At 39.2% G+C, this 108,110-nt stretch overlaps 6 protein-coding genes across 8 annotated transcripts; 4 read left to right on the forward strand and 2 right to left on the reverse strand.

Annotated features, from left to right (window-relative positions):
• Positions 1-12,364: 12,364 nt before the first annotated feature.
• agpat2 (1-acylglycerol-3-phosphate O-acyltransferase 2 (lysophosphatidic acid acyltransferase, beta)) lies at positions 12,365-32,779 on the forward strand. The gene is made up of 6 exons (XM_028602051.1): positions 12,365-12,796; positions 23,436-23,569; positions 27,496-27,671; positions 27,893-27,988; positions 31,835-31,907; positions 32,055-32,779. The coding sequence occupies exons 1-6, from the start codon at positions 12,621-12,623 to the stop codon at positions 32,210-32,212; spliced, it is 813 nt and encodes a 270-aa protein (XP_028457852.1). The 5' UTR covers positions 12,365-12,620; the 3' UTR covers positions 32,213-32,779.
• A 3,527-nt stretch (positions 32,780-36,306) lies between these two features.
• egfl7 (EGF-like-domain, multiple 7) lies at positions 36,307-49,494 on the reverse strand. Of its 2 annotated transcripts, none has more exons than XM_028601227.1 (9): positions 49,045-49,494; positions 44,246-44,513; positions 43,500-43,622; positions 42,294-42,406; positions 40,958-41,053; positions 40,641-40,841; positions 38,605-38,681; positions 38,082-38,235; positions 36,307-36,810 (listed from the first exon to the last, which is right to left on the reverse strand). In XM_028601227.1, the coding sequence occupies exons 2-9, from the start codon at positions 44,323-44,325 to the stop codon at positions 36,791-36,793; spliced, it is 864 nt and encodes a 287-aa protein (XP_028457028.1). In that variant the 5' UTR covers positions 44,326-44,513; positions 49,045-49,494; the 3' UTR covers positions 36,307-36,790. The 2 variants fall into 2 exon arrangements, with proteins under 2 accessions (XP_028457028.1, XP_028457029.1); XM_028601228.1 differs by lacking the exon at positions 49,045-49,494 and adding an exon at positions 46,305-46,533.
• Positions 49,064-75,161, forward strand: LOC114570730 (torsin-1A). The gene is made up of 5 exons (XM_028601225.1): positions 49,064-49,330; positions 72,071-72,336; positions 72,421-72,596; positions 74,450-74,574; positions 74,667-75,161. Exons 1-5 carry the CDS (start codon positions 49,243-49,245, stop codon positions 74,909-74,911), a joined length of 900 nt encoding a protein of 299 aa, XP_028457026.1. The 5' UTR covers positions 49,064-49,242; the 3' UTR covers positions 74,912-75,161.
• A 472-nt stretch (positions 75,162-75,633) lies between these two features.
• Positions 75,634-80,763, forward strand: LOC114570897 (torsin-1A). 2 transcript variants are annotated; one of them, XM_028601518.1, is made up of 5 exons: positions 75,634-75,992; positions 77,574-77,839; positions 77,945-78,120; positions 79,005-79,132; positions 79,250-80,763. In XM_028601518.1, the coding sequence occupies exons 1-5, from the start codon at positions 75,794-75,796 to the stop codon at positions 79,492-79,494; spliced, it is 1,014 nt and encodes a 337-aa protein (XP_028457319.1). In that variant the 5' UTR covers positions 75,634-75,793; the 3' UTR covers positions 79,495-80,763. The 2 variants fall into 2 exon arrangements, with proteins under 2 accessions (XP_028457319.1, XP_028457320.1); XM_028601519.1 differs by lacking the exon at positions 75,634-75,992 and adding an exon at positions 76,135-76,484.
• A 1,763-nt stretch (positions 80,764-82,526) lies between these two features.
• Positions 82,527-84,986, reverse strand: nsa2 (NSA2 ribosome biogenesis homolog (S. cerevisiae)). Its single transcript, XM_028601458.1, has 6 exons — positions 84,839-84,986; positions 84,091-84,278; positions 83,852-84,002; positions 83,482-83,661; positions 83,163-83,355; positions 82,527-82,818 (listed from the first exon to the last, which is right to left on the reverse strand). Exons 1-6 carry the CDS (start codon positions 84,839-84,841, stop codon positions 82,751-82,753), a joined length of 783 nt encoding a protein of 260 aa, XP_028457259.1. The 5' UTR covers positions 84,842-84,986; the 3' UTR covers positions 82,527-82,750.
• Positions 84,987-85,200: 214 nt separating this feature from the next.
• On the forward strand, positions 85,201-91,981 carry gfm2 (GTP dependent ribosome recycling factor mitochondrial 2). The gene is made up of 20 exons (XM_028601428.1): positions 85,201-85,533; positions 85,628-85,712; positions 86,757-86,802; positions 86,898-86,995; positions 87,115-87,240; positions 87,329-87,417; positions 87,534-87,622; positions 87,714-87,774; positions 88,085-88,273; positions 88,353-88,433; positions 88,527-88,675; positions 89,712-89,852; positions 89,947-90,046; positions 90,135-90,321; positions 90,405-90,481; positions 90,569-90,707; positions 90,828-91,013; positions 91,139-91,254; positions 91,343-91,525; positions 91,623-91,981. The coding sequence occupies exons 1-20, from the start codon at positions 85,525-85,527 to the stop codon at positions 91,749-91,751; spliced, it is 2,280 nt and encodes a 759-aa protein (XP_028457229.1). The 5' UTR covers positions 85,201-85,524; the 3' UTR covers positions 91,752-91,981.
• Positions 91,982-108,110: the final 16,129 nt, after the last annotated feature.

Genomic DNA, 108,110 nt, shown 5'->3' on the forward strand with positions numbered 1-108,110 from the left:
GGTGGAGTAGAGTTTAACAACTTTGATGCACTCAGAATGAAGAGATAAAATGGCAGACACCTTGCTGCTCAGCTGATGGAAGACGGCATCATAAAAAGGGCAACATCTTGAATGTCTAATTCAAAACCTTTGGTCCCAACTGGTGTCCTTTTGTCTGCAGAAACAGAACCACCGCACGCTCTGTTACCATAATTATGACCTGATATAAGCTGTGACCAAATATCAGCTATATACATCTAATATGGGAAACAAGTTGCGGATCAGTTTGGGGCACTCATCGCCCCCATAATTCATCCCAAGATTGCAACTCCTCTGTGCATTCACATCTTTCTTTCTTTTTCTTCCTTTTTTTTAATCTCTGCTACTTATAGTTGCTCTATCTCATTCCTATTGATAATATTTCTTTCCAGTTGCATTAGTCTGTTTATGTTATTTGCATTTATTGTTGTAACTGTTTTTGTATGCTGCCATCTTGGACATGGTCTCTCTTGAAAGAAAGACTTACCTGGTTAAAGGAACATAAAATGAAATGTTTTATTGTCGAGTCAGATGTCATCAACTGTGACATTCAGAAAAATAATAAAACTGAAATAAACAGGTAAATAACTGTATATTGTGTAACTGACAAATAATCATACTAATTATCAAGGGGAGTCAAAACTGTTGTAAAAACATTTTGGGGCAAGACAAGTCAGATACATACAGATAGACAGACATTTTGATCATTGTAATTAATCATGTGCAATATTACATAAGCATCAAGTTTTATGAAAATAAAACTAGAGATTGTGAAGGGACGTCCATTTCATTGTCAATGCAATGGCCATATTGTTACAACAACACTGCCATCTATTGGTTAGCAATGTACAACACTGAGAGACACCACTGGGGGCACTAATGGCGTTTTTCCATTACAAGGTACCTGCTCAACTCACCTTGACTCTACTCACCTTTTTGTTTTTAAGTGCAGATGAGTGAAATGCAGGCAGGTAAAGGCCTCTCAGTGAAGGCTTGCCAGACAAAAATATATTCAGATCATAATGCCAAGGCCTTACTAACTTATCATTATTCATTATTCATCACTTATTATTCTTTTCAGGTATGCCGGATCCAGCAGGGTCCTGGGATTTTCCATGGCTTGTTAGACACTTTAATTATTTACCTGCCCTTTTTTCACTGTGATAAGTGAAAATGTCTGCTGTGTGAAATAGTCCAATACAATTAGAGAATATAATAGGTTCATGAGGTCATCCGTTGGTAGCATTTATAAATGCATGTGGTTAAAAAACGCATTAGTATCTATTGTTAGGGAATATTTTATGGTAAGGTATCCAGTCGACTAGTTTTTGTGTGATATATAGCCAAATGTATCAAGTGGAGGCAGCTAAATGTCCATTTTTATTGAAGTTCACAGTTGATTCTATGTCCAGCATTGTTGTACAGCCCCCAACACAATAAACCAATGCACTTTGAGTTAAATATTAAAGAAATGTATTCTATTTATACACTACCGGTCAAAAGTTTGGGGTCACTTAGACATTTCCATTCCACTCCATTATAGACAGAATGCCAGCTGAGATCAGTTGCATTCTTGTTTTTAACCAGGGCAGCAGTTTTCAGATTACATTATGTGCTTACATAATTGCAAAGGTTAGTAGTAGGTTAGTAACAAGCATTTCTGGGACATGGATGTACACAGATGGAAAGAGAGAGGAGAGAGGAGCTCAGTGTGTCAAAGGAAGGAAGTCCCCCGGTAGGCGAAAACTATAACATAATAATTAAGAGCTAGTGCAAGGCAAACCTGAGCCAGTTCTATAAGGGTTGGTAGATGAATCTGACGACTATGAAGAGAAGCAGAGAAGAGAAGGGTGCCATGTTAAGGTACTCTTTTATTTTAAATTTGGATAACTGGTTGTATGGTGCATAAACTCATAAGTATCGCAACTTTGTGATTTGCATCTGTAAATCTTTGTACTGAACAACATTACACAATTAACAATTGAGACGATGTTCAAGGGATGTTTGTTGAAAAGGGATGAAATGTTTATTAGAAAAGCAGTTATTTTTGTCTGACTGAAATAGCTTCACTGCTGCTCCTCAATAGAGGCAAATACTTTAAAGGATTATTTTTGGGGCATTTTTAGGCCTTTATTGACAGGAGAGCTGAAGAAATGGAAGGGGAGAGAGAAGGGGGGAATGACATGCAGCAAAGGGCCACAGGTCAGAGTCGAACCCAGGCCTGCTGCGTCAAGGAGTAAAACTCTATATATGGGCTCCCGCTCTACCAACTGAGCTATCCGGGCGCCTGAGGCGAATGCTTTTAAGTTCCTGCTGTCAACTGCCTCCACCCAGAAAAGCTCATAATCAGTCTGTAACTGGAACGAAAACATGAATGTATGGTTCGATGAGGACTAAGGTTTTCTCTTCATCCTTGCCATCAGTCTTCACTGTCCATCCCATTAACACATGCCTTTAAATGTTTGGGTTGACACACCATGTTGCAGCATCTAGGTGTCCCTTAGCCGGAGTACCCCCTTGTTGAATTTCCAGATTAAACTGAAAGGGTGGGGACATAAGTATTATGGGATATTAATTAAGAGCCCATTACAGACTGCAGTGAACAGTCCTGAACCAAGCTGCTGTGGCTCAATGCAACCTCTGTGAGTCTCCTTTTTAGCTATTTGGGCTGCTTTAATAAATAAAAAGTCCACTACATGAAATATATCACATCATTTGAAATGAAAACTGTAGTTTCGCCAGCAGAGGGTGTACATGGGCTTTCTAATGTCAGGCACCAGACAACCCCCCCAATAATCAAAACTAACCATTGCAACCCCCCAAAAACCTATTATAACTTCCTTTACATAAATAAATACATTTGAACCATAAATTGATGCAGATAAGGCACAAATTGTTTCAGAAAAAACTCAACAGAATGCCGAAAAATGAAGTGTTTGACACACACAATTTCAAATTTGCTCAGAAGTGGAAATCTCAACCCCCCCCCCAATGTTGAACCCAAAGTTACGCCCTTGCATCTTAAGCAATAAATGCATTACGCCCTGTTATACCAAATACCAAAAAAAAACTTCACTGGCTCCTCTCATTGTAGGAGGAGAAGTGGGGTCTTACTGGTTATTTTTTTGGGGCATTTTAGACTTTATCTCCATGGGACATATAAAGACATGAAAGGGGAGAGAGGGGGAATGACATGCAGCAAAGGGCTGCAGGTCAGAGTTGAACCTGCGGCTGCTGCTTCGAAGTGTAAACCCTCTATATACGTGCACCTGCTCTACCAACCGAACTAAACCGGCAACTGGCTCATCTATTAAAGGAGAGTGATATACTTTACGTCATATCAACAGCTTTTACCACCTGCTTTTGGTTTACCAGATGAGATCACGAGTCTTCTCTTTTCCTCTGATCCAACACATTACCAGATGGTGATGTGTTGACAGCTCAGTCTCTTCATTCATCCAAGAAACAACTTCAAATTCAACATCATCCTTTGGCCCAAGCTCTCTAGATACCGTGTGCATTTGTGAATCCTCTTGTGCTTCAACAGGATGTTTAGCTTGAACTCGCACAGATGTCCAATCCCAACAAACCCTGTTCAGAACTCTGTTGCTCTTGGTCACTCTTCTCAAGATTTCTCAGCGGCGTGAACAGGTACAGGCTAATGTTGCTCGGGCAACAGCCCATTTGCCCTTATTGGCTGAGTTAACATTAGTAAAGTTGAGTATGTTTTCTGATAGAAACAATATGCGGGGGCAGGCACGAAATAAAAGCTAATTCTGATTTAAATACATTAGTTTGAAATTTGTGCTGAGCCTCACAAAAAAAACTGCTTTAAAATAATGTCGATTTTATAATTAATAATATAAAAGAATGAAGTACAGCCCATCTCAGCCACATTACAGTTCTTCTCTTTAGCACCTCCAGTGGACATGTGTTTCTCAAAACTCTGGCAGAATATAGGCTACCTTGTCTATATCCTTCACGTTCCACTTTCTTTCTTTCTTTTTAAAGATTATTTTTTGGGGCATTTTTAGGCCTTTATTTCCACAGGACTGCTGAAGACATGAAAGGGGAGAGGGGAAATGACATGCTCTATCAACTGAGCTAAGCTGGCAACTGACGTTCCACTTCTAGGATTGCTCCGGTGCTGCAGGAAATTCCGCTGGATGTATGTACTTTCCGTTTCTTTCAAATTCGGTGGATTTATGAGGACTATTGTCTGTTCCTCAGATGTCTGCAGGGTAAATTGAGACAGCTAGCTAGACTATCTGTCCAATCTGAGTTTTCTATTACGAATCCCACTATGGCCACGCCAAGACCCGCCCTTCAATAGCATTTATTGGCCAGGCGTCCATGAGAACACAAGGTAATGTAACCTCATTTGTTCAGGTCCTATCCCCTGACCAATCGGCTATCCTAACCTTAACCACTCGAGGTGAAATGCCTAACCCCAACCAATCGAGCTGCTCCGTAGGGCGGGTCTTGGCGTGGCCATAGTGGGATTCGTAATTTTCCTCCCTGAATGCTATGTGGAGTAGCCAGACCCTCCTTCAGCGCACTTTGGAGGAGGGTCTGACAGTACGTTTTTGTGGCGCTGCAAAAACGTGGCCAGAGGTTGTATATTCCATGAGACCAGGTTGAAAAACATCAGTGTGGCCTCCAACAGTAGGTTCAAACTCTTCTGAGATGTTTTAGCTGAGTTTTTTTTTTTTTTATAATTTAGCATCCATTCTTCGTCAGCCACAGTCAGTCACAAAAAATGAAAACACACTAACACTAGCCCTACTAAACGTTAGGTCTTTGGTGGGAAAATCATTTTTAATCAATGATTTTATTATTAAGCACAATCTTGATTTTATGTTTTTAACTGAAACCTGGTTGGACCATAATAACAGTGCTGCTGTTCTCATTGAGTAAGCCTCCCCTAACTTCAGTTTTATGAGTGAGAAAAGAGTGAATAAGAAAGGAGGTGGAGTCGCCATTTTGTTTAATGACTCATTCCAATGCACACAAATATCTTATGGAAATTTTGCTTCTTTTGAATATGTGGCTCTTCAGCTAAGATCCTCCCCTCAAGCTATACTTCTAAATATCTCCAGGCCACCCAAATACTGTGCATCCTTCTTTGACAACTTAACTGAACTGCTGTCTATAATCTGTATTAACTTTGACCGTGTAATTATTGTTGGTGATTTTAACATTCATGTTGACAACCCCCAGGACAGAGGGACCAAAGAACTGTGTTGTGTTTTTGAGAGCTATGGACTGACTCAGCATGTGACACAGCCCACGCACAATAAGGGGCACACTCTGGACTTGATTATCTCCAAGGGTCTAAACATTTCCAAGGTTGTGGTGACTGATATTGCTCTCTCTGATCATTCCTGTGTTTTCTTTAACGGCACTATCTCGGTGCCCAAAAAGTGTTCAAACAAAGTTAATCAGAAAACGGTATATCACTGAAAACACCAGTGAATCATTCATTCAGCTTTTCTCCTCTACACCCACCCTCACTGGGGCCTCAGTGACTGAGCTTGTAGATAATTTCAACTGTAAAATTATGAATGTTATTGATACTATTGCTCCCACTGAGGTCAAAACTGTCTCTGGTAAGAAAAGATCTCTTTTTTTTTCTAGTGGTGAGAACAGAAAAAAGAGAGTGTCGAAAAGCTGAATGCAGTTGGCGAAAATCTAATCTCCAGGTCCATTATAACACCTATAAAGGGAGACTTCGCATTTATAATTTGGAACTAAGGAATGCAAGGCGGTCCTTTTTCTCTGACATTATCGCCAGAAACAATAATAATTCACGTGCTTTGTTTGCTACTGTCGATAGGTTAACTAACCCTCCAGTACCAGTAGCATCTGAACTGTTGTCTACCGAGGCTTGCAACGACTTTGCCTCCTTCTTCACAGACAAAATTCAGAAAATTAGGCAAACAGTCAGTGCTTCCATATCAAGTACAGGATATGTGTTGTCACAGTGTTCACGCAAAACAAATTCCAACATGACACAATTTCATACGATCAACCATAAAAACCTGGAGGACATTATACAACATCTGAAAACCTCCTCCTGTTGCCTTGATATTCTACCAACGGATGTTTTCAAAAATGTTTTGAATTGTTTGGCTTCTGATCTTCTACAGATTGTAAACACATCTCTGCTCTCAGGTATCTTCCCACAGGCCCTAAAAACTGCAGTCATCAAGCCACTCCTAAAAAAGAACAATCTAGACACGTCACTAATGAGCAACTATAGGCCGATATCAAACCTTCCATTTTTAAGTAAAATCATAGAAAAAGCGTTTTTTCAACAACTCAACCTTTTCTTATCACTAAACAACAGATACCATCAAGTCAGGTTTTCGACCACACCACAGCACTGAGACAGCTCTTGTTACAGTATTTAATGACATCCACTTAAACACAGATAGTGGCAAAATTTCAGTCTTAGTATTACTTGATCTCAGTGCTGCATTTGATACGGTCGACCATGACATATTACTTGACCGACTGGTTTGGTCTTTCTGGCTCAGTACAAAGGGGTTTGAATCCTATTTAAAGAATAGGGACTACTTTGTGTCTATAGGTAATTATACATCTGAGCATACAAATATGACGTGCGGAGTTCCCCAAGGCTCAGTTCTGGGGCCTCTCCTGTTCAACATCTACATGCTTCCACTGGCTCAGATTATGGAAAACAACAAAATAAATTACCATAGTTATGCGGATGACACACACATTTACATAACCTTATCGCCAGGGAACTATAGCCCAATACAACAACTGAATATGTGCATTGAACAAATTAACGACTGGATGTACCAGAACTTTCTTAAATTAAATGAATAAAAAACTGAGGTGGTTGTTTTTGGAGCTAAAGAGGAACGATTAAAAGTCAACGCACAGCTTTAAACGACAATGTTAAAAACAACAGACAAAGCCAGAAATCTTGGTGTAGTCATGGACTCAGACCTGAATTTAAAAAAAAGCCACATTAAGACAATTACAAAATTGGCCTATTATCACCTTAAAAATATATCAAGGGTTAAAGGACTTATGTCTCAGCAGGATTTGGAAAAACTTGTCCATGCTTTTATCTTCAGTAGACTTGACTACTGTAACGGTGTCTTTACAGGTTTCCCTAAAAAATCCATCAGACAGCTGCAGCTGATTCAGAACGCTGCTGCTCGAGTCCTCACTAAAACCAGGAAAGTGGATCACATCACTCCAGTTCTGAAGTCTCTACACTGGCTTCCAGTGCCTCAAAGAAATGATTTCAAAATACTTTTGCTCGTTTATAAATCACTAAACGGTTTAGGGCCAAAATACATTTCTGATCTGCTACCACACTATGATCCACCCAGAGCTCTCAGGTCATCTGGGACAGGTCTACTTGTTGTCCCCAGAGTCAGAACTAAACAGGGGGAAGCAGCGTTCAGTTTCTATGCTCCACATATCTGGAACAAACTTCCAGAAAACTGCAGGTCCGCTGCAACTCTCAGTTCTTTCAAATCAAGGCTGAAGACCTTTCTTTTTGATCTTGCCTTTCTTTAAATAACCTATTTTATCTGCATTTATATGTTTAACTGTTTTAACTGTTTAACTGTTTTAACTGCTCTTTCTTTAAATTCTTGTCTTAATTTCTTTGGGTCATTAGATAGGACAAAGATATAACTGAGGTTATGAGTGACATCCTCTAGCAGACACGGACATATTTCTGATTATTTCTTTGATACGGGTATGCCAATAGATTACAGAAGAGACAGGCTGTGGACTGTCAACAAAGTTAGTTTGATAACTAACAAAAGGGTCTGAAGACCAAAACAATTACAATTGAACAGAAATAGTCTGAGAAACTATTAAATAAAAAAATAAAAAAATAGTCTGTGACAATTTAAAGAAGCTCTTGACTATTTATAAGATAGTCTGTGACACTTTAAACAAGCTCTTGACTACTTAAAAAATGGTCTGAGACACTTTAAACAAGCTCTTGACTATTTCGAGACAGATTGCAGAAGACGTAAAATAGTAAATAGTCTGTGACACCCTAAGCGAGTTCTTGACTATTAAATTGATAATAAAATAGTCTACGAAACTAGCACGTTTCCTGACTATTAGAGACGGTCTGAAGACCGTTCCGGGTTTTGCAAGGTTTGCCGAAGAAAAGAACTAAGCCTTGTGGGGACGACTGCATTGAAATTGACTAAACTATGGGGATAACTATGGGGAATTAAACCTCTATGTGAAGCATCAGGACCCATTGTTGGTGAGATGAACCAGAGATATGGACCGAACTGCTTGAGATGTCTGACATATTGGTCCTTTATTCAATTAACCTATTTTATCTGCTTTTATACTGTTTTAACTGTTCTTTATTCGCGTATTTTATCTCTCAGTTCTTTAAATTCTTATAGTCTACTGCACTGTAAAATGTATTCTTGTCTTTTAAATTGTTTTTAATTGTTTTATAACTGCTCTTTCATGTTTTATGTAAAGCACTTTGAATTGCCCTGTTGCTGAAATGTGCTATATAAATAAAGCTGCCTTGCCTTGCCTTGCCTTACATGGGGTCTTACTCTACGCTCTTACTGGGTGAGCTAGAGGCCGTCGCTTTAGCTGAGTTTTGAGTCACTTCCTGTTTGGTGTGTTGATCAAATGTTTTTACTCTTTGTCTTAAAAGAAGACAGAAACATATTGGGACTGATTTCCTCCTCTGAGGCATTTTATTGAGTTCAGGCACAGGCTTTTCACAATAATAAAAACCAAGCAGGTTTCAGGTTATTTAATTGATAGATAAATGTATAGTGTACACTATATTAAAGGGTTTTGATTGGTTATCACTTATGTTTTGAAAAGGGTTAAATGGGTTTTTGAAGGATTATTTGCACATTTAAAATGTTTTTAATGGAGAATCTGTTTAAGAGGTTTAAAGGGCAAGAAAAGGAAAAGACCAACTTTGTTTCTCTGAAGGTTGATATAGGTGATGTTTCTTCCTTCTCATCCCCAGAGATGGTCCAGTGAGGAATGATGCTGACTGACTCTCAGGAGACGTGGGTTCAAATCCCGCCGGTAGGCCACAAAGGAGTGTTGGTGATGGATGGATGTGGTTTCATTTGTGGTTTCCTACGGTGATTTGAACTTGCAAATTCTCAATTTCAACTTGAGAATTTTCAACAAGAAGTAATTAGGTTTTATGTTGTTGCTGTTGGCTCACTTTTACTCACGACATGCTAACCGGCAACATAGGATTCCATTCACTACGCTAAGCTAAGCTATCGCCAGCGCTGCCAGACTAAGACAATGCATGCACTGAGACAAAAATGCGTTTGCCCACCTATATAAATATAGAGGAGACGTGAATAACCCTATTTCAACAAACGTTAGCGTGTTCCTTTAAAGGCTGCAGAGTACTCAAAACCTCTGTTACGGTTTTCACTCTCCAGATGGAAGAGTTTGAATTCAGAAAGACTGGATTTGACCCCAACCTCTCAATCTCTTGCCCCCCGACAGTGGTTCCATTCCATATAGACTGCCCGTTTTCCCAATAAGCACTGTACCCTCCCTGGCTCCTTTCACCTTGCTTGCTTCATGGGTCTTTAGAAGTTTCAAATGAGTCAGGGACAGTATGCAGAGCTGTTCCTCTTTCGCTGGGCTTAATTTAGGTGGCGTATTCCTACCTACTATAGTTAAATCTTTAGTCTACAGAGCAAAGCGGGAAAAACAACTGAGTTCTGCTAATTGAAACAAACATATAATTAGCTCTGTAACCTGTCATGCCTATCAGTGACAACATCAGAAATGTAGTGCAGAGTGTCATCTCTAATCTACTTCATTTCCTCACAAAAGTTTCACTGAATATCTTGTTTTTCTACTTTGCCAAGCCTTCAGTGTTTGTTTGTAGAATTTTGGTGCTAATACACAGAAGTGAAACAGCATGACAGCAGATGGTGTCCAGCATTTGTGGTGGAATAATAAGAAAAAAGGCAACTTGGATAAATCTGACAGCTGCATTTGTCTAAATTCACATGGACAAGCTATGTACAATTTTTGTTTGCTTCTCAAAATGAAATTTTCTTTAATTTACATAAAAATGTACATAATATAGTCTGAAGACATAAACAAATGCACAAGTACAAATACCACAACCACACATACCGTAACTATTGATAACATGCACCCATATCTCTAACAATAACACAAACACACATAGAATATCTCCAGCATTGGTTGTTATAACGCTGTGTCAAGTTTCTTCCTTTCTGCATGCATCACATCTTGTCACGACACTTGTGTTACTAAGTAAACAGTGCATGAGACTTACTGTGCATGTGCATAAATTGGGCACAGTCAAACCATGTTGTTTTCCTAGACAAAGCAGCAAAACAGTAGCTTTGACATCCAAGTTTGTCCATCAGTAGTCTTTCAGTAGTTTCCTGAAAGCCAGTGGACTCTGGCCTCTAAATTGACCAAAGCAAACATCATTTTGGTTGTTGGTGGCTACAAAAGCAAGCATTGCAAGGTACCCTTGTCCCACTCCATTCAACAACCTAAAAACCCTCTGCTGCTACTTGCAACGTGTAGACTGTCCAATCCCACCAAACACTGGTCTTACAGTGCAACAGCCTGCAGCTCTGCTTGCCCCAACCTGCACGACGTCATCCAACCCCCTGTAACAGCCATCCATCTATCAAATGTCCCTCAGCTTCTCGATAGTCTTTTAGACAGCAGAACCAAAACATGCCTCTTGCCATAGATTTAAAACTGTTTTATATCTATGTCTATGGAATTTTTTTTATTTTTATCAAAAGCTAAATTGCATTTGCTAGGCCTGACAGTGTGCCACCCACAAAGTAAAGTCACTGTTTGGAAAGAGATAAGATTTCCCAGGACTGTGGATGACAAGTCATCGGAAAAAAACACACATCTTATGGGTTGCAAACATGAGCCTCTTTATATAAACATATACATATATCTGTATTTTTGTTACAAGCCTCTCTTATAGTAAATGTATCAGCCCAATAAATACTGAACTAAATATACTCCACTTTGTTGACTTGAACTCCACATCATGTCATACCAGTTCAAAGGCAAACTTTCCCAACTTGATGTTGACCCCCACCCTGATGAAAGGACAGTTTGTGCAGAAGAGTTTTTATCGGTCCAACTCTCCTGCAGTCAGCACAACTTGAAGCTAACTCAAAGCTGTGGACATTGCCAACAGTCTGTCTGAACTGTGAACCCATTAAGCCATTTAGGTTTTAAGGATCCACCACTGTAACCTTTAACTTGATTAAAAACACCTTTTGAAATGGAAAACATACATTCCTCCCGGAGTACAAGAGTACATCTTGATCATTCATAAGTGTACCAGTAGCTTGAACAAAATAAGTTTTGTGTAACAACTTCCTCAGTTCATCCCCTACACAGTCTCACATTCAGTCAGTATGACAGTGTTATGTACTGTATGTTTAAACTGCATGAGCGTATTCATGTAATGCATTTTAGAAGTACAATGATGGTGCTATGATGGTGCAGCAGTGCCATTGTTTTCAGTCTTTAAGAAAAGCCATGTGTATTTTCTCCCATTGTTATCATTTTAATCCTGTACAAAGTATTGTCCACCTGTCTGTATTCCAGGCCATACAGACAAACAAAAAAGCCATATGATTCTAAATGCGCTTTAATCTAAAAAAAAGTCTGATATTTCTATTATTGTAACCTCACTCTGAAAATAATTATTTGCTTTTAGTCTCGTTACTGCTTCTGAAAGAGTAGACAGATGTCAAGTTTAGAGTCTGCCAATGATTAGGATCACTGCGCATATTAAATCAGGATTAATGATTGATTGATCCTAATCTTCCAAATCATGTCAAGTAAAGCTCTTCGACATGGCTGAAACTTCATAGTCAGGGCTACTGGACAGTGTCAGATTATAGCTAAAGATTGGATTATCACTGCTAATCCAATTAAACATGTGCTTTAATCGGCTCTCAAACTGGTCTCATAAGGATAACCCTGTGGAAAGATTGCTTGTTATAGCAGACTGAAATTTAAATGTTTTGGTCACAAAACTTTAAATCAAATATACTACAAGAGCTGTGATTGTGGAGAAAAATTATGTAACTCTTTAACAGTTATTTTATTTAATCTCATACAGGCTGTGACATAAACATAGGCTTTCTTACAGAACTGTTGGTCTTTACTGTAGACTGTAATTAGTAAAAAATAAAATAAAATAAAACATTTAAATTAAAAAGTAGCTCGTGACATCAGAGTGGTCCAGCAACCGGAAATGGAAAAAAACACAACCGATGACGACTTGACTGACTCCACCTCATGATGCCTTATAATACATCCATGCATGATGCCATTTAGCAACAGATGAGCAACGCGATACATGATCATTTTGGGGCAGCCAGAGCTTAAGCACTGCCATTGACAGGGTGCTTTAAAGGTCTACTTCTGACTGTGTAATGGTTGTCAGCGTCGCGGTGCTTCCCTTCCTTCTTGCACTGTAGGCTGGCCAGTGTTTTCGAGGCTTCCTTATTCAGAACCCGCGTGTTTTAGCTGGCAGTCACTTTCTCTGGCGGATCGCTATGGATGGGCTATGGATGATAGCGCTGCTGCTGATTCCGCTCGTGCTGTGGACCAGCAGCACGTTTGTTTTTTATTTCAAAAAGTGCTTTTACGTCGCCTGGATGATGGCGTTGGCGCTGCTTGCGATTCCTCTGTGTATACTGAAAAGCGGCGGCAGAGACGTTGAAAACATGAGGTGAGTTTGTTTGCATAATAAATGTCGCTGGCAGCGCCGTCTGACAGCTAGCCGACGTTAGCTTCCTAGCTGGCTAGCAGCAGCAGCAGCAGCCGTAGTTTATATAAAACATTAAGATAAAGAAACGTTACCCGTCTTATTGTAGCCAAGTATGTCAACATAAAGCCACTGTAACGCCAGGGAGCTTCTAGTATACCAATTTGTCTGGCATTTTAAAATGAAAAAAAAAATGCTTGATGCATTTTTAATCATACATATGCTAACATTAGCCCCCTAGATACCTTGGCAGAAGGAATGTGTGAACGCTAGCTGAAAACAAGAATGCTAACATTAACATTTAACGTTACGTCCATGTTAAGTGCTAGCGATGCAAGTTGGGGCTTGTTTCGATGTGGGTAAAACAGTACTAGCCTCAGATAACGGTAATGACATCTTCTGTAAGAATGTCTGCTAATGTATCTTCCCTCCAGTAAATGCCTGACATTAGCCAAGTTACACGGGGTGAGCACTTTTAACGTCAGTCTGCCCACTGAAGATCACAAGGCTTTCATTGTTTTGCTAGTTACGTTATGGTAGCGGAGCTGTTTTTTTATGGCAGCTTTTTGATGGAAATCACGCTTGCTAAATCAGTTCAAGAATGTTAATAATGCAAATGATGTCAGTGTGCCCGCCCCGTTCAAATTAGACCTATGCAAATATGCAATACAGCACAATAGCCCTGCAATAAAGCCTATATTTATGGACCTTTTTTTTAATGTTCACTTTTTGTTGAAAGTGTATGAATGAGGGGTTTATTCCATTCATAAAGGCTATAGTACTATAACGTTAGTGGTGGTGGCAGTGTATTGATATGTTAGGGGCTGACTGGATGTAGGGGGCAGAATATTCCTTATGGATTGGCTTATAGTATACAGCGTACTACTAGTGCCATTCCATCAGTCACTTTTCCATCTCTGCGCTACTGTAGGATATTGGCTCTTTAGGGCTGACCCCTTAAAGGTCCAGTGTGTAACGTGTTTAGTTCTTTATTATCAAAATCTGTGTTGCCCGTTCACAAACTTGTCCTATCAATGAATATTGACCACTACCATCAATTCCAAGTATTCCTATTTGCTTGAAATTTTACATTTCAGTTTGCATGAACTAGGGTAGACTCTCCATATTCATGTGCCATCTTGAAATGGGTTAGCCGGTAAGGGACATACAGGACATACTGCTCCGCCTTTTGCGTTTTCGCTGTCACATGATAAACGTGCTGCTAATGGGTATCGTCGCTTCCCGGCCCCGGCAAGTTTGAAGAAGGAAACATGGAGGACCACACGTATTCATAATCCAAATTTCAGAAACAGGACTCTTCTTCTTTGCCCAGAAAAAGAAAAAGGATATTGAAAAGAGCAAGAGACAAACGCGTGATGGCTACCTTGGCTGTAATACGTACTTTGAACTGCGTGGCGCGAGAGAGTTGATTGCGATTATATGATCTCAACGCTAGATGGGAGAAACTCCTACACATTGGACCTTTAACATTACCACTGGAGGAGATATGTTATTTTATACCCGACACACACACACGATCAGGTCAACTGATACCTGTTAGGATTGAAATGTAATACGCCTTCATTTTTGTCATTGTGGTTAAACCTGCTAGATGGTGAGGATAGATTGCTGGACACGAGTGACTGCATTCGAGTAATTACTCTGAAGAGACAGTTGCCAGATGGCAAGTTTCCCCTTGATTAGAGTTGGGTTACTGCATAGTTATGAGGCCCATCCACAATGCAACTTCACTTGGCCTTGATCTCAGCAGACCTTACTGCCTCACTGCTCTAAGTATAACTGTTTTGCGGTCATGTTAGCTGTGGCGGTGGTGTCATGTTGCACCAGTGAGCCATTCTGTCAGGTCAAAGGTCATCTAGACCTGTTGACTGTGACAAAACAACTGAATCGGGGTCAGACCTTGCACGGGGAGTGAATAGTTTGTTGGATGCACATTTTAGACACTAGCCAGCTCTGGCAGAAAAAGCGCTGTCATCAAGGACAGAGTAGTCTGTCACAGGGATTTTGCTGTCAGACGGGTAAACAAAGGCCTGCATTCTGGGGTTGACTACTTGCTTCACAGCTGCCTCTGAAGACTTGAATGCAGCACAGTAAACTTTGGTGGGCCAGAACAGGCCTCTGCATGTACAGTCAGTAAACAGCATCCATGGAACTCAAGTCACTGTTAATGTTGTGCTTGCATTTCCTGAAACACTCTTGTTGGTTTTCAATGTATCGTTTGTGTCTGTGCATTCTGCAGACACAGTTTGACCTGTCACTTACAGTACGTGAATGTCTGTCTACTTTTGGCCACGGATCCCATGTTAATCCAGCCTGGATGCCAGCCAAATTTAGCCCCGCCCACAACATTTGAGGTCTGGAAGTTCAGTCTGCGCTCGATCCGTTGTGAAGCAACTATGCTCGAACCAGAGCTGTTCTGACCAATCAAATTGTCAGGGCGGGCTTTATACGATGAGGGACAGATGATCACCAGTAATGTAATCGAGACACGTCACCAAAGAGCACTTGGGTTGAATTTGTTTACAAATTCCGCTGCCGCTGGAGAATTGAGATGTGTAGATACGCCTTTGTGTCTGTTATAGAAGATATCGACAGCGCATTCGTTTTAAAAGAGGAACAGAGAACCTGCCTTTGCTCTGTCGAAGCCTGCCTTTGACTTGCAGCTTCTTTGACGTCTGTCTCTGTTGCTCTGATTGGTTGTAGCTCTATCCAATTGAGTGCAGAGGCATTTTCTTTACTGGTTCGGTTGAAACACGGCCATAATCACAGCCCAATGGAGCAGTATCAGACTCATATTCTGACTAGAATCGGAGTATGATGATGTCAGGCTAACATTAATCATTAGGTAGGATCTTACAGGGCTCCAGACTAACTTTTTTTCAGTAGGAGCACCGTGGCCCCCAACCGAAAATTTTAGCAGTGCAACTAGAAAATTTAGGGGCGCACATACCGTAAATCACCATGCTAACGAAATATTCACATTTCTACAAATTTCCACTCTATTACTAATACATACTTTGATAATAGATGCAGAAATTACAATGTGCTGTTTTAAATTCAGTGTCACATTTTATTGTACTCTTTTGAAGATGCAACATAGAAGGTAAACCAACCACACCATCGCCGTCATGACAGTATGTATGGGTTCAGGCCTCTTTCGCCACACTAACCTCTGACTCATCATCCGACTGTGACACTGTAGACTCTGGCACTAGCACACTAGCCACAGGTCGGAAGAACGAGTCAATAATTTGCTTGCTTATTGTTCAGACGCACGTAGCAGGTTGGGATATCTGTCTCCTTCCCACAGACGTTTACGCGCACTTGATTATCTCTAGGACCCGCCCCCTCCACACATTAGCCACTTACAGTGGCCATTCCCCATCCTTCTCACACTCATTGGCCTGCCACAGATTCCGGATTCATTGACCTGCCCCTTCCATGTTTAAGTTTACCGCTTATGCGTTTAACGTGTAAAAAAAAATGAAAAGGGGGCAAATTTACTGGTCGCACACGTGAGGCTGGATTTAAAATTCAGTCGCACAGTCTCAAATTTTGGTTGCAAAATGCGGTCGCAGTCTGGAGCCCTGTCTTATGTCAACCGATAAAGAACAGAGGTTTAGTTTTCTCAGTCACAATTGCTTTTGCTCACGTTTCATACTGTGTAATGGCTTTTCACATCCGTGGGAGACTCCCAGTTTTGCGGTCTGCAGTAATTTGATCACTCCCTGCCTCTTTGATTGAATTAATCATCTGCTATGTCATTGGGATCATATGACCATGTCCCTGTTGTGAACAAATCTCTGACCTCTTACCCCCTGAATTAGCTTTGGCACTGGTATCTTTGTTGGTATAATGTGTTTAGGGATAACCGATCAGGCTAACCTTTGAATCCATGAGCAGTCAGGTTTCATTGAACCTATGCAGATAACCCATCACTCAAAATGTCATTATGCTCTGTAGGAAAATTAACTTATTTAAAGATTGATAATGAAATGAACCAGAGGAAAAGCTTAGAGGATGGGCCATGAAGAGAATCCAACTGAAGCCATTGTATTCCCCTTGAACAATTGCTGCAACACTGGCTGACTCATTGCATAACCAATGGCTTTTGCACTAGACTGAGTGTGCTATCACAGTACTGCTGTGTTGAAAGATAACCTTTAAGACCGTATTCTGGTTGAAAGGTTAGCTATTTTACTATAGTACACCAATTAAACGTAGCCTATAATTTATATGCAAGGCAAGCTTGGCGTCAACAGATGATTGCATTAGGTAGAGAGAGGCACAAGGTAATGAGCGCAAGTCATAGATTCATGAGCTTTCTCCTGTCTTCCATTGAGATCGTGAGCTTGACCTTTTTTGAACAAGGATAGTAAATAAAATCGCTTTGATTTGATTACCACAAATAGAAGGAAGACTTTTCTATGCTGGTTCATCATTACCCAGCCCATTTTACAAATAGTGAAAAAACCCAAGCTTGGCAAGAGTTGGTAGGGTAATCCTAAAACATTAATGTACAGTATATCATGCAAAAGCTAATAAGAAAATCATTTTAAAGAGGAGTGGCTATTTAATATGCCACTACTAAATTCTCCCTGGTTCAACTTTTCCCTCCTGTCTTTACTTTATTATAATGGGCAATGCTGATTCAGACATGCAAAGGGGTGGACATTTTCTATGGAAAGTTTAGCTGGGGAAATTTGGAAACATTCCAATTTGGAAACTTTCATGGGAATTAATGGAAATTATGGGAATTTGGATGGGATGTAGTCCTTGGGCTCAAATGCAGTACTGTCTTCAATCGGTCTTCAATCTGCTGTAGAATGTTGGATTCTAGAAATGATCTGTGCAGTGGGTGTGGCCTCAATAGCCCTGCAGTAGGCTAAGTAGTAGCCCAAATCATTGACCTTTTGTAGAGGTGGGCGATATATCGTTTAGACGATAATATCCAAATTGTTGTCTGGACGATATGCAAAATTGGGATATCGAATATTTCATAATTTGTACAATCCGACCCCCCAAACATGAAAAGAGCTGAAGGAAGTTAAAGAGAAAACAAATAACGCACACTATAACCTTCCAAACCATTTTATGTAGCGATTTTAATACTGTAGGGGTTTGTTTGACTGTATTTTTTGTACAAAATCACGATCGTCCCGCACGAGAGTATGCTGCTACTAGTTCTTACCTGTGTGATATGACGTTCATTCATATCAACAAAGATGGTGCGCGATTGTCCAGCGGCTCTCCTGTCGCTGTATATTTATACAAGTACGTACAGCCACACTGAACTAATCAATACAGGACCACAATAAAACACAGCCGTTACGAGAGCCTTCCAGGCGGCTCATAACATCCCGGAGGAAATAGCCTGACCGAGCCCTCCAGGTTGTTGTCGGCGCTAGCATGCCGAGCTAGCTATCTACCGGCAGAATGAGAACATAACTCCGGCACGACCAGAGGCGGAGGACTGCATTTTTGTGCAAAATGAATGGAGTACCAACTGCAGGATCGTTGCCCAGCACGGCTGACCTGACCTGGAGCCCTGTCGGTAATATACTGACCATTTTATTTACTACGAAAACAGCACACTGCCGTCTACATAGCCCCCGATGCTAACGTTAGCACAAGTTTGGTTCACTGCTAACCATAGTGAACAAACTGCAGTGCGATCACCTGGATACGGGATACAGGGGACTTTAACAAGGCGTCCTTAAAGTCTGTTCCCCTCCAGCTTTCTCCCAGCATGTAGATTGTGTTACTAGAGGGAAGAACACACTAGACCATGTATACTCTAACATCAAAAAAGCACACAGAACTGTACCTCTCCCTCACCTGGGCCAGTCAGATCACATCCAACTCCTGATCCCAGCATAAGTCCCGGTCAGAAGGACTATACAGCCAAGTAGAAGGACTATCAGAACCTAGTCTGACCCGGCCCTGTCCCAGCTCCAGGACTGCTTCCAATAAGGACATGGTTGTGTGCAATATGTTAAAGAACAGAGTTTATGGTTATGATTTCATCTTGCTTGTACATTTTCCCAAGAGAACCACCAAAATAGCCTCCGAACAGGGCTTCTTTTAACTTCTAGAAGGATTTCAAAAATATCGTCTGAATATCGATATCGAGATATTGAAAATATAGAGATATTCATTTTTCAATATTTCCCAGCCCTAACTTTTAGCTTAAGATATGAAGGTAGCTAGCATCATAGATATAGAACAATTGTTTGCAGCCTATCAAGAACAAGTGGGCTATACAATTAACACACATAGGTTAATATATATATATATATATATATATATATATATATATATATATATATATATATATATATATATATATATATATATATATATATATATATATATATATATATATATATATATATATATATATATATATATATATATATACACACACACACACATACATACATACACCCCCCAAAAGATATCTAAAATTAAATAAATAATTTATCATTGGTGTATGCTGATCACGTAATTAGTAATCCGAGCGTCCCTAATGCTTCACCTTCATGGGGCATTGTTTCAGCAACATCAAAACAAACTAAAATATAATTTTTTATTTTAATCGTGGAGGGGATTTGTTGTCTTTCATGTCCCCTTTTATTTGGGACAGAATATTGGAAATGATTGGACATGCATTGTGTGCTAAAGCTGGAGATTGGTAGAAGGCATTATTTTTTTTTTTTAAATGGGTGCATAGTCAGACAATAAAAGGAGGGATAAGTTTGAGAGGGGATATGATTCATTTGTTTGAAGAAGGTGAGGCAGAGAATGACGCTGCTGTTTTACCTAACCCTACAGTCCCATTAGCTACAGAAGAAGAAGAGAGCGACACGCACTCGCTTGTGGGCGCCATAGACAGTATATAATGGACCAATAGACCCCGTTGCTCTGGACGGAGACCAGTGAAGGCTATTAGAAGCACTTTTCCGGTGATGGCCAGCTTTACTGCGCAGCCTCCAACTGAGCGAATGTGACGTGAGCAACGTGTCTGAAAGTTGTAAGTCTTCTGGTAGCTGTGCCAAGAGAAATCTCAATCATTCCCAATCTTACAGATACGGAGACTGTAGGTGTATGTAAGGAGATAACATGGGCACAGGCTAATTATTGATCACTAACATGCTAGTTAACATTAATAATTAAACATAAACATCTCATGTAAGTCGAAACTGCCTGCGAGCTTCTCCTGTACTATACGGTAATTCCTCTACTATGCGACAGTAAGTCACTTGGTTATGACACAATCGTTAGCCTATTTTTACAAAAACGTCTGCTACGGAGCCATAACGTGAGGTACAAGGTAATGGAGCCTTTTATACATTGTTGTGTTTCTTTGGAACTAAACAACGGACAAATAGAGTCTTTAAACGCTTCAGATGTAAAGTTATTCGCAGTCAAGTGACGTAAAAAAAAATGGCGGTCAGCAGAATGCTAACAGGAGGTGATGGCCAGTTAGCAACAAAATGGCGCCATGATGGCTCGAGTTCTGAAGCGAAGCTTACCCCCTTGGTGGGCGCTCCTGGGCGTGCCTAGCCTACTCCTGGTTGCTTGGCAACAGTAAACAGAAATTATCTGGTGCTACCTTCAAGCTCGTCTTAAAAGTCACTTCAGAGGTATTGTCAAGCCACAAGAACGATGTTTTGGGATTTTAATAAGTATTTATTTCTCGATAGACGTAACAAAATATGAGATAAAATGCCATACTTATCAGATATATGCAGTAATACGATGTCCTAAAGCGTTTCCGCCATCTTGAATGAGTTTCTTCGACTCAAGCAACCAACGTACATGTGTCACGCTGCCTCACTCCGATTGGCAGTGGCTTTGTCGCATCACTCAGCATTTGCATAAAACAGACTTCTTGTCTATTTTGGCCCCGCCTTGCTCGTGGCAGCGGCAAGCTCGTCGCTTGTTGCTGGCAAACGGCCACTCCCATTGAAAATGAATGGCAGCCTTTTTCTCGGTCTCTTGTAGCTAATGTAACTGTAGGGTAAGAGGGAAGGTCATTTACCATAACTTGGTGGTGTGACAGAAGCGAGTTGTGTTGTGAAGAAAAATAAAAGGAAATTCTTGCTTCTAAAAATCAGGTACAGATTTGAACGGTGAGTTGTGGCTGTTTGATCATGGTATAATGATGTGGTATTTCTATGATTGGGTTGTGTTTTTATTTATACAGGTTTTGTTTTCAGTATTTATTATTTTATCACTTCTAAACTTGCTCACTTTATTTGCATCTTTTGGCTTTTTGTCTTATTTGACAGTGTAGAGAGAGAGAGACACACACACAGAAAACATGGGTAGAAAGAGGGGTATGACATTGAACAAGATTTCTTTTTTTTTTATTTCAGGATCCCTACATTTCAGTTTCTTTTTGTTGAGCTTTCTCATAATAAAAAGAGCCCACATCTGAACTGTGCCTTTCGAGCATCCCTACTCTCACATAATGCGTCTAATAAGGAAGTCCCAGTCATGGAATCTGTATTTCGCTGCTGCTTAAGGAGAATATAAGGCGACGTTTCATGGGGTATGGGTGCTTAAATCATTTATGTCAAGTGGACAGTTAAGCCTTTGCTCTCTGCACTCAGCTTTCTGGATTATCGCTTTGAGTTCTTAGTAACTTCAACGTTGAGTGTGTCCAGCCAATCTTCACATTTTCAAATTGCAAACATTTGTTGCTGAGGCTAGCATGAACAACAGGGCTAGCTTGAGTTCACCATATTTCTCGTCACCCCTTGCCAATTTGTGAGTATATTCAGATATAGCACTGTGTGGGACAGTAGTTTAACAGCAGTTTTGTACAATGTTGTTACTACCATACTGCTGCCTTTGGCTCCAAGAGGGAAAACTGGTTAGTCAGGATTGAATGAGGATAAAATAAAGGCTAAGAAATGGAGCCTTAAGTAGCTGATTGTTATGTGGAGTTGGCCTGGATATAAAATGCCAAGGCTCTCTTTTCAGCCTTGAACATCAGCACCAGAGTTCAGATCAATTGGAAATTGGCAGCCGTACTGCCGTATTGGCAGTGTGTGTGTTTTGAGGTGAGAAAGTGTATTGATTGAGGACAAGGCTGGCTTTTGAAAGTGTTATAGGGGCCAAAGGGAAAATACCATACTGTAGATGTCAGAACTTGGTGAGAAAGGATCTCATTTGATGGAAGTAAAAGTATGTAAAACTTGCCTGGCCAGATTGTGACACGCGTCTCACCCTTGAGCCTGTTAGTTTATAATCACAACAGAGTTCTGAACTGTTATCTTGTTTGTCTCTACAAAGGTTGAGTTTTATAAGTCCCTAAAGATAAACCATGACCTGAAGACCATAAACCTTAGGCTATATACACTGGTGAGAATTTCTTTTTTTTTTTTTAAATGGTTTAGGAATATTTCACCTGAACACAGTTCTTGCAGCTCCATTGAGTAACTTGATATGACATTAAATCAAATGACTGTAATCTGAGCGTATCACTCATTGTGCCAGAGTCTCCTAATAAACACCCATGTCACCCAAAGATTAATACTTGACACATCATCAGCCATAACAACTGTATAAGCTAGAAATAAAGTGGAGGCTTTACCCTCTCTATTGGCCAATAAAAATAAACAAATGCAGCTATATATGGATGTTCCATTGTAAAAATAAGTCCGTTAGAGCTGCAACAATGAATCGATACCAATACCAACCCAAAATGTCAAATATTCACTGATTCCATGCTCTCAAATTTGATGTTTATCTTTGGAATATATGATAGAAACCCAAATATCTTTGAAATGTAAGCTATTGGTTGAATACAAAAAGACAATTGAAGGCATCCTCTTGACATGTTTTGAAATAAAAAAATAAAAAATCCATAATGAAAATGATCATTAGTTTAAACCTTGATGTATATACCATAGTGTTATCATTTCTTTATTTTAGGTTTTTGAAAAATTTAAAGTGTTAACATTGGATAATGAGCAGCTTATTATACCAAATATTTAAAAAAGCATAACATATGCAATTACTTAACTGAAAGTGAAGTCGACTCAACAAAAAATCAAAAAAATCCTGCCTTGCCACTGAACTACTGTGGACTGTCACCCCACGTTTAAGAGTCTAGTTTCAGACATCTAGTATTAAAAGGTATTGATCATATCTGATCAATCCCCAGATTGGCAGCATGGAATTACATTGGGACGTCATAACTTTGATTGTGTGTATTTATTTATTTTTTATTTTTTTCTCTTCTCAGTGTCAGAGGCAGACAGGGATGGTAGGACATTCTTTCTCAAAGCTTATCGGAGCCTTGTTCTTACTGGAGGAGTATGGTATATCTACCAGATATTTTTAAGACATTTATGATTGTCCAATTTAGGTCAAATTTTCAAAGTTTGAGCTGGCATTCTTACAGTGTACTGTAATACCCTAGTATTTAACAGGCTTTATAAATTCCACTGTTACCTGCAACCTTTTGACATACTAGGCATCTGGTTAATAACATGTAGCCTGCTGCACTCACAGGACTGAACAGTAACCTATACTTATTCAGCCCTTTAATTAACCTTTTTCTCCCCAGGATTATCCGCGGCTTGGTTCGTCATGTGAAGTATTTCCTGGGCCTTCGATTTGATGTGAGCGGTTGGGAGCATCTGCAGACCGAGGGACCCTACGTCATCATCTCCAACCACCAGAGCTCCCTGGATGTTTTGGGTGGGTGTTGTACTACCTTTTTTTTTTTATGTATGAGAATCAATATTTTTGATCCGATCTGCACGAAGATTTGCATGTAGACTTGGTGGACCCTGATGACGGGCCTGCTTTGAGCGCGCCGACTGCTGACCTGGATGAGCTCACTGACAAAGTGACACAGAAAACCATGCCTTGAGGCAGTTCAACCTTCTGTTTGTTCTCTGCACATAAATGTACACAGCATCTGGATGTGTTGAGTCCCGGGTGCACTCCGGCTTAGTCGGCTTAGTAGTGTGGAAGTGTCAGCTGCCACACAGCCGACAAGGAAACGTTTCAGAAGCCGAGCATCTGTTGTTCAGCAGCCTCAATTCTGTCATTTTTTTTTTTTTTTTTTGTCGTGGTAGCTGAGGTTTTTGGGCTGTAATTAATATGAAAACCTTATGTTGCCTCAATATTTGTCATCACACATTTTAACCCTTGGGTTGACTTAGGGTCAAATTGACCCGTTTTCAGTTTTTTGTTTTATATCAGAAAATATGGGACGTAGAAATAAGCGCTGAAAATGTAAAGAAGAACAATTTTACAATTTTAAAACGTTGGAAAAAGCAAAAACAAACTGTGGAAAAAAAGGCGTCGAAAATCTTATCTGATGATATCATGATCATAACATAATGATTTTATCTGCAACTCAGCAGCTTGGTCATGACTGCTGGTCAACACAGTATTTATGAGCGGGCAATTCAATTTCATACTTGTTCCGTTAGGAAAATGTGTAAATGAAGACTCGTGAATTTGGCTGCATTAAAACACAGTTTGAGATTACAGAGGGCAGGATTGTCTCCGACAGCCGCGGTGGAGCAGGAATGCGACCCGGCCGGATTCTGTTTACATTGGCCACTAATCACATAATCACCGTCTGGTTCGGATCGACCACCAAACCGTTCAAGAACAGACTCCGGAGTAACAATCGGGACTACTGAAGACCTAGTCATCATCTCCAGATTGCAGTGTAGGTTAAGCAATAGTCCTGCTAAAACCTGTGCACAAATGTAAGATTATACGAGCTTTGCTGACCTCACATCACCCAGTCTGAGATAAAAGCTGGTTTAAATTTACGGCATACCATTTCAAATTGGCGCAGACTGAGTAAGGGAAACGTAGAAAGATTTTGTTTCTTGTTTCAATCTGATCTCCTGTGATTTTTGCATGGGCATGTGTGGTCATGTCTTTTATCATTGCCTCATTCTTCTTGAGGACACTTATTTAGCAGAGGTATGGTTTCTCTCCATCAGTGCCTGGGAGAGGGTGTTTTTCAGTGCCGGTGAGTGATGAGGGCAGGCTCAGGGCCAGGGTGGTGACAGCAGGGGGAGAATTAGGCATCTAATTAGTGCTGAGAAAACTCAGCATGAGTCTGATTTGGCGTCCAAGTTGCCATGCCAACCGCTACGCGCAGCCATTAATAGCTGCTCATCCTAGAGCTGATGTGACGAGACCTCCACAGCTCGGTTTCCAGCACTCTTTCAGGTGTCAATTTGCTTCTGTTAGCTCTGTTTTTCTCACCTCAGCATAGACTCGTCTACTTGCTCTGCTGTTTGCCATCCTTTTTTATTTCACACACTTGACTGATTGTGTGCGTTTAACACAGACACTGAAAAATATGGTTCACTCAATTCGTCTACTCAAAAGACTGGGTCGGCTCCAGCTGATTCAAAATGATGCAGCCAAAGTACTCCCTGGGGGGAAAAAACTAAACGAACATATTACTCCTGTACTTGCATCATTTCTATGGCTTCCGTAAAATACAGAATTGATTAACTAATTCTAATACATCTCGGACCTGCTCACTGCTTACACAACCTCCAGAACTCTTACATCATCAGACACTGGTCTCCCAACTGTACTCATGATCAGTAATAAATCTGGTAATTATGGACCCACTCTCTTGCAGAAACTACCTGATGATATAAGATGTACTACAACCAGGGCTTTAAATGAACTTGTTTAATCACCAGCCAACATGGGGGGTGGGGTGGGGGGGGGGGGGGGGGTCAGGAAACACAGAACACGACCGCAACATGGGGGTGGGGTGGGGGGGGGGGGGGGGGGGGTCAGGAAACACAGAACACGACCGCAACGCACACACATCGGACCAGAGCCAGGGTTCAAATTACAAACCCCCCCCCCAAAAAAAAAGGTTTGACAATAAGCCCAATTATTATTCATAATTCACGACGACATTAAGGAATCAGCATGTGATTTAAACCCTGGCTAGAGTGGTAATCCAATTAATGAAATCATTACAACCCAGCTACAAAAAAAATCTCCTCAGCAGGCAGTTAGTTAGAATGTAATAGGGATGGGGTTTAATAGCATTTAATCAACTTCATCTCCTCTGGTTTGTTTCGCGCAGTTCCGTTCGTTTCCAAGCCAAACGCACACCAAACGACCCAAATTTCTTGCCGGAAAACGGACCAATCTGTAAACGCTGACTTGTCGGATTGTTTCTGCAGCCTGCCGATTTTAAACGGACGCTTCGCTTCATTCATCACCGGCCAAATTGGCTCGTAACTTTATAGTGTTATACCAGCCAAAGCTTTCTCTTTGGGTATGTGTGTCGGTGGGCAGAGAATCTTTCTAGATTTATTCAAATAAGTTCTCATGTCTTATTTTATTTAATTCATAATTGTTTTGTGTGAAGCACATTGAGCTTACATTGTATGAAGTGTGCTATATAAATAAAGTTGCCATGACATGGCACCACTGCTCTTATCTTCTGCCTCAGCTGCCTTTGCACAAAGGTTAATCAAACATGCCTTTATAATATTGCAAGCGCTCTTCTTGGAGATAACTAAAATCAATAAAGTGACATTTATTTCCCAACATCACATGGATGACATCAGCTGACTTTACGCTTGATGAAATCCAGGTTTTGGCCATAGCAGAAACCTATTATATGTGTAGACTATTTTTTTTTTTTTTTGAACACACCCACTAATTGCGTTTACCCACTGCTAGTACCAGCACTACTCGACATGGCCGCGGTGCCCCGTCCTCCATTTTCCATTGCAGATTTTAGTACCGCCTCATGCGTGAGGCGAGCATGGCTGGTCATCATAGCGACGCTGCAGGAAACTGCCGTGACCAAATGCGACACACACACACACACACACACACACACACACACACACACAGAACGTCGAAGGTGTGTTGTTTTTGACTCTCGGCATGTGGCTGTTGCCGGAAGACACATTTTATTTCAAAAGAAGCTGGAGGCAGCAGTAAAATCAGCGCTGGCTAAACTATTTAAAAATGGCGGGTTTGTTCAGGACACCCCCGTCTGTCGCTAGCAATGATGACGCAGTGATTAGTGACGATTCTCTCTGACCAATAGGTATTCTGCAGGTTTTCACGTCACCTTTTGGTATCTCCTCAGCTCGCCTGGAACCTTGATGCAGGTGCAACTAAAAGTACCTGTCGGCAGGTACCAGGGAATTTGTTTTTTTTTCATAATGGAAAACCAAAAAAGGCGAGTGGAGCAGGTACCATGTAATGGAAAAACGCCATTAGAGACCCCATACTTCAAGGTCTCAGTTATATCTCAATTATATATATCATTCAGGCTTAATGATCAATGGTGAAGCAAACCAGCTTTAGGCTATTAGAATAGTGGCCACATAATGACAGATTAGCCAACTTCTTCTATGAAAATGTCTTATTTCTCAAATATTGGAAAGACTAATACTGCTCATGTGAACAAAACTACAGATTTGCTTCTCTTTCATCTTTTGATTTTGAAGTGTGTGTGTGTGTACATGTACATATATTATACTTGTTTATAATGTGTTGGAACACATTTTTGTTATAAGAGTATTTGACATTAGTGGTTCTAATTTAGGACACATTGTTCAAAATGAAATACTGTATTACATGTTTCCTCTGTTTCTCAGGCCTGATGGAGATCTTACCGGACCGCTGCACCATGATTGCCAAGAAGGAGTTGATCTACGCCGGCACAGTAGGTCTCGTCTGCTGGCTGGGTGGCATTGTCTTTATCAACCGCAAGAAGACCAACGACGCCAAAAATGTCATGGCCGACGCTGCCAAAACCATGTTGGACGACCAGGTAATGTGACTCTTGTCAACACGCGATGCACTTTTATCAGTGATGTATAGAAGGAGATAGTGGCGATCGAAATGGTTTAGAGTGCTGACATCCATGCTTTTATGGCATTCATTTTACTCTGTTTTTCTTTCTGCACTTAACTTGGCTTCTGGTTTTTGACAGAGATGACATGGGATGATTATTCATTTTCTTTCCCACCCTTGGCCTTTTGACATCCACAGATCCGTCTGTGGGTGTTCCCAGAGGGAACGCGAAACCAGAGAGGTGGCCTGCTGCCCTTCAAAAAAGGGGCTTTCCACCTGGCGGTGCAGGCACAAGTGAGTAGTCTTCCTCTTATCTCCATTGGAAATTCACTTTCTTTTGGGTTGTCTTTGTACTGAGTAGAGCAAGTGCCAGCTATCATGTCTATATCCTATATTAGGGCTGTCAATCAATTAAAGGTGAACTATTATGCTTTTCCGTATTTTCTGTCGTATCAATAATGTTATGTCAAATTTTTCATGTTAAACGTGGCCAGAGCTTCAAATAATGAGGTATGAGCATTTCAGAGAAATCCCAGTGAGCTAAAACATTCAGATTTCCCACTGTTCTGAACGCTGTGGTTTCTTTCTGTTTTTTTTTTTTTTCTACTCTCATCTCATAGAGAATTCTATGATTGGTCATCTGCTCCAGGTATGCAGGACTGGAGTGTTTTTTTTAATTTATTTTTTAAGCTATGTGTTAACATTGTCACATGCCAACATGCTAATGGCAGTGAAAGATGTAATCTTGGCTCCCAATTTTGTAATTTCTCCCCAATTTTGGGTAGGGGTGTGAATCTTCACTGGCGTCACGATTCGATTACGATGCGTCGCCTTCTTAATATTATATATTGCCACACATGGTCTTCATGAAGAAATTCAAGCAGTTATATATGTATGTATGTGTGTATGTGTATATATATGTATATATATGTGTGTGTGTGTGTATATATGTATATATATATATATATATATATATATATATATATATATATATATATATATATATATATATATATATATATATATATATATATATATATATATATATATATGTATATATATATATATATATATATATATATATATATATATATATATATATATATATATATATATATATATATATATATATATATATATATATATATATATATAATAATGATTGATTATGGTCTGTCACTGCATCGATGCAGAATCGTCCAGGTCCGCATCGCGATGTATTGATTCATTTTATCACCCCTTATTTTGGGTCACATCACCGTTGAAACATGTTTGGTTATGTAATATTTTGTTCAGAAGCCTTTATCTGCTATCTGTTAAATCTGTAATCTTGGCTGCCAATGTTTAAAATTTTTCCCCAATTCCGTGTCCCACTGCTGCTGAAACGTGTCCTGTGTCATATTTGTATCGTGAAAAGCACCAATAGAGGTTTAGAAACCAAAGTCCTGCAGTATTCTCTGTTGAAGCCAGATACCGACTGTACGGCGACAACAACAGGAGTGAGATGCGGACTGCTGACCAATCAGAACAGACTGGGCTTTTTCGAGAGGGGGGGGCTCGAAGAGACAGGCACTCCAACAGCGCATATCATACAGAGGGTGAATACATGTGCAGCAGCCATGGGCAGCATGAGAAAACTAAAGTATTTTTTTTGAACATTAAAGCATGTGTACAAACACACAATACAAGTACGAACCTGAAAATGCTACATCATATTTCAGCTTCAAAATATTTAATGACGAGTGATGGCATGATTGTCTGTAGTTAACTCGCGATTAATCTAAAAAAAATTGTATATGTTCTAAATGGACTTTAAAAGGGATAGTTTTCTCATTTGTAATGCTCAAGTGGTATCAAAGGCTTGACCTACTCCTGTGGTAACTCAATTCACATAGACAGTACATGCAAAGCACTTTTAAATCACACAACAGTTTAGTTGGGTATAAAAGGAATTTGCAAACTCTTTATTATTGTGTTAATTTTGACAGCCCTATCTATCTATCTATCTATCTATCTATCTATCTATCTATCTATCTATCTATCTATCTATCTATCAATTGAGTCAACATTTCATGTACTGTAATGTACACTCTCGTCCTGTTCATTCACTTAACTATGCTGGCCAAAAGAGCTGTGATGATGCTGGCTGTCTTACAGGAGACTTCTGCCAACATTTGTCTCCTAAAAGTGAGTGGGGTAAGCAATGTCCTGATTCTAGACACATGGGGGAGCTAGAAACCTTATATGGCACAAGACAACATTATGATTTAACCATATCCAATATACAAACAGAGCAAGGAACGCTTTGAAACGGTCCCAATAGTTTGGTTGTGCCTTTCACTGTGACATTCCTGATTCGGTCTCCTCTGAAATCGTCCTTGGTCGTGCATGATGTAACTCTCGCAGAACGACTCCACAGTAATTGGCAGCTCAGCTGTGTGCGATTTCTGAGCTCTATCTCTTCATGCATATTGGTGGGAGGTCTCTGTTCTTGAGTTGATGTTTCGTAGCACACACTCGGGGGGGGTCTGACAGGTGGGATGAATTAAAAAAGCATTGTCGAATGCAACGTGGTTCAGCTTCAGGCAAACATGTTGTGGTGTGCGTTTGTGAGCCCTTTTTTGTGTTACTGGCTGCTAAAGATTAATATCAGTTTGGTTCAGATATGCACGGAGGCTGAGAGGCTACACAAATAAAGCCCTGCTGCTCCTTATTAGCAAACCCATTTTCTATTGTGTTTTTTTTTCTACAGCTCAGTCTGCTCTTACATACTTAGGTTATACAAATAGTGTTTGCGTGTTGCTTGATTTAGAATTGTTGTGCGTGTTGGCGCGAGGTGGTGGAATAACTTCATTTGGGTTCTGGAGAATACAGTGTGTGTTTTTGGTTTTCTCCTGTTGGCTTTGCTTCACACTTGAGACTTTTTGCGTGTGGACATGGACTATTTCTACCTCCTATGTGTTTGCTTCTGCTGAGTTATAGCGTAACCTTTTTTTTCATTTGTACCCAGCCGGCCAGATTGAGTGGAAGCAGGACAGCCCCCAGGGGGAGCCACGTTTGGCTCAGCCGGTCCCGTTGAAGGGGCCACTCGGGGCCTCGATAGATGCAACTCGGCCTCTATTAGTGGAGGAGATGGAGATTGCTAGTGTCGTGCTGATAGTGTGTGTGAGTGTGAGAGAGAGAGAGGGAGAGGGAATGTGATGTTGGTTCAGTCAAGTATTTCTGTCTGTTTGTTTCTCATTTTTTGGCCTTGGCTTAAGAGAAAGGAAAAGGTTCCAAAGTAAAGATTCGGAGGGCTCAGTGCTGAGTAGAAACTGATCTGAATTCCAAAATGCATGTTTCCTTCAAAAATAAGCCGAGGCATTCCGTAGGTCTTGTGCTAAACTTAAAATGACCAACGCATTTTGACCCACATGTCTTCATCGGGGTAATTTTCTGCGGATGATGAATGAAGGCATTTTAAGTTTTGTACAAGACCTACGGAGTGCCTTGGATTATTTTTGAAGAAAACATGCATTTTTACAAATTTTTGGATGCAATGAGCCCTTCGCATGGGATATAAAAGACAGTGCACCTGTAATAACCAAAGAGCACCTATAGTTGAATACAAGAGAGACCCAGCAGCGCTTCCACTACTGGATGTAAATTTTAGGAGTCTGATTATTTTAGATGTGTGCACAAAGCTTTAGCGCGTAAATTTTTTATATTAATGAACGTCCGTTACATTCAAGCCATCGCCAAATGAGTTGCTACAAAGCTAATTAAGACTATCAGCTCCACACAACTCTCTCTGGATTTCTCAGTATGGCTATGTTCAGAAGATTGTCGTCTGATTTTCCCGCGCAGAAACTCAAGTGAAAATAATGACCTCTTCTGAAGAGTCCATCATGTTTTTTTTTTAATCCTCCGTGTCCTCCTTGCATACTAGCAACTGCGTGGAGGAGGGGTGGGGGCGCATGCACAATTCACAGGAGGCTTGTATCATGTGGATGCGCCGACAGTGTTGTTGTCATTACTCAGAATTCCTCATGGGGGCGACAGAAAGTACGCACTCTAGCTTTAACATGAAAATGAGGACGTGATCTTAATGTATCGGGATTGTCTGTTTGATCTTTTACTCTTTCCTCTCTTCTTTTTCAGGTCCCCATCATACCCATTGTTTTCTCCTCATACAGCAACTTTTACCTAAGGAAAGAAAAGCAGTTCAACTCGGGTAACTCAGCTTGATTGTCCTCGTAATTTTGTGTGTGTGTGTGTCAGTTGCCAGCAGTCCTCTGTATCTCTATGCAGAGGGCTACTTGATGTTCCATGAGACTTCTGAAAGTGACCTTGTTGGGGTTTTGTTTTTTTGCCTCCGTAGGGACCATCCGATTGAAGATCCTTCCAAAGATCGACACAAAGGGGATGACGTCGGAGGATATTTCATCCCTCTCCGACAAATCCTTCAACCTGATGTGCTCCGCCTTCCATTCTATCTCTGACTCCGTAACCCAGAGCAACGGGCCGTCGCGGCACTGAAACATTTACCATGCTCGCGCCTCTTTTTTTTTTTTTTTTTTTTTTTTTCTCTCTATGTCCCTGTCTGAGACCCATCCCTCCCCCCAGATCTCCCCAGGTTGTCCCATTACCTGGCCAGGAAACAAGAGGACATTGGCCTCTTGTCATGAAATCTCTTGTCTAGTTGACGCCTGGTCCAGTCTGCCTCTGGCCTGACCACGCAGCCAGTCAGTCCCGACCCTCACTGTGTCTGCAGCGGCGGCGGCGCCGCTCTGCACGCCGTGAGCGGAGTGACGGACGGCAAGCCGAAAACAGTATAGATGTGTGTTCTTCTTCATGCATGCCTTTTTGGATGGCTCTGTCCACCTTCGTCTTTGCTTTGCTCTCTGGCTTTCGGAAGCCTGGCTTTTTTTTATTTTATTTTTTTGTCTTACTTTATCACCATTTTCTACGGTTTCTTTTTGGCCTTTTTGTTCTCCACCTGCCTTCTGTTCTGCAGGTACTCCTCTGCATTTTCTTTTCTTTTGTTTTATAAATGACTTTATTTTAGTTCTCCTTGGATGCTCTTGCACACACACACACACACACACACACACACACACACACACACACACACACGCAAATGCACACACACTCACAATTCAACGTACCCCGTCTCCTTCCTTCCTTCTTGTGTGTTCTCTCCCCCCATTTCTGCATTCCAGTCTCTTTCCTAAAGACAAAAGGAGCGGGGTCTCCGTGAGTTTTGGAGTGTGTGGAGGTGAGCGGTTGACACCGGTCGACCATGGACTTGTTAAGTTCTGTCGCTGTGAATTCAACTTTATATTCCTATTGGCTTTTCAACTCGATGACCGATAGCTCCATGACATACTTCATGATGTCAGAAAGCAAGGAGTTCAGGATTACAAGATACAGCGTTTAATAACAATAGCACCCCCATCTGTACTGAATTACTGGACTTAATAGGACCGCTCAGTTTTCAATGTTGTGCATTGTGGTTGTATCATTGTACATTCATTCATTCATTAATTCGGTTCGTCTTTCCAAAAGATTTGAAATAACCTGCGTGCAGCATTGAGCAACAAGTGTCTTCTCTATGTATTTTTTGCTTTCTATTTATTTCTACATCAGAAAATCTTTTTTTATTTTAATTTTTTTGTTAGAAGTGATTTTGCTCCTTCAAAAGGAACTCACAAGTGAACCTATTTAAGATGTGTCAAAAGATGATGTCATATTATACAATGTCCAACTGTTTTTTTTTTTTTTTTTTTTTTTCTTTTTGCATTTATGTTCCAAAGTGCAAGCTTCCTGTTGTGCCATGACTGAGTGTTTTGGGGAAGTTTCCAAAGTAAGCCTATTATTATCTCACTATGACCTGCTTTATCAGTCCTCCACTGACTGATTTCACTTTACCAATGATATAAGGTAGCTGCTGTTGCAGGAAAAAGGGTAAAAAGAATTGTGAAATGATTTTAGATCTGAAGCTTTTTGACCTGGTCGGATTTTATTTGTTCTGATTTAACTTGAAGATTCACTAATTACAAACAAAACTGGCATACTTAAATCTTTAAGGGTTGTCCCTGTTTTTCTTTTCTTTTTTTTCTTTTTCTTTTTCAGTATAAAAGGTGAATAACATTGTTTTAATTGTGATTCAGTTATAGCTTAACCTCCATAGAAGAATTTTAGATTATTTGAAAAGTTTTTGCCTTAAGTTTGATTGCTTGTTGTTGCACCTTTTTTGATTGTTCGGCTAGTTTGCGTATGCTTAATTTATGTTGTGTAATATATACTGACAATGACTTCTAACCACATAGAACCGACTGTTTAGGTTTACATCCAGGTCTTACATTTTACATTTCTCACTGCCTTTACACTGCAAAACCACTTATTTTGCCGCTTTTGCCCATCAAAACACCATCTGAGAATGTATTTCTGCATTCAGGATATTTGTGTACTACTAATTGCATCTTATTGTCCTGTTGTTTATATTGCATTAACGGGGGATGTTGTCCCTGCATACAGTTGGTGTCACACAAGGAAATGTATTTATTTGACCATTTAAATGTTGACTTTAGATTGGCTTGTGCACAGATACCTTCTGAGGAGATCGTCTTGTGAATGGATCGTCTTGTGAATGGATTTATCAATACTTTGGTACTAAGCCTGTACGTTCCTGTTCATAGGTAGTTTCAGTGATACCTGCTGGGCTCTCAGCTTTACGTACATGTGATGGTCAGGATTTCATTTATGTTCAAGGCCAGTGTAGAATATAGCCCCCTATTAAAACTAATTGGTCTTTTTGTTTTCTTTAGTTTGAATATATTAACATTTTTATTTGTAAGGGCAGATTTTACCTTTGCAGCAAGTGGTTTGAATGTTATAAAAGTACTCTACCAAATTTATATCTTCCAAAATATGAACTATACCATATACATTTTGCTAACGGGAGTGTTTTATTCATTTATTTTCTGTTCATTTCTTCGTTATTTTGTAATACAAATGTGTGACTTGTAAGCTTTGTGTCATAAGCTTGAAGTTGTGGCGAACAGGCTCTGCAACAACCCTGCTGGTTGTTTTTATGGCAGTTGTTTACGAACAAAGATACTGTAAGATAAAATATTCTAAGTATTCTGAACCTTAATAAAGCACTTTTCATGCTGAGTTTGGGTGGAAAAATGAAAAAGGACTTCAAGTATTTTTATTTTTTATTTATTTTTTTTCACCAAAGCTATTCAAGTGTAATTGGTGGTAGCTTTACATGGATATGAGAAATGGAGCTGACATCCTGCAGAGCCTTTTACGTGTGTGGTCCCTTACTGTATGTGTGTAAATATGCACACATGGTATAGACGCCCATATAGTATCTGGTTATTATTAATGATGTAGTGTTCTTGACTTCACCTATTCTAGGTAAACGTGAATGCCTTGCAAAAGAAGAAATAAAAATCAATTTCTTTTCTTTTTTCTTAAGTGGTTGTGCACTGAAATGCCTGGTTTGCCTTCCTCTGTGACTTATATTGTGGTCAGTGGTGGAAGGTAACTAATACTGTACTTAAGTACAATTTTAGAGCTACTTGTACCATTTTCTGCTACTATATCACTACATTTGTAGATCAACACTTTGCATAGTGGAAACGCCAAAATCATCTTACCAAGTAAGTTGTCTATGGAGTTTTAAAAGTCTTTTCTTAAAACAAGTGGAAAAAAAAGTCAAAAAGAAAAGATTGAAATAATCTCACCAGACAGATAGCAGATTTCACTTATTTCAAGAAATAAACGCAATATGACTATCACAAAGTAGTAAAATGTAATATGTTATATACATTCAGAAAAGGGCTGCTCTGCATAATGAGTATGTAAGGACTTACTTTATTAAAGTGCTCGTATTACGCTTTTTGGATTTTTCCCTTTCCTTTATTGGGTTATATTTATTTTGTGCATGTAATAGGTTTACAAAGTGAAAAACCCGAAGTCCACCCCAAAGGGACTTACCATCCCCAACAGAAAACACTGTTCACCAACTGCTCCAAACAGCTCTACTGTAGTCCAGCCTTTACTTCAGAGACAAACGTGTGTCACTTTGTAACACACGTTATAATGCTCGCCTAGCTGCTAGCGTGGCACGCCCTCATACTCTGCTTCTGACTGGCTAGTAGTCCTTACCTAGCTACTGCTCGTGCGACTCCCAACAAAGATTGAACAGAAGTGAGATGCCTCATTCTGTAGCTAAAACAGAGAGCTCAACACACAGGGTGAAAAGTGGAGCTGCAGCAATGTGCAGTACAACAAACGTGTTTTTTTTTTGTTTTTTTTTTAAATTAAACCATGTTAACCTATTCTGATATAACCTCTAAATACAATTGTGTACCTGAAAATGAGCAAAATATGAGCACTTTATAATTTAAAATGCAGGGCTTTTACTTGTAATTTAGTATTTTCACAATGCGGTATTGATACTTTTACTTAAGTAAAGGATCTGAATATTTTGCTTCACCACTAAATAAAGTACATATATAGGAGAGGCCAGCAGGAGAAAGGCAGTGTTACGTTAGCTTAAAACAGTATTTGCATTACATTATTCAGTAATCCTTTTATATAAGTGAGCACACATGGTGTTTTTGATTAAGATTTTTTTATTACAAAATGTTACAAAACTAGGTAAAAAATGTCTATTGGAGCACTGAGAAATAACTAGACGTAATCATAATTTAAATAGATAAATACAGATGTCCCACAGCTGCACTGATGCAAAACAAACAGAAACAAAGTGGCCAATTTGACCCTTGACCCTCAGGGGGTTCGATTCAGATGTTACAGGGATGATGTCATGCTAAAACTGACCCTGCCACAGGTTGTTGTTACAAAATCAAGATATTTGACAGTGATTAAACATGAAAAGTATATGAAGCTGTTGAGAAATAGTTAAAATCACAGATGATAATTTGTGCGTCGATTGCGTCACCGAGGCGGTTTCTGCTTTCCGTCGTCCACTTTCTTACAAACGACGGCCATCTTGGTGCGTCCAGTCTCTGGCAGGTTTGTGTCATTATTAACTTAATGGGAGATGTCTGGAAATGTTGTGGGGTAAATGTCCGGTGGCTAATTCTCCTGGCAAGAACCTACAGGGTAGATGAGAGGAAATAGTTACTACAATGTATTGGCTATTTGCCATTAAATAAAAAATAAAAAAAAAGGTTGATGCAGGTATAATTACATTGATGTGATTGATGTGCTTTGTAACCAGATTTTATAGACCTGAATAATAAAATGGTAAACACAATGGTTTGATAGGCATCTTTATTCTTCTTTACACTGTACATGCTGCGTATTATTCATCATTTTCACTGGAACAAGCAGTCACTATTAAAGCTTTAGTGCGTAACATTTTGATATTAACGAACGTCCGGTGGGCGATCACAGAAGGCTTGTATCATGTGGAAGTGCCGACAGTTTTGTTGTCATTACTTAGAATTCCTCATGGGGGCGACAGAAACTAGGACTAGCACTGGACGTCGTGTCAATTAAAAGGCCACGCCCTCAGTCACTAACAATCTCTGTGGCCAAAACTGGGCATGTGCAAGAGACTGCGGGTTTGTGCTCCATTCAGCACCTTCACAGGGAGATGAAAGTTTGTTGACCGAGGTAATTTAAGCAAATAATCATAAAATGTTAATATATTGCACTTTTCTTTTATTAAAATGTAAAATGTTGTCTCATGTGCATGTCCAGTTGCACTGCAGCAGTAAAGAGCTCGTGGCTGTAGGGATGGCAATGTCGGCCTGTTGGGTCGGACTGAACTGGCTTTGCGACTATTGGATGGATTTCTATCCAACATGTTGGGCCATTTTTGACATTCATGGTTCCCAGATGATGAATGCAACCAACACTGGTGATTGCCCGACATTTTCTTCTAGCACCACCAGGAGGATATTTGTGGCACATGCCGACGTTAGCATTCAGCTCAAAGCACCACCGCTGTGGTTAAAATACAGCCTCACAGAGCTGCTAGCGCGCCTGTAGTCTTGTTATCTAATCTTTAATTAGGTTATGATTTAAGAGCAAATGTATCGTTTGACTTATTGTTCTTTCTGCCTTGATTGTATCAGCAAACTTACTCAGCCAAAAAGGTTATTGCGTTACAGGCACAAGATTTTATTATATTATTAGATTTTTATTAATACATTTTATTTGATTACATTATGAACAATTGTTACTTTTGGACTTTTGCGTGGTCTTTTTGAAGAAGTTTAAAAAAAAAAAACTTCCTGCTTTCCTGGGACGCAAAATTCCAGTGGTGTTAGACTAAATGTTGTTGTCCCCCCCGCCTCCCCCTTCCCCCTCCCCCCTTCTTTAACTGCTTTCACCTATGAACAATCAAAAGGTGACTCACATGTGCCGATTCGCTCCTCCAGAAAGCCAATCTGCTCGCTAAGGGAGTCGATGCGGTCTAGCTGCTGGAAGGAATGGGACAGTAAGGTTGTTTTGTCCGACCAGCCCTCGTCCAGCGACAGCGGGAAGAAGGGGGCCAACACCAACTGCAGCTTCTGCACAGAGGGCGAAAAACGGGGGAAAACTGAGGTGAACAAAAAAAGAAATTCCTCCAGAAAGGACTATTACTCATCTAGTAAAAAGAATAATAGCATAATTACAGTAAACTTTAACTGCTAATCTTCATTTACTCTTTCTGCTTTTCACTAAACAGGAGGCAGGATTCTAAAAAAAAAAAAAAAAAAAAAAAAAAAAACATAACATCTTAAAAGCCATTGTGTAGGTCTGGCATTTCAAAGAATCTTTTGTTCGGGGATTAAATAGCAGCTAGGATTTTATATCATACAAGGACCAGAGGTGTTCCTGGGGAGCAGGGCTGGGAGGCTTGTATTTGTGTGTGTTTGAACATGTGTTTTCTGGTGTACCTTTTCCAGGAGCTCTACTCTGTTCTTCAGGCTCTGTACCTCCTCCGTCACATTCTCCCCCAGGCTGAAACCTCCACCTGCAGAAACCATACAAACACAGACAATGTAGATCAGGAGGACGGTAACTGCCGCTTTGTTAATGAGTGGGAAATGAGCGAGATGGGGCAGGAGTGAAGGTTAAGGGGCGTGGAACTAAGGCAGGAACAAAGCGTGTTTAATCCTCTCTCTCTCTCGCTCTCTCTCACAGATCTAAAGCTTATATCTCAGACGATTCCTTCGAGCATCCTGCCCTCATCAATCCCTCTCCTTGAATGATTCATGGCCACTGCAACGTAACAAACCAGGAAGAGGGCTGCAGAGCTGCAGGGAGGCCGGGGGATTTTAGAGCACAGGAGGGAATCATTGATATGGGAACAGCCCAAAAAAAAAAAAAAAAAAAGCAGATACACAAGCTGAAAGAGAGGTCACCAGAAATAGACCAGCGCTCATTCATCCCTCCTGTGAACGTGCATCGGTTACAGGGAAGTGTCTGCCCGGCTCTATCCAAAAAGGGGAATGTCCCTGGAGCACGCAGGACCCAGATCGGGATGCAAAATAAGGGGACCCCTGCTTTCTGGCTGCGCTTTGGCAGACAGAGCTCGAGCGGCTCAATTTCTCCCAGATGTGGTCCATTACTGAGACAAGAATGAGTTCAGAAACAGGGTGAGGTGGAGGAGGAGGAAAAAAAAAGGGGGGAGTGGGGGGGGAGAGCTGGCGATGACCCCCAGCAGACAGGGTTGACGGAGCTGGAATGAGAATACAAGTGTTGGCCAAGAGCACAGTGAGAAAGAAAGACGGGAGGGGAGATGGAGAGACACAAATGTGGTCCAACACTCCTCCAGAGCAGCTTGGAAGAGTCTGAGCGATGGTGGAACTTTTGAGCATTTAAACCTGGGTTTATGTTTCGTGATCTCCATCAACATCCCTCCGACGTGTGCATATGAGCAGATAATGGAATGCAGTCTCAAGTAAAACTAAATCTTTGCTGGCCTTGCATTTTTGCATCCGAGAGCTGAGCGGGAAAACTGAACACGCTCCCACAAATAACCCATCCATCGCTTTCACAAAGTAGAAAGATTTGTCATATTTTGACTTCTCACAACCCCCCCCACCCTTTGTTCATGAGTTTCTGAAGTCTCTTTGCTGACTCTGCAATACTAGCAGGACTCTCGCGTGGAGTCGTGGGAGTGAACCGTCTTATTTTAGCTGAGCAGTTCCATATTTTGTGGCTTTCTTTTCTACAGAAACACTGATAAATAGTTTGGAGCGGAGCCCGAGAAAAATTGGCAATGTCACATTTACGTACATGAGAGATATTTCATTGTCTGATAAGCACATGAGACAGTATCCCCTTTAGATTTACAGTTTGGTGACTCACAAAAAGCCCCAAAGACAGGAAGATGTGGGAGAAATCTGGAAAAGGTAAGTCTTCTTTAAGGTTTCATGTTTCACAAATTCCCTGAAAAAAGCAACAACGCTGACACAAAACAGAAAGGAATGTCCTGGGGTCAACTACTACATTTGTAGAAATGGAGGGGGGGTGTGTTATTATTTTGTTGCTAAGATACAGGAAGCACACACGAACGAAAATTGACTTTTTCATGGTAAGAGACAACATTGCAACATTTTTAAGGGACTTAAATGGAGTGTGCGGGATAAAAATATGTCTGTATTAGCATGGGAGCTCTATTAGAGTCAGATGTTTGCTTTATTCGCAGGACTCCTAGGAGTTAACTGAGTCATTTTCAAAGACCAACCGGTCCCATTCTCACCGCACGGGGCCAGACCACAGGACATCTGTCTGGCGTCGGCACCAGTCGCAGTGCATTATTACTCACGGTACGAGTTGAGAGTGGCATAGCGCGTACCAAAAGTAATAATGGACCGCGAAGCTGGCTATGTTTCTGTTCTTCTGTGTTCCACACACTTTACTGCTGCAAGAAAACACAAAATGATACTATAGGGCGCACGCACACTCTCCTATGCTGCTCATTTACCTGCATCAATGTGACCACCCACTGTTGCCTGGGTGGGAGGAGGAGTAGGTGGAGGAGGAGGAGGAGGAGGAGGAGGAAGGCTTTGACAGGAACGGCCATCTCCTGTAAGCCTGTAGCCGTCTCTGCACGAACATCGATAGCTGCCAGCTGTGTTCACGCACTCCTGGGCGCACGGCTGCCGCTCGCTACACTCATCCACATCTGACAGGAAACAAAGAAAGGGGTATGTGTGTGTGAATATGCCCACAGAGACTAGTGTGATGGTGCAGGTTTTTGTGTGTGTGTATGTGTGTGTGTGTGTGTGTGTGTGTGTTTACCTGTTTGGCATTGGTGCCCCGTCCAGCCTAGCAGACAAGCACACTGGTTGGGTCTCAAGCAGGTACCTCCATTCACACAGGGTTGTCCACACACAGCTGTAAGAGACATTTAAAGGAAAGATTCAGCATTTTGGGAAATACGCTATATGCCACATTTGCTTTTTTTTGACAAGAGTTAGATGAGAATATCGAAAGCACTCTTATGTGTGTATGCTAAATATGAAGCTATAGTCAGATGACGGTTAGCTTAGTATAGCACAGAGACTGGAGGCAGGGGGACACAGCTAGGCTGGCTGTCCAAAATCTGGCAACCAGCAACCCTAAATGTCCATGTTATATTTCTATTTGTTTAAGCCCTACAAAAACTAAAAGTGTAAACACAGAAACTTGTTGTTTTATGGGGAGTGCCGGACTATTTCTTGGCAGTGACTTTGTGTTGTGGTTGCATGGTTGCATGGTTGCATCCGGCCAAGAAATAATCCAGCACATACAGTAGCAACCCATGAAACCACGACGTGTCTTGTTCATACACTTTTGGTTTTCTTACTGCCTTTTAAAAGCAATCCTTCTTTTATCATTAGATATTGCTAGGCTAGCTGTTTCCCCCTGCTTTCAGTCTTTATGCTAAGCTAAGCTAACTGTCTCCTGGTTGTAGCTTTATAATGAAACTCACAAGGAGGAGTGTTTTTGTTACTCTCGGCAAGAAAGTGAATATGCATGTTTCCTTTAAAGTGCTCATATTATGCTTTTTGGCTTTTTCCCTTACCTTTATTGTGTTATATATCTTTTTTGTGCTCGTTATAGGTTTACAAAGTGAAAAAGCCCAGAGTCCACCCCAAAGGGACTTACCATCTCCAACAGAAAACATTGTTCACAAACTGCTCCAAACAGCTCTGTTGTAGTCCAGCCTTTACTTCAGAGACAAATGTGGTCACTTTGTAACACACGTTATAATGCTCGCCTAGCTGCTAGCGTGGCACACCCTCATACTCTGCTTCTGACTGGCTAGTAGTCCTTACCTAGCTACTGCGCATGTGCAACTCCCAACAAAGATGGAACAGAAGTTTGACGCCTCACTCTGTAGCTAAAACAGAGAGCTCAACACACAGGGTGAAAAGAGGAGCTGCTGCAATATGCAGTACAACAAAAATATGGCGTTTTTTTGAAAATTAAACCATGTAAATCTATTCTGATATAACCTCTAAATACAGTTATGGACCTGAAAATGAGCATAATATGAGCACTTTAACATTTTGAACGTGTTTTTCAGTCAGCAGGTGCAGGTGGTACAGGTACCACTCTACACATGAACCCATCACATGTCCCTCCAGGTTACCTTGGTTGCAGTTGTGAGAGTGAAATCTCCGCCAGCCCGGGCAGCACTCTGAGTGGAAATGCGAAAGAGGTGCTGCTCTGCTCACCTGCCGGTACGCCACTGAGTAAACAGTCCTGTGGAGACAAAAGGCGGACACCCACGGTTAGGGATTCCTGGTTATTCATAATGCTGTCATCGCCCTCATGTGTATGTTTGAGCCGGTCTAGTCTCTTTTCGTGTTCTGTCAGACCGAAAGAACGCTGATGAGGGAATGGGAATTTGGTTGGATACAGAAACCACGGACCACTGACTTCCAAGAGTGTGTCAGAGATGACACAGGGATGGAGGGAGGGAGCGAGGGGGCAGGAGCAGAGATGTCGAAATTGTGAGACTCTGGCATGGTCGGTCTCGCAAAGAGAGATACCAGGTGATAAACTGAAGCAAAAGCTAAAGAACTAAAACAAACAACGAGAGAGGATCAAACCATTTAAGTAAGGATTTACTTACAGGACTAGAAGGCCTGTAATTGGCTGAGGCCTGCCCACATAATGAGCAAAAAATAAATAAAAATAAATCCTAAAATTTGTTGGTGTGGAAAGAGTTAAAAATAAAAGATTAAAATGGAGGGTATGTAAGGTGTGGGGGGGGGGGGGCGAGGGGGGCGCGACTAGAAAGCCTCAGAGCCTGAGAGATTGAGAGCGCGTAAGTATGGAGGGAGACGCAGTCCAAAATAAACACGGCCGCGGTCTATCTGGGGCAGGCGGTTCATTTCCCGTTACAAAAAGTACTAGTTATTTAGATTCCCCCCCCAAATATGTGCCACCATGACCCAGTTCTGTGTCAAACATGTATTTGTGTGTGTGTGTGTGTGTGTGTGTGTGGGAGAAGGTCTAGCTCTATTTATGACTGCACTTCTAACCTTTTCCCTTCCCAAACATGTCAGGCATTGTTTACCCATTTACGAAATAAAGTAAATCGTGTGATGGCTTGATTACAATGCTGTTTTGACACTGGCTCTGACCCAAGTCCTCGTGTACAGGCTGGACTGGGGGGGGGGGCTCAGCTGGTGTTCGCCGCAAACAAAAGCTGAAGACATCTGATTGTGTTGTTATTTGTTGAGCAGTGTGTGTGTGTGTGTGTGTGTGTGTGTGTGTGTGTGTGTGTGTGTGTGTGTGTGTGTGTGTGTGTGTGTGTGTGTGTGTGTCGTGCCGGCAGACGGAGTCTCACTTGTACGTGCTGCAGAGGCGATGCCCCTGACACAGGGTGATGAAGGGCTTGTGCACCGGCTGGACGTATGACTCGGTTGCCGTGGCAACGCTGTGACGGAGCTCTCGGCCACACACCCTCCTCCTGCGAAAGGGAGAAATGAGATCCAACATTAAAAACTTGAAATGGAGCTTATTGGCTTTAAAGAGCATCTGAGCTGGTTTTAGATGCACAGAAGTCTTTTCCACAGAGATGTTTGGGCTCGAAGTGGCTCCCGTCTGATTTGGAAAGCTTAAAACAAAATAAGAAATTCCACATTCGGAGCCTCAAGGTTTCTGTTTGTCACCACAAGTTGGCGTACAGCCTAATGCTAATTGCTCCTGACTGACCTGTGTAATCACTCCTGAATGTGTCAGAGCTAAGAGTTGATCTCTGACCTCTTTGGCTCCACTTGACCCTTTCGTTCAGCGTTTGGTTTATTTTGGTCTTTTTTGCAAATCAACTGAAAATGACAAGATGAGCCTGCAGACTCCCCCAGAGTGCCGTGTGTCTTATAGTCTGGGACATAAAGGTGGAGCTTTGGTCCCTGAGAGAGCGCACCCTTAAATGTTTCAATGTCCTTCAACCAATTTGTGTACATTCCCAGCCGGTGAGAATGCCACTCAAACAAACAGATCTGAATGACAGCTGAAGTGGACATATGTAGCTATAAGGACCACACTGACAGGCCATAATAAACACAGGAAGAGTATTAAGTGAGCTGTTACCCGTGGTGAGCGAAGAACTGTGGAGTGCCCATCACATGGAGGATGAAGAGGAAGGAGGAGAGAAGCAGCGTTTGGTACATTGTCTTCCCTCTTTCCCACGTTCCCTCGCTCGGTCTCTCACACTCTTCTCTGTGCCAGTCGGAGGGAGGGAGGAAGAGAGGAGGATGAAGAGGGAGGGAGGGAGGGAGGGAGGGAGGGGTCTGCGGGTCGCAGCCAAAGTCTCCTCACGCTGAACGTGTACGTTTTCCTCCTGGATGACTCCAGCTAACTGCAAAGCGAGAGATAATCATGTATTAAAACAGAGATTCGGCACTTTGTCTGATAAGTTGTCATTTTCACTTGAATGAAATGTCAGCCAACAAATAAATAATGTTTGTTTTCTTAAAAGTCTGTGCTTCGCTATCATTTTGTTTCATTCTTTTTTGTTGCGTTACTATTTTCAAACGCTTTACATCATCAAATGTTTATTTTTAACATTCCTGACTATTCATTTTCTCATAGACTGAGTGCGTTTCCCAGTGCGGAGTGATTTTAGAGATCATAAAACAGAGTGCAGTCAAGTGATTTTTTTTTGGGTAGTACGTCTCAAACGTTCTTTTATGACAAGCAGTAAAGACTCTACCTAGGTGATGTTTGTGCTTCAAAGTGAAGGGTTAGGGACTCCAACGGTAAATCGCTTTTTGCTAGCATACGGATGGCCTCAAAGCAGACATCTATATATTACACTATGTACTGTAGATATACAGTCCTGAGTTCTCGTGGACAAAGTAGGTTGAACTCTCGCCGACCTGCACCTGCACGGACTCGTGAGACTGTAACGCAAAACCCAGAGCAAAGGGACTAAGAACTCTCCCTTCACAGAAATGTTCACTCATCCCTTCACACCATTTTTGGATTATTACATACTGTACAGGATTAAAGAATGGTGAAGCAGTTCCAGAGTGCATGACAGTCAGCTTGGACCGGTTCCTTCCTGCTACGATCCTATTCTACAGGCACGTTTTTGTTTTTTTGTTTTTTTAAACAGACCAGATACTAAACCCATGGGAAATCTCTAACGGGGCTTTGAAGCCAGCCAGCTGAGCTCGTAGGTTACGGGACCGTATCCTGCAGGAGTCTTCAGTTATCCTGGGGGGGGAGACAGGACGACGACGATGCTAAGACCCGGTTGACAGCTTGCATGTCTCTCTGATCCCCCCACTGGCTTCACGCCCAGAGACAGGACACGCACATCTAAAAGCCTGTGTTCATTCACAAATCAGAGCACCGAGTCTGACTTTAGGCGCAGCAGGGGGGCCACTTTGAAGATAATATGTGCACACGCGGGGCAGTAAAGCATCATTACATTGCCGATGAGGAAGGTGCTGAAAAGTAACGCTTGTCCAAAACGTTTTTACTACTTGGGTGTGGTATAGAAGATATGACTGGATTTGGATAATAGCTTGTTAAGATGTTATGGGAGGCTATTAAATTTTTTTCTTTATTAATTTTTTCTTTTTCTGGGATCCATAAAGTACATTACATGCAACCCACTCTATAAATGAAATGGTAGATAGCTAAACTATGGATGCAAGACTTACATTAAACATAAAATTATTCAGAATAGAGCTCATTTTGGTTTTGCAGAAAGCTGCCCTTTGAATCCAATACCATTCATAAATATACAAATAATGCCTGGGATAGGTTGCATAATATCTGCATCATGTTATTTTCAAAACGTAACAAGTTCTGGCCTACTGGCTGACACATTAAATGAGTAAACTGGACCAGACGCCTTTCTTACATTCGCCACGAGAGGGCGCTGTTTCACAGCACCGTACAGATCCGCGGATCACTGACTGAAGAGCTACATCCTTCACTCAGAGCACCATCTCTGTTAACTCTCAGATACACGCACGTAGAGTCGCACGCTCACGCATTTAAACGGATGACGCCACATATTAGGAAATAAACGCACGGAAAACCAACAACGAACAACAAGCGGAGGTGCTCAAGCTAGCCAGCCAGCCAGCCAGCCAATATCAAGGGCGCATGCATGGATACAAAAATAATCACAAACCGTGCAGATGTACAATCGGCTTTCCTAATAAAAAAAAATAATAATCCACCAGAAAAAGACACAGTCCTAAACTGCAGAAAGTGGAGAAACGCCCGCGGCTTGAACAAATGTAGTCCCGTTAGGCCTATATTCCGCTAGTGAGTTGTTAAAAAAGTCCAGTGATGGAACTCGGCATACTAGTGAGGTTTCTCCTGCAGCTCAGACTGTCAGGGAGCATGGGGGGTGATGGTAGGACCTCCTCCCACTCCTCTAGCTGGGTGTCCCGGCGCTCAGACTGCCTGCACTGCGGGGACCCGTGTGTGACGTCACTGCACGGGTTAATATGGGACTACACAGACTTTTTCATAAACTTAACATTGAATATATTGCTAACTTCTGTGTTTTTATCTGGCAAATTGCACTTGCATGAGTGCAAAACAACAAATGTTACGCCCAATTTCACTGTTTTTATGTGAATCTAAGGAATATAATAATTCTCTCAAACTTATACTTATAGCCTATATTAAGACACTAAAAAGAGTAATGATCTTTTAGGAGAACAGTGTATTTTGTTTTGTCGCTATATTGGATTATTCATATTGTTTAATCATCCCCCTCTTCATTCTTTGTTATTAATACTATTCTTTTACTTTTTGAAAGTCATATCATTGTTTCTCTGGATAATTATTTTGAGTAGGTGTCTGAAATGTTCTACATCTATATTTGAATGTATTTTTTTCCATAAAGTTGTGAAAACTTTTTCATTCATAACACTACTTATACACTTCTCCCAAGCTGTTTAGCTGTCTCTAACTGGCGGGTAGAGAGACCCTGCAGCATGAAGTGTTTTATGACAGCAGCTGGAATAATTAAAGGGTAGGTTCACCATTTTCAACTCTGTCTTAAAACAATATTCAGGTAGGCTACTCATATCAGCATTGAAACTGATTTTGGGTGCTGCCATCATTATCCCCGGTGGCCATCTCTTCCTAACATGCTTCCAATGTGAGTGATGGGGGACAACATCTGAGGCTTCAGCAGTCTGAGTTTGTCAAGTTGTGGGTATTTCCCAGGAAGTTTTTTTGTCTTTTTAGTATGGAACTCCCACTTATTACATAAGACAGTGTTTCCTTGATATGTTTAAGTGAAAGAATTGTAACATAAAGCGGGAATTTTTTACTAAAAAGACCAAGGAAATTTTGAAATATATCCTCTTGATTTGGCTAACTCAGACTGCTGAAGCATCATATTAGCTTTAGATAAACTTAATAAGGAATAAGTAAGGACTGTGGATGTTGTCGCCAATCACTTGTGCGCATTACGAATGGATCTCATAATGGCCTGTGTGGACAAGAGAAATAATTACAGCAAGCACAACCAGTTTCAATGTTCATGTGCATCTGACTTTTGTTTTAAAACTGATTATTTTTAAATTATGAAATTATTCTTTAATTCACTGTCAAAGGAGAACTGAAGAAAACGGGAGCCAGTTGGCCTAAAGAAGTTATAATGAAAAACTAAATGTTGATTGGGATCAGGTTTTCTAGTCTTAGTAAATCCCAAATCATTCAACCTAGGGTCTTTTGCAAATTACTAATTTTAATATTATATATTATTGTTAATAATTAAAAATAATAAAATTGTGATATTTAAAACCTTCCTGTGTGTGCAAAAAAAACACTTCAGCCAAATTTGAATTAGAAATAATAGCAATTAGGAGCATTAATTGTGTTTTTTCTTTTAATAAATTCTGCCAACACTAGTATGCAGATCCCTTTCCACTGAAGCTAGGTGAAGTCAATTTGTTTAATATTTGACTAGCCTATACTAATGAATAAAGAGAATATTAAGCCAAAAAGAAGAAGAAAAATAAGTATTGTATAAATACAGTATAATAAATACTGTATTTATGTCATGCTCTAGACTACTAATGTATAGAGCCTATTCTACATGGCCATTGTTTCCTTTTAAGAAATCATCATGGGCCATGGACCTTATATTTTATTGGCAATTTACCAATTTTTACAGGTACAGTACAATTTTTAGAGGTACAGCATGGCACTGAACTGCCTTGCACTATTAAACTCTTAAATCTCAGACTATACTGATATTGCACTATTCCTTCCCTCTCTTCAATTGTTATTGTATATTTTTTGTAAATTTAAAAAAAATTCGATTGTATTGTTATTCTGTATACTTAACACTATTTTATTTTTTTATATTCTCACTGTCCTTTCTGTTTTTATTCTTATACGTTAAGTGAGTGCTGTACTTTGAGAGCAAAGATTAACCGGAGCCAAATTCCTTGTTTGTTTACGCAAACCTGGCCAATAAAGCTGATTCTGATTCTGAAGTCACTAATGGGCATGATTTTCTAAGAAGAAAAAGTCCCATATCCCCAAAATGACAGGCACTGTGTTACTGCTCCACTGTATAGTCAAACAGACACTGTGCAATAGCATGCACATAAAACCAAATTAGTTAGCCCATTACTCTGCACGACCTGTAACCCTGCAGTAGCTACAGAAACAATCCGACCCGTATAGCTATGAAGATTGTTGTCCAGCTTTTGCATGTATGTTTATCCTTGCTTAGCTTGTTGTTTAGCTGTAGCCTATGTCTGCATCTGTATCCTTCTGTACATGTGTTCTCTGTGTGTAAGTAGGCCTATACTGAGAGCTAATGCGAAATAAAATAAAAAGTAAAGTCACAGTTGTACAGGACCACGGGCCTTTGAGAATGTGGAGCTACACAACCTTACCTTCGCAGTAGGGGGTCATCAGGTGCGTGTGCGCGCGCTGGCTGAGCGGCGGCCATGGGCACGAGCCGCCGCACCAATGTATTACAGGACTCTTCCATGCTGCCAGTTTCTTTTAAAGCTCGGCTCGGTGGTTTTTTCAATAAAAAACCTCGCGGTTAATTCGAGGTGCTCCCTGTGAGGCGACCGGCCACAAATGAAATGTCTTCTGGCGTTTTTCAGTTGCTTTTTATGCAGAGTTTCCTGTGGAACGCAGGAATTGGATGGACAATCCCAAACCGGAATTCCTGTGAGTGTTTGGCGCTGATAAAACCCCTCTCCTGCACAAACACTCTCCATCCTGCTCAAACCGCTTCGCGGATCTGATTTTGAAGCATTTTTGTGTTCCCATTGTGGTGCAGGCATCTTGAAAGTAGGCCTTCTCACCTCATGGCCTTCTGCTGCCTTTGCAGTCCAGAGGAAAAACACAGGAATCATCAGTACTAGGAGGTTATTTTGTACCGAACGGTACACCTAGGTTGATATAACGCCTAAAAAACTGAACTGCTATTTCAAATGTAAGCTGATGGCACAATGGGAGCTCATATAGGCTCGAACATGTTTACAGTGGTTGGGTCACTGTGAGATCAAATCTGTCAAATTGCAGCTTGTTAAAGCCAAACGATAAGAAAGAAGTTTCGTTTTCCTCCTTCTGCTTGTGTGCTTCTGTTGTAGCTCAATGGGAGGAATGGTAAACCTGTATTTGTCACTCATTCACGCTATAGTAATGTGTAGCCTATATGAGGCAGTTTGGTGACTTGTAAAACACGTGCTCAAGCTTTACATTTTTTTGGTGTTGCTCCTGAAATGAGCCTTTGACAGATTTAATCTATTTATTTCTTAATGTGGTTAGAATACTTCTTCTTCATCTTCAAGAAAAAAAAGATAATCCAGTTTTTATCATCAAAAGCAGATTGTGGATTGAAAAAAACAATCCTATAACAAGGTCCATTTAATACTGTTGTGGAGAACAGAACAGCTGCTAATGAGCCTTGTGGTTCTCAACTGTACTTCCAACCTCCAATTTGAAATGTATTGTCCTCACTGAATTCCTTGGACCGACAAAGACGAAGACTTTACAGAATTGAAACGTTTTAGTAATTCAGCAGTAAAGTCACCCAGAATTCCTGCTCACTTCATTCACGATTTGGTCCTCAGACCGTCACAGTGTGCTAGGTTATTTTGCAGGAGTTCATGATCTGACGCGCCTGTCCATTAGACTTTCTCGGGTGCAAGAACTTGGTACTACATTTGAACTATCAAATGACCTCTTGTAAGGGTTTTGGAGTCTGTTCGGATGGGGTCGTGCTTGGCTTTCGGTGGAGTAGCTAATGTAAGCCTTTCGTTAGTGATACACTAGATGACATCATGTATTAAGACAGACAGGCTGTTCCTCCTCTACCTTGAAGATGAGCTTGACTGAGATCAGTCTGACAACCAGGACTTATTTGTCATTCTAACCATGTGCAGAACCGGACCACATATTTACACGGTTAAATCTGCATGCATGTGTGCACACACTCAAGGGGTGGGGTGTGTGTGTGTGTGTGTGTGTGTGTGTGTGTGTGTGTGCGTGCTTCAGAGGGCATGAACCAGCACTCTACTCAAATGGAACTGAGCATGGACTGCTTCTACCTTAAATTTATGAAGAAGAAATTACTTTTTTTCAATTGCTGAAGAGTTTTTAGCTTTAAGCCTTCTATCAGTGTTCATTTAAGTGCTTATAAAAACTAAATGTATGATCTGACCCTCCCTGCATACAAAGAAGTATTTTCTCTGCGATAACAAATATGCTACGTGCTGAGGCACCATGGGAACACTTCCGTTTGGGGTCGCAGGTGAGTCGACCACATACCATCAAGGCTGATCACTCAGAGGGGGCGCATTAGAATATAGGATGCAAAATTAGTGTGGGCTTGTTTGTGAATGCGCTGGTGTATGTGTGTGTGTGTGTGTAAGCTTGTGTAAGAGAGACTAGAGTGGGAGGGTATTTCTTTTTAAGGAACTCTTTTCATTCTTTGAAATCAAGACTTGGCCAACACAAGCAAAGTTTTGCAGTCTGTGTTCCAGATTTGTCCCAGAGAAGATGCGGGAGGGAGAGGAAACTGAAGCAAAGCAGCACTTCCTCTTTGAAAGGAAACAGGAAAAGACTGCGAGAGCGAGATTCTGGAGGCTGCTCCCTTGGAACAATAAAAATCTCACTTTGACAGGAAACGGATCTGCGTCAAAGAGGACTTGAATTTTTTTTGCTAAAGGGCTGTAGCGTTGACCCTGGATGGGGCATGAACAAGAGGGCAGCTGTACCCAACAATAATTCTAAAAAAGTAAAAAAAATTTAAAAGTATGTAGATTGGTGTGGAAGGGATACATCTGGATGAATGCACAGAAGACGAGTAACATCCAAACCTTTCCAATAAATGTGAGAAGGAAAGCTAGAGGACACAATCCAGATTTAAAAAAATGAAGGAAACATTTGCACAATAGCTTTAGTATCAGTGTAATTTATATTTCCCTCCACTGAAAGTTGTAGAAGTTGTTGAGTTTGAATCCATGTTGTGTGCCAGTGTTTTATGGTCAATCAAGTCAACAAGTCATCACCACTAATGGCAGAGTGTAAGTCAGCAGGATGAGCAATGTTTTACATAACTGCAGCTTTCAGAGAGCCAATACTTTAAAATGGTTATAACACGCCTTGCTGCCTAGAGAAGTGAAGACAGGCTTAATGTTGCGTGATTGTGTTTGTGGTTTACTGTGGAACAGGCAGAGATGGGTATGGCGATATGGAGACTCGCTGCAGTTGCACAGCAACGTTACCACATTTCCCCTAAGTTCCTTCATTTCATTCATTCATTAAGTTGAAATGCCAAATTACTATTGTGTCAGATCTGATCAACTCTGCTGATTCACAAGGAACCAGACCAGAGGTGTCGAATGTGTCTCAGCTCTGTAGGATGTCCATGCTGAACAGCCAAACAGGACATCCTGTTGTCCAAGGCCTGCCACCAATACCATCAGTCCCCTGTCCCCCTCAGCATCAGACAAAGCCAAGGCATGCTCTCATCCCAAGTCCTCCTGGAATTGAAAATACTTTGTGCTGGTGGTCCTGGCACTTCCTGTGCTCCACTTCAGCCACTTCAAAATACATAATTCAAAACTGATGCTGTGGAATTCCCAACCAAAAAATAACCCTGACTAATTTCGTCCTAAGTGCTTATTTAATATGTGAGTACATGTTGTAATGTCCCTTTAAATGGCCTCTCCATACAGTATTTCCGTCCTCCTGCTGCCAGCTCTCCTTGTCAGTCTGTCATCAACAGTCTAGAGAGATTAGGCAGTTTGTCCACATTCCACCAAACTCTGCGTTCAGAAACACATGTGAGTCTGATTGGCTTATTTACCATAGTAATCAAATTCTCCTTCTCCGAGGCTAATGTTTGGAACAGTGGCCGTGTCCACTGTGGTCCACTGTGGTTCAATGTCTCCCAAGATTTGTTCTTTTGAGGCCGCGAGAGTGTTGCGCTGGCACACTAATCCTGAAATATTTTCTCCAGCCTGTTCCACAATGATTTAATGTTCTGTTCCCGCACAAATATGTATTGCCTTTATTGAAATGTCACAGAAATGAACGCTGTTACATGTAGAGTAATATAATATTGTTTGGCTATGAAATTCGTCACAGTGTTGCCAACTTTTGTCATGGCTTGTCAGCAGCAGTATTTGGCATGGTATCCAACTTTTGCAGAAATAGACTTGAACATGGAAGTGATACTGGCATTAGAACTTCATTCATCTCAAGATCATGTTTGTTTCATAAATATGAACTCTGTTAACATCGAATTGAATATGTTTGACGTAAAGGTGCTGTGCTGATTAAGATTTTTAAAAGGGTTCAACCTACTGGCTGTTCTGTAGGGAGAGTCTGGATTACTAATGTCATTAGGATACATCATCTTGAAACCATGAATGGTCATTTGTTATGTAGGCTTATGTGCAGTACACTCAGCACTTTATTGATTTTTATTATTTTATTTTGTCTCTCTTTATCATACTTTATCGTCTTTATTCAGTTCTTATTTCAAATATTTTTCTTGTTGTATACTTCTAGATCTTACACTTTCCCATATACCTTTTTTATTGTGCTCTCTCTGTCCTGAAGTATGAATGTGTGTAGGCTATATGTTTCTCTGGACTGTAGAAACTGAATTGCCATTCGGGGATAAATAAAGCTACCTGTATCTGAATGTGGAGGCCACATTTTGTGCCAATTCATGCAGTAGATATAGAGATATTTCACTGTATAAGAAATAAGAACTCTTCACCGCTCATTTATCCTTACATGGCCCTTTTAACCATTGATGGATTCCCTCCATCCTCAACAGTGCATTCTTGGTAAACTGACCTGTACACTTATCTGTCCCTGTTTCTCTAAAACTGCTTCAACAAAAAGGCTCAACAATAAGTCATGCTCTTCCTGCAGCCACATAAGAAGCCTTGCCAGTCAATGTTATAGATTGTTGATGCATCCCAATCTGGTGCAGCTCTGTTGTCCACACTGCTGAATACAGGGATACTACATCAAAAGGGCCTGAGTGGCATCAGGGTGGAGCAGAGAGCTGGAAGGTTTTTGTTCAGCCGGGCAGCCATCTGTTCCAGAGCTGTCCTCTGGGAGAGTACCGGTCCATTAAGACCAAGACCACCCAACACATCTACAGCTTCCTCCCAAGAAGTAAGACTCAACTTTGTACTAACTTGCCAATAAAACAGCAATGTACAAGCATGCTTTATTCATATTTAGCTTTTTTTTTTTTTTTTTTTACAAAGTCTCTGCAAAATTTGAATTAGGGATTTAAACAACGGTTATTTAATTATCGATTATTCCATCAATTGTTTTTTTCATTTCTCGGCGAATTGTTTAATTCAATTAAATATCAGAAGCTAGTGAAAAATCTCCGTTCTAATCTCCCAAAACAGGATTTTTAGCCACATAGCAGCATTGATCTGGATGCTAATATCGATCGGTCAGTCAACCACTTTGGTCCAGATTGAAATAAATATAGATAAATGGATATTTGCTGAATGTCTAAATTTGAATAAGTCTAAAATGTCTTTGTAATTCGAGAATTAATATTAAAAACTGTTTAAAAAAAAAATCTGTTATTTTTTTACACATTACAACGTTATTGCATTGAAATGACTTTTAAAGTAATAATCTTAAAACAGCATTGTCTCCTACTTGGCCTTCAGCATGGCAGCAGATCTTTTTCTGCTCCCTCTCAGATGTTCGTGAGACATTTAATGGAACACGCACAAGAGTAACTGGAAGTCAGAAGAGCAGCATCACTCCTTGTGATGATGAGAGGTTTATAAGAATCCAGCTCTGTGAGTATTTAAGAGAACGCACCCTGCTCTTACTGTCAGGTTATGACTTGATTCTGACATCTCATTGATGTGGTAAATACATTTTTATTTTTTTTTGCTTTGGAGTGGACTACCACGGCTTGTGTGGAGAGTGAAGCTGTATAATGAAGTACAGTACTGTTTGAATTGTTGTATTTAGAGGAACCATCAATGGGCCACAGGCAGGGAATACCAGCCCAATGCCGTTTAGTTTCTTCTAAGGTTTTAATGATGGGTTCATTAAAAAGGTATCTAGCTCACTAACTAAGCACAGATGGCTGAGAAGCCGTTATGGTCTATCAGACAGAGACTCTGGAGGAGATTTATGCCAAACCACAGCTGAACCCCGGGAATCTTGTGCAACAGTCTCAACAGTACAGCTATTTGATCTCCTGTCTGTCTATAGTTTTACATGAGATCCAAAGCTCCACTGTCCCTGACATCCATTTAGTAGAAATGTGATTATTAACTGTAAGATCAAATCAAGGCAAATCAAAACTGACAGTTTGTTCAGCATTTCTGTAAGTGTGCTTGTTGGACTGAGGGGTAACCCAAGGGGCATCAGATACTGTATCTCCACAGATGGCAAAACATACCTATAGTTTTTTGCTTCTCCCCTCACGGTGTCAATCATTCTAATGAGAGAGCATGAAAATAGAAGTCGTGATCTTCTTGACCAGCATGCATAGCAGCAAAATGCTTCAATAAACACAGCCAGACAAATGGGCCTCTCTCAGATGGGGGTTACAGCTACTGCACGCTGCTGCACACAGGCTTTATGAGGTAAGGCGCACTCATAACTATGTCAAAGACATTAGCAGCGGGGCCCTAATGTGCCCACAAAGTGCGAGTAGCATTGCCCCATCAACAGACTGTCTACAGATCAACAGTACTGATGGCACTGAGGAGACAAGCATGGAGGAAAAGTAAGCACAGCAAGGGAAGAGTGATAAAACAAGGGAAGACTGGCTGAACTTGCGTGCAAGAAGCCAAACAAGCCGTCAGCAAAAACAATTGTTAGGTTGAAGTTGGTTCCTCTGTCATAAAAGATTTTTAGTACAAACCTTTGATGCCAGACTAAAAGCAGCCCCAAGCTGTGGCTCACAACATGCCTGCGTTTATTCTTTACTGTGTCATTTTGTGTCGTAAAGAAATTGTTGGCCATTTTGGAAAATACGCTTTCAATGATTAGTTCGATGAGAGGATTGACGCAACGCGCGTGTCTGTAGAATAAATATGAAGCTTAAAGGCCTTGTCACACCTGAGATGTAACAAAAAAAAAAGAATAGAAAATCTGGAATATTTACTGACGAAACCTTTTACACCAAGGATAGTCTCGCATTGCCAGACCTTCCTCCACAGCGCTGCGGAGGAGGGTCTGGCTAGTCCACACAGCATTCCGGGAGTCTAGCTAGCTGTCTGGATTTAACCATAGTCCTCATAAATTGACTGGGGTTTAGAACTGCTACACAAAGAAAGCGGAGGGTGAAGGACATCTGGCCGAAATGAAAGACATCAGGTGGAATTTCCTGCGGCACCGGAACAATCCCGGGAATGAAACGTTGTCAGTATAGACTACACCAAGGATGACCCGAATATTTGCGTTCTATACATTCCACCAAAAAGTTAATCACACAATCAACGATTGTTCAATTCTGGACACTGGAGACGGGCTTGTTATTCCAAGTGTGCAATACTGTGTAGTAAAGCTACAATGCTGCGGTTGCATTTCCTATGGGTGGCGCCAAGGAAGCATTTTATAGTAACAAGTGTAAGTGGTGAGCTTCATTGCACTGGATTTCATCATTCATGACTGAACTGAACAGAGTCGTGTTTATCGCAGTGTGTTTATTTTTGTGGCACATGGACATACATGAAGAATAGTTGGGTTCAATTGTATTCATATTTATTTATTGATATTTGAGTTTGGTCTGAAAAGGCCATTAGCAAGCAGCCAATTAGCTTATCTTAGCATAAAGACTGAAAGCAAGGGGAGACAGCTTGACTGGCTCTGTTCAAAGGTAACAACTTGGCCGGGAACGGGAACCTCTACATCTCACTAATTAACACATTATATCTTGTATTTTTAATCCATGCAAAAACTAAGCCAATCAACAACCAGTATTTTAACCATCCTGGCTGTAACTTCATGTTTAGCCCACAGACACGATAGTGGTATTAATATCGGCATGAGAGTGAATATACCCAAATCTCTGCTAAACTATTATTTTAGAGATTAATTTACATGAAGAAGGTGTAAATTTACACAAGTACACATCATTTTGTATTAACGGGGTAACAAGCCAAAAGTTGGTGGGAATGCATGTGCACGTCTGAGAGCACGTCAGCCTGGATTTGGAAAAAGTTTGCTGTATTCCACTTCAAATCCCTCTGCTGCTGACTGCAGTTTCCTAGAGAGTCATTAGTGGGACTGAGGTCTTTTTGGAGAAAAATTGTGGATTTCCGGATGTCTGTCTGCAGAGAACTGGGCATCGTTTAGATGTCCCCAGAGAAATGTACCCACTTACTTATAAAAGACTGTAGACATACTGATGGTGCATGTCTGACATCCTGTCTTCACCAGCTACAATGGACGTGTTAGCAGTTTGGAGTTGTGGGAACATACTTGTAGCCAAATTAGGTTTAGTTTAAGGGGAACAAGTTAACAAATATGTGACTCATACATGTTACCATACATATGACCTTGATAATACTTTATTGCACTGCACAGACCTATGCAACCCTAACGCACACATGTACACACACAAGTACACGTACACACATACTTCCTTTTAAAGGTCAGTGTTTATATGAATGTGGGACTGCAGGGCTGAGACACACAAGGACAAGCCTGCCACAGGATGTGAGGAGGGTGTGGTGCTTGAGTTTGTCTTTCTCCCACAGACCCTGGGACACATACAGAACATACAACACACAACAAGTTGTTAAGAAACCATTTGCATGTGACTGGGCTGCCTCAGTCTGACTACAGATAATGTATCTAAAATGCCACCGAGAGTAAAACACATGCATTCTTGTGATGCCCTTTCCACAAACTCATTCACACACACACACACACACACACACACACACACACACACACACACACACACACACACACACACACACACACACACACACACACACAGAGTCCTTTTCCACCTCAGCGCAGAGGTTAATGAACTTGTTTTGAATTCCTTCACTTCTTGACAGGAACTACATTCCAAGCCTTGAAAATAGCGGCTAAAACAAAGAGAGGAAGTGATGTGAGAGCGCTTCCTCTCGACTCCCCTCTGAATTTATCTCATTCCTGCACACTTGCTCACCCCTCGCCTCTCCGCTCGGCCCCACCCTGACCAACGCTAAGAAAAGCGGGCGAGATTTGCTGCTCCAACCTTTTCTCCATGCACATCAGTTAGGTTAACCCCGCCATTTAACATCAAGCGAGCAACATCTTCCAATTGTTGCCCTTCATTGATCCTCATTGTCTGCGACTTCACTCAGCCAAAGCCAGCCTGGTTGTGATTATCCGCCCTGTTTGGCCCAAACTTAAATTTCTCCTCGATCCCTTGACTTAAATCTAGATGCATCGGTGGTGAGAAGTGGAGGATACGTCTGTAACATTGTGTCGGCGTGTACTTTGCGCTTGATTCAATGCAAACCTGCTGTGACCTGTGACCTCTGATTCATATGGCATTCTGCCGCAGGGACTGTGGTGGGCAATGTCAGTTAGCAAAATGTATTTGGCAGAGCTGAACGAGGGTGTCTCACGTTGGGTTTGCTGTTCGCAAGGTCTGTACTTTCCCCTTGTCTGTTTATTTTGTCACGATTCATTTCAATGTGACAAATGTTCATCATGCAAACGACTTCTTTTAGTAAAATATGCTAACCTTGGCTGTTTCCATAATGGAAAATATCAGTATTTCTTCCATCCCAGCCACTGTACAGGTACAGTTGGTTGACTGCATAATACATTTGCTACAGCATAAATGACATGTTTTTGTTTTTTATTGTAGGTTATATAAGCATACAGCTCTAATCTACAGTTTGAATGGATATATATCATTTAGCAAGGTTAAAGCATGAGGCTTTTAATGTTGATGTAATGGTTCTGTAGGCAACATTAGAAGGGGAGTAAGGGGTGGGAGACAGGAAGCGCCATTTAGTTACTGGCTCAATCTCCAGAAGCAGATCTTCCGGCTGACGGGTGCTTCCCTGCGTTAACGCTACAATAATATATGAGTCTAATGTGGGCTGATAGATGAGTAGATGAACAGGAGGGAAGGGTGGACTGAGATGGGAATAAAAGAGGTTCAAAACCACGCTGTGCAGGAGAGCAGTGGAATTAGAAATCTGTGATGTAAGAGAGCCGTTAAGCAAAGAAGGTGGTCTGTTTGGGCAGTAACATTGCCCGGTGATCTGTAGCTGTTCTGCTAACAGCGAAAAGGTGCAAAATAGATACCTTCTGTTGTGGTTTCTGCAGGGGGAAACCTTTGCACAAAGAATTGTGTATGTGTAGTGAAAGAGAGTTGATATGCACCACACTCTAGTCTATAATTCACCACAGGAGGTACACAGACAGGCTCGCCAACCCTGCTGCCAGTTTATTTTTGAAAATAACTCAAGAAAAATAAATTCAAGTCTTCCTCGACCACACTGGGTCCGGATTAGGTTGCATTCAAGGACACAAAACAAGCCCCAATGACTGTGTTTCCTGCTCCACGGATGCACATATTCATGTTTCTGTCTTGCCCCCTCTTAATCATCCTCTTGGGTCTCTGTCATTGGCACCATCTGCACCTTTTCCCAGCATGTAATGCATACACTAAAAAACAAATCTCGCAAGCAGCAAAACCCTCAATGAAAAACGTAATGAAGTGCTGAAATCCCATACAGGGAACCCCCCCCTCAGTTCAATCATGTATGCACACACATTAATATGAGTTCAGGTTTCCCCTCTCAGAAATTATATGAATGCCTGTTGCGTTTTGTGACTGTTGGTAAGATTTAAAGGCCGCTAATGTGTGGGACGATGACCTCCAGAGCGCCTACCCAGTCTGCTCCTAGCCAAAGGAGCACGGTAAAGTTCCCCCCTTTTAACAAGTCTCTGCAGGCCCATCCGTCTTCCCAGAGAGCCTGTCAGTCTGTGCTCAGGGATTTATCAGCTTGATAAATGAACCGTCTCTCACATGAAAAGGCGCCATCAGAGGCTAACGGGCACAAAGGGGGCCTAACACGACTGTGGATGTCGCCGTCACACTCCACTGAACTAAACCATAACCTTCCCCCACCCTAACAGTGGTGGAGAGTAACTAAGTACATTTACTCAAGTACTATACTTACGTACAACTTTGAGGTACTTGGGTACTTTACTTGAGTGTTTCCATTTTCTGCTACTTTTTTATACTTAACATACTCCATTACATCTCAGAGGGAAATATTGTACTTTTTACTCCACTACATTTGTTTGATGATTTGTTGTTACTTTACATATTCAGATTATTAATAAAAAAATATAGTTCACTAATCCATTAAAATGTATTGATATAGTACTACCCAGCATTATGTTAAGTGATTAGAATGAGCTCCACATTTACCAGCTGCACCATTAAAGTAATGAACACATTAATACATAACTTTAATATATATTGTTCTGAAATGGCCCAATTTGCATGAGTACTTTTACTATTAGTACTTTAAGTATATTTTGATGCTAATACATATATAGTTGTGAATGCAGGTCTGTTACTTGTAACAGAGTATTTCTGCACTGTATTGCTACTTTCACTTTAGTAAAAGATCTGAGTATTTCTTTCACCACTTCACAGTAATGCATAAAAAAAAACTTTTTCTGTTATCCTAGCCAGAGGTTGCCCTTAGCCATACTTAGCATGTTAAAGGATCTAATAACAAATGTAGGGTTTGTTAACACTGATGCATCAGTATTTGCATCAGACCAAAGTTTTCATATGTATGCAGAATTTCTACTTGTGTTGGTATTCGTGTGGACATGATGTGTGGCAGTTAATCCTAGCAGTGAGGGGGATGGTGAGTTTAAACAGGAGCACAAACATCCAGACCCACACTTGTCCAGATGGCGTTTGAACACTGATCACCAGCCTCGCTAGCAGCTCTTATCAGCGTCTCGGACCCTCGGCTGCCACTTTCACAGTTCACTCAGCACTCTGTGTTTGTGACTCCTTCTCTCTGCACAGCGTGTGTGTGTGTGTGTGTGTGTGTGTGTGTGTGTGTGTGTGTGTGTGTGTGTGTGTGTGTGTGTGTGTGTGTGTGTGTGTGTGTGTGTGTGTGTGTTGTGCGTGCGCGTGGGGGTGTGTGTGTGTGTGTGTGAGGGCAAAGGGAGAGTAAATGAAAAGGATTCCCAGAGTTGCGAGGTATAAAGGTTGCAGACGGCTTTAGCGACCTCTTGCTCTCAGTCTTCGTCAGAAAACTTAAAGCAATTAACTCTTATCTCACAGCTGAGCCTTTGGTACCTATCGAATCCCTCAGTGTCTCTTCACAGCTTTTAGTGGGATAGTGATGCACTGTGTGTGTGTGTGTGTGTGTGTGTGTGTGTGTGTGTGCGTGCATGCGCTGAGAGTAGGCTACTTATCTGTTTGAGACAGTTCCTCCACCTGAGCAGACCACATGAAAATCCTCTTTGGTTCTGGTACTTGATGTAATATTTCTTTCTTTCTTTTTATCAACTATTTGTGCTGGAGGAGGATAAAACAGTTGGATGAGTTTTTCGCAATGTGGCAACCAAAAAGAAGTTCTTATAAATGCCTTTTTACGGATCTATTTAGTATTAATACATTATTTATTAACCATTAAAAAAGATATTAACAGATAAAATGGTACTAAAATGTGAATGTGCATAATTAAGAATAGTCTAATTTACACCACAGCTGCTTGGGTATTGAAACATTTTGAATATTATAATATTATAATATTATAAAATAAAATTATGACTATAATTAATAATATTTGATTTAATTTCAAGAAGTTGGGATTAAATGTTAAAAGCTATTATTATGCTCCAGTGGTGGACAACTACTTTAATGTGTTGTCCGTTCATTTTATGAAACCACATTTCAGAGGTAAATATTGTACATGTAATATTACGTTTTTGTTTTACACATATAAAAAGTTTGATCTAATGTAAGACAACAATGGAACACCATTTATTGATTTGAACATTAATTTGACTATCAGAAATAATCCTAATAATAATGTGTAATAATAACTCTTCTTTCAGCTCTGTTTTGGTCTCCACCAATTCCTGCAGGACATATTTGGCTTTTTAGCTGCTCTATGCTCCACTATGTTCACCAGCTCTTTTTAGTGATAATTATTCCATCCACTTTCCAGTTGTTAAACTCTGCTCTGTTCTGTCAGTAGCTGATAAAGGACAGCCGGTGGAGCAGGTGGGTGTAAAACTAGCCTTGTGTTTGTTTGTTTTCTCACCCCCACCTGCTGTTGCTTCCTCCTTTCATTTATTTTGGGTTCCCCTCATTTCATCCTTCACGTCTCTGTCCGTGGCAGGTTGTTCCCAAGCCCCTCTCACAGCAGGGATTCACAGATGGCAGATAGTTAGTTCACTCCTGCGTCTGATCCAGTTGTAGTTCTGCTTAATTCACATTGTTAGAAGTTATGTAACAATATAATCACACATTCTGGTGATTAACTGGTTTGTTTGAATTGTAAGTTTCCTTTCATCATGTTTGTGGCCATTTTGTACCAGCAGAGACTTGTCTCTTGCCCTCAAGACACCTGTTTGAAGAATCTCTGACCCCGATTTAGTGTGTTTGTTTAGCTTTTAGACCACAAGGACACTCTCGCACACACACACACACACACACACACACACACACACACACACACACACACACGCACACACACACACACACACATGCAAACAAAGATTGAAAGAGCCAGTTACCTTGAAGGTCCCCACAGGTGTGTTTGGCTGGTTTGTCCCTGTCCTTTCACTGCTCCTATTCTTGATAAAACAGCCTTTTTGTCTCCGCTGTCTCCTCTTTGCTCATGCGACCTTACGGCACCTCACAGACTAGAGTCATTCAAAGAAATCAAACACATTTATAATCTCTATTACATTTCCAAGCCTTACAATTAGCCAATAATCACGTTTTATATGCTTGTAATGCATTTCCTCATAGTATTTTTCTTTCATTGCGGTCATTGCCCATGGATTTTAAGTCAAATTTGTCATGTTTTTAGGCATTTTAAAACAATAAATTATACCACTGTTCAGTTTAAGGGCTTTCACAAACGGACTGGATTAGTTCACACCGACTTAAGGCTTGTTTTGGAGCTTGGTCTCTCAACCTGGAAGCAGAAGAGTGATTCATTTTCTTCCATAAACATATTATGTCCCAAAAGTGTTGTTGTACTGTGAAAAAATTATGTTTTTTCTTCTTCAAATTAAAGTTACAGAGGTTACAAATCTTGTACAAAGTGTGTGTACAAGGAGTGTTAACACAGTTGTCCATGTGGGTGAGTATGTGAGTATGTTCTATTGCAGTGCCATTAATGTTTTTTGGCTTTGACCCAGCTTGAACCTTATACTGTAGCTCCCTCCATAAGATTTTACAACTGTCAGCCAAGCATGTCGGTCCTTTTCGTCAGCTTATTAGTTCCCTGCAGGTTCCTTGGCTCAATTTCTGTTGTAAACAGTGGAGTTGAATGTGTTTGCCAATGGGACAGGCCCACAGTGGATATTATGCTGGTTGGTTCAAGGTTAATATTCTAAAACGACTTTAACACCAAGAGACATTTACATTATTCATACTGTTACAACAAATCTGCCAAACTGCAGATTCAGGTGATAATTCTCTGTAGGTTCAGCACTACAAGCAATCCCTTTCTCATTGTTTCACACTGTAATATACTGTATCTTGTAGCTATAAAACATATATATATATATATATATATATATATATATATATATATATATATATATATATATATATATATATAATTTAGCAGCTTTACATTTAAAGGTGCTGTACTCAAAATACTGAAAATACTGCATTAGCACCACCAATGGGAGGGACTCACGTGCACAGGCGGCCAGACTGGCTACCAAAAGAAAGAACAGAGAGGTTTGGATTATAACACACACACACAGAGGGAGTGTGACTTTAATCCCCCCATTACTTCACTATATCTTAACATAGCAAATATTTGTTTATTTTGAAGTTCTGAATGTCGAGTACAGCCCCTACAGGTAAAAGTGAAAAATAACACGCGGTTGACACACTGTAGCTCACGAGTGTGCCACACAGGTCACACGTATACATGTTTTCAGGATATAAAGAATGAATCTGCGAGAAAGCACTGTGAAAAACATTATATTGAGGTTTCATTATCTAAGTCTAACTTTGCCCCCCTTAGTCTGGAAACGTTCACCACCTGAGAGAGGAGGAAGGCTGAGGCGGATGTTGGATATGAAATCACTTCCTGCTCAGGGTCTGAATATAGTCATGATGGGGTACAGAGGGGATGTTTGCATAGTGGACTGCAGGGGCTCCTGACACAATAGGGACGGCATGTTTGTTGGATGACGGCAGTGATTGTGCTGTAGAAATGTATTCTCTCTCTCGGTCTTCAAGTAGAGCTCCAGCAAGCTCTTTATCGCTCAGTATTGTCCTGTTGCATGCTGGGAATGCTGTGTTCCCTGTTTTTGCTGTGGAGCATGCCGCTTTCTGCGGGGTGCCGCAGGAAACCCCTTGGAGGGCCAGCATTGCCTTGACATTATTTGGCAGCCAAAACACTTCTCACTCATTGGAACACGCTGTTTTTGAATTACTTTTCATGCTGGTAGTACAGTAGTACAGATCTGAGAGCAGGTGTTCCCAGTTATCTGTGTAAAATGGACTCTTCCTTCCTCTCTAAGCTGTTTCTTGGCCTGTTTAATGGACTCCTTTCACCCACAGTCCATAAAGGACGAAATAACAAAACTGAGGGAAGACACAAACACAGACATAGTTGGTTTGAATTCTCTTGGTGAAGATGTATTTTCTCCAGTGTTTTGGGTGATTTGTGCCATATTTTAGATGGGTTAATGGGTCTACCCTGTGGTGAGGATCTAGTGGTAAGCAAAGAAAGATCCTTTAGTGACCACTATCCATTTCAGATAGCAGACTGAAACACTTTTCTGACAATGGGTAACCTCTATAGTATATTCAGTCACTCTGACTTCACATAAAACACTTCACACAATTTCTTAAACCTGCATTAACTGTTGTTTTTTTTTGCCACTTGAAGGTAGCGCAGCATGGGCTCTTTAGTTGATAAATGCTGATGAAAATCGGAAAGATGCAGTTGTTGCTATATTTACCAGCCGCATATGTGACGCTGGTATTGTTTTACCGTGTGTGTGTATGTATGTGTGTGTGTGTGTGTGTGTGTATATGTGTGTCATCATGGCAAAATGTGATCCTGGAGACACGCGGGAACTAACCCAGAAGCTGTTTTGCGTATTTCTGTAGATGTTTATATTTCCATCTGTCTGTCTGTGGCCAGATTTTGTCAACTCGATAGCATCACAACTGTACAAGATGCAGTCACAAAACTTTTAGCGCCACCCATGATGATTGTGACTGGTTTAAAGAAATGCCAATAAACCAGTGAACGTTTTTCCACCGTTTACCACTGGCTATTTGATCCATTGTTGATATGAAAAAAAGTCGATACGAACAGCTATAAAAAGGCAAGAAAGATCAACATTTATAGTATAGATTGTATATAGATCTATATATATATATAGTATATATATAGACATTTTGGTCTTATATTGCATTCGCTATTCATACTGTTGCCCAAGAGCATGTTGACAAAAAAGCCCCCCTGGTCTTACTTCATATATTGCATAGCAAAAAGAGCCAAAGGAAGATTACCATTGAACTGTTGCATCACACAACACTCTAAATACAACTTAGTCTGATGCATTTTGGTGGGAAAACTAACAGTGTGAAAGACAGGAAATCAAAGTGGGAGGGGTGCTGACAGAGGATAGACTTTTAGACCGCAATCTCATTTTATTAGAAAATGAATTAAAACATGCTTTTTGAATGATCACTGTACTTGATTCAGTTTTTTTCATAGCCCAAGTATTGTGTCTATTTTTCTTGTAAATTCCATTACCCCAGTGGTTACTGTAATTTAGTAATTTGTGTGTTCAGCAATCTGCACTGCCCAAAAGACATTACTGTAACAGGAAAAACCCGTTAGCAGACAAACGCAGTGAGCCCCACCTGGTGGTGTTAAGGGGTATAACAATTAAAAAACAAACTAACTGCACTGCACACTCCTGTCTGTTATATTTTAACACAAGGCATTCATTGCTATATATCTAACTTGTATCTATCTATCCTACCAATCAAGTCTCTGAACTCCTCCTGATCTTCTCTCTGCAGATCTTCTCATTGTTTACTTCACAGGATGTGTTTTGGCCCTGGTTTGATTCTTTTAAGTGGCCATCCAGTCCGAGCTGCCACAGGGTGGGGGTTAAGGCAAGGGTTAGATGAGGTGAACAGATTGGGAGTGGGGGTCAGTGTGTGGTGGCAGTGCCCTCTGTTTATAGTGAGATTAGAGGTTGACCTGCCCCCTCACTTTCCCCCTTTAATGCTCTAACTCCTCCACAAGTTTCCTCTCAAATTCTTTAACCACTGAATGAACCAGCATTGGAGAAATTAGTGGGAATAAAAGACCTCCACTCAGGCACATGATACCATTTTTTCACATTAAACATCTTAAGACGAAATATTTTGTCAGTCATCAAATTCTTTTCCAACATCCACAGTGAATAGACACACTCTGCCGGCAAAGTTATTTTCCCCCCACTTGATGATCATTGAGAAGATGCCCAGACTTCTTAGGCCCTAGAGTTAAGTAGAAGTAATTTGTCCAGCACTTTAATTTAATGACCAAAGACCAGACCAAAGACTTGCTTGGAAGCAAGCCTTTTTTCAAGCCAGTCATCTAAAGTCATGAAAGGAATAGTGCATAGAACCTCATTTAAAAGTTTGTTACTCCATAAATTTCTTGGGAAAAAAAACGAGATATCTGGTGTTTCAGAAAGTGCTTGCGTAGATAACACAGGGAAGTGCTTCAAGCAGGGACAACAGAGCGGGTGTAGGGCTGCTTTCAAGCCTTTTTTCACAGCTTTCACAGCATTATCGAAGGTAGCTCAAATCCCTCCTTTCCCTCAGAGTTATCTCGGCCCACGAGGGGAGTCTGGGCATCGTCAGGAGTCACCGTCCCCTCGCTGTGCCTTTTCCCTTCCCCGAAGAGCCACCCTGAGGAACTCGAGGAAGAGCCCTGATCCTGGAAGACAAGGAACACACATCTGACCTCGTCCACACCAGGAAGGACACGCCGCCACAATGACAGGCTGGAGGAGAGGAAGGAAAAACACCAGCAGCAGCAGAAAACGAAGGTCCTTTGTTTGCCTTGTGCCTCAGGAGACAGTCTGCGCTGGCAGATTTACGACCACCATCCTGATCAGGAGTTAGCGCCACAGAGCCTGGGAGTCCGAGTGCTATGGAGGGAGACATATCTAGAGCCAGATTGGAATTTATCACTGCTCTTTACTTCACTTACTGAGTTAGTTTAAAGTGCTCATATAATGCTTTTTGGCTTTTACCCTTTCCTTTATTGTGTTATATATCTTTTTGTGCACGTTATAGGTTTACAAAGTGAAAAAGCCCAAAGTCCAACCCAAAGGGACTTACAGAAAACACTGTTCACAAACGGCTCCAAACAGCTCTACTGTACTTCCGTGATGAACGTGTGTCACTTTGTAACACACGTTATAATGCTCGCCTAGCTGCTAGCGTGGTACTCCTTCCTACTCAGCAACTGACTAGCTAGCAGTACTTACTGCGCATGTGCAACTCCCAACAAAGATGGAACAGAACTAAGATGTCTCACTCTGTAGCTAAAACAGAGAGCTCAACACACAGGGTGAAAAGAGGAGCTGCAGCAATGTGCAGTACGATAAAAATATGGTGTTTTCTGAAAATCAAACCACATAAACCTATTCTGGTACAACCTCTAAATACAATTATGAACCTGAAAATGAGCGTAATATGAGCACTTTAAAACATGGGTGACACCTTTTAAAATAGCACTAACTACTTATAAGAGTCCGGAATTTATAATTTTTGAGTATTCAATGTTTTCCCACAACAAAGCTGACCTTTTTGCTTTTGCTCTATCTCTTAATAAACATTGTATTATGTCCATGTATTGACTACATATCCAGCTGTAAGATTAGCTTCAAAACTGTTTTTAGTTACGATGTCACCATCCACATCCTATCCTCAAAGTGTGTCAAAACCTATGAGAGCCCGGGGCTGCAGAGGCTGCAAAGAGGGTGAGGTACTGGAGGAAACATTTGGTATCTATAAAGCCTCTCTGTCTCAGGCTTGTCTATTGTAAGAAGGCATATGATTATGTTGTAAAAACATAGTCATGAAATAAAAGGGTTCCCAGAGAGGATGACCTTATGACCCAAAGCAAAAAGAGTGCATTACCTCACATTGTCAAAATAACTACAGAAGTTTTTGAGTCTGACATTTCAAATATATCAAGTCATGTCAAGATTATGCTGTTTAGCCCGATATCGCATACATTGTCTCAGTGGGCTTTTCCTGACACAGCCCAAGCTCTCTAAGAAGGCAGACTTCCCAAATATAACCAGGTCAAGAGTAATTGTTGGCCAGTACTGAATTAGAAATGTCAAAGCTACAATACAATGTTCCCTTATGCTTCTAGTGGACTTAAAACCTCTGGTTCAGTGGGACCTAAGGGTCTGACATGTACAGTATATCACAAAAGTGAGTACACCCCTCACATTTTAGTAAATATTTCATTATTTTTTAATGGGACAACACTGAAACAATGACACTTCAAGTATTAAGTTTACAGCTTGTAAAACAGTGTAAATGTGCTGTCCCCTCAAAGTAACTCAACACACAGCCATTAATGTCTAAACCACTGGCAACAAAAGTCAGTACACCCCTATGTTAAATTCCCATAGCAGCAGGCAGATTTTTATTTTTAAAGGCCAGTTATTTCATGGATCCAGGATACTATGCATCCTGATAAAGTTCCCTTGGCCTTTGGAATTAAAATAGCCCCACATCATCACATACCCTTCACCATACCTAGAGATTGGCATGGTTTTATGTCCGTTAATAAACCCTAGTTTGATTTGCATTGAGAGATGATTTTATGGAAAGTACCCCATGCCAATCTCTATATGGTGAAGGGCATGTGATGATGTGGGAACTTTATCAGGATGCATAGTATCCTGGATCCATGAAATAACTGGCCTTTAAAAATAAAAATCTGCCTGCCTCTATGGGAATTTAACATAGGGGTGTACTGACTTTTGTTGCCAGCGGTTTAGACATTAATGGCTGTGTGTTTTTGAGGGGACTGCACATTTACACTGTTATACAAGCTATAAACTTAATACTTTACATTGTAGCAAAGTGTCATTTCTTCAGTGTTGTCCCATTAAAAGATATAATGAAATATTTACTAAAATGTGAAGAGTGTACTCACTTTTGTGAGATACTACATGCACATGCACAACCTCACTGTATGTTTAACTTTCTATAGAGGTCTTTAATAGTGATCAAACCTATCACATACTCTAATGCTGCAATCAAAATTGGGCTAAAGACAGGGCATTATTTATCATTAAAGTCACAATCTCAACCTTACTTAACCCGTTCAGTGTTTGGTTCATATTTGGCTGCTTAGGTGCATTCCTTTCACAAAACTGATCCAGAGGTACAAAACTGATCCAGAGGTATGCATTGCTTTCAGGATGCTGTTTAATTGATGGAGGCTTGAGGAGGACAATGCAAGTTTATTTTATTTGTTTATTAAAAAGGGATAATGCACATTAATTGACATTTTTTGTTTACACTCAAAATGTAAATGTGCCAGAGTTAGCAAAAAAGCTCATTTTCATCTGTAGTCCCTTGGCAGGTCAACACGTCATCATATTACATTAATAAAAATACAAGAAAGCAAATTAAAAAAGAAAAAAGAAGAGAAAAGAGAAAGGGACAAATAAAATAAAAAATAAGTACAATACAAAGAAGGGCAGTACCTAGGATGAGGTAAACCAGCTAGTGACGATTGCAGTTTTGATTGTTTTTAATCCATCTCTTGGGTGTGGTTTTAAATGATAGATAGCTGGTGCTTTCTCTGAGTTCAATAGGAAGGCAGTTCCTATTGAGGTGTTGGTAGTACAGTCCTGCCAAGACTGTAGCAGGGAAACTGACAAAGAAATGGTTTAGAGAGGGATGGGGCTTTTATTATTGTAGCTTTTCCTTTGGGAACGGTTTCCTGCGTCATTTTTTTTTTTTTTTTTTTTTTTGTCTGTAGCTTTAAATCATAGCATCTTAACAACTGTTGTTGAGCTAGATTTTTGTAAAAAATATTTTGCTAACTTGTTACACTACATAATATATGACCTCTTCATAGTCTTTAAGGCAATAAGTGGTGGTTTGCCTTGTGTGTTTTTTTTAAATTTATTTTCATTAATTTGCTTTTGCATTTGTTTTAGTTGGTAAATAACTTTGAGGGCACATTCATATGAAAGAAGTGATATACCGGTAAGTTTAGTTAGTAAAGTAAGTAAAGGCTTAATAATGTTTACATTAACTACTTAACTTAGATGGTCCTGTATTTATTTGGAAAAGTTATCTGTATCCAAAATGCCCCCGACACTCATGTAACGTGTGGTGCTAAATTACCTTCTTCATGCATTTCTTTGCATATCTGTAAACATCACTGTGTTTTAATAAAGGACTATAGAGACACTGTTTAAGTCTCTTGCACAGTCCCCTCTGCATTTCACGATCTTGTCAGAATCTTGTATGAAAGACTGATCACATGACAGCCACCAGTGCCATATAGCTTGATGCAACCAACAAGATATGCCTTTTTTAATCTCTTACACATGTAAACTGTATTTAGTAACTAAAAATGAGGATCACGATTATCAAGAAAGAGGAATGAGATAATCCTTTTGTTAAAGTCCAAATTCACTTATTTTGTCTACATAGAAACCCATATGCAGTGTGCAACTGCCCTCTACTGGCAAGTGTGATTTTGACAATGTTAAAAATGAGATGGTGGGCACCTATGTATCTTCCGTTCCTACCCTACTCGTTATAAGCCAACCTGATCCGCACTTACCTTAAGGCCCTTATTGTACTAGTTAATATTGTGCTTTATTACATACATACATTCCCATATGTATAAACAAAGTTACAAATGCCAAAAACCACAGAGTGAACTGGTGCTTCTGACGCCTCTGGGGCTCTGAGGCTTGCTTGGCGACTTTCCATACCATACCATAGGGGCAGGTTGACAACAGCTCATACAAATAAAAAGTTGCTCAACCAGTTTGCCTTGCGGAAGTTATCATTATTAAAAAGCTATCTGTCTGCTGAGTCAGTGAGGTCTTACCGTGTTTGGATTGTTTTACAAGATAAAAACGGCTGGCTTCTGGTTTTAATGATGAAAGCAGTACAAATATATTTGTTGTTACACGTTGTTTTTTCAGCCATTGTCCTGGTGAACACGTTTAACCCCTTCAAAAAATTCAAGGATCAGTGGGAGAAGTTCTTCACTCCGAGTGAAAGTTGTGATTCTGAATGGATATCCTTCAATGCAGAAGGTGAGTGTGTGAGGCATGTAAATGTGAAGACGGTTGTGCTGTGTATATAGAGTTAGTTTCAAACCAACTTAAGGGACACACATCTGTAATTATTTACTTGTATGTACAGTCTAGAGCCCACATACTATATATACATACATACATGCAATTTAATTAACACCCTTAACAAAATGTCAATGCAACCTGACACGGTGAGCAATCTCAGGATGAAAGAGTGAAATGGTCAAAGAAAAGAGAAGTTGACGACAGAGAGGACAGTTAGTGGTAGTGGCTCAGTTGTAGAGTGGTAAATTACCAATTGGAAGGTTGGGGGTTCGATCCCTGGCCCTGCAGTCCTATGTCGAAGTGTCCTGGGAAAGACACTGAACCTCAAATTGCTCCCGATGCTGCGCAATCGGAGTGTAAATGAGTGTGAATGGTTATCTGTTGAGCAGGTGGCACCTTGTACGGTAGCCACAGTGTATGAATGTATGTGAATGGTTCCTGTACTATGTAAAAGCACTTTGAGTAGTCATTAAGACTAGAAAAGCGTTATATAAATACAGTCCATTTACATTTAAGTGATTCTTTACCTTCAAAACCAAAGGAAAACTGAGGAGAAACAGTTTGAACAATAAAAGTTTGACCCCTTCAGGCACCGTTTAAATAATTTTTGTGTCAGATCGAGAATAAGAAAGCTTGTAAAACACTTAATCCATGTAAGCTACTTGATGTTTTTTTTATTTGATATTTGTGTGCATTGTGATGTCATTGTAGTGTATGATTTATGTTTCTGAACCTCTGGCAGTGAGCTGTTGGGTCATGTCATTACCTTTTCAATTAAGTTAGAACTATCCTGTTGGCTTTCTGCTGTGCACTCTTTAGGTTTCAAGGTTGACCTGGAAAGCAAACTGTTCGGACAGCACATTGCATCACTTGTCATCCTGAAAGCTGTGAATGGATTCATGAGAGATGACAACCCAAAGAAGCCCCTGGTGCTCTCTCTGCACGGGCCGAGTGGAACAGGAAAGAATTTTGTTAGCAAGCTGATTGCTGCCAAAATTTACAAGAAAGGAATGGACAGCAGCTTCGTTCATGTGCTTAATTCTGAACTTCACTTCCCACTTCAAAGTCAATTTGAGACCTACAAGGTATGATAAAAAGTAGACACGTTAAAACACAGTGACATTCTTCTGTTTGAACTATGAATTCAGTATGCCACTGTTTCTCCTCAGACTCAGCTACAGCAGCGGATCAAAGACAATGTCACAAACTGTGAATGCTCCATGTTTATCTTTGATGAGATGGACCAGATGCATCCTGGCTTGATTGACAGCATAAAGCCGTACCTGGGGTACCACAGCAACCTGGATGGGGTTTCCTATCGGAAAGCCATCTTCATCTTTCTCAGGTTATTTGAACAACAGAAGGCGGGGGGCAATCTGGGGAAGAAACAAACAATAGTGACAAGATTCTGAGGAATTATAATGTTTATGTAAACAGCGGGGATACGATACGATACAATACGACTTTTATTGTCAGCCAGAAATTCTTTTTGCATCCCTGGGTAGCTCATATAAAAAGAGGACATATATATACATACAGAAATAATTAATATGAATAGCACCAAAAGACATACATAAAACATTACCACAAATGATATAAACACCCAAGTAAGGAAACAAACATGTATAACAACAGAAAGTGACATGAACATACACACAGACAAGGTCTTGGAGACTTATAACCCTGAATAAATATTCACTGGATTTAATGTAGCTGGTTTAACAATAGGATAGATTGATGTATGAAAGAGTTTTTAAGTCTGTTGCGATTGAAAGTATGAACTCTAAAGCGTCTGTTGGAAGGCAGAAGCTGATATTCACTGTACAAAACATGTGAGGAGTCATGTCATGTGAAATAGCCAGTCTGAGCATACTATTATTGTGAGCTTCCTGAAAAGAGTCACTGGGAGAGAGATGTTTATTACAGTTTTAGAAATGCTGTCATAAAGGACTGGCATGAAGTATTTTATAAGTACATTATCTAAATTAAGTGATAGTGAGTAGAGGCCTGTATCAAATGACTTTCCCCCAGGGACTAGGAACGTTTTGAGAAACTCTTTGTATTTTGACCGCTATAGGGTTTACATTAAGTTCCGGGGACATTTTTTACCCCACACTTTAAACACTCTGGTGCCTGTGGAGCCTAGAGAGATAAATATGTCATTTTTATACTCTTCACAAAAATGTGGAGGAAGCTGTTTGCAACTGGTTTTTTGGCTGATTTACATGGTTTCTGCTAATCAAGACATTTTTTTATTGCCTTGTGGATTTGCTTATACTTTCATCTTTCAACACTACACTTGATGTGCTGAGGCAGAAAACCTCCATGATGAAAATCCAACAGAGGAGTGACATAGAAACAGTACAGTGTAATACAGACATCAATACACTGCAGAGCACATTTTGCATTGTTAACCATCATTTTCAGTGTTTTGAGAGATTTACTTGACAAGGACACAGAACTGCATTAAAATGCTGCTGTTGCTAGACAGAAATATCTTTTATTAATGTCAGCCCAAGGTTTTATTTTTCATTTGTTTATTGTCCTGTTTGAAGCTCCATTGTGTAATGTTATGAGTTGATTCTTATCAAAAACCCCTTTGTTCTTTCACAAATATGTGCTCATTCATGTGTAATTACTTCCACCAACAAATCAAAGTATTCTCATAAGCGTAGAATCTCCCATTTAGAATCATTCAGAATACATACGAGCGAGTCGCTTGTTTGTATTCTGCCATGTTGTGCCTCCATCTTTAAAATACATTAGCCAAAGAGGGACATACCTCCGCCTTTCGCGCTTTTACACTCAGTGGCACCGTGACGAATGCCAGGGATAGATTGCGCGCAACTGCTGGCAGATTTGAAAACCTGTTGAAGATGGAGGATCATGCTGATACTTTACTAACAAAGCTTGAATTCGTTTGGGAACCTGATAGCTGATGTTAGCCATGAAATGGTACCAAAATAACAAAAACGTAAAACTATTATTACACTGGAAGGAACACTCACGGACAAAGTCGTACTTCTTGGAATAATACCGCCACCGTAGGATTGGGAGGGGCTAGAAAGTATAATTCAGTTGGTTGTCATATACAATTTCACCACTAGATGGGAGAAATTCTTTCATAATGTAGCTTTAAAAAAGATATTATTTCATTGTACTTTGGGTATACTTTACTGTTTCTGACCTTCTTTCTAGCAATGCTGGAGGGGAGAGCATCACACAGACAGCTTTAGATTTTTGGAAAGCAGGACGAGATCGAGAAGAAATAAAGCTAAACGATCTGGAAACAGTGCTCTCTTCATCAGTATTCAACAGCAACAGTGAGTAGACTTTTTTTGTCACACAGACAAATATTCCATTCTTCTACTTTGATTTTTTTGCCCACTAGTATCTCTTAATCTTCTTCCTGTAGATGGCTTGTGGCATTCAGGTTTGATTACCAATAACCTGGTGGACTTCTTCGTCCCGTTCCTGCCTTTGGAGTACCGGCACGTCGTCCAGTGTGTCATGGCTGAGATGAAAGCCAAAGGACTTCATCCAGACCAGAACATGGCAGACAAAGTGGCCAAAGATTTGTTGTATTTTCCTAGATCTGACAAAGTGTTCTCTGTCAGTGGCTGCAAGACGATATGTACAAGATATCACAACTACATCTAATGATAACATCTGATGGATGCATATGATTATTATGTGCACTTTTTTTTTTATCAAAGAAAACACTTTCAGCCAAATGACTGAGGAGAGGAAGTCAATATTGTAAATATATATCCTTACATTGGACTGGAATAATTATCCTTTAAAATTTAGGCCTACAGCCTACCTGTAGTTTGTTTAGCTGGTGGGCGTGTGCCCATGTTTGTCCAGGGCAGGGATTGGTCCAATGTTTATGTGTAGGTGTAGTAATTAATAAAATGTGATGAGTGATTATGTTAAAATAAAAAATTAAATTAAAAAACTGGGTATCATAGTGGGATCTATCCTCTTTATTATTATTATTATTATTATTATTATTATTAAGAATATGATACAAAGTCAAACATCATGGATTTCACATAACCTCAGAAGGGTAGCCTAGATGCCAGACTAAAAAAACAGGAAATGAAGAAAACCTAAGAAATAATAAAAACAATAGATAGCATTTTAAAAGTATATACTACATAGATAACCAAATAATATTGATGCTATAATAATATGTTCTAGATTATTAGGCTAAATAAAAAATAATCTGTCAAAAAACTTAAGTATGGGGGGACTTGGCAAATTTTGATTTGTGTAGCCATCAATATTCCAGGCAGGTTCATGAGATTTATCATAAAATTCAATGAAATAAAAGTGTGATTTATATTCAGGTGAACGTCACCTTTGGACTCTGACGTCATGTCAGCTCACTGTGTGCATGACAACCACAGCGCCTCCACTGCCAGCAGGCTGTACTATTTATTCAGTCCGCTTTGGCAAACCATATGTAGCGCTCACGGGCACGCTGACTTTTCTTTTTAGCCAAGTTTGATGAAGTAGGCCTAGTGATTCCATAAAAAAATGAACCCGGAGAAGCGCCACGTCCTGCTGTTGTGGATGCTTGTCTGCTCCGGTATGACCGAGGCGATCGAGCCCATCAGCACCAGCATAGCGGTAGGCATGGCCGCGGCTCTCACCGGGTTCTTAGCCAGCTACCAGAACATTTTCTATTATTTCAACGAGTGCTGTCGACCCGAGTGGATTTCTTTCAACAAGACAGGTAAGGTTACACATGGGTATCCAGCTAGCACGTTAACCCCGACCTTTGTAGCAAACTGTTATACGTTTAATGTGTCCGTTTAGCCTTTTCAAAACTGTCAAACGTTTCTGGTGTTGTGGTTGAACACAGACAGCCAACAAAGCTTACCGTGTTTGTCGAGTGTTTATGACGTGTAAGGAAGTTCCCCGTTGTAAGGAAGCTAAAGCTAGCTAGCTAGTTAGAGCCTGCTGTTTAGCGCGGTTTATACCGTGGTCTTATGGTTGTTTTAACGCACAACAAGGACTGATGTCCGCAATCAAGTGGTTTTGACAATGAAAGCGGCACACTTATATTTGTCGTTGCTCGTTTTTTCGTCAGCCAGTGTGCTGGTCAACACGTTTGAGCCGATCACAACAACCGTGGTTCTAGGTATCGGTGCGGCTCTGGGGCGGACTATCTATAATTATTTCCACGAAAGTTGCGATTCAAAATGGATCGCCTTCAATGCTACAGGTGAGCATTTAAATGTGTATAGATGATATATTTAATCAAACTAAACTCTGCGCTAATTATTTAGGTGACCGTGCAGTCTAGACGTGAAGTGAAAGTGCCATGGCGTGAGTGTTTTTTATCCACTAACCCGAAACCCGGAGTAAAATATTCTTACATTTCCTCAACTGCAGCCCGTTCAGACAGCTTTCACACCGTTTAAGTTTAGGATTTCAGTCCGATACAGCCATTCAAGGGGTTTTATTGCGGTGGGACACCTCATCTGAAAACCAAGGCCAACTCAGCACAGTGGTGGAAAGAAACCAACTACATTTACTCAAGAACGGTTTTTAATTATAATTCAATCTTTTAGATATCTTCTATCTATCTATCTATCTATCTATCTATCTTTCTGCAACTCTAAAACTTGCAGCCTACTGCACTTGTGTTTTTCAATTTTATGCAACGTTGTACTTTTAATCCACTACATTGTAGAGACAAATATTGTACTGTTTCCACTACATTTGTCTGACATATTTAAAAACTCCAATTGGTATTAACTGAAACAATGCATTGCCTCAATGCTGAAAACAGGGCTGTCTTTCAGAGATCATTAAACATTGACTTTTAGAGGATACACGTTTCTCACAAGACAGCCATATAAGATGCACTGTTATTGATCCCCAGCTGGGAAACTCGTTTGTTACAGCAGAAATAAATACAGCTAAATAGAGAACGTAACAGAAATAAACAATAAGAGGTACATAAAATAAACTACAATAGAAATGTACCATGACATGAGATAAGGCAAGCTTTTAATGGCTTACCACCTTGGCTAAACAATTTCCGGTCACACTTTACTTGAAGGTATCTACAAAAGAGTGGCATGAACACTAACCATAACCATAACTTGACGAAAACCGAATGACACTAGCTGACAGAAGCGTTATGTCATAAACGTTTATGACTTGTTTATAATGTTTATGACATGTTCATGACCGTGTCCTGTCACTCTTATGTAGATACCTTCAAGTAAAGTGTAACCCAATTTCCTAAGGCAGATGCTCAGATAGGTGTTTCGGTCAGCCACTAATTCTGCTGGGCTCTCTTTAGGTCTCAAGGTTGACCTGGAAAGCAAACTGTTTGGACAGCACATTGGGTCGCGCATCATCCTGAAAGCTTTGACTGGATTTATGAGTAACAAAAACCCTAAGAAGCCCCTGGTGCTCTCTCTGCACGGACACACCGGCACGGGGAAGAACTTTGTTAGCAAGCTGATTGCTGACAACCTTTACACAGAGGGCATGGACAGCAGCTTCGTTCATGTTTTCACATCTGAACTTCACTTCCCACATTCAAGTAAATTGGAAACCTACAAGGTAAGGTGACAAATCCGGATCAGGTAGAATCCATACATTCGTTAGAAACCCAGTGACGTTACTTGTTTGACTGTTTTATATGAACATGTTACTGTTTCTCCTCAGTCTCAGCTACAGCAGTGGATCAAAGGCAATGTCACCAACTGTGAACGCTCCATGTTTATCTTTGATGAGATGGACAAGATGCAGCCTGGCTTGATTGACAGCATAAAGCCGTACCTGGACTACTACGACAAGCTGGATGGAATTTCTTATCGGAAAGGCATCTTCATCTTCCTCAGGTAAGAAAAAAAAAAAGAAGGCCGAAAGCATTCCCTTGAGTCTAGTCTTGCATTGCTATTGCTAGCCCACACAGCATTCCGGGATGGGAGATAAACGTGCACTACCAATACAATCGTCTTGGGGCTGCGTAGGCACCGGACGGAGCCACGGTACCGCTGCAAAATAGCCTCTGGAAGGAACTTGTTTTGGTGGAACATGTGTACGTTCAAAAGTTGTTTTAGTCGTGCAACAGAAAACTCAGATTGGACAGATAGTCTAGCTAGCTGTCTTAAAGGTGCACGATGAGTTCCTGCATGACCTCACTTCTGTTGACGTTCCAAGTAAATGCCAAACAAAACAGAGCAAACTCGCCCCGATCTTGTCGGTGATTGGCTGGAGTGGTTTGTTGTATTTTGGTGCACAGCCTGTGCCTCTACTGTTTGTTTGACGTTTACGACCCCTGCGTTGTCTCCCGAGACCCGGCTTTTTCACAGTGTGTTCAGGGGGCAAGCAGCTAGCGGATCAAGGAGAAGATGCCTATGATTTGAGACAAAAATGAAATCGCAGGAACTCATAGTGCACCTTTTTACATTTTTTTAAATGTAGTGATATTAAATGTAATTCTAGCAGAATCTTGACAATGCGAAGTTCTTTGCGTTTGACATTAATCTCTAGGTTGTTCAACGGAGAAATGTTTTGAGTTATATTTGGTGCGTTGGGGGCTTGGGGCTAAAAGCTAGTATTTCCGTGACAAAAACTCAAGAGCACAGTGAAATATTGAAACTCTTGTTTTCAAAACTTTCAATGTTTCTGAGACTCACTTGAAGACACAGAAATGCAGTCATTTGCTGCTGCAATTAGAGGTACATTCTAATATGTTTCCTGTATCTGACCTTCCTCCTAGTAATGCTGGAGGGGAGAGCATCACAGAGACCGCTTTAGATTTCTGGAAAGCAGGACGGGCTCGAGAAGAGATTGAGTTAAATGATCTGGAAACGTTGCTCTCTCTTTCAGTGTTCAACAACAAGAATAGTGAGTATAAACAAAATCAACACTTCTTTTGTTTCGCTGGGTTACTTGTATGTCATTCTCAGTCAGAAATCCGATTTCCGCTCACTACTGGAAGTATCTGTTCATTTCTTCCTATAGGTGGCTTGTGGCATACAAGTTTGATCGACAAGAACCTCGTGGACTTTTTCGTCCCGTTTCTGCCTCTGGAGTACCGGCACGTCGTCCAGTGTGCCATGGCGGCGATGAAAGCCAAAGGACTTCATCCAGATAAGAACGTGGCGGACCAGGTGGCCAAAGATGTAAACTATTTCCCCAAATCTGAGAGAGTGTTCTCTGTCAAAGGCTGCAAGACGATAGAGAACAAGTTGCATTACTACACATAATGGCAGCATCTGACGGACACTCGGATGCGGACATTATTGTCCACTATGTGCACTTTAAAAAAAAAAAAAAAGAGAAACACCCTCAGCCAAATGATGAAAGAGAGGAAGTCAAGCTGACTGATCTCTGAGGAAGTCTTTATGGAGGTTTCTCTGTCTGACTTTGTGGCCACGTGGAGGATTTCAGCAGGCCTTCTCCAATGTTGGATATTGCTTACACTGAATGCGGAGGCTGATGAAAGAGAACAGCGCCAGTTGAATGAAAAAGTAATAAGACTGGAATGCTATCCTTTGTAAGTGATTAAGGGGGCTTGATCTCCGCTTTATGTCAGTCAAAGTCTCAAAGGCGGTTTCGTTTTCCTGAGAGCTTCTTAATGACTTAACAGGGTGTCCTTCTGTCTGTAAAACTATGGCATTTCACTGTTGTGCATTTGTTTATTTTTTAATTTGTATTCCATCATTTGGATTACTGGAAACACCAGCCTTAATTTCTTTTAAAAAACTTTTTTTTTTAGATCTACTAGTGTTATTTTACACACGTCCACTGTACATACGAGTTCGACAGTTAAATTTGGCCTTGCTGGTGCACTATTCAAATACGTAATGCAGATAACTCTGTTTATATGTCATATTGAAATCAACATTTTATACAGTTCAGCCACACACTTTTGATATCTAATTTGGTTAATATGAAACATGATTGTGTTATACAGGAGTAATATACACTGTTATTGATATGGATGTGTCCATAGTGAAGTATTTCTAGATGTAATTTAGCCTTTTATTCACACTTTGACTGGACTCTGTAGGGTATTTGTACACTGTGTATCGGCTCAGGATAGAATTCTCACAAAGCAAGATTTTACCAAAACTTAGATTTTTAAAATTCTTAAAAAAGCAGACAGTTCAGGACACAAATCTCTAATGATATTGTATATAACCGATTGTTTGGTTGATTCTCCAATTACCTGGATTTAAAATTCATCTAAAAGGTTTCTTTCAAAACACAATACTCTTTATATTCAGTAAATAAAGAGGAGACGGTCATAGTTGTGGACAACATTGTTGTGGAAGGAAATGTTCTGATGGTTTCTCAAAATGTGACCATTTGCTGTCAGGTTTAAAAAAAAAAAAGTTATGAAATGTTTTTGTTTATACAATTGCTCACTGTGAAAGAACATTGTGTGAATGGAAAGCCATCACTAGCAAGCTTCTCTGCTGTAAACACACCAGACAAACGAATCATAAATAAATGACATTTTCTTACTGTCACTGTTTCTGACGCATGCTTTCTATCAGGCTGAAGAGCTTTGAACCATTAGGGTGACAATGAATGAGTTGGTTTGAGAAAAAGCTGACCCTGAACAGTGAGGTAACCTCTCATTTATGCTGATCTGTTTTTCTTTCTAATGTATCTATAGGTATGGACACGTGAAGTTATAAAAAAAAATGTTAAAAATAGCAAAGAACACTACAGAATATTTTTGGATGTGACACAATAATCCTAAAGGAAGCTACTGTAAATTGCCTGTGTCAATGGCAAGCTAAATCGGTGCATTCTCTCAGTAACCATGTTCATGTTGTCCTGTTTGTGTTTCATGCAAAGTACCAAACTTTATTAATTCCACAAACATGTTTCTTCCCTTTTAAGCTTAAATCATTCTTAGATTTTCTTTCCTCGATTTACTTTTTAAGTGATTGATGCGTCTGCTGAAAACAACACTGAAATGAGTTGTGTAATAATCAAATAGCTTGCAAAACCCTATTGTGCAAAGTGCAACTCTAGGCCCAAGGCTAAAAGTAAAAGCATAAAGCTGGAGTTTAAAAAATAAAAGTAGGTCTCGACACAAACTCATGAGTTTGACGCATCAAAATAGGCAATGTGCATTTTTGTAGCTTGCATAAGGATCGAAGGACATTACTAGTAATGCTTTCACACTGTAATGCATTAATTCTAATTTATAATATTGTGAGGGTAAGTGCACCCCAGATAGACTCACTACATTTTAAAAGATATTCTACTTTCTTTTGTGCATTCCATTCACTACGTTGTTGGATAAATTAGAATAGTTTATAGCTAAGGTCAGGAATAATGATGCCAACCTGTTGGACTTTCCACAGATAAATTGGTTTATCTTTAGTCAATTTTAGTCGAATGCACAGATTTGTGTTCCGCCTGGCCCCAGGTCTAAGGCCTGTTTCACAAATCTGTAGTCTGTTTGGTTTTGATCCATTGGTGACATTTATCTTGCTGCTCCAGATGTCCTGCGTTATTAGAAGCTACAAACGTATTGTACGCTGCTTTCTGTCCATTTCTCCCTCAAACAACAGTGTAGTGCAGGACACAGGAAGGAAGAGGAAAAAGCTTGTTAGAAAAGATTTATATGAAAATACTGACATTACAGCAAACAGCTTAAAGAGTCCCTATTATGCTTTTTTGGGGAGGATTTTCCCATCTTTTAGTTTCTTATAGTTTTGTGTATGTAATACATGTATAAAGTAAAAAAAACCTTAAATGGAGCTTTTTCTCCCACAGACAGCACTTTTTCCTTAACTGCCTAAAACAAATTTAAACATTAAACATTTAGTGATGTCACTGATTAAGAAAGCCAGCAAAGTTTTTCATTTGTGCTTTCCATAGATGCTGCCTGAACAAGCACAACCCAGTGACTGAATTTGGTTGACCAATCACAACAGAGTGGGCCAGCTGACCAATCAGAGCATACTAGGCTTTTCGGGAAGGCGGGCCAAGAGCTCAAATTGTGTTTTATGCAGAGGAGCTGCAGCAATGGGCAGTAATACAAACATATTTTTTGAACATCAAAGCATATATTCTAGTAGACCCTAAGATTACAAATATGATGCAGAAAAGGAGTATAATAGGGGCTTTTAATCCTGGTTCACTTTGTTAGGATCGCTTAACCCATGCCTTCACAATAAGCCCTGCTTTTCTTAGCCTTATTTATTTATGTTTTCATGGGCAAAAAGCTAGGTTGGAGTATTTGACAAGTAAGCAAAGAAGAGGACAAAAATGATCTGGTGTCATATCAAGTTTATATCACATTTAACACCGTAATCACCCTTTTACTTTTTCTGTTAGAAAAACTGTTGTGTTGCCGATTGCAGCATCAGCGATCTTCCTGACAATCCCGTGATTTGAAGCCCATCACTCGTCACATCTTTGTGTTCTTTGTTGTAATAAACGCTCCTCGAGTAAATTCTGAGTTACCAGGCACGGTCTGTATAAAGGTCAAGAGTCTTATACCAGCAGGACTGCATTAATGCAGCCATCGTTCTCTGGGTTATTTGTCACTTGGGCATATTTACCTGGGAAGTAAAAGAAACATTTCAGTTAAAACATTATAGATTTATACATCACACATATGTATCACAGTATGATTTTACTCCTTTAACACCTTTTTCTTGAGGTTAATCTGATGAATGTCTTGTACATGGCATGTGCACACTTTACCCAGCTAAGGAATACAATCGGCTGGTTTCTACAGCAATATCTATTTGCGTTTGTAAAGTTATTGTTTAACTCTTTAAACTGAAAATAGAAGAAGCTGGATTCATTGTTTACAGATGTTTCTGAATTATTTACAAAAATAGGGAATGGACATGTTACTGTAAACACAATGGATTTATGGTTCACACAGATGAGCACTCACCCCAGACAACCTTTCCTCCTTGTGTAACCAAGCCCAGCTCGCTGACATTGACCTCAACGACTGTTCCTTTATTGATGACTCCCAGAGAGGTGTAGAGGGGTGAGGAGGGGTTCTTCTTCACTCCCAGGATGGGAAGGCAGAACGTGGCCTTCAGCTCTGGATGTGTGACATGAGCCTTCTTAAAACGCAAACCCTAAAGTAGAATAAAGAGAAGGACGTCACTTAGGAGTTAGGCACTTCATTCAAAACAGCGTTGCAGATTAATTGGAAGTGTAGAATGGAACAACACATTTCAATTTAAGCTATACTGCGATCTTACCATGGGTCTGATGAAACGTTCATATTTGGGAGGTTTACGGGTGAAGCCATCGCCAACAAAGCAAACTTTGGTGACCATTCTCTTCCAGGCTTTCTTTTGTCTCTTTCCAGTTTTGATGACTTTGAGCACCTCCGTCTCTCCCTGGGCGCGCACCTTTGGCAGGGGCACCTCCCATTTACCCTACAGAAAACATTACACTTGTGTGATTAGAAAACAATAACATTATTTCCACACATCTATATCATAACCATAAATTTAACAAATGAAAAATATCTTTTGCACAAAAGCAGGAAATCTTCACTGTGACATGCTACTAGACAACCACCGGAATAAAATAGCTGCCGGCGAGGAGATTTCTTCTGGTACTTACAGCCTTTTCTTTCCTCTTCTGTTTGATCATGTTGGAGAGGACCTTAGCACGGGACTGTCCCTCTCTGTCCAACAGGTAGGCTGGCACTGCTCCCTCTGGGGTCTTATCATCGTTCTTCTGCTTGGTCCTTCTCTGTTCATGCATTTTGATGCTGCAAAGAAAAGTTCAAATTGTTAAACTTGTTATTGGGCATAATTTTCATGGTTTGTTTGCCAAACAGATTTTCTGTATATACTCACGTCTTCTTCATCTGAATCTTCTCTGCATGTCTCTGTTTGTGGTACAGTTTGGCCTTCAACCCAATCAGCTTCCTGGCTTTGTGGGACCGCTCATGAGCCTCACGGCTCTCCTTCTTCCTTTTCTTTTCATGGTGGTCAAGGCGGTAGCCATGCCGCTTGCGATGTAACTCAATGTGCTCGTTCTGGGGCTACAAAAGCAAAAAAACAACATGCAATTCAATTTCATTATGAAGTATATTAAATGCACAGGTTTGGAGTAGTAAGCAGAAGTAATAACTACAGTACAAGACACTACATACAGTATAGAATCTCTGCTTATTGGTAGAAGTTTCAGAAACTGACATCCATCCAATTTTAGTTCTGGCATTAAACAAATGTTATGTAACAAACAGCAGCCCTTGCATGTTGCATTAATTTTTTTAGCGGCTTTTATTATTCAAACTGGTACATTTCCATAAAATAAAAATCAATCTAGAACTTAATTACACACATTACGACCTATTCCATCATCAATTAGCTCTAACGTTCCACTGGATAAGGATCTTTCATGCTCATACACCTGTTATTTCACCGCTTCTCGTGTCGGCGAGGTCTTATGGATTTTACAGTATAAACAAACACCAGGGCAGAGAAAGCAGCAGTCACACTGCCACATGTGAACTAAAGCTAATGCTAGCACTACATGCTAACCTGTTAAAACGCGTAATAAAAGTCATATAATGCAATTTGAAAACGCTTTATTTCTTACCATTTTGCGTTTAAGGAGTTACGTGTTACGGGGAATACGTCACAGGTGGTAACGGTTGGTAAAGACGGAGAATATTTTGTGTTTTTCGCTAGAGGCTGGGGTCGTTTCGATGTTGTTTCCCCGAAGCCAATACTTAAAGGAAGTACGTCACCCTGACCCAACGGTTAAATGTGAACGGCTTAGTAAAAAAAAAAAAAAAGTTCTCTTAATACATCCATGGTAAACACATGATTTAAAAAGATTTAAATCATGTGTATCAGTGTCACGTAAGCTTTGGGTTTTTAACTGATGCATAACTTTATGTCCGTATATTTAATGTGTACAATTTTTTTTTGACGGAACCACTCGTGGCCGGAAATATAAGCCACAGACGCTTGTTTCTAGGGGTGTATTTTGTAGCCGCACCGTATGAAAGCGTGACATTTAACAGCAGATTATGTTGTTTTCTAGGACGTAGTATTGTTTTAGTCTGGGATAGATTAAGTATTTATCTGATGGCTATAGCCTTACGTCTCCCTCGTTTGTATGTCTTGTATTGTTATGGTGTAGCCATTGCAAGCTGGCTGACATAGCTCTGTCCTCTTTTGACTTAACAATGGTTCGTCTGAAGTTAAGACTAAGGAAAAAGATTGGAAGATAAGCAGACATTAAAGATACACGTTAGAGCCTGTCGGATATTAAGCACGATGATGTCGGTAAGTTATAGCTAATTAGCGAAACAAACTGCTGTCAGTGATACATTTTCTTAATCTCATGTTGACTTCATAACAGCGTCACTGTCATTCACAGGGAAGGTATTTAATAACTGCTGGACTCCAGTGCTGCAGATGCAGAGTGATCTGTCATGTAAAACGACACTACAGCTTTCTTCCAGGTACTTTTAATTCATTCTTTTTTTGATCAGTGTTGGAAGAAGTTTTCAGATCCTTTAACTTAAGTAGAAGTAGCAATACTTCACTCTGAAAATACCCCTACAAGTAAAAGTCCTTCACAAAACCTTTTATTTAGTAAACGTTTGTAAATATTTTCAAAGTAAAACACTGCATTTCCCTGTCAGTGTTTTAGTATTATATATCTTTCTGAATCAATGATCCTGCTGCATTAATGTGTATGTTGCATTTTACTGCTGTATATCCAATCCAATCCACTTTATTTATATAGCACGATTTTAACAAACACAAGGTTTCCAAAGTGCTGTTTAAGGTTGTGCTATTTTAACTTATTTATAGACCGTTGGGTAGTTTAATCTACAGCAATGCATCATATTCTGAGATCATCATATGTTTGTAGCGTTGCTGTCCTGTGAGAACCATGTATCTCTAAAAAGTCAACTTTTCATATTGTGTCAGAAAAACAACCCTGTTTTCAACTTTGTGAAAATGCATTTTCCAGCTGATGCAAGAGGCTTAGTTTTTTAATAGTTTATTTAGCCTAAGATATAGGAGAATTCTCTCAAGCCATAGAGGAATACTTCATACTTCAGTTCATCACAAACATTCAAAGCAACCAAATGTGGGGATGCATGGCTTTCACTGGTTGGGATGGGTATGAAAATATTTTATTTTATAAGTAACATGAACTAGTACCTATTGCTGTCAAATGTGGAGTAAAGGGTACAATGTTTGCCTCTTGAGATGAATTGAAGCAGAACTATAAAGTTGCTTAAGTAAAGAATACCATCATTTTATATTTAAGTACAGTACTTAAGTAATTGTACATAGTTACATTCCACCACTAGTTATGATTACCAATGCTGATGCACATGTGTTAATTAGTTGATTAATTGATTCATCAAGAAACAGAAAACTATAAGATTCCAGTTCCCTCTGGTTTAAGTTTTACAGATGTTTTTATGGATTTTTTTTCCTTTTCACATCATTATAAATCATATGTTTTGCTGACATGTTCACTGTCCTAGATGATGTCAAATCACTGCGGGCTGTGGTCAACCCTGATATATCCAAGTAAGTAATGTCATTCTGCAGTCGGTTCTTTGAAATTCTGTTTGGATTCAGCTGTCTTCTGGGCTCCGCGTTAACTTTGTCCACTGTGTTTGCAGGATCCGAAATATCGGCATTATGGCCCACATTGATGCAGGAAAGACAACAACCACAGAAAGGATGCTTTATTACTCTGGCTATACGAGAGCATTAGGAGGTGAGTAGGATGGTAAAAACAAGATGTGGACATAGTTAAGGATTTGTTACCCATGAACTTTAATTTCCTGTTTGTTTCTGTCTTTTTAATGTATTTTTGCTACTCTGTTTTGCTTTTAGACGTGGATGACGGGGATACGGTCACAGATTTTATGGCTCAAGAGAGGGAGCGTGGCATCACCATACAGTCGGCAGCAGTCACATTTGATTGGAAAACTCATAGAATTAACCTCATAGACACCCCAGGTAGAAATATAGAATCCTTGTGAGAATAAAAAATCCCAGCGGAAATGAGAAGAAGCAGTCCCTCAAATATGACTGTGTGTGATTACAGGACATGTTGACTTCACTCTAGAGGTAGAGCGGGCACTTCGTGTTCTTGATGGGGCTGTTGCCGTGTTTGATGCTTCCGCCGGTGTTGAGGTGAGTCCACTGCTTTTGAAACTACTTTATTTTTTATTTATTTTAAGATGTGTGGTGTTATGTTATTGCATGCACACTTGACACAGTTGCTTCTGTTGCCTTGAAAACACCAACAGGCTCAGACTCTAACCGTGTGGAGACAAGCAGAGAAGCACCATGTTCCCTGTCTGTGTTTCCTGAATAAGATGGATAAGCCTGCAGCAAAGTGAGTGACTAAACAGTCTGACCATAGACACGTTTTCTTTCTTATTTTTGCAAAATGTAACTGGAAACTTTCTTTCATTTTTCTCTCTCAGCCTACGTTTTTCCATTCAGAGCATAAAACAGAAATTAAAAGCCAATCCGGTCCTCCTGCAGGTAGGCCTTTAAGAAAACCACAGCAACTGTTGCATGCCGTTAAAGACATTACTTTGAATTGGATAAAATCAGTACTAAACTAGCATTCAAGTAGCAATCACTGAAAAGAATACAGGTAAATAAAGCTCTGATTAAACGTTTACTGAAATGTGACTTAGTACACACATTGTAACAAGCAGGCTTTTTGTGACCGTATAATCAGTACTGACCCAATCAAAAACAAACTACAAAGAAGGTAAGCGTAAAAACCTATTGGGAGTATGTCACCATGTGATGCAGTTGTCTCATGGAGAGCCATCCTGTTTCATAGATTCCTGTTGGCAGTGGCAGAGACTTCTCAGGTGTGGTTGACTTGTTAACCAACCAGAAGATGATATGGAAGCCAAAATCTATGAGACCCGATGATGGACGAATGTTTGAAAGCAAACCTCTCGACCAGTCGGATGAGCCAGAACTTTTGCAGGCAGTCAGTGAGGCCAGGGCAGCTTTAATTGAGCAGGTATAACATTTTCAGCAATTTTGGCATATTTCAATGTTGAGATTTTCTCTCCAGTTTACATTTCTGTTCTCAATCACAGGTTGCTGATCTGGATGATGAGTTTGCGGAACTGCTGCTGACTGACTTTAGTGACAATTTTGATGCTGTTCCCTCAATCAAAGTAAGTGTTGTATTGTGTTGTACCACAATACAAGCCAATAAAGTAACACTGTTGCTTGTGTATACAGAGTAAACCGTGTTAATGTGTCCCCAGCTACAGGAGGCTGTGCGGCGGGTGACTCTGGCCCGTAAAGGCGTCCCAGTACTCTGTGGGAGCTCTTTGAGAAACAAAGGTGTTCAGCCTCTTTTAGATGCCATCACTGCCTACCTGCCTGCCCCCAGTGAACGACACCATGACCTGGTGTGAGTGGATTCTTTGACCTATAACTAACTTGGGCCAGAACTGTGACACTTGGTTAAAGGACGATTCCAGCATTTCTCTGTCCAGATTCTGCATTACAATACTGCTTTTTTTTCATTTTTTTTTTTAAATCATATTATTCTTAACCTTTTTCTGTCTTTGTGCTATGAATGAGGAACTCCTAGTTAGAAAGAGGGTAGTCTCGCATTGCCAGACGTATCTACACAGCACTGTGTCCGTGCTGGAATACGGTCTGGCTACACTGGTCATCTATTCTGCTCATCTATACACTGCTCATAACTGCTCTGGCTTTCTGTTCTGAAAGAACTGGAAGAAGTTACTAAGGTTTCATTTAATTAGTAAGTCAGATTATTTGAATTTGCAGGCTAATAATTAACAAAAGGCTAATTTAAGTCATTTGAATCACATTCAAGTGGCCCCCTGGAAACGATTTCCATTGTTTTGTGTGCTACTTGCAGAGCGTTTCTGTATTTGGTTGTGTTTTCTGTATTTGCAGTGTGTGTACATAAGAGTGACATGACACTGTCATGAATGTGTCATAAACATTATAAACAAATCATAAACGTTTATGACATAACGCTTCTTTTAGTAAGTGTCATTTGGTTTTTGTCATGACAAGTTATGGTTAAAGTTAGGGTTATGGTTCAATCATGTATGTGGCATGACAGTGTCATGTGTTCATGACAGTGTCATGTCACTTATGGATATTATAACGTTTTGTGACATACTATGACTTTTTTGACATTTTTATGACCTACTATACTATGACTTTTTAAGGCATTTTATGACATACTATCATACTATACTATGACGTTTTGTGACATACTATACTATGACGTTTTTGACATGTTAATGACATACTATACTATGATGTTTTTCACTGTCACAATTATTGTTAAAGTAGAAAAAATCAAATCATACTGAAATTGTCCTTTATGAATATGCCATGCTTTTAAGAAAATGTTTGTATGTTTGTTCATTGTTGTCACACCATAAGCTCAGTTCATCATCCTACAGGCGGTGGTACAAGGACGACTTATGTGCTCTGGCCTTCAAGGTTCTGCATGACAAGCAGCGTGGTCCTCTGGTATTTCTCAGGATTTACTCTGGAACTCTGAAACCACAGACTGCTGTCCACAACATCAACAGGAACAGCATGTACGTTGTTTCCATTACAATTCCTTAAAATTTTAACCCAAATCATTATTATGATATGTCCACGCTTTTATTGTTGGTGTCACGTTGTGTGTAGTGAGAGGATGAGCCGGCTGCTGGTGCCGTTTGCTGATCAGCATGTAGAAATCCCCTCGATGACAGCAGGAAACATCGCTCTGACTGTAGGACTGAAGCAGGTACAACATCATACACTATATTCCTTATATGCTATTTTAAAGATTTCCCCCTTGAAATGGTTATTTATGTTTTCCACTTTCACTTAAGACAGTCACGGGGGACACCATCGTCTCATCGAAGGCTTCAGCAGCAGCTGCAGCCCGCCGAGCCCAAAGTGACGGCGTGGAAAGCAAGAAGCGTGGCGAACAAGCCAGCGTTGTCCTTTCAGGAGTGGAGGTCCCTGATCCCGTCTTCTTCTGCACCATAGAATCGCCCACCATGGCCAAACAGGCTGGTCAGTGACAGTTATTATAGTTTTACTACACACGCTCCAACAACCTTGTAGTCACTCAGACATTGTATTTTATTTCCTGAAAGATCTTGAGAATGCACTCAACTGCCTCCAGAGAGAAGACCCCAGTCTTAAAGTAAGGCTTGACCCTGACTCTGGACAGGTAATGCCATGATTGAATTAGCCAGGACTTTCTTTAGGCAGAGAATCTGCCACTAACTATGAGTCAACTAATTGTCTCCATCCTCAGACCATTTTGTGTGGGATGGGAGAGCTGCACATTGAGATCATCCATGATCGAATCCGAAGAGAGTATGGCATTGAGACTCACCTTGGACCGCTACAGGTGGCTTACAGGGAGTCTATTCTCCACGAGGTCTCTACTACAGGTACAACAATCATTTTTTTTTAATCGGTCCATTAGGTTAGGGAAGAAATAACTCGTATCAACTACCTACTTGTCCCAATTTCTGTTCTGTATTTATTTTCCGACTAAAATTATAATGTAGATACGCTGGACCGTACTGTTGGGGAGAGACGACATCTTGCGACAGTGGAGCTCGCTATCACACCTCATGAAATCTCCACTACCGGTAGTTCATGTGAATTAGAGTTTACAGAGGAATTGGGGGGGCAGCTATCACCAGAAATAAAGGAGGCAGTAGAGAATGGAGTACACAGCTCCTACCTTCAAGGTATCATTTAACAAACTAATTTATTCTCTTGCAAACAAGCCTTGCCATTTTTTATATTACCAGATTGTTTTATTTCAGAAGTTACTAATACACAAAAAAATGTCAATGCCTGCTTTCACCTTTAGGTCCATTGCTAGGATATCCTTTACGGGGTGTATCGACACTGATCAAAAGTGTCAAAATGGAACCAGGAACGTCTCCTGCCATGGTGTCCGCCTGTGTGTCCCGCTGCATGCTGAAGGTAAACCATTATGGGTTGCTGTTTCATCATGACTGTGAACTACAGGATTTTCAATAGATAAACCACACTTCTGTTTCTTTGGACGCAGGCTCTAAGGCTAGCTGGAGGTCAGGTCCTGGAGCCAGTGATGTCCCTTGAGGTGACTGTGGGGGAGGAACGCCTTAGCTCTGTGCTGGGGGACTTAGCCCAAAGACGAGGAACGATTCGAGACATCCAGAGTCGTCACGACGACAAGGTGCTGCTAGCAACTGTGCCCTTGGCTGAGATGATGGTGAGATGACATTCAAATCAAACATTTTGTCTGTTGGCTTTGGTTTATTGGGTCACTCGGAAAATGATTTACTATTCATACTCGTTTCTCTATGAAGGGCTATTCCACCATCCTGCGAACACTGACGTCCGGCAATGCCACCTTCTCCCTGGAGCTGGATACCTATGAGGCCATGAACCCCCAGGACCAGAACACCCTTATTAAAAGAATGGCTGGTCTGCTGTGATTTCCTGTTCTCAACAATGTGAAACCATTCAGCAATGGGACCAATGGCCTTCTGAAACAGAGGCATGGCTAGTACCCAAACAGATTTTCCAGGACTAATGGTATATATCCGACTAAGCAAGTCAAATTCTATTTATAGAATGAATACCCACTGCAGGGAGGACAATACAAATGTCATAGTGTTCCATGTTCTTATCTAAATACAAAATAAATGTGAAGCCAAATGTTGTTTTTGTTGGGTTTTTTTTTATATGAAACATGAGACTCACACCTAACATATCAACATTTTATTCACAATCATTTACAGTAGAAACATTCATAAATTCAAGATTGGTTTATGACATTAGATTACTATGACTTTTTTAAATTGTTATGACATACTACACAATACTATATACTATATAATACAATACTATACTATATAATCTGACTTCCCTCCACATCTGAAAATAAACCTTATGGTATGCACTAACTATATTATAAATGTCATGTTTTTCTCATGAAATGCATAAGAGCATATCCCCTGTACTGTTATATTTCTCCGTCGAAAAAAAATGATATTGTAATATTTCGAAAAAAGTCAGTATAGCATGTAGATAAAAAGTAATAGTACAGTATGTCAAAAAGTCAGTATAGCATATAGTATGGCACATGGAAAAAGTCACAAAGTCAGTGTATAATGTTGAAAAAATCATTAAAAAAGTAATTGTATAGTATGTTCAAACAATTCACAAAAAAGTCATAGTATAGTATGTCGAAAAAAGGCACGAAAAAGTCATAGTATATAGTATGTAGGAAAAAAAAGTCACAGTATTTTCTAAAAAGTCAAAATTGTATTAAAAAAAAGTCATAAAAAATCATAGAAAAGTACGTTGAAAATGTTATAAAAAGTCTTAGTATAGTATGCCTAAAAAAGTCATTATATAGTATGTTGAAAAAGTCAGTATAGTATGCTAAAAAAAGTCATAATATAGTATGTGGAAAAAATTCATAAAAAGTCATAGTCTAGTATGTCAAAAAGGTAAAAAACAGTATAGCATGTCAAAAAAAGTCATAGTATAGAATGTTGAAAAAAAGTCATAAGAATTTATAGTATAGCATGTCAAAAAATTCAGTATAGCATGTCGAAAAAAGTCAGTATAGTATGAAGAAAAAAAGTCATAGTTTAGTATGTCTCAAAGAAAAAAAAAATAGCATGTCATAAAAATTCATAAAATAGTCTAAAAAGTCGTAGTATAGTATGTCGAAAAAAGTCATAGTTAGCATGTCAAAAAAGTCAAAGTATAGCATATTGAAAACAGTCATGGTATAGTATGTCGAAAGAAGGCACAAAAAAGTCATAGTATAGTATGTCGAAAGAAGTCATAAAAAGTCACAGTATAGTATGTCGAAAAAAGTCATAGTATAGTATGTCGCAAAAAAACTCATAGCTTTTTGAAAAAAATCCTTGTATAGTCCTTATGTTATTTTTCACCCAGCAGTTTTCCTTGGATTAGGGTGGCACCTAAATCATGGTTGCAGCTGTCGACGTGGTCCTGCTCCGCGCCCTGCTATGCCCTGCTACGCTCTGCTACGCTCTGCTACGCCCTGCTATGTCCTGCTATGCCCTGCAGTGACCTTCTACGCCCTGCTACGTCCTGCTATGCCCTGCTACGTCCTGCTATGCCCTGCTACGCTCTGTAGTGCCCTGCTACGCCCTGCTACGTCCTGCTATGCCCTGCTATGTCCTGCTATGCCCTGCTACGCTCTGTAGTGCCCTGCTACGCCCTGCAGTGCCCTGCAATGTCCTGCAGTGCCCTGCTACGTCCTGCTATGCCCTGCTACGTCCTGCTATGCTCTGCTATGTCCTGCTATGCCCTGCTACGCTCTGTAGTGCCCTGATACGCCCTGCTATGCCCTGCTATGCCCTGCTATGTCCTGCTATGCCCTGCTACGCTCTGTAGTGCCCTGCTACGCCCTGCTATGCCGTGCTACGTCCTGCTCTGCCCTGCTACGTCCTGCTATGCCCTGCTATGCTCTGCTATGTCCTGCTATGCCCTGCTACGCTCTGTAGTGCCCTGCTACGCCCTGCTATGCCCTGCAGTGCCCTGCTACATCCTGCTCTGCCCTGCTACGTCCTGCTATGCCCTGCAGTGCCCTGTAACGCCCTGCAGTGCCCTACGCCATGAACTACTACAACTACTATTTCAAGTCATAGTTCCATTATCTTTATTGTGACTATTATTACCACTGTTCATCACACCTCCAACCAGCACCGTCAGACACCGCCTACCAAGAGCCTGGGTCTGTCCGAGGTTTCTCCCTAAAAGGAAGTTTTTCCTCGCCACTGTCGCTTTAAATGCTTGCTCTTCTGGGAATTAATTGAATAATTGGGTCTTTGTAAATTATAGAGTGTGGTCTAGACTTTATCTGTAAAGTGTCTTGAGATAACTGTTGTTTGATACTATGAATAAAATTGAATTGAATTGAATTGAATTGAAGCTGTGTACAGTAAGGATGGGACACTGTTGACCTCAACTGAGGAGGTAATAGGGCGGTGGAAGGAGCACTTTGAGGAACTCCTGAATCCGACTATGTTAGAGGCAGAGCTGGAGGATAACGGGGGATTATCGTTGATTTCCCAGGCGGAAGTCACTGATGTAGTAAAACAACTCCACAGTGGCAAAGCCCCGGGGATTGATGAGATCCGTCCAGAAATGCTCAAGTCTCTGGGTGTGGAGGGGCTGTCCTGGTTGACACGCCTCTTCAACATTGCGTGGAAGTCTGGGACGGTGCCAAAGGAGTGGCAGACTGGGGTGGTGGTTCCCCTTTTTAAAAAGGGGGACCAGAGGGTGTGTGCCAATTATAGGGGTATCACACTTCTCAGCCTCCCTGGTAAAGTCTACTCCAAGGTGCTGGAAAGGAGGGTTCGGCCGATAGTCGAACCTCGGGTTGAGGAGGAATAATGCGGATTCCGTCCCCTGGTCGTGGAACAACGGACCAGCTCTTCACTCGCAAGGATCCTGGAGGGAGCCTGGGAGTATGCCCAACCGGGTCTACATGTGTTTTGTGGATTTGGAGAAGGCGTATGACCGGGTCCCCGGGAGATACTGTGGGAGGTGCTGCGGGAGTATGGGGTGAGGGGTCTCTACTCAGGGCCATCCAATCTCTGTATGACCAAAGTGAGAGCTGTGTCCGGGTTCTCGGTAGTAAGTCGGACTCGTTTCAGGTGAGGGTTGGCCTCTGCCAGGGCTGCGCTTTCTCACCAATCCTGTTTGTAATATTTATGGACAGGATATCGAGGCGTAGTCGGGGTGGGGAGGGGTTGCAGTTTGGTGGGCTGGGGATCTCATCGCTGCTCTTTGCAGATGATGTGGTCCTGATGGCATCATCGGCCTGCGACCTTCAGCACTCACTGGATCGGTTCGCAACCGAGTGTGAAGCAGTTGGGATGAGGATCAGCACCTCTAAATCTGAGGCCATGGTTCTCAGCAGGAAACCGATGGAATGCCTTCTCCAGGTAGGGAATGAGTCCTTACCCCAAGTGAAGGAGTTCAAGTACCTTGGGGTTTTGTTCGCGAGTGAGGGGACAATGGAGCGGGAGATTGGTTGGAAAATCGGCGCAGCGGGTGCGGTATTGCATTCAATCTATCGCACCGTTGTAACAAAAAGAGAGCTGAGCCAGAAGGCAAAGCTCTCGATCTACCGGTCAGTATTCGTTCCTACCCTCACCTATGGTCATGAAGGCTGGGTCATGACCGAAAGAACGAGATCCAGGGTACAAGCGGCCGAAATGGGTTTCCTCAGGAGGGTGGCTGGCGTCTCCCTTAGAGATAGGGTGAGAAGCTCAGTCATCCGTGAGGAGCTCAGAGTAGAGCCGCTGCTCCTTTGCGTCGAAAGGAGCCAGTTGAGGTGGTTCGTGCATCTGGTAAGGATGCCCCTTGGGCGCCTCCCTAGGGAGGTGTTCCAGGCACGTCCAGCTGGGAGGAGGCCTCGGGGAAGACCCAGGACTAGGTGGAGGGATTATATCTCCAACCTGGCCTGGGAACGCCTCGGGATTCCCTAGTCGGAGCTGGTTAATGTTGCTCGGGAAAGGGAAGTTTGGGGTCCCCTGCTGGAGCTGCTCCCCCCGCGACCCGACACCGGATAAGCGGACAAAGATGGATGGATGGATGAATTAGTATGTCAAAAAAGTCAGTGCAGCATGTGGAAAAAAGTCATAGTATAGCATGTTGAAAAGTCATTGTATAGTATGTTGCAAAAGTCATAGTGCAGCATGTGGAAAAGTAAGTATGTCGAAAAAAGGCATAGTATACCATGTCGACAAAAATCAGTCATATAGCATTTCGAAAAAAGTCATAGTATAGTATGTTGAAAAAAAAATTATAGTATGCTAAAAAAGTCACATGAAAAGTCATAAAAAGTTTATAGAGTATGTGGAAAAATGTCATAGTATAGTATGTCGACAAAAATCATAGTATAGTATGTCAAAAGAAGTCATTAAAAAAACCTAGTATAGCATGTAATAAAAAGTAACGTATAGTATGTGGAAAAAAGTCCTAAAAATTCATAGTATAGTATGCCGAAAAAAGCAATAGTATAGTATGCCGAAAAAAGTCATAGTATAGTTTGTTGAAAAAAGTCACATAAAGGTCATAGTATAGTATGTCAAAAAAAGTTACCAAAAGTCATTGTATAGTATGTCGAAATGAGTCATAGTATAGTATCTCGAAAAAAGTCATAAAAAGTTAATAGTAGAGTATGTCGAAAAAAATGTCATAGTATAGTATGTCGACAAAAATCATAGTATAGTTTGTCGAAAAAAGTCATGAAAAGTAATAGTATAGCATTTCGAAAAAAATCATAAAAAAGTCATGGTATAGTATGTCGAAAAAAGTCATAAAAGGTATAAGTATAGTATGCCGAAAAAAGTCAAAACAAGTCATAGTACAGTATGTCGCAAAAACTGTATAGCTAGTATGCTAAAAAAGTCACATGAACGTCATAGTATAAAATGTTGAAAAAAGTTACTAAAAGTCATAGTATAGTATGTCGAAATGAGTCATAGTATAGTATGTTGAAAAAAGTCATAAAAGGTATAAGTATAGTATGCCGAAAAAAGTCAAAACAAGTCATAGTACAGTATGTCACAAAAACTGTATAGCTAGTATGCTAAAAAAGTCACATGAATGTCATAGTATAAAATGTTGAAAAAAGTTACCAAAAGTCATAGTATAGTATGTCGAAATGAGTCATAGTATAGTATGTCGATAAAAGTCAAAACAAGTCATAATATAGCATTTCAAAAGAATTCATAAAAAGTCATGGTATAGTATGTCGAAAAAAGTCACATAAAGGTCATAGTATAGTACATCGAAAAAAAGTCAAAACAAGTCATAGTATAGCATTTCGAAATAAGTCATAAAAAAGTCATAGTATAATATGGCTACAAAAGTTTAAAAAAAGTCATAGTATAGTATGTCGAAAAAAGTCATAGTATAGCTTGTCGAAAAAAAGTCATGAAAAGTAATAGTATAGTATGCCGAAAAAAGTCATAGTACAGTACGTCAAAAAAGTCATAAAAAGTCATAGTATATATAGTATGTCGAAAAGAGTAAAAAAAGGCATAGTATAGTATGTGGCAAAAACTGTATAGCATAGTATGAATAGTATATAGCATAGTATATAAAAAAGTCACAGAAACGTGGTAGTATATAATGTCGATAAAAGTTACCAAAAGTCATAGTATAGTATGTCAAAATGAGTCATAGTATAGTATGTCGAAAAAAATCATAAAAACGTCATGGTATAGTATGTCGATAAAAGTCAAAACAAGTCATAGTATAGCATTTCGAAAAAAATCATAAAAAAGTCATGGTATAGTATGTCGAAAAAAGTCACAAAAAGGTCATAGTATAGTATGTTGAAAAAAGTTACCAAAAGTCACAGTATAGTATGTCGAAATGAGTCATAGTATAGCATTTCGAAAAAAATCATAAAAAAGTCATGGTATAGTATATCGAAAAAAGTCACAAAAAGGTCATAGTATAGTATGTTGAAAAAAGTTACCAAAAGTCATAGTATAGTATGTCGAAATGAGTCATAGTATAGTATGTTGAAAAAAGTCAAAACAAGTCATAGTATAGCATTTCGAAAAAATTCATAAAAATGTCATGGTATAGTATGTCAAAAAAAGTCATAGATGTGGACATAGTTAAGTATGTCGAAAAAAGTCACAAAAAGGTCATAGTATAGTATGTCGAAATGAGTCATAGTATAGTAAGTCGAAAAAAGTCAAAACAAGTCATAGTATAGCATTTCGAAATAAGTCATAAAAAAGTCATAGTATAATATGGCTACAAAAGTTTTAAAAAAGTCATAGTATAGTATGTCGAAAAAAGTCATAGTATAGCTTGTCGAAAAAAAGTCATGAAAAGTAATAGTATAGTATGCCGAAAAAAGTCATAGTACAGTACGTCAAAAAAGTCATAAAAAGTCATAGTATATATAGTATGTCGAAAAGTCAAAAAGAGTCTAAGTATAGTATGTCGAAAAGAGTAAAAAAAGGCATAGTATAGTATGTGGCAAAAACTGTATAGCATAGTATGAATAGTATATAGCATAGTATATAAAAAAGTCACAGAAACGTGGTAGTATATAATGTCGATAAAAGTTACCAAATGTCATAGTATAGTATGTCAAAATGAGTCATAGTATAGTATGTCGAAAAAAATCATAAAAACGTCATGGTATAGTATGTCGATAAAAGTCAAAACAAGTCATAGTATAGCATTTCGAAAAAAATCATAAAAAAGTCATGGTATAGTATGTCGAAAAAAGTCACAAAAAGGTCATAGTATAGTATGTTGAAAAAAGTTACCAAAAGTCATAGTATAGTATGTCGAAATGAGTCATAGTATAGCATTTCGAAAAAAATCATAAAAAAGTCATGGTATAGTATGTCGAAAAAAGTCACAAAAAGGTCATAGTATAGTATGTTGAAAAAAGTTACCAAAAGTCATAGTATAGTATGTCGAAATGAGTCATAGTATAGTATGTTGAAAAAAGTCAAAACAAGTCATAGTATAGCATTTCGAAAAAATTCATAAAAATGTCATGGTATAGTATGTCGATAAAAGTCAAAACAAGTCATAGTATAGCATTTCGAAAAAAATCATAAAAACGTCATGGTATAGTATGTCGATAAAAGTCAAAACAAGTCATAGTATAGCATTTCGAAAAAAATCATAAAAAAGTCATGGTATAGTATGTCGAAAAAAGTCACAAAAAGGTCATAGTATAGTATGTTGAAAAAAGTTACCAAAAGTCATAGTATAGTATGTCGAAATGAGTCATAGTATAGCATTTCGAAAAAAAATCATAAAAAAGTCATGGTATAGTATGTCGAAAAAAGTCACAAAAAGGTCATAGTATAGTATGTTGAAAAAAGTTACCAAAAGTCATAGTATAGTATGTCGAAATGAGTCATAGTATAGTATGTTGAAAAAAGTCAAAACAAGTCATAGTATAGCATTTCGAAAAAATTCATAAAAATGTCATGGTATAGTATGTCAAAAAAAAAAGTCATAGATGTGGACATAGTTAAGTATGTCGAAAAAAAGTCACAAAAAGGTCATAGTATAGTATGTTGAAAAAAGTTACCAAAAGTCATAGTATAGTATGTCGAAATGAGTCATAGTATAGTAAGTCGAAAAAAGTCAAAACAAGTCATAGTATAGCATTTCGAAATAAGTCATAAAAAAGTCATAGTATAATATGGCTACAAAAGTTTAAAAAAAGTCATAGTATAGTATGTCGAAATGAGTCATAGTATAGTAAGTCGAAAAAAGTCAAAACAAGTCATAGTATAGCATTTCGAAATAAGTCATAAAAAAGTCATAGTATAATATGGCTACAAAAGTTTAAAAAAAGTCATAGTATAGTATGTTGAAAAAAAGTCATAGTATAGTTTGTAGAAAAAAGTCATGAAAAGTAATAGTATAGTATGCCGAAAAAAGTCACATAAAGGTCATAGTATAGTATGTCAAAAAAAGTTACCAAAAGTCATTGTATAGTATGTCGAAATGAGTCATAGTATAGTATCTCGAAAAAAGTCATAAAAAGTTAATAGTAGAGTATGTCGAAAAATGTCATAGTATAGTATGTCAACAAAAATCATAGTATAGTATGTCAAAAGAAGTCATAAAAAAAACATAGTATAGCATGTAATAAAAAGTAACGTATAGTATGTGGAAAAAAGACCTAAAAAGTAATAGTATAGTATGCCGAAAAAAGCAATAGTATAGTATGCCGAAAAAAGTCATAGTATAGTATGTTGAAAAAAGTCATAAAAGGTATAAGTATAGTATGCCGAAAAAAGTCAAAACAAGTCATAGTACAGTATGTCGCAAAAACTGTATAGCTAGTATGCTAAAAAAGTCACATGAACGTCATAGTATAAAATGTTGAAAAAAGTTACCAAAAGTCATAGTATAGTATGTCGAAATGAGTCATAGTATAGTATGTCGATAAAAGTCAAAACAAGTCATAATATAGCATTTCAAAAGAATTCATAAAAAGTCATGGTATAGTATGTCGAAAAAAGTCACATAAAGGTCATAGTATAGTATGTTGAAAAAAGTTACCAAAAGTCATAGTATAGTATGTCGAAATGAGTCATAGTATAGTATGTTGAAAAAAGTCAAAACAAGTCATAGTATAGCATTTCGAAAAAATTCATAAAAATGTCATGGTATAGTATGTCGATAAAAGTCAAAACAAGTCATAGTATAGCATTTCGAAAAAAATGATAAAAACGTCATGGTATAGTATGTCGATAAAAGTCAAAACAAGTCATAGTATAGCATTTCGAAAAAAATCATAAAAAAGTCATGGTATAGTATGTCGAAAAAAGTCACAAAAAGGTCATAGTATAGTATGTTGAAAAAAGTTACCAAAAGTCATATTATAGTATGTCGAAATGAGTCATAGTATAGCATTTCGAAAAAAAATCATAAAAAAGTCATGGTATAGTATGTCGAAAAAAGTCACAAAAAGGTCATAGTATAGTATGTTGAAAAAAGTTACCAAAAGTCATAGTATAGTATGTCGAAATGAGTCATAGTATAGCATTTCGAAAAAAAATCATAAAAAAGTCATGGTATAGTATGTCGAAAAAAGTCACAAAAAGGTCATAGTATAGTATGTTGAAAAAAGTTACCAAAAGTCATAGTATAGTATGTCGAAATGAGTCATAGTATAGTATGTTGAAAAAAGTCAAAACAAGTCATAGTATAGCATTTCGAAAAAATTCATAAAAATGTCATGGTATAGTATGTCAAAAAAAGTCATAGATGTGGACATAGTTAAGTATGTCGAAAAAAGTCACAAAAAGGTCATAGTATAGTATGTTGAAAAAAGTTACCAAAAGTCATAGTATAGTATGTCGAAATGAGTCATAGTATAGTAAGTCGAAAAAAGTCAAAACAAGTCATAGTATAGCATTTCGAAATAAGTCATAAAAAAGTCATAGTATAATATGGCTACAAAAGTTTAAAAAAAGTCATAGTATAGTATGTCGAAATGAGTCATAGTATAGTAAGTCGAAAAAAGTCAAAACAAGTCATAGTATAGCATTTCGAAATAAGTCATAAAAAAGTCATAGTATAATATGGCTACAAAAGTTTAAAAAAAGTCATAGTATAGTATGTTGAAAAAAAGTCATAGTATAGTTTGTAGAAAAAAGTCATGAAAAGTAATAGTATAATATGCCGAAAAAAGTCACATAAAGGTCATAGTATAGTAAAAAAAAAAAAAAGTTACCAAAAGTCATTGTATAGTATGTCGAAATGAGTCATAGTATAGTATCTCGAAAAAAGTCATAAAAAGTTAATAGTAGAGTATGTCGAAAAATGTCATAGTATAGTATGTCAACAAAAATCATAGTATAGTATGTCAAAAGAAGTCATAAAAAAAACATAGTATAGCATGTAATAAAAAGTAACGTATAGTATGTGGAAAAAAGACCTAAAAAGTAATAGTATAGTATGCGAAAAAAAAGCAATAGTATAGTATGCGAAAAAAAAGTCATAGTATAGTATGTTGAAAAAAGTCATAAAAGGTATAAGTATAGTATGCCGAAAAAAGTCAAAACAAGTCATAGTACAGTATGTCGCAAAAACTGTATAGCTAGTATGCTAAAAAAGTCACATGAACGTCATAGTATAAAATGTTGAAAAAAGTTACCAAAAGTCATAGTATAGTATGTCGAAATGAGTCATAGTATAGTATGTTGAAAAAAGTCAAAACAAGTCATAGTATAGCATTTCGAAAAAATTCATAAAAATGTCATGGTATAGTATGTCAAAAAAAGTCATAGATGTGGACATAGTTAAGTATGTCGAAAAAAGTCACAAAAAGGTCATAGTATAGTATGTTGAAAAAAGTTACCAAAAGTCATAGTATAGTATGTCGAAATGAGTCATAGTATAGTAAGTCGAAAAAAGTCAAAACAAGTCATAGTATAGCATTTCGAAATAAGTCATAAAAAAGTCATAGTATAATATGGCTACAAAAGTTTAAAAAAAGTCATAGTATAGTATGTCGAAATGAGTCATAGTATAGTAAGTCGAAAAAAGTCAAAACAAGTCATAGTATAGCATTTCGAAATAAGTCATAAAAAAGTCATAGTATAATATGGCTACAAAAGTTTAAAAAAAGTCATAGTATAGTATGTTGAAAAAAAGTCATAGTATAGTTTGTAGAAAAAAGTCATGAAAAGTAATAGTATAGTATGCCGAAAAAAGTCACATAAAGGTCATAGTATAGTATGTCAAAAAAAGTTACCAAAAGTCATTGTATAGTATGTCGAAATGAGTCATAGTATAGTATCTCGAAAAAAGTCATAAAAAGTTAATAGTAGAGTATGTCGAAAAATGTCATAGTATAGTATGTCAACAAAATCATAGTATAGTATGTCAAAAGAAGTCAAAAAAACATAGTATAGCATGTAATAAAAAGTAACGTATAGTATGTGGAAAAAAGACCTAAAAAGTAATAGTATAGTATGCCGAAAAAAGCAATAGTATAGTATGCCGAAAAAAGTCATAGTATAGTATGTTGAAAAAAAGTCATAAAAGGTATAAGTATAGTATGCCGAAAAAAGTCAAAACAAGTCATAGTACAGTATGTCGCAAAAACTGTATAGCTAGTATGCTAAAAAAGTCACATGAACGTCATAGTATAAAATGTTGAAAAAAGTTACCAAAAGTCATAGTATAGTATGTCGAAATGAGTCATAGTATAGTATGTCGATAAAAGTCAAAACAAGTCATAATATAGCATTTCAAAAGAATTCATAAAAAGTCATGGTATAGTATGTCGAAAAAAGTCACATAAAGGTCATAGTATAGTACATGTCGATAAAAGTCAAAACAAGTCATAGTATAGCATTTCGAAATAAGTCATAAAAAAGTCATAGTATAATTTGGCTACAAAAGTTTAAAAAAAGTCATAGTATAGTATGTCGAAAAAAGTCATAGTATAGCTTGTCGAAAAAAAGTCATGAAAAGTAATAGTATAGTATGCCGAAAAAAGTCATAGTACAGTACGTCAAAAAAGTCATAAAAAGTCATAGTATATATAGTATGTTGAAAAGAGTAAAAAAAGGCATAGTATAGTATGTGGCAAAAACTGTATAGCATAGTATGAATAGTATATAGCATAGTATATAAAAAAGTCACAGAAACGTGGTAGTATATAATGTCGATAAAAGTTACCAAAAGTCATAGTATAGTATGTCAAAATGAGTCATAGTATAGTATGTCGAAAAAAATCATAAAAACGTCATGGTATAGTATGTCGATAAAAGTCAAAACAAGTCATAGTATAGCATTTCGAAAAAAATCATAAAAAAGTCATGGTATAGTATGTCGAAAAAAGTCACAAAAAGGTCATAGTATAGTATGTTGAAAAAAGTCATAGATGTGGACATAGTTAAGTATGTTGAAAAAAGTTACCAAAAGTCATAGTATAGTATGTCGAAATGAGTCATAGTATAGTAAGTCGAAAAAAGTCAAAACAAGTCATAGTATAGCATTTCGAAATAAGTCATAAAAAAGTCATAGTATAATATGGCTACAAAAGTTTTAAAAAAGTCATAGTATAGTATGTCGAAATGAGTCATAGTATAGTAAGTCGAAAAAAGTCAAAACAAGTCATAGTATAGCATTTCGAAATAAGTCATAAAAAAGTCATAGTATAATATGGCTACAAAAGTTTAAAAAAAGTCATAGTATAGTATGTTGAAAAAAAGTCATAGTATAGTTTGTAGAAAAAAGTCATGAAAAGTAATAGTATAGTATGCCGAAAAAAGTCACATAAAGGTCATAGTATAGTATGTCAAAAAAAGTTACCAAAAGTCATTGTATAGTATGTCGAAATGAGTCATAGTATAGTATCTCGAAAAAAGTCATAAAAAGTTAATAGTAGAGTATGTCGAAAAATGTCATAGTATAGTATGTCAACAAAAATCATAGTATAGTATGTCAAAAGAAGTCATAAAAAAAACATAGTATAGCATGTAATAAAAAGTAACGTATAGTATGTGGAAAAAAGACCTAAAAAGTAATAGTATAGTATGCCGAAAAAAGCAATAGTATAGTATGCCGAAAAAAGTCATAGTATAGTATGTTGAAAAAAGTCATAAAAGGTATAAGTATAGTATGCCGAAAAAAGTCAAAACAAGTCATAGTACAGTATGTCGCAAAAACTGTATAGCTAGTATGCTAAAAAAGTCACATGAACGTCATAGTATAAAATGTTGAAAAAAGTTACCAAAAGTCATAGTATAGTATGTCGAAATGAGTCATAGTATAGTATGTCGATAAAAGTCAAAACAAGTCATAATATAGCATTTCAAAAGAATTCATAAAATGTCATGGTATAGAATGTCGAAAAAAGTCACATAAAGGTCATAGTATAGTACATCGAAAAAAGTCAAAACAAGTCATAGTATAGCATTTCGAAATAAGTCATAAAAAAGTCATTGTATAATATGGCTACAAAAGTTTAAAAAAAGTCATAGTATAGTATGTCGAAAAAAGTCATAGTATAGTTTGTCGAAAAAAAGTCATGAAAAGTAATAGTATAGTATGCCGGAAAAAGTCATAGTACAGTACGTCAAAAAAGTCATAAAAAGTCATAGTATATATAGTATGTCGAAAAGTCAAAAAGAGTCTAAGTATAGTATGTCGAAAAGAGTAAAAAAAGGCATAGTATGTGGCAAAAACTGTATAGCATAGTATGAATAGTATATAGCATAGTATATAAAAAAGTCACAGAAACGTGGTAGTATATAATGTCGATAAAAGTTACCAAAAGTCATAGTATAGTATGTCAAAATGAGTCATAGTATAGTATGTCGAAAAAAATCATAAAAAAGTCATGGTATAGTATGTCGATAAAAGTCAAAACAAGTCATAGTATAGCATTTTGAAAAAAATCATAAAAAAGTCATGGTATAGTATGTCGAAAAAAGTCACTAAAAGGTCATAGTATAGTATGTTGAAAAAAGTTACCAAAAGTCATAGTATAGTATGTCGAAATGAGTCATAGTATAGCATTTCGAAAAGAATCATAAAAAAGTCATGGTATAGTATGTCGAAAAAAGTCAGAAAAAGGTCATAGTATAGTATGTTGAAAAAAGTTACCAAAAGTCATAGTATAGTATGTCGATAAAAGTCACAAAAAGGTCATAGTATAGTATGTTTAAAAAAGTTACCAAAAGTCATGGTATAGTATGTCGATAAAAGTCAAAACTAGTCATAATATAGCATTTCAAAAGAATTCATAAAAAGTCATGGTATAGAATGTCAAAAAAAGTCACATAAAGGTTATAGTATAGTATGTCGAAATGAGTCATAGTATAGTATGTTGAAAAAAGTCAAAACAAGTCATAGTATAGCATTTCGAAAAAATTCATAAAAATGTCATGGTATAGTATGTCAAAAAAAGTCATAGATGTGGACATAGTTAAGTATGTCGAAAAAAGTCACAAAAAGGTCATAGTATAGTATGTTGAAAAAAGTTACCAAAAGTCATAGTATAGTATGTCGAAATGAGTCATAGTATAGTAAGTCGAAAAAAGTCAAAACAAGTCATAGTATAGCATTTCGAAATAAGTCATAAAAAAGTCATAGTATAATATGGCTACAAAAGTTTAAAAAAAGTCATAGTATAGTATGTTGAAAAAAAGTCATAGTATAGTTTGTAGATAAAAGTCATGAAAAGTAATAGTATAGTATGCCAAAAAAAGTCACATAAAGGTCATAGTATAGTATGTCAAAAAAAGTTACCAAAAGTCATTGTATAGTATGTCGAAATGAGTCATAGTATAGTATCTCGAAAAAAGTCATAAAAAGTTAATAGTAGAGTATGTCGAAAAATGTCATAGTATAGTATGTCGACAAAAATCATAGTATAGTATGTCAAAAGAAGTCATTAAAAAAACATAGTATAGCATGTAATAAAAAGTAACGTATAGTATGTGGAAAAAAGACCTAAAAAGTAATAGTATAGTATGCCGAAAAAAGCAATAGTATAGTATGCCGAAAAAAGTCATAGTATAGTATGTTGAAAAAAGTCATAAAAGGTATAAGTATAGTATGCCGAAAAAAGTCAAAACAAGTCATAGTACAGTATGTCGCAAAAACTGTATAGCTAGTATGCTAAAAAAGTCAAATGAATGTCATAGTATAAAATGTTGAAAAAAGTTACCAAAAGTCATAGTATAGTATGTCGAAATGAGTCATAGTATAGTATGTCGATAAAAGTCAAAACAAGTCATAATATAGCATTTCAAAAGAATTCATAAAAAGTCATGGTATAGAATGTCGAAAAAAGTCACATAAAGGTCATAGTATAGTATGTCGAAATGAGTCATAGTATAGTATGTTGAAAAAAGTCAAAACAAGTCATAGTATAGCATTTCGAAAAAATTCATAAAAATGTCATGGTATAGTATGTCAAAAAAAGTCATAGATGTGGACATAGTTAAGTATGTCGAAAAAAGTCACAAAAAGTCATAGTATAGTATGTCGAAATGAGTCATAGTATAGTAAGTCGAAAAAAGTCAAAACTAGTCATAGTATAGCATTTCGAAATAAGTCATAAAAAAGTCATAGTATAATATGGCTACAAAAGTTAAAAAAAAAGTCATAGTATAGTATGTTGAAAAAAATTCATAGTATAGTTTGTATAAAAAAGTCATGAAAAGTAATAGTATAGTATGCCGAAAAAAGTCATAGTACAGTACGTCAAAAAAGTCATAAAAATTCATAGTATAGTATGTCAAAATGAGTCATAGTATAGTATGTTGAAAAAAAGTCATAGTATAGTATGTCGAAAAAGTCACAAAAAGGTCAAAGTATAGTATGTCGCAATTGAAAAAAAAGTCATAATAGATAAATTTGAAGTCTTAATTAAACAGACTCTCTGAGCAGTTAGGAGGTTCAGTGCCCAGGATTCTTTTTGGGTACCAGTATACACTATGTACCCAGTCTGTAATGGGACTTGAGCCACTGACCTTCTGGTTCCCAAACCAACACCCTACATACTAGCTACTGCCACCCCTAGCAGGCATAAGTATCAGTCATAGTATAGTATAGTATGTCGGAAAAAGTCAAAAAAGTCATATTATAGCATGTCTAGAAAAAGTGATAGTATAGCATGTCAAAAAAAGTCATAGTATAATATGTTTGAAATAGTTAAAAAAACAGTATAGTATGTCGAAAAAAGTCAGTATACATAGCATGTCGAAAAAAATCATAGTACAGTACGTCCAAAGAAGTCATTAAAAAACATAGTATAGTATGTTGAAAAAAGTCATTAAAAGTCATAGTATGGTAGTCGAAAAAGTTATAAAAAGTCATAGTATAGTAGTCGAAAAGTCAAAAAAAGTCATAGTATAGTATGAAAAAAAGAGTCAAAAAAGGCATAGGATTCTGAAATAAAGTCATAGCATAGTATGTCGAAAAAAGTCATAGTATAGTATGTCGAAAAAAAAGTCATAATATAGCATGTCGACAAAAATCATAGTATAGTATGTCGAAAGAAGTCATTAAAAAACATAGTATAGTATGTAGAGAAAAAAAAGCCATTAAAAGTCATAGTATAGTAGTTGAAAAGTCATACTATAGTAGTCGAAAAGTCATAAAAAGTCATAGTATAGTAGTCGAAAGTAAAAAAAAGTCATAGTATAGTATGAAAAATTCATAAAAAAAGGCATAGGATGCTGAAATAAAGTCATAGTATGTCAAAAAAAATTCATAAAAAAAAATTCATAAAAAAGTCATAGTAAAGCATGTCGAAAAAGTCATAGTAT

The sequence above is a fragment of the Perca flavescens genome, chromosome 16 (genome assembly GCF_004354835.1).
Source record: "Perca flavescens isolate YP-PL-M2 chromosome 16, PFLA_1.0, whole genome shotgun sequence".
NCBI classification, from domain to species: domain Eukaryota; kingdom Metazoa; phylum Chordata; class Actinopteri; order Perciformes; family Percidae; genus Perca; species Perca flavescens.

Bases quoted from the DNA above. Each gene is read 5' to 3' on its own strand.
- agpat2 (XM_028602051.1), top strand. From the start codon at position 12,621: ATGGATGGGCTATGGATGATAGCGCTGCTGCTGATTCCGCTCGTGCTG. The intron at 27,989-31,834 runs GTGAGTAGTCTT...CTTCTTTTTCAG, and splicing joins ACCTGGCGGTGCAGGCACAA to GTCCCCATCATACCCATTGT. The intron at 31,908-32,054 runs GTAACTCAGCTT...TTGCCTCCGTAG, and splicing joins AGAAAAGCAGTTCAACTCGG to GGACCATCCGATTGAAGATC.
- egfl7 (XM_028601227.1), bottom strand. From the start codon at position 44,325: ATGTACCAAACGCTGCTTCTCTCCTCCTTCCTCTTCATCCTCCATGTG. The intron at 42,407-43,499 runs GTGAGACTCCGT...TTGTCTCCACAG, and splicing joins CGCCTCTGCAGCACGTACAA to GACTGTTTACTCAGTGGCGT. The intron at 41,054-42,293 runs GTAACCTGGAGG...TGTCTCTTACAG, and splicing joins CTCTCACAACTGCAACCAAG to CTGTGTGTGGACAACCCTGT.
- LOC114570730 (XM_028601225.1), top strand. From the start codon at position 49,243: ATGTCTTCTGGCGTTTTTCAGTTGCTTTTTATGCAGAGTTTCCTGTGG. The intron at 49,331-72,070 runs GTGAGTGTTTGG...TGCACTCTTTAG, and splicing joins AATCCCAAACCGGAATTCCT to GTTTCAAGGTTGACCTGGAA. The intron at 74,575-74,666 runs GTGAGTAGACTT...TTCTTCCTGTAG, and splicing joins ATCAGTATTCAACAGCAACA to ATGGCTTGTGGCATTCAGGT.
- LOC114570897 (XM_028601518.1), top strand. From the start codon at position 75,794: ATGAACCCGGAGAAGCGCCACGTCCTGCTGTTGTGGATGCTTGTCTGC. The intron at 77,840-77,944 runs GTAAGGTGACAA...GTTTCTCCTCAG, and splicing joins GTAAATTGGAAACCTACAAG to TCTCAGCTACAGCAGTGGAT. The intron at 78,121-79,004 runs GTAAGAAAAAAA...CCTTCCTCCTAG, and splicing joins GGCATCTTCATCTTCCTCAG to TAATGCTGGAGGGGAGAGCA.
- nsa2 (XM_028601458.1), bottom strand. The intron at 84,003-84,090 runs GTGAGTATATAC...TTTTCTTTGCAG, and splicing joins AAGATTCAGATGAAGAAGAC to CATCAAAATGCATGAACAGA. The intron at 82,819-83,162 runs GTGAGTGCTCAT...TTTACTTCCCAG, and splicing joins AGGAGGAAAGGTTGTCTGGG to GTAAATATGCCCAAGTGACA.
- gfm2 (XM_028601428.1), top strand. The intron at 89,853-89,946 runs GTACGTTGTTTC...CGTTGTGTGTAG, and splicing joins AACATCAACAGGAACAGCAT to TGAGAGGATGAGCCGGCTGC. The intron at 90,322-90,404 runs GTCAGTGACAGT...ATTTCCTGAAAG, and splicing joins CACCATGGCCAAACAGGCTG to ATCTTGAGAATGCACTCAAC.